The sequence below is a fragment of the Sus scrofa genome, chromosome 17, assembly GCF_054392235.1.
Source record: "Sus scrofa isolate SSC_HxYL_T2T_F1_AM1 chromosome 17, Sscrofa_HxYL_maternal_Yorkshire_Landrace_v2.0, whole genome shotgun sequence".
NCBI lineage: Eukaryota > Metazoa > Chordata > Mammalia > Artiodactyla > Suidae > Sus > Sus scrofa.
In genome coordinates, this window is record NC_139399.1 from 47960970 (window position 1) to 48099009 (window position 138040).

General features: G+C 44.6%; 3 protein-coding genes and 1 long non-coding RNA gene across 6 annotated transcripts; 2 read left to right on the forward strand and 2 right to left on the reverse strand.

The window, feature by feature from the left end:
* Window positions 1-11376: 11376 nt before the first annotated feature.
* Window positions 11377-43312, reverse strand: MROH8 (maestro heat like repeat family member 8). Its single transcript, XM_085003179.1, is given in 15 exon segments — window positions 11377-11518; window positions 13247-13365; window positions 16366-16484; window positions 18397-18649; window positions 23804-23868; window positions 23871-23907; window positions 25179-25237; window positions 25240-25273; window positions 26466-26494; window positions 26497-26545; window positions 26547-26610; window positions 27496-27575; window positions 34982-35104; window positions 38425-38570; window positions 43129-43312. Coding segments are annotated over 15 exon segments (1503 nt in total).
* A 154-nt stretch (window positions 43313-43466) lies between these two features.
* RPN2 (ribophorin II) lies at window positions 43467-99712 on the forward strand. Of its 2 annotated transcripts, XM_021077219.2 has the most exons (18): window positions 43473-43512; window positions 47018-47211; window positions 59958-60053; window positions 60808-60983; window positions 65393-65468; window positions 66713-66847; window positions 68946-69122; window positions 71063-71181; window positions 72135-72240; window positions 83599-83690; window positions 85747-85861; window positions 88638-88832; window positions 90207-90293; window positions 91140-91235; window positions 93420-93495; window positions 95053-95182; window positions 96675-96722; window positions 99381-99710. In XM_021077219.2, the coding sequence occupies exons 1-18, from the start codon at window positions 43500-43502 to the stop codon at window positions 99391-99393; spliced, it is 1944 nt and encodes a 647-aa protein (XP_020932878.1). In that variant the 5' UTR covers window positions 43473-43499; the 3' UTR covers window positions 99394-99710. The 2 variants fall into 2 exon arrangements, with proteins under 2 accessions (NP_999106.2, XP_020932878.1); NM_213941.2 differs by lacking the exon at window positions 96675-96722 and having other exon boundaries at window positions 43467-43512; window positions 99381-99712.
* Window positions 73563-81592, forward strand: LOC146395294 (uncharacterized). The gene is made up of 2 exons (XR_014832295.1): window positions 73563-77441; window positions 78993-81592. It is a non-coding gene; the product is annotated as an uncharacterized LOC146395294 (long non-coding RNA).
* Window positions 99713-108183: 8471 nt separating the features above from the next.
* GHRH (growth hormone releasing hormone) lies at window positions 108184-118735 on the reverse strand. 2 transcript variants are annotated; one of them, XM_005672915.4, is made up of 5 exons: window positions 118661-118735; window positions 114564-114664; window positions 114177-114281; window positions 110637-110756; window positions 108184-108328 (listed from the first exon to the last, which is right to left on the reverse strand). In XM_005672915.4, exons 2-5 carry the CDS (start codon window positions 114641-114643, stop codon window positions 108313-108315), a joined length of 321 nt encoding a protein of 106 aa, XP_005672972.1. In that variant the 5' UTR covers window positions 114644-114664; window positions 118661-118735; the 3' UTR covers window positions 108184-108312. The 2 variants fall into 2 exon arrangements, with proteins under 2 accessions (XP_005672972.1, NP_001182047.1); NM_001195118.1 differs by having other exon boundaries at window positions 108190-108328; window positions 118543-118703.
* Window positions 118736-138040: the final 19305 nt, after the last annotated feature.

The following is a 138040-nucleotide window of genomic DNA, read 5'->3' on the forward strand; positions in this document are numbered from 1 at the left end:
TTAAGTGAGTACTTAGTCTGCACATGCCCCTCCTGGGAAACACTACTCACCACCTAACCTTCTAACTGTCAAAAAAAAGCAGTTAATAGTTGTGGGGGAGGGGCAAGACCTGAGCTCATCATTCTTACTGTTCTTGTATCTCAAAGGCAACTAAAGTGGTGATCCTTAAGCTGGGTCCCTCCAGAGAAAGCAGTGCCAGCCCTACTCAAAAGGACAATGATTTGTCTACCTCTTTTAGACTTTAGATAAGGAAATTAGAAACTGAAAAGCCCAATTTAACTTTAAAATATTCATTCTAAGGCCTTTACCAAATATCTATGTCCAGGGCACCCAATTTAGTCAAGATATCTCAGAATAGCATTTTCTTTTAAGTTTTCCTCTAAGAGACGGTCTTGACACAGACTTTATTCTACCTAGAACCAAAATTTGGGATCATTTTTGTTTCCTGAACCTATACATACTTAGGTTAATCTTACTCCCCTGTATTCTCAGAGAAGCTGGAAAACTGAACATTAGCTAAAACCCATCCCAGGTAATAGCCTTTTAAGCAGAAGGCCTTGGTGGAAAAGTCAAACCATAGGAGAGGGATGTATGTAACATCCAAGGATTGCAACAGCAAGCAGTCTTGATGAGATTATCCCTGTTGGCCTTTTCCTCATTTGATTTTCCTTATTCAATCTGGAGAAATCTATACTTTCCTTTTCTTCTTTGAAAGAGCTCCAGCTATTATCTGTGGAGCTACTGGAGAAAGTACAGAGGACTGGAATCAAAGAGACTTGAGTCCAAGTCCTAGCATGGCTACCTACTGATTTGGTGCTCTCTGGCAAGTTATTGAACCTCTTTGAGCCTGTTTCCTCATCTGAGAAATGGTGATAACAATAATATCTAGGAGTTCCCGTCGTGGCACAGTGGTTAACGAACCTGACTAGGAACCATGAGGTTGCAGGTTCAGTCCCTGCCCTTGCTCAGTGGGTTAACGATCCGGCGTTGCCATGAACTGTGGTGTAGGTTGCAGACGCGGCTCGGATCCTGTGTTGCTGTGGCTCTGGTGTAGGCTGGGGGCTACAGCTCCGATTCGACCCCTAGCCTGGGAACCTCCATATGCCGCGGGAGCGGCCCAAAGAGATAGCAAAAAGACAAAAAAAAAAACCAAAAACGATAATATCTAAATTACAGAATTAATGTAAGGTAAAAAAAAAAAATTACATGGAAGTTCTATACAGAAAACAATTGTATGGAGTCCCTGTCGTGGTGCAGCAGAAAAACGAATCTGACTAGGAACCATGAGGTTGTGGGTTTGATCCCTGGCCTCGCTCAGTAGGTTAAGGATCCGGCATTGCTGTGAGATGTGGTGTAGGTCGCAGATGAGGTTTGAATCTTGTGTTGCTGTGGCTGTGGCACAGGCCAGAAACTGTAGCTCTGACTGGACCCCTAGCCTGGCAATCTCCATATGCTGCAAGTGTGGCCCTAAAAAGAAAAAAAAATAAAATTGTAGCTTACCATTTTCTCTATTTCTCCTACTGCACCAGAAACAGCTGGCTGCTCTACAATCAATTCTAATCTACTTTATTTCCACATCTTGACATATGTCATTACAATCAATGTAACTGATTCTTAAATACAGGGATGTAAATTGAATAAATGTGATTAGGAATGGGTTCACTTAGAGCAAAGACTGATGATTACATATACACATGCCTATGTATAAAATATCAAAAAGAGGGAGTTCCCATCGTGGCTCAGTGGTTAGTGAATCTGACTGGGAACCATGAGGTTGCAGGTTCGGTCCCTGGCCTTGCTCAGTGGGTTAAGGATCCGGTGTTGCCGTGAGCTGTGGTGTAGGTCGCAGACGTAGCTCGGATCCCGCGTTGCTGTGGCTCTGGCATAGGCTGGCGGCTACAGCTCCAATTTGACCCCTAGCCTGGGAACCTCCATATTGCTGCGAGAGCAGCCCAAGAAATGCCAAAAAGACACACACAAAAAAAAATCAAAAAGATACATGAGAAAGTAGGAACAAAGGTTGCCTAAGGAAAGAGGAATTCAATAGTGATGAGATAAGATTAAACTTATTTTCAATGTGTATGTTTTTGTATCTTTTAAACTGTGTACTTATGCCAAAAACTAACTTAATATAATGTATGCTATAAAATAAAGAGAATAGACCATCACATGTGTATGCTATTCAAGGTCCTTTTTTTCTTACTACATATTTTTCTTGATAAGCTCAGTTAATTAAAAACTGCATCTAGGAACTTCTAAGCATTTTGTCATTTCAGAAAGTATTTTTCTCTGTGTATTTGATTTTTGAAAAAATAAGACATGGGGTGGAGAATCATGGATTAATTTCCATATACAATTGCAATGTCATTGCCAAGATTTTAAAATTTAAAATGCAACAGATGAAAACAAAACCCAGGTGGTTAGACCATTTCAGGTATTAATTGAATTTGTAATTACAATAATAGACCAAAGTCTTATTTCCTCACTATAAAAAGCTCCTACGAATCAACATGAAAAAAAACTACCAAATCTTCTCAAAATGGAGAAAAGATTTGAATACTATCTAGGAAAAGGAAAAATAGATGGCATTTAGACACAAAAAGATGCTCAACTTTTTTTTTTTTTTTGTCTTTTGTTTGTGTAGGGCCACACCCATGGCATATGGAGATTCCCAGGCTAGGGGTCTTATTGGAGCTACAGCTGCTGGCCTACACCACAGCCACAGCAACCCCAGATCTGAACCGGTCTTCGACCTACACCGCAGCTCATGGCAACACTGGATCCTTAACCCACTGAGCAAGGCCAGGGATCAAACCCACAACCTCATGGTTCCTAGTTGGATTGTTTCTGCTGAACCACAATGGGAACTTCTCAACTTTTCTAATAAGAAAAGAAATGCAAACACAAACCACCGAAAAGCTTTTTGTTAATCTATTCAATTGGCAAAAATCCAAAAGTTTGAAAATGCTTCAATGACTCCCCACTTCTTTCATAATTAAGCCCAGCTCTTTGTCATGACCTACAAGTCACTAAGGAGCCTGATCTGGAGCCTTGTATAACTTCGTTTTCCTCTGCTTTCATTTGCTATGCTCTCCTTTCTCTCCTCCCTAGTCACAGCAGCCTTCTTGTGGTTCCTTGACTACCCTTGGCAATGCTAGTGCCTTAAGACTTTTGAAATGGCTATTTCCTCTGGCCAGAATGTTCCCTAGATCTGTGTGGCTAACTCCCTCACTTTAAGTCTTTGCTCAAATATTACCTTCTCAATGAAGCCTACTATTACCTATCCTATTTAAAATTCCAGGGAGTTCTGCTGCAGTGCAAGCAGGTTAAAGATCTGAAGCTGGAGTTCCTGTCGTGGCGCAGTGGTTAACGAATCCGACTAGGAACCATGAGGTTGAGGGTTCGATCCCTGCCCTTACTCAGTGGGTCAAGGTTCCGGCGTTGCCGTGAGCTGTGGTGTAGGTTGCAGATGCGGCTCAGATCCCGAGTTGCTGTGGCTCTGGCGTAGGCCGGCAGCTACAGCTCCGAATGGACCCCTAGCCTGGGAACCTCCATATGCTGCATGTTCGGCCCTAGAAAAGACAAAGACAAAAAAAAATAATAATAATAATAAGTGGGGAAGAGAATATACATATTGGTTCATAAATGCATAATTATGTCCTGAAGGAGATAGAAGAAGCTGGTAACACTGGATGACTTTAGGGAGGTGAAGTGGATAGCTGAAAATATTTTGTAATTTTGCATTTTGAACATATTTAGCATTACCACTGTAATTAATCTGTAATAAGTCAAAAAAAGTTTTCTGATCTTTTTCTCTCTTTTTTTAAAAATTTAGTTAGGGCCATCCCACAGTATATGGAGGGCCCCAAGCTAGAGGTCAAAATCAGAGCTTCAGCTGCTGACCTATGCCACAGCCACAGTAATGCCAGATCTGAGCTGAGTCTGCAACCTATACTGCAGCTCACAGCAACACTGGATCCTTAACCCACAGAGCGGGGCTAGGGATGGAACCCGAGTCCTCATAGGTTTGTTACCACTGAGCCACAATGGGAACTCATTTTTCTCTTTTTAAACACTGTATTTTAATTTCAAACAACCCTAGCTGATTTAATATCCTGATTTTTAAAAAGTTTGTGGAGGTCAGGGCTTTCATATAGAGAATCAGATGCAGATATGAATATGTTCAGGTTATTTTCAGATTCAAGTCATTTACTGATTTTGTTTCACGACAAGATCACTTAACCTGTCTCTATTTCATGATTTTATTTCACTTTTGGCAGTGATGAGGCCTGAGTAATGTTATGATATTAATACTTTAAACATCTTAAAAGGTTTATTCAGCAACCAGAATGCTGTAGCAATTTCATTAATTGTTAAACAGTAAAAACTTAAAGGTCTGAATTAGAAAATTATTTTACAACTTGAAAAATTTCCAACTATTTTAATAATAATTTCAATATTAATTATTTTAATAATGCAATTGATGGAAATGGTTTTGCAAAGGACTTTTGGCTTAGGAATCTTAAAAACAAAAAAACAACCTGACAAGCCTATTTTAAGCTCTAAAACAGGTTACCACAAAGAAAGTTGTGGAAATATGTTTTGCTTAAACATATTTTCTTCATATAAAATTACTAAAATGCAGGTGGATTAGTTGGCCAGACTATAATTCTAAGGAGTCTTGAACTGAAATGATGATCTGAGCAATCATACAACACAAAAACTCTTTAGAAATCATCAAGGCTATTCCAGGAGAAAGGTTTGAGGTACTTTTGGATGAGTCAACTTCTTTAGTTTTAAGGTGACAGCATTTGACCTGCCTATGAGTTCTTTTCCTTTTTTTTTTTTCTTTTTTCTTTTTGCCTTTTTTTTTTCTTGAGCCGCTCCCGCGGCATATGGAGGTTCCCAGGCTAGGGGTCGAATCGGAGCTGTAGCCACTGGCCTACACCAGAGCCACAGCAACGCGGGATCCGAGCCACGTCTGCAACCTACACCACAGCTCACGGCAACTCTGGATCCTTAACCCACTGAGCAAGGGCAGGGACCGAACCCGCAACCTCATGGTTCTTAGTCGGATTCGTTAACCACTGCGCCACGACGGGAACTCCTGTTTTGATCTTTTTGTTTTCCACTTGGAGTCTTTCCTCAAATGTTGAATTACACATTTACCTTTTATTTGGAGACTTTTTTCAAATGTCTGCCTTTTGAATGAGGCGTTAAAAATGAGACATTAATTAACCCTTATGTTGACAAAACAGCTTTGTTCAAAGAGTGGCAGTACAAGTCCAGTAGCCTCAAGGTGATCATGTAGTATAGACACACTGGACTTTTGGTGTCTTTAAGGCTTGTCTGGAATATTTCAGTTTCTCTAGAGAAGTATCCACTAATCTCTTGCCTGGCTGTTGGTGAGCAGAACAAGGAAGGGAAACTTGACCTCACAATTCAGTTGGTGGATTTTCACCAAAAACCACAGTCTCTTTTATACCTAGTGTTCTCAGGCTCTGATACTAGTTCAGTTTCTATAGAGAATAATTCTCCGGATCCTTGTTTGGGATAGATTAGAGCCTTATCATCTGACTTGTTAGAGTGGATTCTAGGTGGGGACCAGAGAAGTTCTAAGTATTATAAACCTTTAAATAATCCGTCCATGTCAGCCCCTGCTTAACCTTTGCTTTCCATTCTGCCTGTGCTGTATTTTCCATTCTGCCTGTTGCTGTATTTCCCCAGATTGCATGGAGCAAATTCTATTAAGTGTCTCTCTTTAGGCCCTTACATTTGACCATCCTACTTTTTGCTGAGTAATTTGTCATCTTTTCATCCACTTTCAGTTTCATATACAGTTTGTAATTACAGATAACTCCTTGTTTTATCCAAGCTATTTTCTGTTTCTTTTTGTTGATTTGAAATGGTATTTGACAGGTTGGCAACAAACCAATTTATAAAACTGACAACTTATGTTAAATGTTAAACTCACTGATGAAATAGGACTTTATCTCATTAGTAATATATTTCTTTCTCTGAACTCCTAAAAAGTCTTAGCTGTGATATAGTAATACCTTTGATTTTAGTGTTTTGATTAATAAATTTTGCCCTCATGTTGGCAAAATAGTTGACATAAAACTCATTTAGGAGTTCCCGTCCTGGCGCAGTGGTTAACGAATCCGACTAGGAACCATGAGGTTGCGGGTTCGGTCCCTGCCCTTGCTCAGTGGGTTAACGATCCGGCGTTGCCGTGAGCTGTGGTGTAGGTCGCAGACGCGGCTCGGATCCCGCGTTGCTGTGGCTCTGGTGTAGGCTGGGGGCTACAGCTCCGATTCGACCCCTAGCCTGGGAACCTCCATATGCCGCGGGAGCGGCCCAAAGAGATAGCAAAAAGACAAAAAAAAAACCAAAAACGATAATATCTAAATTACAGAATTAATGTAAGGTAAAAAAAAAAAATTACATGGAAGTTCTATACAGAAAACAATTGTATGGAGTCCCTGTCGTGGTGCAGCAGAAAAACGAATCTGACTAGGAACCATGAGGTTGTGGGTTTGATCCCTGGCCTCGCTCAGTAGGTTAAGGATCCGGCATTGCTGTGAGATGTGGTGTAGGTCGCAGATGAGGTTTGAATCTTGTGTTGCTGTGGCTGTGGCACAGGCCAGAAACTGTAGCTCTGACTGGACCCCTAGCCTGGCAATCTCCATATGCTGCAAGTGTGGCCCTAAAAAGAAAAAAAAATAAAATTGTAGCTTACCATTTTCTCTATTTCTCCTACTGCACCAGAAACAGCTGGCTGCTCTACAATCAATTCTAATCTACTTTATTTCCACATCTTGACATATGTCATTACAATCAATGTAACTGATTCTTAAATACAGGGATGTAAATTGAATAAATGTGATTAGGAATGGGTTCACTTAGAGCAAAGACTGATGATTACATATACACATGCCTATGTATAAAATATCAAAAAGAGGGAGTTCCCATCGTGGCTCAGTGGTTAGTGAATCTGACTGGGAACCATGAGGTTGCAGGTTCGGTCCCTGGCCTTGCTCAGTGGGTTAAGGATCCGGTGTTGCCGTGAGCTGTGGTGTAGGTCGCAGACGTAGCTCGGATCCCGCGTTGCTGTGGCTCTGGCATAGGCTGGCGGCTACAGCTCCAATTTGACCCCTAGCCTGGGAACCTCCATATTGCTGCGAGAGCAGCCCAAGAAATGCCAAAAAGACACACACAAAAAAAAATCAAAAAGATACATGAGAAAGTAGGAACAAAGGTTGCCTAAGGAAAGAGGAATTCAATAGTGATGAGATAAGATTAAACTTATTTTCAATGTGTATGTTTTTGTATCTTTTAAACTGTGTACTTATGCCAAAAACTAACTTAATATAATGTATGCTATAAAATAAAGAGAATAGACCATCACATGTGTATGCTATTCAAGGTCCTTTTTTTCTTACTACATATTTTTCTTGATAAGCTCAGTTAATTAAAAACTGCATCTAGGAACTTCTAAGCATTTTGTCATTTCAGAAAGTATTTTTCTCTGTGTATTTGATTTTTGAAAAAATAAGACATGGGGTGGAGAATCATGGATTAATTTCCATATACAATTGCAATGTCATTGCCAAGATTTTAAAATTTAAAATGCAACAGATGAAAACAAAACCCAGGTGGTTAGACCATTTCAGGTATTAATTGAATTTGTAATTACAATAATAGACCAAAGTCTTATTTCCTCACTATAAAAAGCTCCTACGAATCAACATGAAAAAAAACTACCAAATCTTCTCAAAATGGAGAAAAGATTTGAATACTATCTAGGAAAAGGAAAAATAGATGGCATTTAGACACAAAAAGATGCTCAACTTTTTTTTTTTTTTTGTCTTTTGTTTGTGTAGGGCCACACCCATGGCATATGGAGATTCCCAGGCTAGGGGTCTTATTGGAGCTACAGCTGCTGGCCTACACCACAGCCACAGCAACCCCAGATCTGAACCGGTCTTCGACCTACACCGCAGCTCATGGCAACACTGGATCCTTAACCCACTGAGCAAGGCCAGGGATCAAACCCACAACCTCATGGTTCCTAGTTGGATTGTTTCTGCTGAACCACAATGGGAACTTCTCAACTTTTCTAATAAGAAAAGAAATGCAAACACAAACCACCGAAAAGCTTTTTGTTAATCTATTCAATTGGCAAAAATCCAAAAGTTTGAAAATGCTTCAATGACTCCCCACTTCTTTCATAATTAAGCCCAGCTCTTTGTCATGACCTACAAGTCACTAAGGAGCCTGATCTGGAGCCTTGTATAACTTCGTTTTCCTCTGCTTTCATTTGCTATGCTCTCCTTTCTCTCCTCCCTAGTCACAGCAGCCTTCTTGTGGTTCCTTGACTACCCTTGGCAATGCTAGTGCCTTAAGACTTTTGAAATGGCTATTTCCTCTGGCCAGAATGTTCCCTAGATCTGTGTGGCTAACTCCCTCACTTTAAGTCTTTGCTCAAATATTACCTTCTCAATGAAGCCTACTATTACCTATCCTATTTAAAATTCCAGGGAGTTCTGCTGCAGTGCAAGCAGGTTAAAGATCTGAAGCTGGAGTTCCTGTCGTGGCGCAGTGGTTAACGAATCCGACTAGGAACCATGAGGTTGAGGGTTCGATCCCTGCCCTTACTCAGTGGGTCAAGGTTCCGGCGTTGCCGTGAGCTGTGGTGTAGGTTGCAGATGCGGCTCAGATCCCGAGTTGCTGTGGCTCTGGCGTAGGCCGGCAGCTACAGCTCCGAATGGACCCCTAGCCTGGGAACCTCCATATGCTGCATGTTCGGCCCTAGAAAAGACAAAGACAAAAAAAAATAATAATAATAATAAGTGGGGAAGAGAATATACATATTGGTTCATAAATGCATAATTATGTCCTGAAGGAGATAGAAGAAGCTGGTAACACTGGATGACTTTAGGGAGGTGAAGTGGATAGCTGAAAATATTTTGTAATTTTGCATTTTGAACATATTTAGCATTACCACTGTAATTAATCTGTAATAAGTCAAAAAAAGTTTTCTGATCTTTTTCTCTCTTTTTTTAAAAATTTAGTTAGGGCCATCCCACAGTATATGGAGGGCCCCAAGCTAGAGGTCAAAATCAGAGCTTCAGCTGCTGACCTATGCCACAGCCACAGTAATGCCAGATCTGAGCTGAGTTTGCAACCTATACTGCAGCTCACAGCAACACTGGATCCTTAACCCACAGAGCGGGGCTAGGGATGGAACCCGAGTCCTCATAGGTTTGTTACCACTGAGCCACAATGGGAACTCATTTTTCTCTTTTTAAACACTGTATTTTAATTTCAAACAACCCTAGCTGATTTAATATCCTGATTTTTAAAAAGTTTGTGGAGGTCAGGGCTTTCATATAGAGAATCAGATGCAGATATGAATATGTTCAGGTTATTTTCAGATTCAAGTCATTTACTGATTTTGTTTCACGACAAGATCACTTAACCTGTCTCTATTTCATGATTTTATTTCACTTTTGGCAGTGATGAGGCCTGAGTAATGTTATGATATTAATACTTTAAACATCTTAAAAGGTTTATTCAGCAACCAGAATGCTGTAGCAATTTCATTAATTGTTAAACAGTAAAAACTTAAAGGTCTGAATTAGAAAATTATTTTACAACTTGAAAAATTTCCAACTATTTTAATAATAATTTCAATATTAATTATTTTAATAATGCAATTGATGGAAATGGTTTTGCAAAGGACTTTTGGCTTAGGAATCTTAAAAACAAAAAAACAACCTGACAAGCCTATTTTAAGCTCTAAAACAGGTTACCACAAAGAAAGTTGTGGAAATATGTTTTGCTTAAACATATTTTCTTCATATAAAATTACTAAAATGCAGGTGGATTAGTTGGCCAGACTATAATTCTAAGGAGTCTTGAACTGAAATGATGATCTGAGCAATCATACAACACAAAAACTCTTTAGAAATCATCAAGGCTATTCCAGGAGAAAGGTTTGAGGTACTTTTGGATGAGTCAACTTCTTTAGTTTTAAGGTGACAGCATTTGACCTGCCTATGAGTTCTTTTCCTTTTTTTTTTTTCTTTTTTCTTTTTGCCTTTTTTTTTTCTTGAGCCGCTCCCTCGGCACATGGAGGTTCCCAGGCTAGGGGTCTAATCAGAGCTGTAGCCACTGGCCTACACCAGAGCCACAGGAACACTGGATCCAAGTGTCTGCGACCCACACCATAGCGACCCACACCATAGCGACCCACACCATAGCTCATGGCAACAACGCCAGATCCTTAATCCACTGAGCAAGGCCAGGGATCGAACCCACAACCTCATGGTTCCTAGTCAGATTGGTTAACCACTGCGCCATGATAGGAACTCCAAGTTCTTTTCCTTTTTTAGTGTCATGGTCTTCTTGCCATCCTAAGGTCAACTAATACACAATCAGAACTTAAATTCAGGAGTATTTAGTAGCTTTGGTTTGGGTGTTGAAAGACTTGGGTGTTGAAATGGAGATGCACCCTTACCTGGCATGTGTAGTACTGTGACCCAATCTTTTCAACCCACAAGTAGCTGGGGAAGCAGTCTGAAGTGGTTTGGGGTAAGATTTTACTCAATCCAATTCAACCCCTAGCCTGGGAACCTCCATATGCCGCAGGTGCGGCCCTAAAAAGACCAAAAAAAAAAAAAAAAAAAAAAAAAGGAGATCTAAAATGAGGAGCACTTTTAGGTCAGAAGTATTCAAACTTTGTATTTATAATCTGAAACTCAGTAACATAACATTTGTTCAATTACATGAGTTTGGGGCGTGAATTCAGCAACTGAGATTCACTGTAGAGGAAATCTTTATCCACACCAGAGAGAAAGCAGGTTGGAGAGGAACAGAATAGACCAGCCAAGGATGTGGGATTTGGAGCCAGACTACTTGAATTTATTAGCTGTGTGACCTTGGGCAAGTCACCTTCATATTTTGTCCCTCAGCTTCCCCACCTGTAAAATGGAGATAATGATGCAAGGAGGTTATTAGGATTAAAAGAATTAACCCTATGATGTACCTAGAGTCTGGTTCATGTAAGTACTCATTAAGCATTAGTCATTTTGGAGTTCCCATTGTGGGCCTTGCTCAGTGGGTTAAGGATCCAGTGTTGCCATGAGCTGTGCTGTAGGTCGAAGATGCAGCTCAGATCCAGTGTTGCTGTGGCTGTGGTGTAGGCCGGCAGCTACAGCTCTGATTCGACCCCTAGCCTGGGAACTTCCATATGCCACAACTGTGGCCCTAAAAATACCAAAAAAAAAAAAAAAAAAAAAAAAAAAAAAACAACCCAAAAAACAAAAACAGAAACAATGCCGATTTGGAGCAAGCATGCAGGGCAAAGCAGCCTTACTTGGCAAGGAGGGTTACTCCTTGGAGATGGCAATCTTTTCCTTCCAGAAGGGCTCATCCTCTATTCTTTTCCATGTTGTTGAATTCCTGCCAGCACAATGTTCTGAGGAGGAGAGTCTTTGTAGCCTGTATGGCAAAGCTTCAAACAAAAACAGTGTAAGTGTGGGAGTTCCCATCGTGACTCAGCTGTGATGAACTTGACTAGTATCCATGAGGATTTTGGGTTCGATCCCTGGCCTCACTCAGTGGGTTAAGGATCCGGGGTTGCCATGAGCTGCATAGGTTGCAGATGCCGCTCAGACCTGGTGTTGCTGTGGCTGTGACAGAGGTCGGAAGCTACAGCTCTGATCCGACCCCTGGCCTGGGATCTTCCATATGCCACAGGCGCGACCCTAAAAAGATAAAACAAAAACAAAACAAACAACAGTACAAGTGAATAGAATCCATCTCTCCAATTTTTTTTTTTTGTCTTTTTGTCTTTGTAGGGCTACATCTGTGGCATATGGAGGTTCCCGGGCCAGGGGTCGAATCGGAGCTGTAGCCACCAATCTATACCACAGCCACAGCAACGCCAGATCCAAGCTGCGTCTGCGACCTAACCACAGCTCACGGCAACGCTGGATCCTTAACCCACTAAGTGAGGCCAGGGATCGAACCTGCAACCTCAAGGTTCCTAGTTGGATTTGTTTCCACTGCACCACGATGGGAAATCCCCATCTCTCCAACTTATGAGCATAAAATGGCCCTGCTCTCAATTGAAGAGAGCCAAGCATTGATAACTGCTAGATTGTAATTCTCTTCTTTCTAGATTTCTCCAAAGACTCTTAATGCTCAAATAATTTGAAAGGTCCTTCACACAAATTCTTAGCATAAAGAAATCTCACTAAAGGAGTTCCCGTCGTGGCGCAGTGGTTAACGAATCCGACTAGGAACCATGAGATTGTGGTTTCGATCCCTGGCCTTGCTCAATGGGTGAAGGATCGGGCTTTGCCGTGAGTTGTGGTGTAGGTTGCAGACGTGGCTCGGATCCCGCGTTGCTGTGGCTCTGGTGTAGGCCGGTGGCTACAGCTCTGATTCGACCCCTAGCCTGGGAACCTCCATGTGCCGCGGGAGCGGCCCAAGAAATAGCAAAAAGACAGAAAAAAAAAAAAAAAAAGAAAAGAAAGAAAGAAATTTCTACTGAGACACTAATGGGGAACTAAAAATACCTCTCTGTGCAAAGAAGCAGAAATAAGAAAGTGTTCACCTGTGGATCATTAGGGTCTTGGAGGTGGGTCTAAGGTTGTTCCACTGTCTCTGTCTCTACCAGATTTATCAAGAAAGGGCTCACACACTATTACACACTATTTTGCAGGGCATCTGGACCCAGATAGCCAAGTTTACTTTGGAACCAATAAAAACCAAAGGCCACCAATAAGAGCCCAGAATGACTCCTGAACATTGCATTTTTTTTTCTTTCTTTCTTTTTTTTTTTTTTTTTTTTGGTATTAATGGCTGTACCTGTGGCACATGGAAGTTCCCAGGCTAGGGGTCAAATTGGAACTGCAGCTGCAGGCCTACACCACAGCCACAGCCACAGCCAGATCCGAGCCACACCTGCGATCTACACCACCACTTGCAGCAATGCCAGATCGTTAACCCACTGAGTAAGGCCAGGGATTGAACCTGCATCCTCGCAGATATTAGTTGGGTTCTCAACCACTGAGCCACAACAGGCACTCCCCTGGGCACTGCATCCTGATGTCTCAGGAGGGCAGCAGACTAAACCTCTCCCACAGTTGGGGCCACAACATGGCTATCCTTGCAGCCACCCCAGTGCTCAGTGCTAAGTAAGAGCTGAGGTCAATGAATTCACAATGGGCATTACCACAAAGGGGAGATCTCTGAAGACATTTCCTGTCCTGCATACAGGCCACTTGGGAAGGCGACATCAGACATGGTGAGGCCGATGCTGTGGTGGATCTGGATGAGCAGGATCATGAGAAGCTGAGGAAAGAGTCAGAACGTAGCTGCTTGGAACCTGTTCCCTACAAACACCTCATAGAGGGCATCTGTTGCCTGTGGTAGAAAAGGCACACAGCAGAGCTGACCACCCGCTAGCCCTAACCCTTACTTTTGTTTGACTTCTGCTTGTGCCAGAACATGCTTTTTGTTTCTACTATCCCATAGCCAGGAGAGTAGCAGCAATTAGGGCAGGGGTATGAAAGTAAAGGGGAAAAGAAATCAATAGGAGCAAAGGGGTCACTAAAGTTCCCAGAGTGAGGGGCGTTCTGAAATCCAGAAGTCAGTTCTAAGGATACTATTAACATATTTGACCACGTAAAAATTTAAAGCTAAGGCAAAATTTATTGTAAAACTGGATGACAATTTGCATCACTGGGATATTCTTTTTTTTCTTTTTTTGTCTTTTTGTCCTTTTAGGGCCGTACTCATGGCATATGGGGACTCCCAGGCTAGGGGTCCAATCAGAGCTGTTGCCTCCAGTCTACACCACAGCCACAGGAACGCCAGATCCAAGCCATGTCAGCGACCTATGCTGCAACTCATGGCAATGCCGGATCCTTAATCCACCAAGCAAGGCCAGGGGTCGAACCCACAAACTCATGGTTCCTAGTCAGATTCACTAAACACTGAGCCATGACGGGAACTCCCAAAGGGATGTTCTTAATATATAAATGCCCTTATGTGGCTCAGTGGGTTGAGAACCCAACTAATATCTGTGAGGATGTGGGTTCAATCCCTGGCCTTACTCAGTGGGTTAAGGATCCGGCACTGCTGCAAGTGGTGGTATAGGTCACAGAAGTGGCTCGGATCTGGGTGTGGCTGTGGCTGTGGTATAGGCCTGCAGCTGCAGTTCCAATTTGACCCCTAGCCCGGGAACTTCCATGAAAAGCCTTGCTACTCAAGGTGTGGGCCACATACCAGCTGCACCAGTATCACCTGGGAGACGGTGAGAAATGGAGAACTGTGGAGTTCTTTTGCGGCACAGTGGGTTAAGGAACTGGCATTGTCACTGCAATAGCTGGGGTTGCTGCTGTGGTGTGGGTTTGATCCCTGGCCCAGGAACTTCCACATGCCTTGGGAATGGCTGGGAAAAAAAAAAAAAAAAGCCCCACCCCAGACCTTTTGCATCAGAATATGCATTTCAATTAGATCCTCAGATGGCTGTGGTCTGTGCGTATGTTAAAGTTGAGAAGCACTGGTGTATAGGAAATGAACTGAGAAATCACAAAAGAAGAAATATAAATGACCAATTACAAAACATATACAAATGTTCAATCTCACTGGTGATGAAATTATAATTAAAACATGTTCCTTTTTTATCTGTTGACTAGACAACAAAGCTCAGCATATGAGGGTATGGGTAGACAGAATGCTCATACATGACAGCAGAAAGGCAGTGTTCTAGAGGGCCATCTGGAAAACGTATCAAAAGTTTAAATAAGCCCACCCTTTGGCCCAGAAATTCCCTTTCAATGGACTTTATCCTAAGAAAATAATTGGGTACGTATAACAAAATTTATGCATGCATATTTATGTTTGCTATAATACCGTAGAAGTTTGAAAATTGCTAAAATGTTCACTAATAGGTAAACTTAATAATGAAATAAATCATTCTGTATCATGTATTACCTTTTTTTTTTTTTTTTTTTTGGTTTTTAGTCTTTTTAGGGCCACATCTGTAGCATATGGAGGTTCCCAGGCTAGGGGTTGAATCAGAGCTGCAACTGCCAGCCTACACCACAGCCACAGCAACTCAGGATCTGAGCTGCATCTGCAACCTACACCACAGCTCACAGTAACACCATATGCTTTAACCCACTGAGCAAGGCCAGGGATCAAACTCGTGTCCTCATGGATACTCACTGGGTTTGCTAACCACTGAGCCATGATCGGAACTCCCCGTATTACCTATTTTTAAAAAGGTAATTTAAAATAAGTAAATTACAAGTTCCCATCGTGGCTCAGTGGTTAACGAATCTGACTAGGAACCATGAGGTTGTGGGTTCGATCCCTGGCCTTGCTCAGTGGGTTAAGGATCCTGCGTTGCTGTGGCTGTGGTGTAGGGCGGCGGCTACAGCTCCGATTCGACCCCTAGCCTGGGAACCTCCATGTGCCGTGGGAGCGGCCCAAGAAATGGCAAAAAGACAAAAAGACAAAAAAAAAAAAAAATGTCTTTAGAGCGGTTGCCTCAGTCTTACACAAGCTACTGTCAGTTCTCAATGTGTATGTCCATCTATTCCCTCTGAAGGCAGGCATTATGTCTGGCTTTTCTTCTATGGCTCTCCTAGGGCCTAGCACAAGGCCAGGCTCACAGAAGACACTCAATGGCGTATTTATTCAATCTAGTCTATGGTCCTCAAATTGTGGCTAATGTCAAGCCTTGAAATAAAGCTTTGAGCCTCCTTAGAGGAGATCTCTCTCTTCTTAGAGAAAGATGACAGGTAATAACCTCTCTTCTACCAGTGACCCAACAGTAGGGCCTGAGAGGTATATAAAGATCGTGGAGAAGCATTAGAGGTGGAAGACTGAGAGGTGCTCATGCTTTGAATCCATCCTCTTATTTCTGGAATCTATCCAGGTGTCTCTGTGTGCGAGAGTCAGTGTTTTTTACTTCAGTGTGGTCGTCCAACTCTCTGCAACAGAATCACTGCAAAAATGGAGGGGCTTAAAGACTTCCAACATTTCCCTCCCTACTCTGGTAATGCCAATCTGTGCATAAAAGAAAGTCAGATGACCCTAAAGGGCTCCTGAAGGGAAAGTCAGAAAGGCAATGTGGGAGGCCGTACAGGCTCCTGGCTGGGGAAACAGTATGTCAAATTCTGGGCAATCTTGTATGTTTAGTTTCATAGGAAATTAACAGAACGTTTCCCAAAGTGGCACCATTTCACATCCCATGAACAAGTGTAGGAGACTTCTGGTTGTTTCCCCTTCTTTCCAACACTTCAAGCTGTTCGTCTTTATAACTTTAGCCATTCTGATTACCTGGGCAATTTTGAAGAGACAACTGTAGAACCGTTTAATATCGTAGAGTTCCAGGAGTTCTCGACATTTTTTCATTGCTCTTTTTAAGTTTTGGTGATTTTTCTTGTCATGAGAGATATCTGAGAAGTAAACATAAAATATTAGTACTTTCTGGCTTATTTCTTTCTTCTTGATTTTGCAAGTCTGGCTGATCTCCGGGTTAAAGTGAATCTCCAGATCTCACTCTTATTTTTTTCACTTGAATAAAATGCCTGGAGGTGGAGTTCCTGTTGTGACGCAACAGAAACAAATCCAACCAGTATCCATGAGGATGCAGATTTGATTCCCAGCCTTGCTCAGTGGGTCAGGCAACCAGCATTAGGTAGATTGTAGGTTGCAGACATGGCTGGCATCCCACGTGGCTATGGTGCAGCCCAGCAGCTTTAGCTCTGATCAGACTCCTAGCCTGGGAACTTCTGTGTGCCATGGGTGTGGCCCTAAAAAAAAAAAAAAATGCCTTGGGGAAGGAGTGTGTGTTAATCTGATTTGTTTCCCCTCTGTTGTAGAACAATATATAAAAAGAGCTAAAAGAAAAGGAAAAGGGCTTTTTGTAAGCACAGAGCTTTTGTGTGATTTGGGAGTACAACCAAGGCAAGCTAAACCATTCATTTCCCCATTGGTGAGGGCTTTTGAGGGGTCTTGCTATGAAGCTCAGGTTCCCACAATTTGTACGAGTGTACTGAGTCTGATCATTCTGCTACCAGCACACTTTATGTATCTAGTTTTGCTGATCACTGAGTCTTGACAAGACTCCTTCACACTGCCCTGTTTTCCTCATGTTTTATTAAGACTCGTGTTCACTGGAAATTTATCTATGGGAAGCATTTGAGCCCTTGGTTGAGGATATTGTCTCTCCAACTATAAGCTCTATGGGGGAAGAGACCTTGCCCATCCTGCTCACCAATACACCCCTCAAACAAGAAGTGCTTCCTAACTATTTGTTGGATGAAAAATCAGCTGTATTTCCAAGGCTATAGGTCTTGGTAGATAGTGCTCCGGCTCAGAGCTGCCCAGGGATGAGTCTGTGGCTTTGGGCAGCACTGAGCTTCCTTATCCTTGGTATAAGCAAGTCTGGGCAGGACAATTCTAGGTGGGAACAGAGTAGCCTGAGCCTGGAACACTGGAGGGATGCTGGGTTAAATATCTTCTAAATCTCTACAGTTGTTGGCTGTGTGTGTGTGTCAATGATTCATTCCTTGACCACAATGGTTCTTATTCTGCTTTTCAAACTCCCTAAACTCATACTTTCTGAGTGCCCTTGCTCATGTGTTCTTTCAGCCTAATATGCTCTTCTTACCATTTCACCTGGTTAATGTTCTTTCTTTCTTTCTTTTTTGGGGCTGCACCCACGGCATATGAAGGTTCCCAGCCTAGGGGTCGAATTGGAGCTGCCAGTCTGCACCACAGCCACAGCAATGCCAGATCTGAGCTGTCTCCGTGACCTACACCACAGCTCACAGAAACGGAGGGTCCTTAAGCCACTGAGTGAGGCCAGGGATGGAACCCGCAACCTCATGGTTACTAGTTGGATTCGTTTCTGCTGTGCCACACGGGAACTCCAAATGTTCTTTATTTTTGAGGTTATCTTCAGAGAGGCCTTTCCTGAACCCCACAACTGGATGTGATTATCACTCATGGCCTCTGTAATTTCCCTCGGTAGCAGTCATCTTTGTTTATGATAACAGTTATTTGTTGTTGATTTGAGTGTCCCCACTAGACACAAGGACTGGACCACTTATTTTCTGGGTACTGTTAGATGTGAGAAAGTACTGAATAAATATATGTGGGATAAATAAATAAATGAAGGCTCAAAAGATGGCAAGAACTCCTACTTCTGGCCAAACTAGTCATTCCAGCTTGTCCACAGGGCCACGTGTTTACTGTTCCAACTCCACGGCCATGCAGGTTGCTGACACTGACGGGTCTGATCCAGCGTTAATGATTCTAATTATTAAGTCAGCATTGCTCTACTTCTGCCTATGGACTATGTACCTTTCTCTTTACAAACTACTGTAAAAGACTTTCTAGAATGTGGGGAGTGAGGGCGCAAGGAGTTGGTGTTGTGCTGGAGATAAATGCAGGGCCTCGCTGCCTCCAGCAGGATTTTACACTTCAGCCGCAGGGTGATGTGCAGCAGGTAGTGAGTGCCCTCTGCAGCCTCCTTGGCCACCTCTTTCAGTGCGTCCCCACAGAGCAGTGCCATCAGAGCCACGACGTGTCCAAGTCTTTGGAATCGCAGTGGAAGCTAGTCGGAAAGCAAAAGAAGGATGTTATGAGAATAGAGGTCCATCTGGTGCCTTAGATTTAAGTTGCTGAGAAGTAATTCTACTTGTATTCCCTATTCAAGAGAAGTGGAAGGGTCACATCCAGCCCTTGGCGCTCTTAGGTTAACATGTGTATATACAATGTATCCAGCAGACGGTATGAAATAGGGCAAATTTTAGCTTAAGCAATCCAAAAAATGAAAAGGTTTTGTATATAAAGATGTTCATTCTAGCACTGTTTTAAATAAATTTTATTGGAGTATAGTTGACTTACAAGGTTGTGTTAGTTTCAGGTGTACAACAAAGTAAATCAGTTATATGCATATCCATTCCTTTTCAGATTCTTTTCCCATATAGGTCATTACACAGTATTCAATAGTTTACCCTGGGCTACACAGCAGGGCATTGTTACCTATCTATTTTATACAAGGAACTATGTACAGCACAGGATAAACTATGCTGGCACTGTTTAAATTTTTTTGTTAAGGTATAGTTGATTTACAATGTTGTGCTAACTTCTGCTGCACAGCAAAGCGACCCAGTCATACACATACACATAATTCCCTTTCTTATATTATCTTCCATCATGGTATACCCCAAGAGACTGGAATTGTTCTTGTGCTCTAGCACTGTTTTTTGTTTGTTTGTTTGTTTTGGTCTTTTTGCCTTTTCTAGGGCTTCTCCCTTGGCATATGCAGGTTCCCAGGCTAGGAGTCTAATCGGAGCTGTAGCCGCCAGCTTACACCAGAGCCACAGCAATGCGGGATCCGAGCTGCATCTTTGACCTACATCTTCGACCTACACCACAGCTCATGGCAATGCCAGATGCTTAACCCACTGAGCAAGGCCAGGGATCGAACCCACAACCTCATGGTTCCTAGTCAGATTTGTTAACCACTGCGCCACGACGGAACTCCTAGCATTGCTTTTAAAGACCACATACTGAAAATAATTGCCCAATGGGAACAAGAGCTATGAATATAACTATTAGGAATCAAGTATAATAACGTATAATAGGAATTATATATAAGAATGTATAATAAGGTAGGAAAATGTCCTAGTTTGTGAAGTGAAAAGTTAGATGCAAAGATGAGGTATACCAAATTTTAAAAAATTAAAAAAATTTTTTTTATTCATATTTTGCCTTATTATGGGAAAAAAGTAAGGTAGCTAAAAAAAAATACCAGAAAAAGAAATATAATTTAAAATAAATAGTGAAGTAGGACAAAGTAAAAAATGAAGGAGAAAGATAAATGAAGTTAAGAATTTTGTTAGCGTATAGAATGCATCATCATCATTTGCTCAAGCTGAGCCATGGGCCAGGCTCTGGACTTCCTCAGGGTTCAAGTAGGGGTACACACACAATATGATTCAAACTGCCCATAGATAAGAAGCAAACTGCCATCAGAGAAAGCACATCTGTTCTTAAGGTTGAGGCAGAAAGAAATTTCTTTTGTGGCTCTTCGGAAAAATATACCGATACTGTGAACAACAGTTTCTAGGACCAATTTATAGTAAATACAGCAACACATACACAAAGCTGTGTAACATCTTTCATTCTCTGATGGTAATGTTCATTCATTCAATTGATCAACAACACTGAGTGTCAATTATGAGCCAGGAACTGGTTCTGACTGATGGCACTTACGGAAAAGGCACTATGACTGGCACTGGGAAATAAGCAGTGAACAAAAGCTGACATCCCTGCTCACAGAGGAGATATTTCAGTTGGAGGAACATAAAATGACAAAACTAAGAAGTAAAATTTATTATGTATCAAATGGGGATAAATGTTATGACGCAGGAAAATGCAGGGGACAAAGACAGGAACTGCTATTTCGGAATGTCAGGGAAGACCTCCTTAATGTTGAAAGGAGGGATTGAGCTACACAGACATCTGGGAGAAGAGCATCCCAGGCAGAGAGAACAGCAAGTGCACGGAGAAGACAGTGTCTGGTGCTTCTAAGGAACAAGAAGGCTCAGTTTGCTGGAGCCAAATAACTAAGACCCAAAGAAATAGGAGGCAATGAGGAGGGGGCCAGATGGCAGAGTAACTTTTAGAACATTGTAAGGATAAGGATTTTGCATTTCATTCTGTGCGAGATGAGAAGACACTGGTGGGTTAGCCTTTGGAGGGTTTCCAGCAGAGAAGGGACATAAGCTGACTCACATTTATTCAATAAATATTAAATTGAGCATCTACCGAGTGGCATACTCTGGTGCTAGGTAGGCATGGTGGATGCTATAGTGAACAAACAAACAACCACTGATGAAATTTATATTCTATTAGAAATAAACATAAATATCAATAAATCAATAAAGAAGTAATCAAACAAGATAACCTCTGATCCTAAGAAGCCCTAGAAAGGAGAGAGATGAGGGCGTACATCTGGACAAAACTTGCCTTGAGAAAGACACATGCACCCGTATGTTCACTGCAGCACTATTCACAATAGCCAAGATCTGGAAACAACCACCTAAATGTCCATCAACAGATGAATGGATTAAGAAGATGTGGTATATGTACATAGTGGAATACTACTCAGCCATAAAAATGAACAAAAGAATGCCATTTGCAGCAGCACAGATGGAACCAGAGACTCTCACACTAAGTGAAATAAGTCAGAAAGAGAAACACAAATACCATATGATATCACTTATATCACATATATCTAATATATGACACAAATAAACGTTTCCACAGAAAAGAAACTCATGGACTTGAGGAACAGACCTGTGGTTGCCAAAGGGGAGGGAGAGAGAGTGAGATGGACTGGGAATCTGAGGTTAATAGATACAAACTATTGCCTTTGGAATGGACAAGCAATGAGATCCTGCTGTAGAGCACTGGGAACTATATCTAGTCACTTATGATGGAGCATAATGTGAGAAAAAGAAAATATAAATGTCTGTGTGACTAGGTCACTTTGCTGTACAGTAGAAAACTGGCAGAACACTGTAAACCAGCTATAATGGAAAAAATAAAAATCATTTAAAAAAAAGGAGAGAGATGAGATCAAGAACAAGGGTAGACTGATTTGTAAGCAGAGGCCTTTTTGAGGTGGAAACATCTGAACTGAACTGAGCACTAAAGAACAAGGAGGGCTCAGCTATGCGAAGTGGGGGAAGGTCATTTCAGCAGAGGAAGTAGTAAGTGCCATGGCCATGAGGCAGGAAGGGCTGCAGATGGTAAAGAATATAAAAGAGGCCAGTGTGGCTGGAATAAGTCAAGGGGTATGGAGAGGCAGGAGGAGGTAGATCATGAGAGACTTTGTATTCTAAGAACAGATGGAAGCATAGGATCAAAAGAGTGACATGGGTTTTAAGACGACAAGTCTGGCTACATGAATGGGACAAACTAGAAGGAACTAAGTGGAAGACTCCACCCCAACACACTCACGCAGAAAAAAGGACTCAGAAGAAATAAGTAAAAATGTTAACAAGGAAGTTCCCATCGTGGCGCAGCGGTGAACGAATCTGACTAAGAACCATGAGGTTGTGGGTTCGATCCCTGGCCTTGTTCAGTGGGTTAAGGATCTGGCGTTGCCGTGAGCTGTGGTGTAGGTTGCAGACGCGGCTCGGATCCCGCGTTGCTGTGGCTGTGGTGTAGGCCGGTGGCTACAGCTCTGATTCGACCCCTAGCCTGGGAACCTCCATATGCCGCGGGAGTGGCCCAAGAAATGGCAAAAAGACAAAAAAAAAAAAAAAAAAAAGTTAACAAGGGCTATCTCTGCATGACAACAAGGTAGTTTTTCTTCCTTCTACTTAAAAATTTAATTTTTTGGGGTCTTTTGTCAAAAAATTTAATTTTAAATATAATGAGCAAATGAATATTCATGATATTTAAAAATCTCAAACTTGAAGACAAAAAAAAGGTTACTGGAGAATTGCGTTCCTAGTTTGACCACTAAGTAGTTGTTTAATGTTCTTGTTTTAAATTCTTTATTTTTTTTAGGTTTGTTTGAGGATATAAAAGAGAAGGGGACCCAGGGAATATACATGCGTCAAAACTATACACTTAAATTAAGTGGATTTCATTGCATATAAATAATAACTCAAAGCTGATTTAAGAAAAACTATGGACTTTTCTCAGAAAAATTCAGAAGATCGCACCCCACCAAAATTCAGCATACAACTTTCTGGATGTTCACAGACCCCAGTGGCACCTAATTAAGCAGCCTGAATTAGCAATTCTCCCTGGACAGAAAATGCTAAGGAGGATCTATGGGCCCTAAGAGAGAGATTACGTATAGGAATGAGGCATCTGAAACTCTTGTTTGTCTTTAATCTGCAGCTAAAATGAGAGGTTGAGGAAGAACAATACACTGTTGTTAACAACAGGGTGGTCATTGATGACCGAATAACAGGGCAGTCAGGGATGCCAGAAGTCACTTGCTATCATTGACTGAAGAGAGGAAAAGGGAAGTAGCATAGTTCCTTCAATAAGGAGGTGGAGTCTGGATATGATTTTGATGGGAGAAATAAGAAAGTTAGTGGAATGTTGTCCTTTTAAATGTGGCTGTTAGAGGGTGTTCCCGTCGTGGCTCAGTGGTTAACGAATCCGACTAGGAACCATGAGGTTGTGGGTTTGATCCCTGGCCTTGTTCAGTGGTTAAGGATCTGGCGTTGCTGTGAGCTGTGGTGTAGGTTGCAGACGTGGTTCTGATCCCGCGTTGCTATGGCTCTGGTGTAGGCTGGTGGCTACAGCTCCAATTAGACCCCTAGCCTGGGAACCTCCATATGCCGCGGGAGCGGCCCAAGAAATGGAAAAAAGACAAAAAGAAAAAAAAAAGTACACATTTGCCTGCTGAACTTTACTACTTCAAATATAACACTGCACAGAGACCAGGCCACTGTAGGCACTCAGATATTTTCAGGTTACATTTATTTACTCACTTTTTCAAAAACATTTACTATATTGTTATGTCACAGCTCACGAGCTAAGCCATGGGGAAGCAAGATGAATAAACACAGTATCTGGCCTCAAGCTGCTCAATTTTAGAAGAGAAGCAATAATGCTAAGTGCTATTATGCAAGCACCATTAAGTCACCAGTTTGGAGTCATAAATTGAAGGGGAAAGACGCAGTAAAAGGATGGCTCTGGATCTTTCCTCTTTAGCTGAAAGACTGCTTACCTTCAGGCTGAGATTTCTGGATAAGCACTTCAGAACTTGAGCCGTGCTGGCTGTGGCCCGTGCCCCTCACGGTCTTTGACTGACTGTAACCAGGGGTCCATGTGCTGGGAGAAATAAAGGGAACCCAAAGGGTTTATCAGGAAAATCTGGGTTAACACCTATATTTCGCTGGGAAGGAAGTGTGGAGGATGTTACACCTGTCACTACCATGTCTGAAAATACTCTCCTAAATGATAGACCAGTTTGGGTTGCAAACGAAAGTAGTGGGAAGACAAGCAAGGCATGAAGATCTAAGGGATCAGGTGGTCTGGCTTCTATAGGGGCTTATTTTCTAGACATTTTCCCTTCATCTCTCTTTCTTCAATTACTTATTCTTCGGTATGTGTTTAGCCTTCTGAAATCTGCTTTGGAAAAAAAGACAAAGGAGAGAAACCAAGTCTGGCTGAAGTGTTGATATATAAACATGAGGAATGAGAAATAAATGTTAAGGTCGATTGTGGCAAAAGATAAATGTCCATCTGTACTTAGGCACAAATGATTAATAATGGTTTAGTGGGTTATCCCTCTCTGCATCCTGAAAAGGGCCCAAGAGAGCAAAGATGCTTGCACCGCAGCAAATGCACTCCAATGAAGTCCCTGTCAATGCAATGGCAGCTACTGGAACAGGTCCAGGTGGGGTAGGTGGTTGTTCATGACCTTTGAATCTCGCCTGGTAGGCAGCTGCCTATTTCCTCACTCTTGAGGCTCCTGGTCACTGATTAAAATCCTTCTATAGTAACAAGCAATAATAATTTAAGGAATAATTATAGCAACCGTTTAAACTGTTTATTCAAGGCCATTTATTCAATACTCACAGTAATTATTATCTCCATTTAAAGGAGAAAAGGAGCTCCTGTCGTGGCTCAGCAGAAACGAATCTGACTAGGAACCATGAGGATATAGGTTCGAGCCCTGACCTTGCTCAGTGGCTTAAGGATCAAGCGTTGCCATGAGCTGTGGTGTAGGTCGCAGACGCTGCTCGGATCCCACATGGCTGTGGCTGTGGTATAGGCCAGTTGCCACAGCTCCAATTTGACCCCTAGCCTGGAAACCTCTATATATCACGGGTGCAGCCCTAAAAAGACAAAAGACAAAAAATAAAAAAAAACTAATAATAAAATAAAGGTGAAAAGACTGAGAGGTCATATTCCTTGCTGAAGGTATAACCAATGAACGGCAAAGAGTTCGAATTTGAACCTAAGTCTGACTCAAAACTGAGAGCTGATACTCTTAACTATTAGGCTGTCTCCTAAAACTTAATCCTTCCATAGTCTCTTCTCGCACTTTCACCAGGTAATAGGAATAGTTTCCCATTTTCTCTTGGTATCCCATTTACCTTAAAAATGGTGTCAAGATTTTCCAAATGTGGGTCTTTTATCACCAAATTCTGGAGGTCTTGGAGAATGCTTGAAATGTCTGCCTGTAGAGACACTGAAAGTTCCCCAATATTGTACACTTGTAAGGCTCTTCTTGTTATCTTTAACCTCACTCGAAGGGGAAGGACCTTCGAGTAAAGTACCAGTAGGCAGTGTGTGAGCTGAGGTCAGTGAATCTTCATTACAAATGGACACCTCAGCCTAACCAGGAGCACAGTTAACTGCTTCCAACTACAGCTAAGAAATTACTTATGAGTTATCAAAATAGTTTTAAGTTTGACTTGAATACTGTAAGTTCCCCTTTGGTAACTGCTTCACCTTCCAGCTTACCAGCTGCAGAAGGAAATCAAGGCCTTTGCACTTTCTCTTCTTTCTGCCTGAAAGCTTCTCTTCCAGAGATAGTCACAGCCTCTCTCTTAACTGTCACCTCATTAGGAAGGCTTTCTTTGGCTACCTTACATAAAAAAAACTTCCCCTGTGCCTCCCAACCATGGTAGTATATATCCTCCTCTTTCCCTGTTTTATTTATTTTTTAAATTTTATTTTTCAATTATTATCTCAGTATTTTTATCTTTTACATTTTTAATGGTTTTATTGAGGTATAGTTGATTTACAAGGTTGTGATAATTTTGGCTGTCCAACAAAGTGATTCAGTTATACACATACACATCCACTCTCTTTCAGATTCTCTTCCCACACAGATTATCACAGAATATTGGATAGAGTTCTCTGTGCTATACAGCAGGTCCCTATTGGCCAATCATTCCATATACCTCAATGTGCATATGGCCATCCCAAATCCCTGTTTTATTTTTTCATAGCACTTATTACCGTATTATACTGTACTTATTTATTAGTGGTTTGTGTCTGCACTAGGATATAAGGTCCCCTGATGAGAGTGTGTCCTGCTGTATCTCGGCTGCCTGTCACGATGCTTGGTACATGATAACCCTAAATATCTGCTAAGCATATGAACAGCTCCACCTCATTTTAAAGCCAAAAGCAGGAAAAGAAGGCATGAAGGGGAAAAGAAGGCATGAAGGGGAAAAGAAGGCATGAAGGGGAGAAGAAGGAAGACGAAATAAAGTGGAATTAAAAAGCTATTTAATTTAACCACCTATTTTATCCACCAGGCTTAGCTTAAACAGTTTTCGGCTAGTTCCAAAAAAAAAAAAAAATGCACTTTTAAAAGGCCTAGATTAGCTGATCCTGTGGATGGCAAGTTGCTTAAGCAAAGTGTGAGTTACCTCTGAGTTGTAGGATCCACCTGGATGCTTTCCTGCTGCTGGGTAAGAGTTGCCACAGAGGGCAGAGTGATTATATTTTTTGATGACAAGACTGAACAGGTCAGCTCAATCTTCAGAGCCAAAGAGCAAATGGACATTCTGGTAACTAAGAAAAGACAGTTTTGTCTTGTGGCCGATCTCATGGCATGTGGAAGTTCCAGGGCCAGGGATCAAACCTGTGCCACAGCAGTGACCCGAGCCGCTGCGGTGATAATGCTGGATCCTTAATCCATTGGGCCACAAGGGAACTGTGAAAAGACAGTTTGGGAATAGCAAGCTGGGAAGTGTTTGATTTGATGTTAATAAGCAGGAATCCAAGTAACCCAAAAGAGAAGCAGAGACTCCTTGGTGTAGCATTCTGGTGGAAGAGATAAGTAGCACGTTTGTCTACCTGGACAAATCTCACAGGAAGTTAGAGGGAGGGTCTCAGGCTCAGAGCCTCCACCTTTCTCCCCTTTCCCACCCCATCCACCAGAGTGACACTCTTTTCAGGCTTTCTTGTGGTTCAACCACAGAGGGAAGCCTTCTAGAGTCTAATATAGTAAACCACGATTTTCCAAAGTGTGTTCTGCGGAACGCTTGTTAGTTTGGGGAATGGTGGACCCAAATTTCAAAACCTTTTTAACTACAAGACTTCTTGGGATTTTTAACCAGTTAATGTACCGTATTAATCCTGAAGAGAGGTAAACAGCAGGCAGTCCTTCCAAATTTCTCAGGCCATGGACCTCTATGATATGAAGCATATATGGGAATAACTTTCCACTGGATATACTCTGGACAAAACTGAACTCCGAAGACATTTCAGTAGGTCTTTGAGAAACAGATAGTAACACACATGACATCAAAGTTACTACATAAAAACAGAGACTTGGCTCCCCTTCCCTCTCTAAATAGTTTTCGGAAGTTAAAAATATAGAACATATCTGTCGGCTCTGGTATTGGCCCTGAATGAGGAACTAGGATGCACATGCAGGGGACAGGTGGGTGTCACCTGAAGTTAGCAACGGTGACAAAGACCTCCTGGTGCACTGGGCTGAAGAGAGAACGCAGGAGCTCCTCCTTCACCAGCACCTGCAGTGAGAGGGAAGGAACTTTAGAGAGGGGAGACTGTGCTGCATCATTAGGCCAGATGATGAGAGCAGCGGATAGCCTGAAAAAACAATGGCAGGTCCTTCGGTGGCCCCTGTTCCTGGGCTCCACAGGAATGGCAGCAGGACTGGGGTCAGGCTAAGAGTTCATCTCTTACTAGCTGTTTGAACTGATGCAAGTTATGCAACCTCCCTATACCTCAGTTTCCTCATCTATAAAATGGGATAACAGTTCTACTTACTTTCCTGGGTTGGTTGGAGTACTGAATGAGCTACATAGTAGCCCTCAGTAACTGTTAAGTGTCTGTTAGTCATTATTTTATTACTAGTGATTATTTCCAGTTTAGTTGTTCTACTAAGCCAGTCATCTCTTCTATTGTGCCTAAGATCATTCTAAGTTACTTGTCCTAAGAAAGGAGTAATATTCCAAATTCCAAACTGGCAGAGGGAAAGCAGCTTTGCAGTGCTGAATAAACCTGTGGAGTTCTACATAAAACAGAGGCTGAGGGGCTAGGTACACCTGGGTTTGAGCACTGCTCTGCCTCTGTGTGACCTGTGTAGAGTATTTAACTTTCCTATGCCTCAGTTTCTTTATCTGTATGGAGGAAACGAACTATACATCAGTGGACTTGATATGAAGAGTGAATGTCAGTCCCTTCTGGACTATCTACCCAGCCTCTCCGGAAACTGCCCTTGGCCATCAGGAATGGGCAGCTCACAGCCAGGTTTCCGCTTAAGTCACTCCATCCCATAAGCTACCACTCATCTGTCTAGGAAGACACACCAAGGTCAACTAGATTCTCTCTCTCAGGTATCTGGAACTGAGACAATCTCAGTCTAGTTGATCTATTAAATGGAGAAAACTTAACATTTGGGAGCACCGCCCTATGGACAAGGTAACCAAGAGAGCAAATTTTGGCAAGAGAGAAAGGGAAAGGAAAGGATAAAGGGAGAAGAAAAGGGGGAGGGAGAAGGAGAGGAAAAAGGAGAGGGCGGGGAGAGGGAGAGAAAGGGAAATGCATACAAAGGAACAAGGATAAGAGATGGTGAGAAAGTTCACACTGAGCGGGTGGAAATTTGTTTTCTGGTTTCATTCTCTTTCTGGAGGAGGCTGCTCTTCCTATCACAGGATTCCAGGGAACACTCCGTTCCCCTAAGAACATCTCCCCTTGTGTGTTTCAGTTGCCTCTAGTGGATTTCTCTTACCTGCCACCAAGGAGACCTCACTCAGAGCTTATTAGGAGGGCACGCAGGAGGCAGTGCTCAGTAAGCATTACCATCTTCTTCGTGCCCTTCTGAGTTTTTCTCTTCTCACTTTCCAATTCTGGTCACATCTTGCAGGTGGCCTGCTTCTTTTTATTTCCCCACCGGAGCTGACTTACATTTATGGTTTAATAGTTGGGAAGAAACAAAGCCTAAGACTTCGCCTTCAGGCCAACAGGCTTCTCCTCACCCGGATCTCATCCCCTCAAGGGCACCACCACTAAGACCAGCTACATCCTGGCAATGTGGTGTTAATGAGAGAGCCCATTTTGGCCCCGCTCCAGAAGGCACACAGTCCTGCCTTCAATTGTTGGCAATGGTGCCCTCTCCAAGGGCTCATAAAATAGATGGTTTATGACTTTTTTTCTCCTTTCTTTACTTCCCAGTCCAATCCATCACAGTGACGGCCCCTCCCTGCTCTGCAGATTCTGATTCACCATTTCTGAAGCCATATACCTCACCTGTGAATGAAGACAATGCCTCTCAGCTCAATGACCAGGCCTGCAATCCCTTCTGACTTCAATCTACTTGACCGCTTCTGTCAGAATAACCTTGTTTTCTTCCTTTAATCAGTTAGATATGAGTGGCTTATTATATATTCAAAATTATGCTAACAATTGTGGGGAATTAGACATTTAGAGGTTATTTCTTGATTGTGAAGTATGTGTGTAAAGCAGGGACCTCCTGGGGTGACTATCCAGATTACAGCAATTGCCTTTTATCTGGGAATGGCCTATAATAAATATACAGGGAGGGATGCCCAGAAGTCCTGTCATCACTGTATGATGCTGCCCCCAGACACACTTGATTGATGCAAGACTGGAGAAGGACCCAGTCTGGGCTAATCAGATGCTCTCCCCCAGAGTCTGGCATTACAGAGTGACACAGACTGGAAGCTGCTAGAGGTCAGAGTCAGAGTGATGGCAGAGCAGCTCCTGCCTTTAGACCCCTCTGGGTGTCCTGGAACAGGCTCTTTTGGAGGTTTGATCATTAAACCTCCTCCTTACAAGCTAGGGGAGAATATCCCAGCATCCTTTTCTTTTGTTTTCAACTTAAGCGAGCCAGAGCTAAATTTTGTTGCTTGCCTCAAGAAGAATCTTAACCAATCTTAACAAAATGAGATATTTGTCTCAAAGGTCTTATAGAAAGCCATATAGATATTACTGTCTCCACTTTCCAGGTGGGGCTAGAGGTTCAGAGAAGCAAAGTGACTTGTCTAAGATCACACGGGTTGTGCTGCACAGAACTAAAACTAGAAGCTGCCTTTTTTTTTTTTTTTTTTTTTTTTGTCTTTTGTCCTTTTAGGGCTGTACCCGCAGCATATGGAGGTTCCCAGGCTAGGGGTCCAATCAGAGCTGTGGCTGCCGGCCTTCGCCACAGCCACAGCAACACCAGATCTGAGCCTCATCTTCGACCTACACCACAACTCATGGCAACGCCACATCATTAACCCACTGAGTGAGGCCAGGGATCCAACCTGCAACCTCATGCTTCCTAGTCGGATTAGTTTCCGCTGCACCACAATGGGAACTTCTAGAAACTGTCTTTTGATTACTAAAATAGCTCCCTTTCCTTTACATTCTTCTGCTTCAGAGAGTTCAAACCCTCACTAAGACAACTAGACAGATTATTTTCATACTAGTTCAGTCTATGATGAATTGTTGGTCCTCTGAACCCCAACATTTATTATCCACACTACTGAAGAGTCTTCCTGAAACATCATTCTCATTCATTTCCTGCCTTCACTGCTCAAACAACACAGTGCCTCTTCAATGCTGAGTACACTCCTTAACTATTTACCCAACAACAATATAGTAGTAGGGTTTTGTAGAGGACGCCAGTGCAGAAGTAGGGTTTTGCGGAGGACCCCAGTGCAGAATTAGGGTGGACCCCCAAGCTGTCAGAGGGGAACTGAGTGGCACTAAGGACAGGTCTGGCTACATTAACATTCTATTACAGCAGGTCTTGGTGCCCGTGTCTGCCACTGGGCAACAAGAGCGCCTAAAACCTATACCCATGGTCATTCTGCCGTATTTCAGGATGCAGAATCCTGGCTCTGCATAGCCAGGTAATAATTTACCATCTAAGCCCCTACTCACTGGTTCCTTCTCTCAACCCTTATGCATCACATCCTTTGAGGCATAGATCAGGAGATCTACCTGGATTAATTTCACTCAAATCTTGTCATTATTATAATTTTTTTTGTCATTACTTTACATCCCAGTTTTCACTGCAGTTCTTAAGATACTGTTTGCATCTTTTTTGATTTTGAGGTAACAGACATACCATAGACTGTAGACATTTAAAGTGTAGAGTTTGATGATTTTGGACATATGTATGCATGCATCAAACCATCACCACAATCAAGATAATGAACATATGGATCACTCCCAAAAGTTTTTTCGTGCTACTTTGTAAATTCTCTCTCCTGCTCCTCTCCAATCTACTCCAGAAACCACTGATGTGATGTCACTATAGACAAGTCTGCATTTTCTAGAGTGTTATATAAATGGAATATATCCTCTTTTTATCTGGTTTCTTTCACTCAGCAAAATCTTTCTGAGATTCATCCAAGTCATATAGTGTATCAATAGTTCATTATTTTTCATTGCTGAGTAACATTCCACTGTATCCCATATACCAAAAATTGTCATTCACTCATCTGTTGATGGACCTTTGGGTTGTTTCCACTGTTTGGTTATTACAAACAGAGGTGCTATGAACATTTGTGTTCAAGTCTTTGTGTGGACATAGGCTTCATTTTACCTAGGAATAAAATTGCTGGGTCAGGTGGTAAGTATGTATTTAACTTAAGAAACTGCCAAACTGGTAGTTCCTGCTGTGGCACAATAGGATCGGCCAGGTCTCTGGAGCACCAGGATGCAGGTTCAACCCCCGGCCCAGCACAGTGTGTTAAAGGATCCAGCGTTGCTACAGCTGTGACATAAGCCACAACTACAGCTTGAATCTGATCTCTGATGCAAGAACTCCATATGCTGTGGGGCAGCCAAAAAAGAAGAAAAAAAATAAAAAGAAACTGCTAAACTGTTTTCCAAAATGGTTGTACCACTTTAACTTCCCACTAGTGGTGTATGCAAGTTTTAGTTTTGCCATATCCTCACCAATATTTGGTATTACCTTTCTTTTTATTTTGGCCATTCTGGCGGGTGTATAATTGAACTTCACTGTGGTCTTGATTTGCTTTTTTCTAATCACAATGGAGCATCTTTTCAGGTTTTCTTTTCTTTTCTTTTTTTTTTTTTTTGTCTTTTACACATGGCATATGGAAGTTCCCAGGCTAAAGATCAAATAGGAGCTATAGCTGCTGGCCTACACCATCGCTACGGCAATACCAGATCTGAGCCATGTATGTAAGCTACACCGCATCTCATGGCAATGCCAGATCCTTAACCCATTTAGTGAGGCCAGGGATCAAACCTGCATCCTCATGGATACCTGTTGGGTTTGTTACCACTGAGCCACAAGGGGAACTCCTCACGTTCTTATTTATAACTCTTCTTTGGTGAAGTTTATAACAGATGTTTTTCCCCCTTCCTTTCTATATTCTGTTCTTAGCTTCCTTGGCTGTCTTTATTGGGATACCAAAGAGCCATGCATTGGCAGGGGTCATAAGAATGCCTCAAAATACTTCTTTCTTCATAATGACCTTGGCTTTCTCCTCCGCAGAACTTCCTCTCCTCTTGGTTGTTGGGAGAAGCATTGTGCCCCTGCACATGGGCTTGCAGGGACTTGGTAGACTTGAACAATGATCCACCAATCCATGCAACTTTCTCATGGACACCAACTACCCTTAATTCTTCTGGTCTGAACCCCTTGTCAGCCCAAACGTTGGTTGATGCCTGACAGTGGGTATTTTACCACTGGCTGGACAGATCCAGACATAGAGCATGGAGAATTTCAGTGTGGTTTTTGCTGTTTGAAATTTGCACTTGTGGATTTTCTGAGCTCACTGGTTGAGCCATATGGCAATTCACTGCTGCCAATTCTTGTGAAAGCGGGACTCTGGAATCACACCATTTTGGTTGGGTCCTACAGCTGTGTATAGGTTACTTTCTGTAAAATAGAGCCAAGAAGAAAGCTGTACTCATTCTTCAAACTGCATTATATCATTCTGTTCTTCTAGATGTCTTATTTGGAACTGGTTCTCAACCTATTTATGAGGTGTAGTCACTTTCAAACTAATTGTAAACTGTTAGAGGGCAAGGAAGAACATTTCCAGGAAACTTGTATCCTTTTCAAAGCTCCACAGGGTTCCAAATACAGAAGGCCTTTGATACTGCGTATTGCTTCACAGACCCTTCCATTCCAAAAACTAATCATCAATCTAATCAGCCTTCCAGATTTGTGGGTTGAAAATGAGCTGCTCAGTGGAGTTCCCGTTGTGGTTAACAAATCCGACTAGGAACCATGAGGTTGTGGGTTCGATCCCTGGCCTTGCTCAGTGGGTTAAGGATCTGGCGTTGCCGTGAGCTGTGGTGTGGGTCGCAGACGCAGCTCGGATCCCACGTTGCTGTGGCTCTGGTGTAGGCTGGTGGCTACAGCTCCGATTAGACCCCTAGCCTGGGAATCTCCATGTGCTGTAGGTGTGGCCACAGAAAAGACAGGAAAAAAAAAAAAAAAAAGAAAGAAAAAAGATAAAACGAAAAGAAAATGAGCTGCTCGGGAATTCCCGTAGTGGCTCAGTGGAAATGAATCTGACTAGCATCTATGAGGACACAGGTTTGATCCCTGACTTTGCTCAGTGGGTTAAGGATCCAGCATTGCCATGAGCTGTGGTGTAGGGTGCAGATGCAGCTTGGATTTGGCGCTGCTGTGGCTGTGGTATAGTCTGGTGGCTACAGCTCCAATTCGACCCCTAGCCTGGGAACCTCCATATGCTGTGGGTAAAAGACAAAAGACCAAAAAAGAAAACAAAACAAAACAAAACAAAACAAGAAAACAAGCTGTTCATTTTTCTGAAGTGTATAAGAAATCTCAGATTCAAAAGTTTCCGTGGCTCAGCAGAAACGAATATGACTGGTATCCATGAGGACACAGGTTCAATCCCTGGCATCGCTCATTGGGTTAAGAATCTGGTGTCACTGAGAGCTGTGATGTAGGTCGCAGATGTGGCTTGGATCTGGTGTTGCTGTGGTTGTGGCTTAGGCTGGTGGCTACAGCTCTGATTTGACCCCTAACCTGGGAGCCTCCATATGCCACAAGTGTGGCCCTAAAAAGACCAAAAAAAGAAACCTTAGATTCAGAACTTTAGAGCTGTAGAGAAACTGAAGGGAACATTTTACTGATGAGAACACTAAAGCATCGAAAAGTTAAGTGCTTGCTTAAGCGCACTGCCTCTGTAGAGTCCTTTTGGCTTCTTTGACATGGAATTGGCCACTCACTCCTCTGTGCCTTTACCATACCTATTCAAACTTTTGCCACAGTCCTTGTGACACTTGATTACACTATGCTTGGCTACAGGAACAGGGATTATGGCTTTGTCTCTGCAGCCCTGATTCCCAGATCACTGCCTGGAACTCTCAGATACTTAATAAGGCAATGAATAAATGAGTTAGTGGCAGAGTGAAGCTGGATTTAAGTACAAATGGAACGAAACACTATAATACAAAAGGATACATTCACGTTTCTCAAGTGCAAAATATGTGTTAGAGACCATGTTATGTGACTTACATTTATTTATTCAACGCTCTCAACAGCTCTGAGAAGTAGATACAGCTATTCTCATTTTATAGATGAGGAGACAGGCACTGAGAAGTCAAATAGTTTCCTAAAGTCACACAGCTAGAAAAAGGCAACTGGTACTTGAATCTGGACAACTGAATATAGAATCTGCCTCAAAACTACTGCTTGGTTATGCAGCATTGCCCTAATTGAGAAAATTAAACACTGTTCCTCTTCTTTCTACTCTTTTGTTTTTTTGTTTTTGTTTTTCCAAAGGTAATTAGATTTGTGGAGTAGCCTGAGTATTTGTCCTCCATGCAGTGATACTGCTATGAGAAGAAGCTAAGGGAATTGAGAATATAGATGAAGTCACTAAAAATTTTGTTAGCCAAGTCACTGAATTTGCATGGTCCCAATAATTCGTACTAAGGTCACAATACTCACATTTAGCATATGCACAATGTCTGCTCTATGGCTGTAAATGAATGATTCTGTGGTTTCATCGTAAGGTAAAGTTTGGCTGAGAGAAGACAGAGATCTTAGGAATGTCAGCTTCTCCAGTTCACTCTGAGTTTGTGGAAAAATGGTAAAAACACAATTATACGTTATAATCTCATTTGCTAACTGTAAAGGGCTTTGGGAAAGTTTCCTGGAATGTTTTAAACATGATGCCTCATTCAATGCAATATTAGTTTTTATTGTAAGGAATGAATAAATTACGAGGAATAAAATTCCTTGTCCCCTGGCCCTGCCATGGCATGGTTTGGGACATTTTCCCTCTTAGCTAGATTCTACCAAATGCTCCATGACAGCTCTCCACACCTATCTACCCTGTGTACTGCTCTCTGATTAAGCTTCCTAAAGGTGACCTCGGATGCTGTTACTTCCAACTCTCCTGATATCATTAAAATTCATTATTTTGAGTCTTTAAGGTTTCCTATTAAAATGCAAGTTCTGATTTGAAGAATAAACTCTCTTTTGCATTAGCCTTTTTTTTTCTATATATAAAAGCAGTATCTATTTATCATAGAAATTTTGAAAAAAGTATAAAGAAGAAGATAGGGAGATCCCACTGTGGCACAGAAGAAATGAGTCCGACTAGTGTCCACGAGGATGCGGGTTCAATCCCTGGCCTCGCTCAGTGTGTTAAGGACCCGGAGTTGCCATGAGCTGCGATGTGGGTCACAGGTGTGTCTGGGATCCTGCGTTGCTATGGCTGCGGTGTAGGCCAGCAGTTGCATCTCCAGTTTGACCCCTAGCCCAGGAACTTCCATATGCGTGAGTGTGGCCCTAAAAAGCAAAGAAAAAAAAAAAAAAGAAAAGACACCAATAATTCTACATATCTTGAGAATATTTCTGGCAGTTTTTTCTCTCCTGCAGGTACATGATATAAACTGGTATAAGCTCTCTGGATAGCAAGTAGCAATATACAGCAAGAAGCTGACTTTGGGGCCCTTTCTCTCACTTGTATAGCTAGCCAACATTTGGTTACTCTGCTTCAGTTTTGCCCCCTTCCAATGCATTCCCCTGGCTAACACTAAATTCATCTTTATAAAATGCAAATTTGATCAGGTAACACCCTACTGAAACTCTTTCAATAGCACCTATGGAGTTCAAGGCCCTTCTCAATATGACCCCAGCTAACCTCTTTAAATTCATCTCTTCACAGGGAACTATATCTAATCACTTGAGATGGAACATGGAAGATAATGTGAAAAAAAAGAATGTATATAAATGTATAACTGGGTCACTTTGCTGGACAGCAGAAATTGACAGAACATTGTAAATCAACTCTAACGAAAAAATTTTTTAAAAAATTCATCTCTTGCCTTGCCTAGTAGCATTCTGAGCTTTAGCCCAATTAAGTTTCGTGCTGTCCTTTCTTGCTTCTGGCCTTTCCATCTTCTGAATTCTCTACACTTTTTCTTTCTGTGCACTGACTGAAATCTAAATATGCTTGAAGACTTGAATCATGCATTTTCTGCTGAAGCTGGGCTGGGTACCCTTCTCAGAGTAACCAAAAACCACAGGTGTATATTGCTAACAGAGTATTTGTGATACCCTAACAAAATTAGCTTCTTTATTCACTCAAGCTGTGGATTTAGGTCAAGGCAGGGAACAAACTTTTCTTTCCAATTCACTACAGCAATCCAAGCCCTTTATTAATTACCATGAAATCCTTTATAAAGCTTTGCTGACATAAAGTATAAAGAAGAGTTCAAAAGTTGGTCTTCAAAAGTGAAAACCAACATTGTGGCTTTAAGTGTTTTTTGGAAAAAATTTATTGGTATTATACATAAAGAAAAACGTAAAGCTTGCTGAATTTCCACAAGTCCCCAGCTATTCACATACACATATTCACAGGAAATGAAATCTGGATCTCAAAGAGGCATCTGAACTCCCATGTTCACTGCAGCATTATTCATAGTCCATACATGGAAACAACCTAAGTGTCTGTTGACAAATGACAGACACCTTTGACACTGTGATTTAACCTTCTTTGAGTTCATCAGATGTGCTCTGCTCCTTTCTGCCACAAGGTTGTTAAACATTTCATTTCCTATTTCTGGAACACTCCCTCCAGTTCTAACTTCTCCTCGTTTCTCTTATTCATTCCTTAGATTCGAACTCAATGGTTACTTCTTCAGAAGTGCCCTCCCTTAACCATAGGTTAAGATTAGTTCTTTTGGGAGTTCTCTTGCGGCACAGTGGGTTAAGGTTCTAATGTTGTCACTGCAGTGGTGTGGGTTTGATCCCTGGACCAGGAACTTTCACACGCCATGGGTGTGGCCAAAAACAAAAACATTAATTCTTCTGTTATAATTCTTATGCTACATGCTCCCACAGAATGACTGTTTCACCTAAACAAGGCATACTTTGCTAAGTAAAATAATACAGATCTATAGTTATGGACCTAGGAATTTTTTTTTTCTTCTACCATATTTGATGTGCCTTTTTCTATAAGTACATGCATTTGTATGCACAGAAAAAAAAAACCTGAAAACACATATACAAACATGTTAACAGTAGTTATTTTAAGACAGTGGGATTAGGGATGATTAACCTTTAACTTTTATTATAGTTTTCTGTATTTTTATAGGAATTTAAAAAATTTTTTATAAATATAATTTATAAGAATATGTAAATACATTTACTGTAAATATAAAAATAAACATAAAAGTACTGTAAACAGAGTGTCGTCTGCCTTTTCAGTAAACAAAGGATGTTGTGGCCATCAAGCCATCAGCCACCACAGCTGCCCTGTACCTTCTCATATACAGAAAAACACTAAAGTCATTAACTTGAGATGTCTGTTTTTGGGATTAGCAGTGAGCTTTTGATGTTCACGATATTTTTTTTTTCCCCAGCAAAAAAAAAAAAAAATATCCTGGCTCCTCCCTAACCTCTTTTTTTTTTTTTTTTAATCTTTTTGCCATTTTCTTGAGCCGCTCCCGAGGCATATGGAGGTTCCCAGGCTTGGGATCGAATCACCAGCCTATGCCAGAGCCACACCTGCAACCTACACCACAGCTCATGGCAACGCTGGATCCTTAACCCACTGAGCAAGGCCAGGGATCGAACCCACAACCTCATGGTTCCTAGTCGGATTCGTTAACCACTGCACCACGATGGGAACTCCCTGCCCTAACCTCTTTGGAACAGTCCCTCAAAGGTATCTGAGAGATTGTCATCCCAGGCTATAGACCTCGAGGCTGCTGAAAAAATGTAACTCTCAACTTGTAGGTTGTGCTTTTTTTCTTCTTCCGTTGACAGTATAAACATAAATGTTACAGCTTATAATATACATTATTTACATAATAAATGTTTAGAATATTTGTTGGAATGGAGGAATAATTTGGATAACTTGGAAGACTGCTTGTGCATACCTTTAGTTCACCATTAAAAAACTCACGAATGAACTGGATCAACCTCTCAACAATGACCTTGCCAAGGGGCCCTTGGTGGGTCAGCTGTCTGAAGGTGTCTGTGAGGGGTTCCCGAGGGAGTCCAGGGATGTCCAAGATGTCTGAGTCTAACATTGAAAAAAGACATTGGATGATGCCTCTGTACTATGTGCAGTCGCACAGTTCAGTGGGGAGAACCACTGGCTATCAGAATTGATAGGTCCTGTTCTCACCTTTACTATTTACTCTGCAAACTTGGGCAATTCCCTTTCCCTCCTGAGTCTCAGTTTTTTCAATTACAAATTCAATGTTCCCTAAGGGCCTCCTAAACTACAAAAACCTTTAAGACTCAGCTGTAGCAGGCTGGGTAAGAGCAAGGACTTTTCTCAGTCTGAAAATGGTTTGAATCCTAGCTCTGCCACTTATTAGTTCTGTGACCTTTATTTTATTTATTTATTTATTTTTGGTCTTTTGTCTTTTCTTATGTCCACACCCCTGGCATACGGAGGTTCCCAGGCTAGAGGTCAAATCGGAGCTGTAGCTGCTGGCCTACACCACAGCCACAGCAACACAGGATCCGAGCTGCATCTGTGACCTACACCACAGCTCACAGCTCACAGCAATGCTGGATCCTTAACCCACTGAGGGAGGCCAGGGATCGAACCTGCATCCTCATGGATGCTAGTCAGGTTCGTTAACCACTGAGCCACGACAGGAGCTCCTCCATGACCTTTATTAAATTGGACGCCTCCTGGAAACCTAGACTCCATACCTATAAAACAGGGTTATATTTTGTATGTTATACATGTAGAAAGCTTATCCCAGAACACGGCCCATGGTAAGTACTTAAATGGTAGATATTATTATTCAAATTCAAAGGCCTTTGGTGTTCCCTTGTGGCACAGTGGGTTAAGGATCTGGCATTGTCATTGCAGCAGCTCAGGTTGCTGCCATGGCAGGGCTTTGATCTCTGGCCTCTGAACTTCCACATGCCGCAGGCATAGGCAAAAAAAGTTTTGTACCCTGTGGTGACAAGAGCTTAAAATACAGCGGCCCCTGGTGCCCATCTCTTCCCACTGGACCAGGGTGCAGAGCAAGTGCCTCAGCTATCTTCTTTCAGACCCGTGATATACTCTGATTAACGGCACAGGCTCCAGAGTCTCCTTTGGCTCAGATCCTTGTTCTGTCTCTTTCTGAGATTCTGACCGTGTGTGACCTTACCTTCTCTGGGCCTACTCCACATTTCCCAAACGGTGGTGATAACAGAACCTACCTCATTTGGATGATACAGAGCTAGCTCCAATTGTCTTATTCCTTGGCTGAGTGGCGATCATTACGGCAGCATCATTTTCCTCTTCATGTAGCTTTACATCCTCGCCTCCCCCATTTTCCAACACTACATCCCTTATTCCTACTGGGCAGATACTTTTCCCAGTTTCTCCCTAACACACATATCATCTGAAGGTTTCTCCCATTCTTCTTCAGCACTCATCTTGGTTTCCTGAATAGCCTCTTGCCACCCACTGGAAGCCATGTTCTCCTTCACCTCTGATCTTTGCACAGGCTTTCCTTCAGCCTGTTTCCTCTCCCCCACCTTCCCTTGCCTCTCTCTGTCTAGCTAACTCCTGTTCATCCATCAGGGCTCAGCTCCAGGATCCCTTTCCTGAATCCCCTCTTTGCCCATTTTGGCTAAGTACCTTCCTAGCTGCTTATTAACCTCTCTGTATTTGCTCCCTACTCCCCTCCCCAACCCCTAGTCACACACATTGTGAACTCAGTTCAGGCTGAGTTCCAAGCATTTGTTTGTAAGTGCATGGTGTTTGTTCTACAGCTAGATCAGTGTTTAAAGCATAACAGAGCTTCAATAATATTTGTCAAATGAATGAATGTAGTTGCCATCTCATGCATATGCTGTTCCACCCACCTGGAATGCTCTTCCCCTTACTTCTTTTTTATGTCCTTGAGGCCCTCTTTAGCTTTAAGCAGCACCATCTCAGAGAGGTGTTCTCTGACAACCATGGTTTAAAGTAGGTTCCCATCTCCCCTATTTTTTGTCTCAGCCCCTTGTTCAATTCTTTCGTAGTGTTTACTATAACTTGTAATTACTTTATTTATTGTCCATTAACTTTTTTGGCCCTTTTCAGTAGTATAACATAAATCATACTGAGGGCAGGGACCATGATGGTCTTGCTCATTGTTGTATGCCCAGTAACTGGTACTCAATAAATGCTGTAAATGAAAGATAGTTATTTAGTAGCCCAATCCAGCTTCTACCCACTCCTACCCTTCCCTTCCCTTCTCAGAATCCTTCTAGAGCTTAGACTCTGTGCAAGTCTTTGAGACTATCCATCTCAGGACTAAGTTTAGTTTCCTATATGTCTATAATAACATATCTTATCTCATTCTGCCAATCATATTCCAAAGTCTTAAAGTCAGGGACCAAATTCATTGTCAAAGTCTAGTCAAGGGCCAGTCACCCTGCAACTTGGCCTGAAAAAAGATTCCTTTTCCCCTCCCCCCTCCTCCCTTTTTATCCTTTCCCCTTTTGACCTATAAGTTCAAGGCTACTTGGGCCTTTTTTAATATCCTCTAGGTTGCTCAGCTGCAAATCCACACTTCCTGAATCATTATCAGAAGCCCAAGGGATCACTACATCTTCCTGACTACAGATCCTAGGAAGGAAGAGGGGATTAAAAAACTTAGTTTTTTCAGGACTGCTTCTGCCTCATCACTCAAGTGAAAACTTAAATGTCATCTTCTCAGAGAGGCATTTATAGATCACCAGTCTGGATTAAGTACCTTCTCCCTTCACAATTCCACATTTATTTGTTTTTTTTTTTCATTGTATTGAACGATTATTTACAATTATCAAGTTCATTTGTGTTTATTTACTGTCTCCCATCAGACTACAAGCTTCATGAGAGAAGAAACTTGTCTACATGGTCACAGTTGTATCCCTAATACCTAGCATGCTGTCAGCCTCATGGGGAATGAATAGATAGGTAAGAGATGCTATGACACTGTTAAAAAGAGACCGAGGTAGAATACCACCCCACCTCTCTCAAACCCTGTTAGCTTTTCCTTCTTCTTGTCTTTGTAATAGCACACAACAATTTCTAATAAATCATTCACTTATTTATGGATATTGTTTATCATTTATTTCCTTCTACTAAAATGTAAGCTCTATGAGGGCAAGGATCTTTGGCTGTTTTTTTAATTCTTTGTTTTAGCTTTTTAGAAATATTTTTTTCTTTTTTTTTAGGGCCACACCTGTGGTATATGGAGGTTCCCAGGCTAGGGGTCCAATTGGAGCTGCAGTCACTGGCCTACACCAGAGCCACAGAAACTTGGGATCCTAGCCGCTTCTGCAACCTGCACCACAGCTCATGGCAACTCCAGATCCTTAACCCACTGAACGAGGCCAGGGATTGGACCAGAGTCCTCATGGATGCTAGTCGGGTTCATTGACCACTGAGCCCTGATGGGAACTCCTTAAAAATATCTTCCTTATTTTTAAACTTTATTTGTACGTATGAATGTATGTATTTTGCCTTTTAGGGCCGCACCCTTGGCATATGGAGGTTCCTAGGCTAGGGATCGAGTCGGAGCTGCAGCTGCTGGCCTGCACCACAGTCACAGCAATGCCAGATCCGATCCACGTCTGCGACTTACACCACAGCTCATGGCAACACCAGAACCTTAACCCACTGATCAAAGCCAGGGATCAAACCCGCATCCTCATGGATACTAGTTGGGGTCATTTCCCCTGAGCCACGAAGGGAACTCCTCCTCAACTTTTCTAAATAGCTGTATTTAACAACCAATTTGCAAAATTTCTGATAAATTTAACAACTGACTCTCAAGCCAATATGAGACTTTCGCGCATACTGAGTTGGAAGAGTACTTTATGTATTCTAGATCAGAACTGCCCAAGGGAACTTTCTGTGACGGTGGAAATGTTCTATAATTCTGTGCTGTCCAATATGATCTCCACCAGCCCCATGTGGCTACTGCGTGCTTGAAATGTGGTTAGTATAACTGAGGAACAGAATTTTAAATTTTAATTAACTTAAATTCAAATTTAAATATCAACATATAGCTAGTATACCATATTCAACAGCACAGTACCAGACATAGAAATAACTGACTCACCCCTGTTTGGGATAATAATATCTGGGACACTAATGTTAATAATAGTTACTGCATTGTGAATAAATGTTCGTAATAGTTAAAAGCACAGATTATGGAGTCAGACTGCATAGGTTCAAATCTTTGTTTCCTTCGCTGCAAAATGGGAATACTAATTGTACATACCTCACAGAATGGTGATGAAATAGTACATGGAGTGCTTAGTACACTGCGGGCTATGCCCCAAACGATCAAAAACTGGAGTTAGTACAGAGTTCTTGGATGAGTCATTTCCATTTTTGAGTCTCTTAATTCATCTGCAAAATTTGGGCTAGTATGCTCCTCACCCAAATGCTTTGCAAATCAATTAAAACGTCATTCATAGGTCAGTTATTAAAAACCAAAACAACCTTTGGAGAAAATCGCCATAATTTTCTAATTAAAAGCAAACGAACAAACAAACTACCAGCAAAAGCCTCGAATACTACTCTTCCTACTCCACCGAACCCTTCCCATTCCTTTAAAATCCGCCGGGCTGCAGACAGACGCCTGAGTGACAGTGTAATCGGCCAATCACAGCAGGCCCCGTCTCGGGCCCACCCCAGACGCCGCGTCCAACCGCGTGCCAGTGGTGCCCAGAATCGGGCGTTGAGAAGCGGACGGTTCCAAGTGGGCCACAGCGAGGGGGGAAGCGGGCCTGTACGCGAAGACCGCGGTGCCCTGTGCGCCGAAGGACTGGCATTCTGGCCGCGGCTCCTAGGAGAGGCCCGGTTCCGCGGGACAGCGTGGACTGACCTGTGCTTAGAGCCCATCCCAGCACGCGGAGTCTGTTGCGAGTCCCGGGCGTCCCCTCCGGCGCGCTCTTGGAGCCACTTTCCCGAGCGGAAGTCCGCCTGCGGCTCGGGCCCTAGTGGGACCTGCTCGGAGGAATGGCGCCGCCGGGTGAGGCGTTGCGCATGGTTCGATAACGGGGTCCCGGGGACCGCACGCCTCGGCGAGTGGGCCGTCGCCCGCGGCAGGCTAGTGCTTGCCACTCGGGAGCCGGCCGGGCGGGTCCCCCTTCCCCTGTGGGACAGGGGCATGGGCTTGGGGTCTCTTGGGGTCGGGGGTCTGACGGAGGGCTGTCCAGCGGGTGGAACTGCCAGCGAGCGGAGGAGACGGTGGGGGTGGGTGCGGCGCGGGTCTACGGGTCCCCCAGAGGCCCAGCCGGATACCACAGCCGCGGATAACCCTGGGTCTGGCTTTGCTCATTCATTTGACTCGCGCGGGCATCCGGGCCAGGCGGCCTAAGAGTGAGATTTTGGCTAATTCTTCTTTCTTTGGACAGTAGTTTTTTTAAAGATAGGGGCAAGACAATCACTCACCTCTTTTTAGGAGCTTAGAGCATGAGTTCTGAAGTTGGAGTATCCAGTTGCAAACTTAGTCTGCCACGTATTCCCCTGCTGCGCTGTTTGCTTAACTCCTCTGCATCTCAGTTTCTCATTTGTAAAATAGATTGGCCACATTATCTGCCTCATGCATTCCTGTGTGTAATGAATGAGATAGTCTTTCTACATAGCGTAGAACAGTGCGTGGCACTAAGTAAGCAGCCAGGAAACCTAACTATATTGCTAGCTAATGCGTGGGCACTGTGCGGGATGGAATCTCAGGTAGTCCAGCCACACAACTTGGGAAATGTGTACTATTGACAAGTGGAAAAGATGGAATTCCACACAGGGGAAGTAACTTCTCCAAAATTGAGAAGTTGAGGATAATAGAGTTTCTGCAGTTTGTTTCTCAGCTAGTTACAAGTCTTAGGGCAGATAACTGTTTTTGAGACCCTTTCTTGGTCTGTAAATCGCACTCACTTAGATAGTGTGAGGATTTAATGACTAAATCCGTGCAAAATACTCAGCACAGTATGGGCATACGGGACACATGTTAAGTGCTCAAATTTTAGCCCCCACAGTTGTTAGGATTAACACGGGGTGGGAAGAAAAGGATTCTGGCGCAAATACTGTGTTATAGTAATTTACAGCCTAGCTGGGAAAATGTTACTCATAGTCACTCACTAGGTCTTAATAGATGAAGTACATGCATGTATTCAAGGCACTGGGGAGTCAGCATTGGTATCATAGATTCCTCTTCTACATCTTTCTACCCACTAGCAATTCCGGCTTTAACTTTGAATTCCAACCAGACTCCGGCCACTAATTACCATCTCTACTGCTGCCATCCTGGCTTAGACCACCACTCTTTTTCTTAGATTATAGCCGTAGTCTCCCAACTGGTATCCCTTTTTCTGTCCTTGCTCTGCTGTAGTCGCAGCACAGTGTTTTCTACTCTCAACACAAAGTTCCTGTTAAAATGCAAGCCAAATCACTTCTCTGATCAAGATTTTCCAGTGGCTTCCATCTTTATAAAAGCCAAAGACCCTATAAGGCCCTCCAGATTTGGCCTCTGCTATGTCTGTCACCATGTCCCTACTTCCCACCCCTTGCTTCTCCTCTCCAGTTGTATTATCCTCCTTGCTAATGCAAAAAAGCACCATCCATGTTCCTGATTCAGGGTCTTTGCGCTTGGTTTTTTTCTCTTGGCGACATCTGTGGCATGCAGAAGTTCCTGGCCCAGGGATCAAACCCCCATGAGAGCAGCGACCCAAGCCATAGAAGTGACAATGCTGCATCCTTAACTTGCTGAGCCACCAGGGAACTCTTGCCTTTGCTTTTCATCTTGGGATAGTTTCCCTTCAAATATCTTCATAACTTGGGTCCTTTTGCTTCAGGTCTATACACAGTATCTTTATTTCTTGGTTAGGGCTTCATAGGTTACCATATTTAGAGTTGCAGCTCTTCCCAGATATATCCCTTCTGTACTTTATTTTTCTTCATAGCACTTTTCACCTTCTAACATAATGTTTCTTAATTATTTCATGTAATGTCTTTCTTTTTCCACTAGAATGCAAGCTCCGTGAGGTTAGCCGGTTTTGTTCTGTTTCCTCTTGTATTTTTAACACCAAAAATAGTGCTTGGTACATAGCAGGCATTCAATAAATGTTTGATGAATGATGATCCCCATAATAGATCTCTTTCTAGTTTTTTAAAAGATCTTTCTCATTCTTTAGGTCGTTTAACCCACATGAGGACTTAGATAGCACTGACATTCATGCCCCTTCTACAACATTCTCCAAAAAGTAATGGAGCATGATTGAACTCTGAATCTTGGTTTGAGTCCAAGATTGGCTTTATCCAAGGTGTTCTGGTCCTCAGTTTTATTTGTAAAATGCCTTTCTTAAGGGGTTCTAGTTAAAACTAACTTTGACACTATAAGCAAAGGACCATTAATCATTAATGTTCTCCTGGTGATTATTGTTACTTAAAAGGCAAATAGTTCATGAAGCTGCCCATTTGAAAGTGTTCCCCCCCAAAATGAAAAGTAGAAATGTACCAGTCTTATAGTTTTTTTCTGTCCCCTGGGATATAATAAATGAGGATTAATTTTTCTTTCCATTTATTCAGCAGATACGAATTCAGTACTACTGTGTGCCAGGCAATGTGCAAGACTTGGAAATACTGGGGTGATTAAAAGCAACAGTCTCCATCTTCATGGAATTTACAGTTTAGCAGAGGAATCAGACATTACACTATTAATTATAGTTGTGAAAAATACTGCATAGAAGCATAGGTCGCTGTGAGCAGATATAGGAACAACAATAACAATAAGAGAAGGAGTAGCTAACATTTATATAGCACTTGTTATGCGCCATTCAGATTTTTCATATTAATCCATGTAATCCTAATGAGCCTGAGGTAGATACTCTTATTATCCCACTTTACTCTTGAGGAAACTGAGGCACAGGCTGGTCACATTGTAACTGCCACAGCCACCTTGCTAATGAGTGACAGGGCTAGGATTTAAACCTGACCCCATGAGGCCTCATTCTTCACTACTCATAGTACTGGGAGCTTATGCAAGGGAGGGCTGTTGACGGGAGAGGGGCCTTTTAAGGAAGAGATACTCGAACTGAAATCTGAAAGTAAAAATTAAGCAGGGGGAGGCATGCAAAAGAGCTGGATAGCAGAGAACATGACCCCTTAGAGGAACAGAGAGGAGGCCAGAGAGCCACAGATGGAAGAGATATGGTTGTGAGATGGGCAAGGCCACGGTGAAGATTCATGATTGGATTTGTCCTTCGTGGCCTAGGAGTTACAAACATAATTGAAATGGGAATGGCACGATGAGTCCTGAGCTTCAGGTGCACGGAGGCTGCTGGGAGGACTGCCATTTAGATGGCTGAGCCCATACCCACCACTTCCCTCAGGCAGCTCTCCAGGCTGAACCTCCCAGTTCCCTCACCCTTCCACACGTGATTTGGTTCCCAGACCTTGGTGTACCTCGTCACTGGAACTTTGTATAGAACTCTGGAATAGTGTGGAGTGTATTTATTTAATAGTCATTTCCCCCCAAGGTTCAAGCACTGTCTTGCTGTTGGCCCTGACAATCATAGCCAGCGCCCAGGCTCTGACGCCCACCCACTACCTCACCAAGCATGATGTGGAGAGACTGAAAGCCTCACTGGACCGCCCTTTCACAAGTTTGGAATCTGCTTTCTACTCCATTGTGGGACTCAGCAGCCTTGGTGCCCAGGTGCCAGATGAAAAGGTAAGGCCACTTTGGTCTTGGTGGCTTCATCCCATCACTGTGTTCCTTTCGTGTACCTCAAAACTAATTCCTGGTCATTCCCATTTGTGGCTTAGTGGGTTAAAAACCCGACTAGTATCCATGAAGATGTGGGCTCAATCCCTGATCTCGCTCAGTGGGTTAAGGATCTGGCGTTGCTGTGGCTGTGGTGTAGGCCAGCAGCTGCCGCTTTGATTCAGCCCCTAACCTGGGAACTTCCATTTGCCACAGGGGTGGCCTTAAAAAGAAAAAACCAAAACTAACTTTTGCTTATTTGAAGATAATCAAGGCTAATCCAATATAATAAATATCTGTATCATTCTAACAGATCTTTTTTTTTTTTTTTTTTTTTGGAATGCCTAATGTATGTTAGGACCATGCCAGGTGTTATAGTAGACTATGGAGAAGAGCAAGTCATAGATCCTCTAGAAACTTTTACTGAATCTTGTACAGTGAGACTGTACATGATAAGTGCTCTATTTGTGTGGCTAATAAATGAAGGAATTCAAGGTGGGGAACGTTTGCATTAATTAAACAGTGACAGTCACAGCATCAGGCCGTTTTGATAAACTTTTTGGACCTTTGATAAGGACAGTGCATCATGATCGAAACCTTTCCTGGATTTAGGTACAGTCTTAAGTGAATATACGTTTTATTTATTACAGCAGCATGGACAGCAGGTGAGGAAGTAGGGCCAGTGTTCTCACAAGAGCCTTGTGTTGTTGTTTTCTCTGGCTGTGTAACAAATCACTATAAACTTAGTGATTTAAAATGACACTCATTTAGGAGAAGAGAGTTGTATAAGTCAGAAGTCCAGGCAGTCTTGGCTGGGCTCTCTGCTTAGTGTCTCCTAAGGTTGAAATGAAGGTGTTGGCCAGGCTGGGCTCTAAACCGAAGGCTCTGGGGAAGAATCTTCCTTAAGCTTCTTCAGGTTGTTGGCAGAATCCACTTCCCTGTGGTTGTAAGTCTGAGGTCCCCAGTTTCTTGTCAGCCAAGGACTGCGCTCTGCTCCTCAGGGCCAGCACATTTCTTCTCATCTTGTCCCCTCTCCATCTAAGTCAAGTCCTTTTCCTCTTCAAGTCTCACTAACCTCCTCTGCTGCTGCCAGTCGAAGAAAGCTCTGCTATTACAGGACTTATTGCTTGGGTCAGGCCTCCCTGGATAATCTCCATATTTTAAGGTCAGCTGATTTGGGGCTTGAATTACACCTGCAAAACCCCTTTGTAGCAGTTCCTCCACTATTTTTTTTTAAACATCACAGTGTTTAAATAAATAATTAGTAGATGATTATCTAAAGATGGCATCTTTAGACTTCTCCCTTTCCTTTCTTATATTACCATAGAGGTGACCTCAGATATGAATTGCTTATGACTAAAGTGTATATTTTGCTCATTCTATATGGCCATCAACAGTCACCTGAGGCTTTGTTCTGTGTTTCTTTAGTCCAGGATTTAGCCTGATGGAGCAGACTCTTTCTGGAGTGTGTACACATGAAAGCATGGCTTTTAAAACTTCTGCTCAGAAGAGATACGTCTCCTCTTTCGTATTTCTCGTTTTTTTCACCTAAAGCAAGTCCCATGGCCATGCCTGGGTTCAACAGATGAGGGAAGGGTAATCTTCAGAGGACAGTGCATTTTAGTTAATAACAGTTTGTCCAATTAGCCTCTTCTGAGTCCCTCTGCCTCTCGGCTGTTCCAGCATCCTCCCTGGTTCTGGGCTTGCCCTCTTCCTTTCGCTTCCTTCAAGGCTATTGGTTCCTTTTCTTTCTTTTTTCTTTTCTTTTTCTTTCTTTCTTTTTTTTTTTTTTTTTTTGGTCCTTTTGCCTTTTCTAGGGCTGCTCCTTCGGCATATGGAGGTTCCCAGGCTAGGGGTCCACTCGGAGCTGTAGCCGCAGGCCTACACCACAGCCACAGCAACACGAGATCTGAGCTGTGTCTGCGACCTACACCACAGCTTATGGCAACACCGGATCCTTAACCCACTAGGCAAGGCCAGGGATCGAACCCGCAACCTCATGGTTCCTAGTCGGATTCGTTAACCACTGAGCCACGACGGGAGTTCCATGGCTATTGGTTCCTTGTCTGAGGTGAGTGGTGACCACCTGACCTACTGGATCCACAGTTCAGCCCACTTTTGTATGAACTCCTCATTCCTGGAGAGGTTGCTGCCCCGGGCAAGGCCCCCAGCATACAGTGGTGGACCAACCAGTCAAAATCACTGGCTTCAGAGAGCTTACAGTCTAGTGGGAGTTAAAAGAATAGCAACTCTTTTTGTTTCAACCTTTCATTATGGAAGTTTGCAAACATTCACAAAGGTGGCAAGAACATTGGAGTTCCTGCTGTGGTGCATTAGATTAATAACCCGACTGTAGTGGCTCAGGTTGCTATAGAGGCGTGTCCTCAATCCTCCACCAGGTGCAGTGGGTTAAAGAATCCAGCGTTGCTGCAGCTGCAGTGTAGATCACAGCTGCAACTTGAATTTTCGGCTGGAGGACTTCCATATGCCATGGGTGAGGCCATAAAAAAAAGTGGTGAGAATGTATATTGAGCCCTCCTTGTACCATTTGCCAGCTTGAATAAGTGTTCACATTTTGCCATTTTTATTACATTTACTCTCTCTCTATTTTTTGCTCGAGTGTTTTAAAGCAATAATAAATGCCATACATTTCGTTTGACTTGCATCTATACTTTTTTTTTTTTAAACATCACTTTTTTTTTTTTTTTTTTTTTTTTTTTTTTTTTTTTTTTTTGGTCTTTTGAGGGCCATACCTGTAGCATATGGAGGTTCCAGGCTAGGGGTCGAATCGGAACTGTAGCTGCCAGCCTACACCACAGCCACAGCAACGTTGGATCCAAGCCTTGGACTTGGTTTTTATCCATTCCGACAACCTCTGTCTTTTAGTTGGGGATTTACTTCATTTGTATTTTCTCTAACTATGCTATTGGGTTTAAGTTTATTGTCCTGTTGTTTTCTGTTTGTTTATCCATTCTTTCCTCCTCCTTTCCTCGGATTGAATCTTTTTTTTTTTTTTTTTTTTTGTCTTTGTCATTTCTTGCACTGCTGCCGAGGCATATGGAGGTTCCCAGGCTAGGGGTCTAATCAAGAGCTGGAGCTGCCGGCCTATGCTGGAGCCACAGCAATGCCAGATCTGAGCCGAGTCTGTGACCTACACCACAGCTCATGGCAACACCTGATCCTTAACCCACTGAGTGAGGCCAGGGATCGAACCCGCAACCTCGTGGTTCCTAGTCAGATTCGTTAACCACTGTGCCACAGCAAGAACTTCGAATCATTTTTTTAAAAAATTCCAGTTTATCTCTTCTATTGGCCTTTTTGGCTTACTTATTTTTTTAGGTGTTGCTCTAGAGATTGTAATATGCATTTTAATTTATCACAATATACTTTGAATTATTATTTTGCCATATTATGGATAAAGGACCTCATAAGATGTATTTCTCTTTAAACTCCCATCATCTGTGCTATTGTCATGCTTTTTACTTCATTTCAAGAGTCACAGCCTTGTGTTGTCTGTGTCCATTTTAAAGTTATTTATGGCAGGGCGATAAGTGCTATATGTTTAAATCTGTCCTGGGAAGAACTGGTAGTCCCAGTTGATGCCTTGCAATCCTTTGCAGTTGTTATTCTTTTTGATGCCCAAAATGTCCCAATTTGCCAGTGGGCCAGAATGTGTTGTTTATTTTTACGTGATCCATAAAATAAACTTTGAGGGTTTCTGATGTCTTTGGTTTATCTTTTATATTTCCTGGCTGAGACTAGAATCAGTAACTGCTATTATTTATTGAATGTCTCCTATGTGCCAGGTACACTGGATATGTTATCTTGAATTGTCTTACTTCTGTATGGTCAGAAATATTATCCTGTAATAGAGGAGGAAACATAAGCTCAGAAAGGTTTAGAAAATTGCCCAGTGTCTACCAACCATCATCTGAATAATAGCCCCCAGGGTCAAATCAAGCTTGAAGCCTCACAGCCATGCTCATCATTTACATGTTGTGTGTGGCTGCTTTTGCACTTTAACAGTAGAGTTGAGTAGTTACTAATGAGACTTCTCTGGCCCCCAAAGTTGAATGTGTACTCCTTGGCCCTTTATAGAAAGTTTGCTGATTCCTGCTGTGTGAGTGCTAGGCTTAGATTTCTTCCTGACAGTAGCTCTTATTCCTGCCCAGTATTTCCTTCCTGTGTGTGACGGTTAATGAAGCAGACTTTCCTCGTGTTGTTGTAAACCCTTCCAGGTCAGTGTACCTCCTAATAAAATTAGTTTTGCTCAAAAAGAAAGAGTACAGGCAGCAGAGTCAGTTAACCCAAGTTTTTAACTCTGGCTCCATCTCAATGTAAAAGTGGGAGTTGTGGTGCCTTCCTCACTGGATCATTGTAAATATAAAATGCAGTCATGTTATGCCTAGTAAGTGACTAGCCCATGAAAGGCCCTTTGAATTAGCTATTATTATTATTAATATTTTAAAAGTCTTGCTTCTCTTTGTAACTTATTCAGACAAGTTCAGACAGTGCTGGCGAGTTCAGACAATGCTGGCGCAGATGCTGTACAGAAGGCCCGCAGTGTCTGTAAAAGGCCTGGGGAGGAGAGAGAACAAACAGTTGGGAGACATAGGTGGCCCAGTCTTGACCAGTAGAGGTTTTGTTTCATAAGGTGCAGGAGGTAAAATTGGAATATTAGGTTACTGTTAAATTTTGGCAGGTTGGGAGTTCCCATCGTGGCGCAGCAGAAACAAATCCAACTAGGATCCATGAGGTTGCGGGTTCGATCCCTGGCCTCACTCAGTGGGTTAAGGATCCAGCGTTGCCATAATAATTGGCAGATTTGAATGCAGGATGAGAGGTTTCTACTGATGAGTTTCAAACTTCTTTGGACCTATAGGACTCAGTCAAGGGGCTTCCTGGAGGAGTGAGACCCTCTCACTCTAATTTGAATGACACCTTATTAGCTGCTCATGATTTGGAGCTGCGCATGGATGTGGGTTGAACACTCACTTGTCAGGGTGTTCTCTGCTGATATCATGAGCAGAGAGGGGATGTTGGTCAGGACTGAAGATGTCAACCAAAGCCATCCAGACAGCTGCAGGGCAGTGTGACTTGGGGGTAATTGTGTGGTTAACTGAGGCCTTCTGTTTATAATACAGACTCTAAAGTCACAAAGCTTTGCTTCAGGGTCTTCACAGCTGCACCACTGAGTAACCTGTGCGGTTCACTGAACCTTTCCGACACTTTTTCCCACGTGTGAGATGGAGACAGTAACAGTACTCAGCGGCAGGTGATGGATGTAGGGTGGTGAGCATGGTGGTGGCGTGTAGTAAGGATTACCTTTTGGTAGAACTGTTATACAGCGGTAGCGTTAAATGTACATTGATTGACATTTCATTTTTTCTCAAACTGTCATCCCCACTGCTTCATGCCTAATGAGCAGAGGGTGTTCAACAAATATTTGTTGAATGAATGAATTGTAAACTTTAATAGAAATGAAAGCTCTCTAAATGTGCCTCTTAATCAGAAAATAAATGGGTTCATCACATACTTCCATCTTATAGTCACTTAAGAAATGTGCTGTGTGTTCATTTCATCATGTGTGTGTTGTGTAAAAGGAAGGGAGCTGAATGGATGCCTCAGAGCTGGTGGATTTCCTTATTAGAAGCACACAGTAGGAGTTCCTGTCGTGGCTCAGTGGTTAACGAATCCGACTAGGAACCATGAGGTTGTGGGTTCGATCCCTGGCCTCCCTCAGTGGGTTAAGGATCCGGTGTTGCCATGAGCTGTGGTGTAGGTCGCAGATGAGGTTCAGATCTGGCATTGCTGTGGCTCTGGCGTAGGCCGGCAGCTATAGCTCACCCTACCTTCCATATGTTGCAGGTGTGGCTGTAAAAAGGAAAAATTAATTAAAGAGAAAAAAGGAATGCTACTAAGAAAATCCATTGAGAAGAAGTCTCCCATGACTGCCACTTCTTATAGTGGTTCGTGTCCTGCTCAGCTGCTGTTGCTTTCAGCTGCATAGAGGGAATTCCTTCAGCCCTGCCAGATGCACTAAGTTGGTTGTTCTCACAGTTAGATCCTTAGAGGAGATGTTGGTTATTTTGTTAGAAGAGATTTTAATTTTAGTAGAAAAACTGAGAGGAATGGGGTCTAATAAAAATCTGAGAGCAGAAGACAGCTCTGGGAACCGTGGAGTATGGAATGAGAGTTGATCTTAGGTGTTATGAAGAGTGAACATCTTTCATTTTGGTAGTCAGGTACTGTGTATGCATATTTTTAAAACATAAGCACATGAGAATGGGGATTTTGTAGATATTATTGCTTATCTTTTTACAAGACTTAAGAGCAATGATGGTATTCATTGTCTTCATTTTAATAAAAATATTAAGTAAATAGATGTACTATGCAAAATCGTGACAGTGGTTTAGATTTGAATGACTGAAATTAGGACACATTAGACAGTGTTCACAGGTTATAAGTCAGTCACGCACTTCCCCAATCTGTGAAAAGGGTAAGAATATCTTTCTTATGGGGTTGTTGTAAAAATTAAATGAGATGGTAAGTATAAAGTGCTCAGCTAAGTATCTTGCACATGGTGAGTACATATAAAGTTTGGAGTTCCCATTGTGGCTCAGCAGATAAAAACCTGACTAGTATCTATGAAGATGCGGGTTCGATCCCCAGCCTCAATCAGTGGGTTAAGGATCCGGGATTGCTGTGAGCTGCAGTGTACTTTGCAGACACAGCTTGGATCTGGCATGGCTGTGGCTGTGGTGTAGGCTGGTAACTGTAGCTCCAATTCCACCCCTAGCCTGGGAACTTCCATATGCTGCAGTTGTGGCCCTAAAAAGCAAAAAAAGTAAAATAAAAATAAGTTAAGTATTTCTGTATCCATTCAGCAAATAGTAACTGAGTGCTTGTTGAGAGCCAGGCTCTCAGGTGGGTGCTGGGGGATAGCAGAGAATCCGGCACTCCTTTAGGCAGTAATCAGTTATGGAGCATCTGCTTTGTGCAAAGCATAATGCTAAGTGCAGAGGAGACGGAGCTCATTATCTAGTGAGAGACAGGTACCGAAACAGTGAGACCAAGCGTGAGTATGGAAAGCACCAGGGGCATCCAGCAGAGGGAGCTGCTCACTCACCCTGTCTGCCAAAAAAACTTAGTCCCAACCTTGTGCAGGGGATTTGCCCTCTGTGCTGGCTGCTGCACAATTCATTTATTCATTTGTCAGATATTTCATGAGTTTCTGCTGTGTACTAGGCACTGGGGATTCAGTGTTGAAACAGCAAAGAGAGCATCTGCCTCTTGGAACATAACCTCTAATAGTGGAGACAAGCATTAGTCATGTAATAAATATAAAATGAATATTTGTAACAAAGGCAAGTTTTATGAAGGTGAGCTATATAGTGTTATAGGTGTATAATAGGGGACTTTGACCTGGTCAGGGAAGGCTTTTCTAAAGAAATCTCTTTAATTTTAACTTTATTTTATTTTTTGTCTTTTCTGGGGCCACACTCGCAGCATATGGAGGTTCCCAGGCTAGGGGGTCTAATTAGAGCTGTAGCCACTGGCCTACGCCAGAGCCACAGCAACGCCAGATCCAAGTCCTGTCTGCAACCTACACCAGAGCTCACGGCAACTCCGGATCCTTAACCCACTGAGCAAGGCCAGGGATCGAACCCACAACCTCATCGTTCCTAGTCAGATTCGTTAACCACTGAGCCACGATGGGAACTCCTAATTTTAACTTTAATCTCACTCTACATCTTCCTAAATTACAACTCCTTGAGGGTACAAATTATGTTCGCTTTATTTGTTGTGTATCTCCAGTACCTAGATAGCACCTGGCGTGTGGCAATACTTGATAGCTATTTACTAAATGGAGGATGGTGTGATTGATCTGAATTCTAAAGGGAGGGTAGAAGCTAACCAGGAGACCGGCAGAGGGAAGAGCATGTGCAAAGAACCTGTGCAGGTCGGGAATAGATTACATTTGTGAGACTGAAAGGAGGCTATGTATCAAACAGAGAGAGAATGGAAGAGAGAGGTAAAGCTTGAGAGGAAGGCTGGGGCTAAGCCTCAGTGCCTTGATGGTTACAGGGAAGATTTTGCTTTTTCTCTAAAGAGCAGTAGTTTTTTTGTTTGTTTTGTTTTTTTGGGTTTTTTTTTTTTTTTTTGTCTTTTTAAGGCTGCACCCACAGCATGGACATTCAGGCTAGAGGTTGAGTAAGAGCTGTAGCTGCTGGCCTGTACCACAGCCACAGCAAAGCCAGATCCGAGCTACATCTGTGACCTACGTCACAGCTCATGGCAATACTAGATCCTTAACCCACTGAGTGAGGCCAGGGATCGAACCCACATCCTCATGGATACTAGTCAGGTTCGTTACTGCTGAGCCATGGGAACTCCAAGAGCAGGTGATTTTAAGAGCAAGTAACAGGATCCAACTTCCATTTTGAAAAGATTTCTCTCCTGCCTTGTGGAGAATAGGTGTTGACAGAGGAACGTAGGGCAAGATTGAATGCTGGAGGGGTGCAAAAGACAACAACTGGACTTCTGACTTCTGCCATGTGGAGGGATGGTTGGGCCATTCCTTAAGATAGGAACACAGGAAGAGAATGTTTGTGCAGGAAAGATCAGAAATTTGGTCTTAAAAATGTTGAACATTAGATGCCTTTGGGTCATGTAAATAGACTTTGATAGACGTCTGGGCTGGGGGTACAAATCTGAGAATTATCTGCATAGAGGTTCTGGATGAAGCCATGGGCATGAAAGATTGCCTAGGAAGAGAGCACGGATGTATGAGAAGTGGGTCAAGGAGTTGAAAAACACCAGTGTTGAATGGTCAGGCAGAAGAGGATGAAACTTGAAGATCAGCTGAGAAGGGGGCGGAGAGGGGAGTGCAGGGGAGTCCTGGAAGTGAAGGGAAGCGACTGTTCCAGAGGAAGGAAGTGATTGGTTCTGTCTTGTGTTGAGGGCATGAGCACTGGAAAATGTCCTTTGTTTTCCATAATTTGGATGTCACTGGTGGGAAGAGATAGAAAGTAGCAGCTGGAGGGGAGAGAAGGATCAAGGAAAGTTTTACTTTAAAATGGGTCTTGGGAGTTCCCATTGTGGCACAGCAGAAACGAATCCGACTAGGATCCATGAGGACTCGGGTTCAGTCCCTGGCTTTGCTCAGTGGATTAAGGATCCAACATTGTCGTGAGCTGTGGTGTAGGTCGCAGACACAACCTTGCTGTGACTGTGGCTTAGGCCGGCAACTGCAGTTCCAATTTGACCCATAGCCTAGTACCTTCTATATGCCATGGGCGCGTCACTAAAAAGCAAAAAGTAAAATAAAATAAGTCTTGTTTCGTTAGTGTATTAGGAGTTACCAGTTGAGAGGGAGAAGTTGAGTTGATGATGTGAATGAGCTTCCTGATGGAGAGAACAGCCTATTCTAAGCCTCCAGGCTTAAAAGTGCTTGCTGTGGTTTGTTTGGTTTGGTGTTTAGGGCTTCACCTGTAGCATATGGAAGTTCCCAGCCTAGGAGTCGAATTGGAGCTACAGCTGCTGGTCTGTGCCATAGCCACAGCAACTCCAGATCTAAGCTGTGTCTTTGACCTACACCGCAGATCATGGCAACACCAGATCCTTAACCCACTGAGTGAGGCCAGGGATTGAACCCACAACCTCATGGTTCCTAGTCAGGTTCTTTACCCACTGAGCCACTACGAGAATTCTACTTGTTGTGTTTTGGAGGCAGTGAGTCTGCCATCCAGGGCGCCTGTAGCAGAGGTGTGGTAAGAGGTGCACATGAAAAAAGTGGGCCCAGTTACCAGGGACGTGGCATGGGAGCTTTCACCAGGGCATGCCTCAGTAGCTGGACATGTAACAGAGTCTGATGAGATTACAAAGCAGAAGAGCTGGGGGGAGACAAGAGTTGGGAGCTATTGATGGAGAGGAAAGGACAGATGAGAAAGAGGTTTATTCTCTTTTCTTGGTTCTTGATTTGGTTCAGAGAGTTGCAGGGAAGAGTGGATTGAGGAAAGTACTGCTGTCCTCACTCAGGAGGATGTTTTAATGATTAGGTTCAGGAAGTTGGAGGGGAACAGAGAGGGAATGGACATTTAGGGGGTGATTTTCAGCTGTCAGTTGGGAACGAGGGCTGAGGGAGTCCAAATAACAGATCCCTTGCAGTTGGCTGCTGAATCCTTGGCACTCGGTGGGCTTCCTGAGGGCCCAGAGCGTATTTTGTGTGGTCCCTCACTTTTGCTGTTATTGAAACCAGGCTGTCAACATTTTGAGCTTTGAAGCCACTGACCACTGTTACTGTTAATCTAGATCTGTCTGTACAAAGAAGTAGAGTAGGCATGATGCTGGCCTTAACTCCAGAACAGGTCATTTTGTGTAGTCCCTTGAAGGAGTTCCCTGGTGGCGCAGTGGGTTAAGAATCTGGTGTTGTCACTGCTGTGGCGCAGGTTCCATCTCTGGGCCCAGGAACTTCCTCATGCCACAGGTGCAGACAAACAAAAAATATATAGTAGTCCCTTGAGAGACAGTGGTGGTTGTATTGTTCAGACTCTGGAGCCAGGCTGCCTGGGTTTGAATTCTCTCTCCTCCATTAGGAGCTAAGTGACCTCGGACAAGTTACTTTGCCTCTCTCATGCCCCACTTTTCCTCTTATTAAATAAGAAATGCATGTATAGCTCTTGGAACAGTGCTTTTAAGTGCTCAAAAAGTGGTCGCGGTAACCATAGTCATTGTTAGGGGTCTTGGGTGTTGTTCTATTGTTATAGCACCAGGTGGCGACAAAGCACACGTGCTTAAGTTTACCCACATTCTGCTCAAAGGATTCCTCCAATAGATTGTTTTCTTCAGCTCCCTAATTTTGTTACCTTTTTTTCTCTCTTTGTTTGGGTTTTTTTGTTTGTTTGTTTGCTTTTGGGTTTTTTGCTTTTGGGCCACACTCGTGGCGTATGGAGGTTCCCAGGCTAGGGGTTGAATCGGAGGTACAGCTGCTGGCCTACTTCACAGCCACAGCAACACCAGATCCCCGACCCATTCAGCGAGTCCAGGGATCAAACCCAAATCTTCATGGATACTAGTCGGATTCTTTTCTGCTGCACCATAACGGGAACTCCCTTCTTTTTCTCTTTGGTTTCTTTCAAACTTCTGGTTGAGACTTAAATTTTATTCTCAAAATTAATCCTGATAGTTTTTTGGTTGAAGTAGTACATACCCATAGGAAAATAGCAAATATTACAAAACAGCCATTGGTGAAAAGCAACAGTCCATCCCATGGGCCAGCTTGGTCCTACTCCTTGGAAGAACCTAATTTCACCTGTTCTTATTACCATTTAATGTTGAATAGCTGAATTTTTTTTACCTCAACTAAAGTATTTAGTGTTGTAAGCAGCTACTAAATGATATTTCCTGATATAGTAAGAATAGCATATGGGTTTTCTTATGTGCCCACTCTGTGCCAGGTACTGTGATGGGAGTTTCTCAGTCTCTGCTCTCAGGTAACTAGTCCCTGGGGAGGTAGTTAGTACAGTGTGGTAAGTGCTTTGGGGTTGGGGGGGGGGCTCTCGGGAGGGAGGGCATCTGACCTGTGCTCAGATGAATGTCAGAGAACGTTCTCTTGAAGAGGTGACATCTGAGCGAGGATAAAGATAGGACCTGGTTTGGTAGACCAAAAGGACAAGAGAAAGGTGTTCCCGGCAGGGAGGGTCGCAGGGTCAGAAACATAAATGGTGAGAGCGTGGTTTATCTGGGAGCTACAGTGGGCTGGAGGGTAAGATCGTGGGGTTGGAGTTGGGACTGTGGTGATGAAGCTGGCACAGAAGGGAGGGTTAGTCATGAGGGCATTTGATGCCAGATCAAAAACATTGAATCTTGTTCTGAGAAGAATAAGGAACCACCCAAGAGCTTTCATAGCAAAGTTACATCTGTTGTCTTGTAAAAATGGTTGTGAAGCAGGATGCAGAATGGATTGCATGGCTTGAGGAGATGAGTGTAATGATCTAAGTGAGAACCGGCAGGGCCTGAAATAAGGCAAGGAGGGGATCGGGTTTGAGAACCTAAAGGGAGACAGGCTCCAGAGGCTTGGAGGGGGAGGGAAAAGTCGAGAAGGATGCCTGGGTTTCTGCTTTAGATGGTTAGGTGCACAGTGATGTCCATACATGAGCCAGTAAGTCCAGAGGAAGAAACAGAAGGGTTCTAGCTCATTTTAGATGTGTGGAACCTGACTTAGCTTTGGAGACATCTCAGCAGAGATAGTCTGTCGTTTACTAGCTTTGTCACCTTCATTAGGTTACTTGTCGTTTTACTAGCTCTGTCACCTTCATTAGGTTACTTACCAACTCCAGGCCTCAGTATCTTATTCTGTTAAATGGGGGTGAAAATATCTACCATAGGGTCCTTATGTTCATTAAAAGAAAGAGCATCATAAACATTTCCACACAGGTTATGGCCAGAGCAAGTCATCAGTGGAAGTGGCTTCTTTTCTTCCTTTCCAGGTTCAGGACTAGAGTGCATTGAGGATTATTGCTCTTTTTATGAAGTTAGCAGTTTGGGGTAATACAGTGTCCTGAGGAAAGTACCTGCTTAAAAAATGAAGTCTGGTATAGCTCATACTTGAGCCATTGTAGATTGCTTAGAATTTCGTCATCTGAAAACCACGTATTTTTTCCCCAGTCACTGTGTATATCACCACTCCTTGATGTTTTTCCCCCGTTTAGAAAGCGTGCACCTTCATTAAGTCAAACCTTGATCCCAGCAACGTGGATTCCCTTTTCTACACTGCCCAGTCCAGCCAGGCCCTCTCAGGGTGTGAGGTGAGTCCAGCTGCTTACATTTGTATTGACCTTAAACTGTAAAATATTTTTAAGGAAAGAGACTAATATTACGATTATTTTTTTAACAATGAGAATCCATTAGTATGGGTGGGAATTACAGTCTTGTGATTTTTTTTTTTTTTTTTTTTTCCTTAAGGAAATGGAGTTTATTTTTTCCTGGGTTTTCATTTTTCATGGATTTTCAATAACTTTTTCCTGTAGTTGCCTCTCTTCTGGGAAACCTTGATTTTTCTTTCCACCTCCCTTAAATATTAAAATTTAAACATGCTTAGGAGTTTACTGGTGACCTAGAGGTTAAGGATCTGGTATTGTCACTGCTGCAGCTCAGGTCACTGCTGCAGCTTAGGTCACTGCTGTGATGCGGGTTTGATCCCTGGCCTGGGAACTTCCACATGCCAGGCCAAAAAAAAAAAGAGAGAGAGAGAGAAGAAAAAAAAAATTTTTTTTTTTTTTAATGTTTAAAGCAAAGGAAGAATGCCCCCACATCAGATTTCTAGAAATCCATTTTTTTGACCAAAGGAGAACCATAGCAGTAGACAAGTGACTTGTGAGAATCCTTTCAAAATGATGCTGAGGTTTTACAGACATTTAATTCTGATGTCTGAGGAGTCGAGGAGGAATGACCATGGACCAGGTAGGTGGTATGACTTTGACGGTTGCTTTGTGTTCCATCTTTGGTGTACCTGCCACAGGCTGCCAGCACCTGACTCTGTGTCTGCCAATCCTCCCCCAGATCTCTATTTCAAATGAGACCAAAGATCTGCTTCTGGCAGCTGTCAGTGAAGACTCCTCTGTGACCCAGATCTACCATGCAGTTGCAGCTCTCAGTGGCTTTGGCCTTCCCTTGGCTTCCCAAGAAGCGCTCGGTGCTCTCACTGCTCGCCTCAGCAAGGAAGAGACCGTGCTAGCGTAAGTCCTCATCTCCAGCGCATCTCAGCCTTCATTTGTGTCACCTCCTGTCCTGAGACATGTCATCCATGGGTTCAGCAGATATTTTCTGGGCACCTGCTGTGTGCCGGGGGCCCTGCTGGCACTGTAGGTGTCATATTGTACTAAGGAGGTAGGCTAGGTAGGGCCGCCCACCTCCACATGCTTTCCCTCAAGCTGCTCAGGCAGAAGGCAAACACTGAGTCAGAACATGGAGACACTGCCTCGTAGAGACACACTGCTACTCTAGGAGCAGCCGAGGGAGAGTGGGGCCAGGGACCACGTGCCTCCCTTACTGAGGCTGGGCCAGGCCACAGTGGGATGTTGCAGTGGACGCTCTGCTCTGGAGAAGGACTCTCAGGGCCCCTTGGAGGTGTGGGAGACAGCAGCTGGTGGGAGAGGTTCTCGGTGGGGAGAGTATTCTAGAAATTAGACCCTGTCCCCTGCAACAGACTCAGGTGAAGGAGAAAACCCTCTAGGAAGGAACGCTAAACAACAATATATGTAGTGGTTTTTTTTTTTTTCTTTGACACAAAGTATATATTTTTCATTTTTTGTGTGTCCCCCATTTAATTACAACCCTGAGTGATATTGGAACACCTGGACTCTTGCTCATCATTCAGCAAGACGTTAGTGACACCAGTACCCTACTGCAGAATAGTTCAGTTGCTTGCCAGGGTTGGATTTTGTTTTTTTGCTTTTTGGTTTTTTTTTGTTGTTTTTAAGAGCCAAAATGTTTCTAAACTGGAAGGTTTGTTAAAGGCAGGGTTGCAGGTCAGTCAGTGTCCTCTCTGGCACACCCACACCCTGCTCATATTCACATGGTCAGTGATCAGTGACTCTGGGGCTGCTACTTATCCTGGGGATGACATTCTGTGCATACTTTGCCCAGTGCTTGACCCTTGTGGTCCCTTCACTTTAGGTCACATTACTTTGATCCCTTCTCATAATCCCTCGTGGAATTGCCTCCCCAGTCACCACCATATCTTTTGTCATGAAATCAGTGTCAGTGCCTCACTCTTCTTGAGAAAAATCTCTCCATTTCCTCCCAAGCAAAAAGGGAATTCTCTACCCCTCTAAGACCCAGATCAGAAAGAAATGCAAAGGAATTACATCCATTTTAGAGTCAGTTAGACTTGGGTTTGAACACCAACTCTGTTTCTTCCTTGCTGTGTGACTTTGGGCAAGTTACTAACCTCTCTGAGCCTCATCTGTAAAATGAGACCAGTAATCCTTCCATCCATAGAACAAATGTCAAGATTAAATAAGATAATACATATGGTTGGCCTAATACAGTCTTAGTGGTTATGGAACAAATAGGAGTTCGTGCTCGTCTAGAGCATTTCCTTCTTAGGTCCCTTTCTTAGCGAGCTGGTTACTTCCTTGGTTGTATTGTAGGTTTTTTTTACATTGTAAGTTTGTTTATTTTTATGCTCAGAAAGCCTGGCTAATGGTAGGTGCTCAAGAAAAGGTTAATAGGAGTTCCCGTCGTGGCTCAGTGGTTAACGAATCCGACTAGGAACCATGAGGTCACGGGTTCGGACCCTGCCCTTGCTCAGTGGGTTAACGATCCGGCGTTGCCGTGAGCTGTGGTGTAGGTTGCAGACGCGGCTCGGATCCAGCGTTGCTGTGGCTCTGGCGTAGGCCAGTGGCTACAGCTCCGATTCAACCCCTAGCCTGGGAACCTCCATATGCCGCGGAAGCGGCCCAAGAGATAGCAACAACAACAACAAAAGACAAAAGACAAAAAAAAAAAAAGAAAAAAAAAAAAGAGAAAAGGTTAATAGAGCCTGGAGCTAACTTTTGTTTCTGTTCTATCTCATAAAAAGCTTCAGGTAGAAGGAGCACATGGACCTTGGGATCAGAGAGAACTGTGTTCAATTCCAGACTCTTCTATTTAATACCTCTGTGACTTGAGCAGGCTCTTTAGCCTCCTTAAACCTCAGTGTTTCTGTATGTAAAGCAGGGAGAATACCATCTGTCTCATAGGGCCATTGTGAAGATCAAACTGGCAGGATGCCTTATATGGTATTACTACTAATTTGCTTTGTTTAGGGAAATTGATATAAATTAGGACTCTTCTAAATGGGCCTCCTGCACTTAATTGGACTTACTCTAAGGAGTGAATGTTCATAAACTTGTGTAGAATGGAAAAAAAATATTTATAGGTTTGAATGAACAACCTGAAGAGATGCTGTTGTGGTCTGTCATAACCCAGTTTCTTTGAATCATCTGCTGTATATTAGCAAGACAGGATCTGCTTTCTTAGTGTTTGAATATAGTGCTCCCTCCAGAGGGAGGGAAATTGCCGATTGGGGAATAAGCAATTAAAGCCAGTGACAAAACTTTTCAAAAGCTACGTGAATTAATTTCATTCTAAAACCTTCTGAAGTTGTTACCAGCATGATGCTCACTCGTTCCAAAGAAGAGAAGAACGATATCTTAATTGAAAAGTTCTTTCTAGACTATCCTAGCAGGCTTTTCTGTGCTCCGCATTTATCACGGGCAAATGTGGGGTTTTTATCTTGTTTGAAAACGCAGCTTTCATTTTCTCAAGTGCACTGTAACAACAGGCATCCCAGAGGGGTGGTTGAGCACTCGGCGGCTTCCCTCTCTGAATTGTGACTCTTTTCCAGCTTGCCGTCTGGACGGAACTTTGTTTTCCATGGAGGGAATCTAAATTGTTAGGATCGCGAGGAACAGTCCCACTGTACATGCCCCAACACACTGACTTGATAAATGGTGGTTTTACACAAAGGCCTGTCATCTCTTGGAAATTAGGGAACCATTCTGGGTTTGAGCAGCCATCTGTGTAGCCACCAGGGGTCCTCAGCCTTCTCCCTTCCACCCTGAAAAGCACCATTTCTCTTTTCTGCATTGTCCACATTAAGAAAATAGAATCTAACAAAAAATCTTATGTGGGTATACTTACTACATTCCACCTTAAACGTTTACCTTATAAAAATACACTCATAAGTGGATAAAAATACATTAATAAACCATAAAAAAGAATGAAGTGCTGATACATGTTACAGAATGGATGGGCCTTGGAAACCTAATGCTCAGTGGAAGAAGCTAGACACAAAGGGTCACATGTATATGATTCCATTTGTATGAAATCTCCTGAATAGGTACATCCATAGAGACAGAACACGGGTTGTGGTCTGAGGGATGGGGAATGGGATGAAACTATTCAAAGGGTGCAGGGTTTTCTTTTGGACTGGTGGAAATGTTTTAGGACTAGATAGAGGTGGAGATTGTACAACATTAGGAAATATACTAAATGCCACTGAATTGTTCACTTTCAAATGGCTAATTTTATGTGAATTTCACTTCAATAAATTAAAATGTGTATATACATATACAACTGTGAGTAAGGATTAACAGTTACAGCACTGTATGACTTAGTAAAACATAAATTTTATTAGTTGGAGATTGAGTAAATCATGGTTCATCTAAGCAGTATAGTGCTATGTTATTGTTAATAAGAATGAAATACGTGTGGAAAGATGTATACAGTCTATTAAGTTAAAAATAAATTGCAAAAAAACCCAAATAAATTAGAGAACAGTTATCTTTTAGGGGTAGACATTACAGAAATTTTAACTTTCTTCTTTACTAATACTAATAACAGATATGTACTTTCATAATCAGAAATAGGAAAAGAAAAGGAGAACAGACTCTGGTTTGAGAACCAAATCTTTTGTTCTCTTCATCTTGTTTAGGGCCTAAAGAATGAGTGACTCTCAGGTTTCCCAGCAGGATTATAAGCACAATCATTGGCCACTCAACATGTGCTTACCAAATACTTCCTGTTTATATTGCATTAACTTAGTTTCAGAAAAGTTGCTCCAAGTTCTACCCAACAATCTCCATGTGTAGATTCCACAGTATTTCTTTGGTCTTGGAGTAAGAAAAGTAGAAAATTTAACAGGCAGCCAACCTTTGCCCAGCACAGGGCCTCCATCCAACATGGGGGTGGCCAGATAGAGCCTTGGTCAAATTGAATACTGTTTTCTCACTAAGAGTATATCTCTTCTCAGTCCAGTTAAGTCTTAGTCCAGTGTTCTATATGTGATGCCTTTAGGAACCAAGCACATTTTCAGAGGGGGCTGAACTGGTGCACCCTCTCTTCTCTTTGCCCTCAGTACTTACGTGGGTCCTGTTGCCTGAATTGCCTTCTCTCTAGCTTTCATGAACTTTGTAATGTAATGGTCTTTGGCACATCTTTCCCAACTAGATGGTAAATAAGCTTCTTCAGGGCCGGGACTGACTTAAACTTCCAGGGAACAAGAGCGGGATATTTGTGAAGATACCCCAACACGGGAAGGGGTAAGTAGAGGAGGGTGAGAGACTTAACATTTATTGTGGTTCTTCTCTCTACTTTCCAGAACGGTCCAGGCTCTGCAGACAGCATCCTACCTGTCCCAGCAGGCTGACCTGAGAAGCATCGTGGAGGAGATTGAGGTGCGAATTTATTTTGCCTAAAGAATTTCCCAGCTCCTGTCTTTTTTTTTTTTTTTGTCTTTTTGCCATTTCTTGGGCCGCTTCCGCGGCATATGGAGGTTCCCAGGCTAGGGGTCGAATCGGAGCTGTAGCCGCCGGCCTACGCCAGAGCCACAGCAACGCAATGCAGGATCCGAGCTGCATCTGCAACCTACACCACAGCTCACGGCAACGCCGGGTCGTTAACCCATTGAGCAAGGGCAGGGATCAAACCCGCAACCTCATGGTTCCTAGTCGGATTCATTAACCGCTGCACCACGACGGGAACTCCCCAGCTCCTGTCTTTGAAACTCTTTAGAAGTCTGGTAGATAGACGTGAATGCTTTGTTTCAGCTAGTGACATTTCCTTTCATATCCATAGCACACTTTTGTCCTTTGTATCAGAGCAGTATTTCCTAGGGAGTATTTGTTAGGCTAGTATAGTTACACAGTCAGTTAGACAACAAACTACTTCAGCCTTTAGTAGGTATGGTCTCATAGGCCACAGATTTTAGGGCCTAACAAATCCTGAAATTCATATATTTTTTCTACTTCTTTGTAATCTCAGGCAAGTTATTAATGTTTGAGCCTCAGTTTCCTTATATGATGGTGGTTGGGAACAAGTGACGTTCTAAAGAGCCTAGTGCATAAGCAGTGCTCAGCGAATGGTCACTGTGGTCTTTGTTATTGCCCTGTCCTTCCCTGTGCCCAGGACCTCCTGGGCCACTGGCCAGTGAAGACAGGTGGTCTGACAGCGTCATCACTGGATGCCCCACGGGCAGGTGTGGGAGAGCAGTGTGTCTCTCTCTTCACCTTTTAGAGCGTTGGATAGGGAAGAGAAATCCTCTGCTCTACAGGTTGTATCCAAATGGATGGCCATCAGATCCATCTGTGTCACGATGCTTCTTGGGTTCAGTGCAGTCTGGCCTTCTGTCCAGAGCATTTGGTGCCTTCAGCACCATGACTTCTGGGCTTGGGCTTCAATACGGGGGGTCAGGGAAGGAACGCTCCCAGAGGTGCAGAAATACCGTTCTCGCCAAAAGCCTAGAGGATGTGCTTTACACTGTGCCTTCGCACCTTTTTTGAGAAAGCACTAAGTAGCTGCGTGGTCTGCAGGTGTAGAGTAAGAGTTCTCAAAACCGTGTCTGCACTGGGGTGACAGGGCTTGTACATCTCATTTCTCTTATTACGTGAACTTCCAACCTGCCTCTGTTTTGTCGTGTTAGGACCTTGTCGCTCGCCTGGATGAACTGGGAGGTGTGTATCTCCAGTTTGAAGAAGGACTGGAAACAACAGCGTTATTTGTAGCTGCCACCTACAAGCTCATGGACCACGTGGGGACTGAGCCGTCCATTAAGGAGGTGCCTGTCTATATAATAGTTCTCCAGTGTGAAACCCAAAGGCATTGTTGACTTTATCTGCTAAGGATAGTGTTTTCAGAGAGGGCTGTTCCGTTAGCTTTGGGGTGTCTTGGGTTAGGTATCGAGAATGAAAAATAGAAAACTCTATATAGCCTGTTCTCCAGAAACTGGTTGTCAGTGGGCTAGGCATGGACGCTGGCCTCAGAGGGCTATGGACGAGTCATGAGGTAGAGTGGCCAGAGGGCCAAGTGCATTACTCTCGCGCCACCTCCCTTTCCTCCTTGATGTGCCTGCTTGTCTTGTGAATGCTTTCCACGTTGGTGGCCCATGCAAATCTTCTTTCTCTTGAGAAGTGCCCTGCACTGCAGAATTGCCTGTTCTCCCCCCCACCCCCCTGCCCCCATCCTCAGCAGTGGCTAAATCTGAGCTAATCTCTGCTGATTGACTTAGTTCACTGAGAGGCATGTGTGTCTACCAGACATCCGCCAAGAGTTAATTCTTTTCTTTCATTTTTTTTCTCTCAAGAGGAGTTTGTTAACCTGAAAGAACTTTTGGCTGGAATGTGTATGGGAAGTCTTTTGAGTAGGACCCTCTTTGTACCCCTTGTTTATGAGAAGGTTACCAACCCTTGATCTAAAGGACTTAAAATACAAGCTGCTGCTGTTTTAATTTCAGGAGGAGAGATTTGGGTTCTAAAAGTTAGAACTTTTATTTCTTTAGGCATTGTGAGTGCACTGTGAGTTAGGTGCCGGGTTTCAAGTAAACAGTAAATAATTACCTGTCTTGAGTAATTTGAGTTAATTTCATGTTTTCTCTGGAGGATATGATCTAATAATTTATTCATGGATTGGCATTTTTATGTTGTCTTTCCTTCATCCTAAGTGTAGGTCTAGAGATACCACCCTCTACTTAAATTTTTGTTGTGGGTGAAAGTGCAAGAATAGGCGTCTGATGGTACGAATTGTTTAGGGATTCTTTATACATGGTGTGGTAGATGAAATGGCGATATTCTACATAGAAGTACTTCAACTTCCTCTTGCTTTATTCCCAAGCTCCTACTAACCAGGTATTTGGCTGGAATAATTGTGCTGTCACTGCTTTTGACATAACCATTCTGGTGAACATTCACCCATTTTAACATGTCAACAGCTTAGTGATGGAAAATGTAATTGGTACAATTAAAGAAAATTATTTCATGTCGACTGTGAATAACACTGTCGGGAACAAGGGAGCTCTTTTGTTAGATGGTAGATTTAAAAAAAAACAAAACTGATTGAAGTGGAAAATGTTTCCTCTTAAGCAAACAACCTCTAGAATTTTAATAATGCCTTTTAGGTTCTACTTTTTTTTAAAAAAATTGCTTTCAGTTTTCTCCTCTAAGCAACCCATTAGTTCTTAATGGAGAGTTATTTTAGTTTCTCTCTAATGTACATTTTGGCTATAAAGTTTGGTCTTATAAACATAAACTTAGCCCCAGCATATTGCGTGGAGGCAGGTTTTGAAAGAAGGTAGCTTAGCTGAGAGGGTGAGGGGAATCAGGAAAGGCCCTATTTTATTATGGAAGGACTTTGGAGACAAACAGACCGACATGTGAAATTTGGTCCTTCTTTTCTTCCTGTTCTAACTTGTTTCTTAACTTGCTTTAGCTTCAGTTTCCTTATTTGAAAAGGATTGATAATATCAGTCTTTATAGGATTTTTATCAAGATTTGAGTAAAGCCCCTGTCACCGTGCCTGGCACGTGTAGGCATGGAATAGGTGGGTACTGCTCTAGGTGTTTTATGATATGCTTTCAGTCTCAGTTATCGAGAAGTACCTTGTACTTGAATAATAAACATCCATAAATGGTTGACAAATAAATGTATGAATTTCTATTTGTACTAGAAGATGGGAAAAAAACAAATTCAAATCTTAAGCTTAATTGCAGAATATTTGCTTCCTCCACCCACCCCTATCAGTGTGGATTAATAGCTAAAAGATCTTCCGCGTGAACACCTGGAAACAGATAAGGGTTGACTTGAGCCACGTGAGGAGGGTAGGTGGCTGTCCCACCTTCCCGGCTGAGGGGGATCTCAAGCTGTGTTTCCCCTTTCTTTTAGGATCAGGTCATCCAGCTAATGAACACCATCTTTAGCAAGAAGAACTTTGAGTCACTCCCAGAAGCCTTCAGTGTGGCCTCTGCTGCCGCTGCACTCTCCCAGAATCGCTACCATGTGCCTGTTGTGGTTGTGCCTGAAGGCTCTCCTTCCGACACTCAGGAACAGGCTTTCCTGCGGGTATGACTTCCAAGCCCCCACTGTGCTGCTCTGACTGCCATTTCCAGTGTAAGGCTTCCAGAAATCCAAAGACTGGTACACAGCTGACTGTAACCCTCATGAGGACAGACCCCATAAATGAAGAGCAAGCCTCATTTCCTTTTGCGTGGAAATAGGAATGGCCACTGGGTGAACTAGTCACAGAACCCTTCAGATCTTTCAGAAATCCCTTTTTTTCTAGAGTACTTTAAATAGTAAGGCTTTTAATAAATTGCTAGAAAATTGCATTTTTGGAGTTCCTAAGTTCAGATGTATAGGGAAGTCCTCTAAAATGTATTTTCTAGTACCAAAACTTTCTAAATACATTATTTTAAGACAGCTTTTTAAATTCCAAGGTAATTCTGGTGCTTATCATTGTTAAAATCAGTATCAGGCCTTTTCTTCCTTGAAGCCAGCCTCTTGATAACATAGCCCTCCCTCTCACTCAGCAGTGAGCCCAGACTGTTTTTGTTTGTTAACTGAACAGAGCAAAATGCACACACTTAGAGTTTTCCATTCAAATAAGGCGTTTCTTGCTATTGTTTGGAAACCAGGGATAAGCTAAAATCTTTATAAGAAATTAGCATTTTATTTATGTCTAAACATGTGGATTCCACATAGGACAGTTCCACCTGTCCCATCAATTCCTCTACCTTGAAGGGCCCTGCACATGTTCTGAGGAAGTGCCCTGTACTCCAAAGCTGCTTCTTCTGTTTCTGCTTACAAGTCACATCCCCTCACCAAAGACTGGGGTGAGAACTAGCCTGATTAACATAGGTCACCATGAGTCAGGGGAGCTAAGAGAGCAAAGTAGAAAAAATATTGGTTTTTGATAAGCTGGGGTTTGAGTCCTTAGCCATGTGGCCTTTGGCAGCCCTGTAACCTCTTGTGGGCTGTTTCTTCATCTGTAAAAGAGAGATCATGTTATCTATCTCAGACGATTGGTGGGAGGATAGATATATGGGCCTAGCCTGGAATTTGACGGATTGTTCTCTTTCAACAAATGAGAGTTACTCGTGTTAGCCGTATTTCTTCAATTTTTCCATTGCCCATATCTACCTTCCTAAAGTATTTTTCTTTTTCTCTCTTTTTTTTTGGTTGTGCCTGCAGCATGCAGAAGTTCCTAGCTAGGATCGAACGTTTGCTATAGCAGTGACAGACAGTGCCAGATCCGTAACCCACTGAGCCACCAGGGATCTCCCTAAGTGTTGTTTTTTGGTTTTGTGTGGGTTTTTTTTGTTTGTTTGTTTTGGTTTGGTTTTTTTTTTTTTTTTTTTTTTTTTTTTTTTTTTTTTGGTTTTTAGGGCCACACATGCAGCATATGGAAATTCCTGGGCTAGGGCTTGAATCAGAGCTGCATCTGCCAGCCTGTGCCACAGCCACAGCAACGGCAGATACTAGCCACATCTGTGACCTACGCTGCAGCTTGCAGCAAGGCTGGATCCTTAATCCACTGAGTGAGGCCAGAGATTGAACCTGCATCCTCATGGAATCTAGTCAGGTTAGTCACTGCTGAGCCACATGGGAACTTTTTTTTTTTTTTTTTGGTAAGATGCTTTAGTAGAGTAGATGGATCAGGGGATCAGAGAGAAGGAAACGTTAGCTGTGTGATCTGGGGCCAGTCCTTTTCTTTTGCTGGGCTCTGGTTTCCTTATCTGAAAAATGAGATCATTGGGTAGGATCATCTTTAAGATCTTCCCAACCTCTGTAACATCTATGATTTATCCCATTCCCAAACTAATTATGTTTTCCTGTATTTGTAGACCAAAAGGTCAGTGACAGTTTCCCAAATTGACCTGATTCTTCCTCTGTAGAGCTTGCTCCCTGTGGATAAAGGGATAAAACACCCACCCGCGAAGCAAAATCAGTACTCCTCTCCCTCCTCTTTTGTTGCTAGAGATGATTTAAAAATTTATTTCCAGTTGCAGGTCACCAACGTTCTGTCCCAGCCTCTGACTCAGGCCACTGTTAAACTAGAACATGCTAAGTCTGTTGCTTCCAGAGCCACGGTCCTCCAGAAGACGTCTTTCACCCCTGTGGGGTAAGTCCTGAGCTGCTCCCTGCAGGCCGACACGACGGTCTTCCTGTTTCAGAAAGTTAGCCTGCAGCCAGTATCACCCAGATTAATGTGGTTATTACCAAGATCATCAGGCCACATTCACATAACTTGAAGACTGTTTGTGCTTTATTTATAACAACGTGTCATGAACATTTCCCTCATAGGATTAATGTTCTTCTGCAGTCTTATCTTCCGTGGCTGTGTGTTATTGTTAGATGAACTGTTTTTAAACAGGGTCAGTTTTTATCTGAAACTTTCCTAAGTGTTAAATTAGTAAGTTAATGAGATTGGGATCTTTGAGTTTTAGAAAGAAAACATGTTTTCTTACCCGGTCGTAAAGATACATAGACAATATGTGAAATTCAAAAGCAAAACCATTTTTAGGGATGATCAGTAGAGTGGTAATGGATTTTGCTGTGTAGTTAAAGAGTTAAGAATTCTCTTCCATTTTTTTCTACTTTAAAATAATTATTAATATTTTAGAATTAAAGTAAAATAAGCCCTTTTTGGGAAATTCACAAAGCACCAGAAAGTAGAACTAATGCAGAAAATTACATACAATTATACCACCCTACACTAACCTCTTTGAACATTTCTGCTCTTTTTTTTTTTTTTTAATCATAATTGGTATTGTACTGTAGACTTACCTATTTTGCATTTAACTGAGGAAGTCTTACCTGAAGGAGGTGGAATTTTGGGGAGCAGAGAGAAGGGAAGAAGGAAAAGACTGGAGACTTGAAAGAGTTCATTTTGAAGTCTTCCCCTCATTATAATCTGTGATTGATCAGGAGGTGGCCCAAGGTGGGTGGGAAGTTGAAAAGGAAAGAGGAGGTGTAGCCCTGGGCTGTCTTAGGGAAGGCCTCGCTTTGTAGCGTTTGCTACATTCATGATTTTACTGTGTGAGTTCTTGCTAACCCCACTGTCATTCTTAACAGAGATGTTTTTGAGCTAAACTTCGTGAATGTCAAGTTTTCCAGTGGTTATTATGACTTTTCTGTCAAAGTTGAGGGTGACAATCGTTATATTGCAAATACTGTAGAGGTAAGTGCTTTTCTTGTCATTCCCATTGCCATGTTAATATACCCAAGGAAATGACCAAATAGGGACACAGTATTAAGGATCTGCTACACCGACTTCACTTCCAACCAGCTTGATGTGAATATGCTAGGAGAGGGATGGGTTTTGAATGATGCTGCTTGACAGACTTGGCCAAGAACTTGATCAGAGCAAGTTTTCTTCTGTTTCTAAATTATTCATTTTCCATTATAGTTTAGGATTACATCTTACATAAAATTTTGGAAATAGAAAAAATAAAAATCACTCTTAATTCAGGTGTAACTCTGTACTTAAGATGATTGCTGTGGTTGGCCATGATTGATTTAGAAAAGTGCTTGATGTTAAATTAATGTTTAATTAAGGGACCAAAAGCATCAAGTGACCTATCACCGCACCATAGCGAGGTTATCTGGGGGAAGAACAAAAGAAAATCGGCAATCTTTCATAATGAACTGTGTTTCAGATGTTTAGCTGTCTCTACTTGTGCTGAAGATCCAAGTGGTTTTAAGGATGGAAAGCTATGCCTCATTTATCTGATGCTTTGTGGGAATGAGGTATTTCACATTAGTGGTTTTCCCAGCTAATTGAAGTTTACCCCTTCAGGCACTGTGGCTTTCTTTTTAACCTTTTTGGATAGAAGTTTATTTAAGATGAATTCCGCATTTTCCCCCTTTCTTGAACCAGGATATGGTTTAACCTTCTCTTATTCGGCTTAGGATCACCAGTATGAACCCTTTATTGAATGGCTGTGACATGAGTAGCACAGTTCTGTGTGCTTTTGCTTTTATCATTTTATTCTTGCGACAGTCCTAACAGATGCATGGAGTCCCCTTTGTTTCTTAGATGAGGCTCAGAGGGATAGAGTAACTTGTCCAAGATCACTCAGTCTGTCTGTGCTCAGGTGGATCCCCTGCACAATATCAGTTTGGTCAGTGTGCCCTGGTGAAATACTGAGCTAACTTAGAGGCTGCAGAGCTGTGTACAGTCCAGCAACTGGCCTTTCTATGATATTACTTTCTCCTTTCAGCTGCCATTTCTCAGCGTTTCTGCTACTGGGTCTTGTTGCATCTACTTGACCACACTGTCATGCATTTTGTTGGGCCAAGGCAATTTGAAGTGGTACTGTCCTTTTCCTGAATAAACATACGCTGTTTGTGACAACTGTTTTCTTCACTTTAAATTTTCCAGTCACTTTTCTTTTTTTAATTAAACTTTTTTATTTTTTCATTTTGAAATAACTTTAATTTTGGGTTTTTTTTAGTCTTTTGTCTCTTTAGGGCCGCACCTATGGCATATGGAGGTTCCCAGGCTAGGGGTCGAATCGGCTTACACCGCAGCTCACTGCAACACTGGATCCAATACTATTAACTAAACTTTATAGACTTAATTCAAATTCTACTAGTTATCTTACTTATGTTCCTTTTCTGGTCCAGGATTCAACCTGGGATCACATATTCTTTTAGCTGTCATGCCCTTTTAGCCTCCTCCAATTTAGAATAATTTGTCTTTTGTGACCTTGACACTTTTGAAAGGTACTGGCCAGTTTGTAGAATGTCCCTCACTTTGAGTTAGTCTGATGTCTCCTCATAATTAAATTCAGATCTTTTGCAAGAATACTTCAGAAGTGCTGCTGCTTCTCAGCACATTCTGTTAGGCTGTTGCTATGTCTCCTTGTTGGTATTGTTAACCTTGATCCCTTGGTGAAGGTGGTGTCTGCTCGGATTCTCCACCGTAAAGTTGCTCTTTTTTTTTTGTTTTATAATTAAGTGTCTGGTGGAGTGATATTTTGAGACTCCGCAAATATCCTGATGATCTTGCCTGCCATGGTTATTGCTGACAGGTGGTTTTTTCTTTCTTGCATTCCTCTGCATTTCTTAGTTGGAATTCTACTATAAGAAAAAGCTGCCCTCCTCCCCCTGCATTTGTTTATTCAATTATTTATAATACTTTGGATTCATGGATATTCATTTTACTTTGTAGGTTATAATCCATTACTGTCATCTTTTTTTTTTTTTTTTTTGGCTCCTGTTATCCAGATTTGGCCTGTGGAGAGGTCCTCAGGTTGGCTCCATGTCACTTTCTTTTAATGAAAGGACAAGGCAGCTAGAAAGTTTGACCTTTCCCAAAGCGGGGCATTACTCGACATAGGTAGATTACGCACATGTTTAAAGTTTGGCAGAAGGGAAGATACTTTCTGGAACTCTAATCTCTGCCTTTTCTCTACCTCATGTCTGACCTTTTTGGGCAGGGGACATCTGTTACTAGTCCATTCCCTAACACAGAATTTGGACAGAAACTGTTGTAATATGTGCCTTGAACCTTTAAAATCCTGATTCTTTCCATTTTAGTTTCCTTCATTACGGGGCCTTATTTGCAGCTGAACACATTGAAGGGCAGACTTGGATCACAACATCTCCAGTTTAAGTGCCATACCCATATATCACAGTTTTTCTTAACCTTTTCCTTTCTCTCCGCTTCTGACTTCTAGTCAGTCACCAGGTTCTGTTGACTCCACCTTTGAATGGTGTTTTGCATGAGTCCTTTGTTCTTTGGTCCCAGTTTTCCTACCTGGGTAGATCCCAGGTAGGTTAGGTAGTTTCCAGCTGATTTCATTGTCTTCAGTTTCTGCCCCTTCCATTTAATTTTCCATAAGCATCACGAGAATGATAAGGTCACAGCGTTCCTTTGCCTCAACATTTCTTTGGTTCCCTATTGCCTATGGGTGAAGTCTGGACTCCTCATCGTGGTTTTAGAGGGTCCTCCACAAGGCACGCACACATCCTTCACTGCAGGTGCCCTCCCATCCCCTCAGTTCTAGCCACTCTTGACGGCTTACTGGTCCTCATGTGGACTTGACGTGCACGTGCCTTTGGGATTCTTCTCTTGTTTCCTGCATGAGGAATGTTCTTCCCCTCCCTTGCTGACCTTCTCATCCTGTAACATATAGTTCAAATGCTGCTCCTTCGTTTGTACTTCCATAGCATTTTATTTTTATTTTATTTTATTTTTAGTATGGACTATTTCAGATATACAGAAAAGAAAATAATGTAATGATTGTCGTATACTTACTGGCCACTCATCTCCCTCAAAGCATAACATCCTGCTATATTTTCTCCTTTAGTTTACTTAATTTTTAAATTTTACTATTATTATTTTTTTTGTCTTTTTAGGGCCACGCCCGTGGCATATGGCAGTTCCCAGGCTAGGGGTCAGTTCAGAGCTGCAGCTGCCAGCCTGCGCCACAGCCACAGCAATGCCAGATCTGAACCGAGTCTGCGATCCACACCACAGCTCAGCAACACTGAGTCCTTAACTCACCGAGTGAGGCCAGAGATCAAACCCGTGTCCTCATGATACTAGTCAGGTTCCTTACCACTGAGCCATGACAGGAACTCCCTCTCCTGTTTTATTTTGGTAAGAAATAAAACCCTACAGATCAAATTTAAGCTCTCTATGTGTTCCCCGAACACTTTTTCTTCCTTCTTTCCCTAGATTTGAGGTTTATGTTTCAATGCCAGTTTTTATATTTCTGCTGCACATGTTTGTTTGGGTTTTTTTTTTTTGGCCTCGCCTTTGGCATGTTGAAGTTCCCCACCTAGGGGTAGAACCCTCGCCACAGCAGCCACCCAAGCCACTGTAGTGACAGTGCCGGATCCTTGACCCGCTGTGCCACAAGAGAACTCCCACTGCATGCGTATTTTTAAACAGTATATTGCATTGGTTTGCATCTTCCCCAAATTTATACACTTTGTTATACTGTATATATCCTTTGCAATTTGCTTATTTTCACTCAATATTAATTTTATGACCATTGGCTATATTTATGCATGTAGAACTAGAGCTGTATGCATAAAATAAATGATTTTCATAAAATTGTCTTCCTCTTCTGAATTAATCAGATTTATTAATTCATTTTCCTGTTGTTGGACATTTAGACTTTCACTATTACAAACAGTAATAATTGCTATGAACAGCTTTATTGGTTATTGTAAAACTTCCTAGTAAGTTTTCTTTATTCATGTTTTATTTATCGAGAATAAAGTTGTGGGATCTAGGATACGCTCATCTTCCAGCTTTATTAGGTATTGCCATATTGCTCTTTTTTCATCTTCTCACTGGTATTTGGTATTATGAGTTTCAATAATCTGATGGATATGAAATGGTATCTTGTATGTTTTTCTTTAGTTGCTAGTGAGATTGAGCATCTTTTCGTGTGTTCATTGACCATTTAGGTTTCTTCTGTGAATTGTCATGTATCTTTTGTCTTTTTCTTTCGGTTTGTTAGTCTTTTTATTACTGTTTTTTAGGAGCTGTTTATGTTGTGGATATGAATCTTCAGTTATAAGCATCAGATATTGTCCTTCAGTGTTGTTTTCTGGCATCTTCTGATGCACAAAATTTAATTTCAATGAAGCCTAATTTAAAAGTCTTTTTTTCCCTAGATTTTTTGTGTCTTTGAAAAATCCTACCCTGCTCTAAGATCAAAAAGATATTCTCTAACAGTGTATTTAAGTTTTTTTCCCCTTTGGTCTACTTGCTTTATTTCTGTTGCTATATAGTATTTTATACCGGGTCTATGATTATTCTTATTTATTGCATTGTATTACCATTTTTTGCTTATATTATATTGCTGTTTCATTGGGCTGGGTGCTCCCTATGCAGGGAGGCCAAATGTTACTTTTTCAGTGCTTAGTTTCCATCTCAGACCACTTAAAAGAGGAAAAGGATGGAGTGGTCGAAAGATCTTTTCACACATTCCAAGGCCCTTAGAACTACGTAATTCATCTTCTAGGGGCAGGGGCGAGTGAACCTTTTACCCTACACAAAATAGCTTTCTTTTTTCTTTCAAATAACAGCATTATTGAGAATATGTGTAATTCGCATACCATAAAATTTCACATTAGAAGCATACAATTCAGCATCTTTATAGTATATTTACAGAGTTGTGCAACCATCACACCATCTAATTCCAGGGCATTTTAATCACCCCAAAAAGCAACTATTTGTAGACATTCCTTATTCTATAGGAATATATCCTCCTCCCAGCCCTGGCAACTACTGATCTACTTTTTGAATCTATGGTTTTCCTATTTGGGAGATTTCATATAACTGATATGTGGAATCATATAATATGTAGCCTTTATTTCTTATTTAGCATAATATTTTAAAGTTTGTTCGTGTTGTAGGTGTATCAGTAATTTATCCCTTTTCATGGCTGAAAAATTTAATACTCCATTGTGCAAATATACCACATCTTGTTTATCCATTCATCATTTGATGGACATTTATACATGTTTTGGCTCTTATAGATAATGCTGCTTTGAATATTCATGTACAAGTTTTTGTTTGGACACTTGTTTTCAGTTCTTTAAGGTTTATGCCTAGGAATGAAATTGCTGGGTCATGTGATAATTCTGTATTTTAACTTTTTGAGGAGCTGACAAATTGTTTCTCAAAGAAGCTGCAGCATTTTACATTCCCACCAGCAATGTATGAGGGTTCCGATTTCTCTACATTTTTCACATCCTTATCAACTCCCTTTTTGTTTTTGCTTTTTTTTTTAACTTACCAACTCTTATTATTTATTATCTGTCCATTTTTTGGTTGTTTTTTTGTCTTTTGTCTATTCAGGGCCACACCCATGGTATATGGAGGTTCTCAGGCTAGAGGTCAAGTCAGAGCTGTAGCCACCAGCCTACGCCATAGCCACAGCAACAGCAACGCTGGATCCGAGCCACGTCTGTGACCTACACCACAGCTCACACCAACACCAGATCCTTAACCCACTGAGTGAGGCCAGGGATTGAACCTGCATCTTCATGGATACTAGTCATATTCATTTCCGCGGAGCCACAACATTCTTCCTCTTCATGGTGTTAAACTTTGTGTGCGTGTGTGTGTGTGTGTGTGTGTGTGCGCGCATGCTCTGACCTCTGTCACAAGCAATTTTACTTTGTAATTTCAGTAATAGTCACACTTAGAGCCTCAGAGGAGGTCAGCAGGTCCTGTTTACTCTCCTGTGAGATGCTTGACATTGGTCAGAGTGCATTAACGGTGGTTTGGTGTGGAAGGCCTGTAATAGCACTCATTGACATTGGACTTGCTGTCAGGGGAAGCATGGGTTTTAGAAGCTGTCATTAGCATTAATTGCCCTTAATGCACCATCATTTCTGACAGTAATGAGCTAAACAGGGAGGTTATTACTCAGCAGAAAGACTGCATTTCCTGGCATTAAAACATTTTTTGAGGTGTATGTGGCGTGCAGTACAGGCAAAGGTAGGACTAGCTGATTCACTGTAAAGCGGGCTTAGCTGCATTTAAAGTAGCTAAACAAGTCCCTTTCCTATTGTAAAAACTAATCCTGCAGTGGAAATTGGAAGGCAGAAGCAGGTGACCAACAGGGATCCTACTCTGAACTCTTTACAGTGGGGCTTTGAGAAAAGTTACGATGATTTTTATTTCTCAATTTGCCTTAAAAGAGTACTAGCAAACCCATTTGTAGTAAGGTTTTAGGAGCAGAAGGACTTGTTTTAAACTGTTCCCTATTCAAGGACAGCCCTGCAGTGTTTCTGTGCAACACAGAAAGCTGTAACTTAGGGAGGCCTTCTAAAATTAGGGCTGAGGAGTTCCCATTGTGGCTCAGTGGGAACAAACCCGACTAGTATCCATGAGGATGCGGGTTCAATCCCTGGTCCAGCGTTGCTGTGAGCTGTTCAATCCAGTGAGCTGTGGTGTAGGTCACAGATGCTGCTTGGATCTGGCATTGCTGTGGCATAGGCCAGCAGCTGCACCTCTGATTTGACCCCCTAACCTGGGAACTTCCATATGCCGCAGGTGCATATAAAAAAAATAAAATTGGGGCTGAGAGCAAGCCCAAAATGGTGAGTTCACTGCACTTTACCTTTTCGTTATTCCATATGTGTGCATTGTGAATGCTTATAACGTCTTTAGGACAGATACACAGTTGAATCTTGATTAGCTGGCCATGGTGACCATGTTATTATTGAAAGTTTATAGTCAGGATTCTAAGTAAAACCTGCAAGATGATGGTTTCCTTATCTTTATAATTAGGATATGTTGAGGAGCCTCCCACAAGTCTTTAAACATCTGTTTGTGTTTATCCATCTGTTGAAAGGGAGAGTGATTATTTTCTAAATCATATTTATCGAGTGATATTTTTTAATAAAAGTGTTTGTAAAGAAGAAAGTATATGTCATAAAATCTCATTGTTCAAATAATCCATATTTTTAAAAAATTGGAGTAAAATATGCATGTAGTTTAAAAAAATTCAGAGTACAAAAAGGTATATAATGAAATATAAGAGCTTTTTCTTACCCCTTCAATCCAATCCCTCTTCTTAGAGGAATCTATTATTAACAGTTAATTGTGTATACTTTGAAAAAGAAAGATGCATATCATTGAATGTATGAATATCCTTTCTTATTTACACTAAAGGGACCATTCTATGCACAGTTATATTCTTTGCTTTTGTCACAAACTGGGGGCTCCCAGCTTTCCCCTTGGGGGTCTATTCAACTTGATGCACCCCCCACTGCCTGGCCCTGCTCCCCTGCCATAATTCACCCAGTTGCCTGGACTCAGTGACAGGCAGTGTTAAATAGAATTCTCCCAATGGATGGCTGTGTATTCAAGAGTAGGAGGTAGTATCTCTGTATCAGTCCATAAACTCCTACCTTCTTCTTTTAAATTGCCCCAAAGTAATTCAAGTTGTAGGTGTATATGCCATTATTTAACTAGTCTCCTGTTTGTGGACATTTAGGTGGGATGATAATTTTAAAATCACATTTACAAATTAAATGAGTGAGTCCTTAAGAGAATGAGCCACAGAAGTGAAGAGGGAATTATCTAGTTAATGTTGATGAAGATTGCAGCGTAATTACCTATGAAAACATTATTTTTATAGCACTGAGTATTGCTAGACTTCTACTTCTCCTGAAGCTGGCAGACTGCCCAAGCCCTCCCGCCTCCCATTTCCCACTTCCCAACCAAAGGCTGCCCCAGGCCGACTTGGGTCATAGTTCCCTCTGTAGCACTTTGTCCCTCCCTCCATTAATAACAGCCTGGTCTGTTGTAATTTATCTTTGCTTTTTGGCTTCCCTTTAGGACAGGGAGTGTGTCTTGCCATTTCTTATATTCCTGTACCCTAGGTGCTCCACATGCTCTAGGAGGGTGTAGAGAAGTGGTCTCAGTGGGGAGTCTTGCTAATCAAAGCTCTTTGGCTGCTTCTTTGCTTGAGCATTCCACTTTAGTATTTCTTCAAATGGAAGTGCCATCAGTGCCTCTCTGGGATGAGCAAAGTTGGCTCTGGTTCCGAGCTCTAAATGAGTTGTGAAGTTGTTTGCTCAGCAGAGTGCCCAAAGAGCCATAGTAGAGGGTCCAAGCTCTCTCTGGTGGCTTATTCAACTTGAAAACCGTCTGTTCCCCTCCCCCCACCATAATTCCCTAGTTACCTAGATTCAGTGACAAGCTATGATGACAAGCTATATAATTCTGCCAATAGGTGGCTGTATATTCAAAAGCAGGAGGTAATAATGCCCTTATAGACTCTGGTAATAAATCTCTTAGGGATGCATGTGTGGTTTTTTGTTTTTATTTTTCTTTTTTTCTTTCTTTTTTTTTTTTTTTTTCCATCTTTCTGCTATTTCTTGGGCCGCTCCCGCGGCATATGGAGGTTCCCAGGCTAGGGGTCGAATCGGAGCTGTAGCTGCCAGCCTACACCAGAACCACAGCAACGCGGGATCCAAGCCGCGTCTGCAACCTACACCACAGGTCACGGCAACGCCGGATCGTTAACCCACTGAGCAAGGGCAGGGATCGAACCCGCAACCTCATGGTTCCTAGTCGGATTCGTAAACCACTGTGCCACAACGGGAACTCCTGTTTTTATTTTTCTTAAAACAAAACAGAGCACCTCTGTTCAACCTGATAATTGAGGCTATTGTTACAAAATAGTAGTTATAGAGGTAGAGGAGAAGGCTATGAAAAGGAATTACTTGCTAGCTATCTTTATCCCTTTTTAATTTTTCTTCTTTGCCCTTGATTTGAGGTTGTTACACCTTGATAGTACACTTTAGAAAAATGCTGAAGCTCTCCTTCAATTATTTGCCCAGGCTTCTAACTTTGTTCCTTGATCCTGACTTAGATGATAAACCAGTGGATTTGGCAAGGCTTTCCATAAGCATTTCATTCAAGCTTGTCAAATATTTGGAAATCTCACAGATATGTTTACACATTAAAAATGCCCTGGGATTGTATAATTTGTACACTGAAACTTAGGTTTTAAATAAAAAATGTCATGGCCAAAAAAAAAAAAAAAGGCCCTTTCAGACTTTTAGCATTTGTTCCATCTCTTTTGGAGACTTTTCATCAAATTTTTTAAATTTCTTGCTTACTAGCATTGGCTAGTTCCTCTTTGTGAAAATGTTTATAAGGCACATATAGAATTTACATACTGGAGTTCCTGTTGTGGATCAGTAGGTTAAGGACCTCATTTGTCTCTGTGAGGATGTGAGTTTGATCCCTGGCCTCACTCAATGGGTTAAGGATCTGGCATTGCTGTAAGCCAGGCTCGGTTCCCGTGTTGCTTTGGCTGTGGCACAGGCTATGCTGCAGTTCTGATTCAGCCCCTGGCCCGGGAACTTATATATGCCATAGGTGCGGCTATACAAAGGGAACAAAAAAGAATTTAAATACTGTAGAGTCAAGATGAGTTGATTTATGCTTGTAGCAAACTCCAAATATGGCTTAAAACAACAAGTTTCGGGAGTTCCCGTCGTGGCTCAGCAGTTAATGAATCTGACTGGCATGCATGAGGACACAGATTCAGTGGATCTGGTGTTGGCTGTGGCTGTGGTGTAGGCTGGTGGCTACCACTCCAATTTGGCCCCTAGCCTGGGAACCTCTGTGTGCTGCAGGTGTGGCCCTAAAAAGCAAAAAAAAAAAAAAAGTTTCTTTTTTACCCATGCTACTAGATATCTTTTTTTATCTCTGGCCATACCTGCAGCATGCCGAAGTTCCCAGGCCAGGGATTGAACCTGTGCCACAGCAATGACAGGCCACAGCAGTGATAATACCAGATCCTTTACCTGCCAGGCCACCAGGGAACTCCATGCTAGAAATCTTTAATGTGTCAAGTGGAGGCTCTGCTTTGTTACTTTTATTCCAGAACCCAGGTTAAAGTAGCAAGCCTCTCTGCACATTGTCTATGTCCAAGTCAGAGGAAAAGAGAATCACACACTGACTCTTAAGCTTCCACTTGGGTGAGACCCACTTCTGCTCTCATTTCATTAGCCAGAACCAGTCACATGACCTGACTCCAGAAGGACAAGGAAGTACAGTTCTGCCACATGCTTAGAAGGAGAAGCAGAAGTACTTGGTGAATGGCACAGGTCACTGCCATAGCTTCTTGGAGCTTCCTGGGCAGACTTACAATTCTGCCAGAATTAATTGGCACAGAATTAAATGTTGGCTAGAAAGCTGGACAGCAAGATACCTAAGAACATGGATTCTGAGTCAGGATGCCTGAGCTCAAACCCTAGTTCTGTCTAGCTGTCTGAACTTGAGCAAATGGCTTCATTTCTCTAATCTTTAATTTCCCCATCTGAAATAGCACTACCTTACAGAGTTGTTGTGAGGATTAAATGAGATCATCATTGTAATCCCAGTGTCTTTCAGACAGTAAACACTCAATAAACATTAGCTGTCATTAGAATTGAGTACTTATTGGAGTTATTGGCTCAGCGGAAATGAATCTGACTAGCATCCATGAGGATGCAGTTTCGATCCCCAGCCTTGCTCAGTGGGTTAAAGATCCAGTGTTGCCATGAGCTGTGGTGTGGGTTGCAAATGCAGCTGGGATCTGGCATTGCTGTGGCTGTGGTGTAGGCCAGCGGCTACAGCTCCAGTTCAAACCCTAGCCTAGGAACTGGGAACCTCCATATGCCATGGGTGCGACTCTTAAAAAAAAGAAAAGAATTGAGTACTTATTTAAATTATTTGAAGGTTACTACTTCAGGATTTCCCCCCTATTTCTTTTAAAGAATACATGAAAATAATTTTCCTTTTCCTTTCTTTTTTAATATATACCATTCATGCTAAAACCAAAGAAGGGAGGAAGGGATAAGAATTGAGGAGTTACTTTTAGGCCTTGGAATGGGAGAGGTAGATTGGCTGGCTGGGTAAGTTTTTCTAAAATCATTGAAGGCTCCTGTCCTAGGGTTTTTGTATGCCTTTACTCACCTGTAAGGAAAATTTGGATGTGTATGTTCATTCCTGGTATATTCACTGGTTGACTTGGTGATTTTCTTCTGTCTTCTCCTCTAGCTTAGAGTCAAGATTTCCACTGAAGTTGGCATCACAAATGTTGATCTCTCCACTGTGGATAAGGATCAGAGCATTGCACCCAAAACCACACGGTAGGTGGGGTGCCTCTTGAGCTGAGAGGAGCTCGCCAAGGCCTGAGCCCTCCAGATGTCATTTCAGTGTCAGCAGTGACCCAGCTTCTACTCCAAATGAAGGCTGTCATTCCTCTGGTAGCACATCAGGGGTGCTGCTGGGCATCCAAACAAATTGGGGGGTTGTGTGTATTGGTGGTCAGTCCCTGAATAAACTGTTTTTTAACAATAGGTACGAAGCTCACCTCAAAATGTATGGTCAGTCAGCTATATTACCAAGCACATTATTTAGTTCAGAAGACAATTTTTTTTTAAACCAAGACTTTCTCAATGAAGGAAGCAGTGTATTGATTTATTTTCTGATGTCGTCTCTTCATCTTCACAGTCTTTTTTTTTTTTTTTTTTTCCCTTGTCTTATTAGGGCTGCACCCACGGCATATGGAGGTTTCCAGGCTAGGGGTTGAATTGGAGCTACAGCTGCCAGCCTATGCCACAGCCATAGAAACTTGGCATCCGAGCTGCATCTGTGACCTATACCACAGCTCACGACAACACTAGATCCTTAACCTGCTGAGCAAGACCAAGGATTGAACCCACATCCTTGTGGTTACTAGTCGGATTTGTTAACCGCTGAGCCACGATGGGAACTCCTTATCTTCACAGTCTTGAACTTTCTTTTAGTCACCTCCTGGCAGGTGTGTTCGGCCCACAGTGGGTTTGAAATAAGTTGCATGTCTCACAGGTCCTTAGAGGTGAGATGGCAGATACTGGGGCTCCGGTTCCTTTTCTCAAATCCATGGAAGGTATCACTAATCGTCACAGCATTTGTTTCTGCTGAACTCAGAATTTTTTTTTTTAAGACAACCTTCTAGGTAACCATTAGCATTTGATCAGAGTTGGGTCAGAACATTGTATGAAACCCATTTCTTAGCCCTCTCCCAGATCCTTTTGGTGAGGCGGCATCTAGGCATCTAGACCCCAACTTTACTCAACTGGGGTTTGTAGATGCCAAAGAAAGTAGGGGAACCCTCAAGGCCCTTTTCTTTTTTTTTGGCTATGCCCATGGCATGCCAAAATTCCTGGGCCAGGGATTGAACCCATGCCACACAAGTAACCCAAGCCACTGCAGTGGCAATGCCAGATCCTTAACCCAGTATACCACAAGGGAACTCCTTGAGGGCGTTTTCAAGATGGGATGTTAGCCCGTGACTAGAAGCCAAGCATTTAGTCCTTTTAGGTTATGTGAAAGGTCTAGGCTTTCAGCCAGAGGCTTGGATATTTTTATAGTGACATTGGAAATGAGAGTACTGTTGAGAATCCACTGAAATCATGTCTGTAAGAGTGCGTTGCAAAGTTTAATACTCTATATAGATGAAGAGTTGGTATTACTCATAAGTAAATATAAAGCCTTAGCATGAAATACGGCCAGTTGAAAGCTGTGTAACCATTTGGCTTGTTTTAACCCCCGGCCGTCTTAACCTCAAATCCCAGGAGATAGCTCTGAAAAGAATAGTTTTCTCATCAACTCTGCCTTTTGAGAAAATGACTTTTTAAAGCTCAATTTTGGGCAGAAAAATAAATTGAAACAGTGTCTAGGAAAAAAATACAGCCTTAAAAAAGAAAAAGCTGTATGTGCTCTTCTTTCCTTTGTATCATCTAACCCCTGGTCTCCTGACCTTGCTCACATAGGCTGCTAACATCGATCCTGTGATTTTTCTCTCCTTGTGGTGTTGCCAGCCCAGCTCTCCATTCCGCTGTAACCTCACTGGTACCTGACTTGGTTGAGTTGCTATCCTGAGGTCCTTGAAGTGAAACCCCGAAGCAGCTGCATATAGCCTTTTCCCCAGACCCTGATGGACATTTCTGTGCTTTTCTCAGTCCTGGCTTTATCAGTCCAATTTGCCCTCAGACCACAGATAATTCTCCACTCTGTGTGTCCACAACAAAAAAGTGTTACAATTGGGAGATACACTTGGGAGAAGGAGGATTAGGCAGTGGTGTGAAGTTTGTGCTCTTCACTCTGTTCTCAGATCTGCAGGTCTTCTCTGAAGACTAACTGTATAAATGTCTCTTTCAGGGTGACCTACCCAGCCAAGGCCAAGGGCGCTTTCATCGCAGACAGCCACCAGAACTTTGCTTTATTCTTCCAGCTGGTAGATGTGAACACTGGTGCTGAACTCACCCCTCACCAGGTCAGGAAAAAGCCAAGACAGTTCTCTTGGCCTGAAACGTTGATATACATGATAATTGTTGATGTGGTGCACAACAGTTGAGAAAATTCCCAATTCCTGCTTTCAGATCTTCACTCTGAACCCCGATGGTCCATGGTTCTCCCACATTATACTCTGCCCACCCTGGTACTGGTTGTGACCTTGAACCTGGAATGCACTCTTCTTTGAAAGAGATTAGCTGGTATTTAATATATTTAAAGGCAGATAAGCCCATAATTGAAGGTTTTATCTTTCTGACTATAAAACATACATTGAAATAATTTTGAAAAAAGGAAAACCTAGGCAGTGAGCCCAAAGTATGTTTTTGTTCTGGCCAAAGCAGATTTTTTATTTGTAGGAATCTGAAAACTAACACTTTTTTTTTTTTGTCTTTTGTCTTTTGTTGTTGTTGCTATTTCTTGGGCTGCTCCCGCAGCATATGGAGGTTCCCAGGCTAGGGGTTGAATCGGAGCTGTAGCCACCGGCCTACGCCAGAGCCACAGCAACACAGGATCCGAGCCGCGTCTGCAACCTACACCACAGCTCACGGCAACGCCGGATCGTTAACCCACTGAGCAAGGGCAGGGACCGAACCCGCAACCTCATGGTTCCTAGTGGGATTCATTAACCACTGCGCCACGACGGGAACTCCCTATTTAAAAGATTTTTAAGGAGTTCCCTTTGTGCTCAGTGGAAGCGAATCTGACTAGTATCCATGAGGATGCAGGTTCAATCCCTGGCCTTTCTCAGTGGGTTAAGGGTCTGGCATTGCCATGAGCTGTGGTGTAGGTCGCAGACATGGTTCAGATCCCAAGATGCTGTGGCTGTGGTGTAGGCCAGCAGCTATAGCTCCGATTCAACCCCTAGTCTGGAAACTTCCATATGAGTGGGTGCGGCCCTGAAAAGCCAAAACAGTAAAAATTTTAAAAAAAGATTTTCAAACCGTATCTTTTCCACAGAGAACCTGATCTGGCCCCTTGTCCTCTCAGCCACTTCTGTCATCCCCATCCCACTTGATTAAGAATAACTGCCCTGAGCCCTGCCGCATCATGCTATATTGTGAAAGGGAAATTCAGATAAATACTTTGAATGTGGAAAGACGGGAAAGAACATTGACCTTGTGGCCTTGGTTTAGGTGCTTTGCAGCAGTACTTTAGCAGGAGCCAGCAGATGTGTATCCATGCTGAGAGGCAGCTGCAAAACAGACCTCTGAAGAGGGTGGATTTACTCAGAGACCTTTCTGCCTTCTGTTTCTTGTAGCTGCAGCTGTTGCCCTTGTGCCCAGGCCCTGAGTGACTGCCCTCAGCACCACTGTCCTGGCCCTTCTCTGCTTTTCTCCCCTCCACACCCAAGCCCCAGAGAGCTTGGTCAGGGCACTGAGCTGTGACTAACTCTTCAACCCCTTACCACTTCCTAGCTCCTTCTCAGAATGACATTTGCCAACCAAACAGCACAAGGGGAGAAAGAATATGAAGAGAAGTAATTACCAGACTAAATTGTTGGGTTTGTGGTTAGGGCAGGAAGAGTTAGTAAGGAAGTATAACTTGAACTGAGTCCTTGTCTCATCTAAGATTCTGGTCTGGGAACCATGGCTTGCAGACCTCTTAGGTAGAGATGGCATTTTACAGATGAGCCTGGCTGCTGCCTGCGCTTGGCCGTGACAGGAGGAAGATCAGGCATCCAGACTCCCGAGTCCCATTCTTGGCCAAGACTGCCCTAGTCAGGATGCCTCACACCTCTGGGCCTCTTTCCCTAATTATTTTTCTGGTTGGTCTTTGTTGCTCAGGTGTAGAGTAATGAATGAGACTTATATTGTTTCTGTGGGTCCAGCGCTAGCTGTGTGACCATGGCAACTCTTTTACTTAATCTCCGTGGTTATGATCTGTAAAATGGGACCAATCTACCTGCTTTGTTGAATTCTTTATTTTGAAACACTTAAAAGAAAAGCTGAATGGATACTAAGTTTTGCTGCAGTTCTAATGTGCAGAAACCTTAGTTTCTTATGCCACTGGGGGGATAAGGTGTTTAGACTCATACCGTCGTATTGATAAATGTTTGTTGACTAGCTAGTACCTAGCAGGTCCTGGACTAAGTGCTATGCGTCCATTATTATGAATCTTCACGCAGACGCACCACATGTAGAAGTTAATCTTTCTGTCTTAAAGATGAAGAAATTAAGGCCCAGGGAGGTTAAGTAACCTGCTCAGCCAGTAACAGTGGAACCAAATCCGTCTGTCTTAGAGCCTAGGCTTTCTTCCTGACATTAGACTGCTCTGCCGGATTGGAACTCTGCCTTGCTATCAATCCCCAAACCTCCTCTCCTAAATCTTTAGCTGGAGGCACTAGGAAATTGAAAATGGGCTTCTTACAGTTCCACCTCATTTCCCTTCTTTTCACCCTCTGGTGAAGAAGTTAATTGGGCAGCAAAGTGGCCAAAAGGCTGGCAGGATGAAGAAATTACAGCAACAGCAAAGGGCTTAAATCATCCACAAACTGGGCATTCGGCCTACAAGTCGTTGAGAATTGGCTCGACTCCTAAGTTAAATGTCTTATACCAGCTAAAAATTATCTCTGAACTCTGTGCTAGTAAGCTGAGTGGGATGGCCACTCCTCCTGCTTCCTCGGGCAGGCCTGGCCGATCCCAGAGCTCCCACGGGGACGAAAGAGCTGACAGTCTGCTGCCTTGTTGATCTGAGGTTGGGCCCAGAGGGAGTTTTGAAATTATCAGATGAATGGTTGCGTTATTGGTTCCATCCAGACATTTGTCCGACTCCACAACCAGAAGACTGGCCAGGAAGTGGTGTTTGTCGCAGAGCCAGACAGCAAGAATGTGTACAGGTTTGAACTGGATACCTCCGAGAGAAAGATTGAGTTTGACTCTGCATCCGGCACCTACACTCTCTACTTGATCATCGGAGATGCTACTTTGAAGAACCCAATCCATTGGAATGTGGTATGTGTCTCCATGTCCCCTGACCCAGGCAGGAGTGGCTGTGTCAACACAGGCTCCTTTCTAGGGCATGGGCTCTCGACCCTTAGCCTTGCCTGTGCCTCCCCAGGGACCACGAGTATGTGTTGGGAGGTGGGTAGGGGCTGTGTGCTGTCCCCATCAGTGGTCTTAGGGGCATGCATGTGGCCTGGCATGCAATAGGGGCTTAATAGTGATTGAGTGAATGAATGAAGTACAAATTTGTCCTCGTGGGTTCTAGCAAATCTTCATAGAAGAAGAAGATTTTTCTGTATTAGAAGAGGTTTTCATATTACAGCAGAGCACTGTGGGGGAGACATATAGACAGAAGAGATAAAGGCTTCTTTGAGATATGGTACAGCCTCACAGAGTGGGTCGGGGAGGGGCCTAAGATTGGAATTCCAATTCAAGATGGTGTGGATAGGATATATAAAATGGTAATAAACTAATAAGCAACATCTGCCTGGTGTGTTAAAGTTTACATAGTGCTTTTGACTTACATAACTCACCTTTTTTTTTTTGGCCGCACCGTGTAGCGGCTTAATGTGGGATCTTGGTTCCCAGCCCAGAGATTGAACCCAGACCACCAAGTCCTAACCACTAGATCACCAGGGAACTCCCACATAACTCACTTTTGATTGGTGTGGTGAGAGAAAGCTTCTTGAAAGACGTAGCATTTGAGCTCGGTGTTGAAGAATTGCAGGAGTTTATCAGAATAGTGTCCGGGGCTATAGGATGATCACCAGGGGTCAGCCTCCAGAAAAGCCTGAGGTGCTTTCAGAGAGATGTGAGTGGGTCCATTTTGATGGAGCACCTGAATCTGGTCGAGAGCAGTCAGCAATGAGGCTGGAAAGGTAGCAGAGGCCAGATTGCAGGCCTTGAGAGGTTGGCTCCCTTTGTGAGACAGAGGGCAGCTGCATTTTCTTGTGTTGTATTCAAAGCTCCTTTTCTTCTCTTGGACTTTGGGCTGCTTTTTGTATGACAGCACATTTTCATTTCTTTTCCTTTTTTTTTTGTCTCTGACTAAATTACTCTTCCCAGGGCCATGGAGCAGTTTCTGATTGCAACTATAACAGCCTAAGTACAGCTGGGATTTTTGTATTAAGCAGCTCTGTGAAGCTCACCAGACCAGTAGAAAATTGGAGTACTTTGTTCTAAAAAGCATTTTCAACAAATACTTATTTTGTTCTTGAAATTTTTACTGCCTCAGTTTGTTGGCTCATGGGTCAGAGGTGCCTGGACGGTTTGGAGCTTTTTTCAGTTATGGTCCTGGACGAGAGATAGGGGTCACTATCGTGCTGATGAGTTTCACCCCCTTGTCTGCCCCTGTGCCTCTGATGGCTGCCTTTATTTTTTTAGGCTGATGTTGTCATCAGGTTCCCTGAAGAAGATGCTCCGTCGACTGTCCTGTCCAAGAACCTTTTCACTGCCAAACAGGAAATTCAGGTACATCCCAGAGGGCTTCTTCCGTAATCATGGAGGAGAAATGTGGATCAGGCATGGTCAGAGAGAGCAGCCAACCCCTGGACTGAGGCTCTGGTCCTTTCTTTAACCTGTTTAGATGATATTTTATAGTTTGGTCTTTACCACCCTGTGAATCAGACAGGACAAATATCCATCTTGTCATAGAGCTGAAAAAACAGGCTCAACTTGCCCACCGACCAGTTCCCACGAAGCAGATAGTTGGAGACACAGTCAGAACCTGAGTCTGTTTCACTTAAACATCCAGGAGATTCAGCCCTCAGATCACTGTTTGACTCTACAGCACAGATGGGATTGGCTTTCTTCCTCTCTGCTCCTGCATAGACCAAGGCCAATGGGTCTTGCAGGTGGTCAGCTCAACTGGAGAAAGGACTTTTCCTCCCCCTTGGGCACGCCCTTCCTCTCTCCTGGGACTCACCTTCCTTACACACAGATATCAGCATCCCTTCCCAGCCCATAGGGATTGTTGTAAGGGCCAGAGTAGTTCACAGATAAGGAAAGAAAAGCTTTTTTTGAAAAGTTTCAAGAGTTCCCATTGTGGCTCAGTGGTAACAAAGTACCACTGAGTATCCATGAGGATGCAGGTTTGATCCCTGTCCCAGCTCAGTGGGGTAAGGATCGAGCACTGCCATAAGCTGTGGTGTAGGTCACAGACTCGGCTCAGATCTAGCATTGTTGTGGCTGTGGTGTAGGCTGGCAGCTGTAGCTCTAATTTGACTCCTAGCCCGGGACGTCCATATGCCCCGGGTGAGACCCTAAAAGGCAAAAAATAAAAAAATAAAATATTTTTGGTGTGTCTTCCTTTGGCAGCATCTGTTCCGCGAGCCTGAGAAGAGGCCTCCCACGGTGGTGTCCAATACATTCACTGCCCTGATCCTCTCGCCCTTGCTCCTGCTCTTTGCTCTGGTGAGTAGCTGTAATTAGCATGGGCAGCGTGTGTCTTGCGTCAGACTCAGCAGATGTAGCCCTGCCAAAAGAGGCTTTGTGCTCTAGCCTCAGCATAGCTCCGAAGGGGTCCAGCAGCTGTGACTTGAACTGATGGTCAAAAAAATTTTAGAATAACTGAACCTCCCTGCTATGGAGAGGTTTAGTTACTCTAACTGTTCAGTTCCAAAAAACTGATCCCTTAACAAAGAAATGGTAAAAGTGTGTGGACAGGGGTGCTCTGTAGGAATGTTCAGATGAGGTCAAGTGTGAAAAAAGCAAGGCCTGATGCCGATAGCTGTAGAGAAAGAATACAGGAGTTCCCAATGTGGCCCAGCGGAAACAAAACCGACTAGTATCCAGGACGCAAGTTCGATCCCTGGCCACTCTCAGGGGGTTAAAGGATCTGGCATTGCTGCAAGCTATGGTGTAGGTCGCAGTTGAGGCTCAGATCCTGCGTTGCTGTGGCTATGGCCTAGGCTGGCAGCTGTAGCTCTGACTTGACCCCTAGCCTGGGAATTTCCATATGCTGTGGGTGTGGCCCTAAAAAAAGGCAAAAAAAAGAGTACGGAGGCTGTGCATTTCAGCAGTGATTGGGGTATCAAACTATAAACAACTAAAGTCTTCATAAAATCAAATGTTAAATTTGGTACATCCATACTGTGGAATAATATGCAGCTTATTAAAAGAATGGATAGATTTATGTACTGATCGCCAACATGTCCATCCTGTAAATGAAGAAGGCAAGGGATAGGATAGAGTGTTTAGTAAATCCTCCCTGTGTATCCTTTAAAAGGCATTATCTGTTGGTATCTATTAGATTGGTCACCTCGAAGGAGAGGGCCTTGTAGGGAGTAGAGAAGAAGGAAATTTTTACCTTTTATACTTGAACATACTGTTTGAGATTTATTTTTAACCAACTTTTTCTTCCCTTGTCTCTTTTTTAAAATTATAAACATAGGAGTTCCCGGCGTGGTGCAGTGGTTAACGAATCTGACTAGGAACCATGAGGTTGCAGGTTCAATCCCTGGCCTTGCTCAGTGGGTTAAGGATCTGGCGTTGCCGTGAGCTGTGGTGTAGGTTGCAGACACGGCTCGGATCCAGCGTTGCTGTGGCTCTGGTGTAGGCTGGCGGCTATAGCTCCAATTGGACCCCTAGCCTGGGAACCTCCATGTGCCGCGGGAGCGGCCCTAGAAAAGGCAAAAAGACAAAAAAATAATAATAATAAATAAAATTATAAACATAGCTGCATATTCTCAAAGTTCAAAGAATTTTGAGAACTCTATGGAAAACTCATCAGCTCTTTGGAAAGTTGCCTGTGTTCCTAATTCATTCATTGATTTTAGTAAAAGAATTATTGGTCAATCTAAATCTGGAAAGCATACCACAAGCTTTGAGAAACCGGGCCTAGGGTCTGGGCACCTGTTCTTCTGAGTGACCAGAATTTCAAAAGGCACAGAACCCATAGCAAGAGCATGCATCATACCAGCTGCCAATGGGTTTATCTTACCAATACTTAGAGAAGTTAGCAGGGGTGCCAGTTATTTCATCATAAATAGGTTTCTGACCTTATAGCTTCATGGTTTTGCCTGTTTTATTCCATTTGTTAATTGTTTTTATTTTTTTTGTCTTTTAGGTCCACACCCGCAGCATATGGCGGTTTCCAGGCTAGGGGTCGAATTGGAGCTGTAGCTGCCAGCCACAGCCACAGCCACAGCCACAGCAATGCCAGATCTGAGCCTTGTCTGCGACCTACACCACAGCTCATGGCAGCACCAGATCCTTAACCCACTGATCGAGGTCAGGGATTGAACCTGCGTCCTCATGGATGCTAGTCAGAGTCATTTCCGCTGAGCCACGACAGGAACTCTGGTTTCACCTGTTTTAAAGCAGAAAGGTTTGCTGTCATTAAAGATGATGTTCAAGTTTGTTACCCAAGCACAGTTGAGAGCAGGTGTCAGAATACCTTTCTAAAGACAAAAAGGGAACAGTTTTTCCTGAGGACTTATAATAGGATGGTTGTCACTTGGAAAAATTCCCTGTCCTTCAAGTATGCATGAACTTTTAAGCCCTTAGGGCTGTTTATTGAATTAGCATTGGCCTGGCATGGGTAGCCTCCCTTTCAAGTTCTAATGTCTTTTCAATTTATTTCTCCCCATCGTTCAGTGGATCCGGATTGGTGCCAACATCTCCAACTTCACTTTTGCGCCTAGCACGATTATATTTCACCTGGGACATGCTGGTAAGCGCCCCAGGCTGCTAATTCCATTTAACCTCCTTTGACATTTAGCCTGCCCACACGAAAGCTCTGTTAAGTAGAGCCACAACCTATTAACTATAATGACTTAATAGCATAACATTTCCCTCTTCCTCCTGGCCTTTTACGACAGTTAATATGATGATAAACCTGTTTGGCCCATCAGTTTAGAACAGCTGTCATTATATTGGGTTTCATTGTACTCGGCTGCCGTTGGCAGGCCATTTTACCCTCATTTAATAGCTCTGTTCATTTCCAGAGATTACTCACTTATCGTATCTTTACATTGAGCCATCTTCCTGGATGAAGAGCGTTAATGCAGTTTCCAAAGGTTATCTTCCCCACCATATCGATCTTCACATTTGCCGGCAGCTGTGTCTGGGCAGTAATAGAAAACAGTCCCTTCCACAGTCAGACACGCTGTCCTGCTTTGTTTTCTTGAGAACTTAGGACCTAAACGCTGCAAGGCAGTAAATTCACAAATCAGTTAAGCATTTCAGAAACTTTGGACACTATTGGGTTGGTGGCGCCTTGCATTTCACTGAGTCTTTGGTATTCATTTCTGATTTCCTTGGTTCTTTCAGGAGTCACCCTCCATGTGTCCATAGTGCGTGGATTCTGTAATGGTGTGCAGATGAATCCCTCAAAACTCTAGGCAAACGTATATCTTTGTTTTTCTGGGGAAAGAGCCGTGACTGTGATCAAAATTCTCACAGTGGTCCACGACCTCAGAAATGGCTAAGAACCCCTGCTGTGGTTCATCCGTCATCCTTCTGGGCAGAACTGACAACATGACCTTTCTCTCCAGCCCAGTTACTGGATTTGAGTGATAGCCCTCCCAGGTCAGGCTGAGAACAAAACCTGAATGTAAATTTGTTTAGAGCCATGACTGCTCTCGCTGGAGAGCTTTTTGTGCCCATTCCCTCATTTGGTTCTCCTCACAACCCTGATGGGGGTGACCAGGGCAAGAATTACGATCCTTGTTTGACGGGTGAGAGCATTTAGGCTCACAGAAATGAAGTGGCTGTGAGGGGCAGAGCCTGGACCAGAGCCCAGGGTTCTCAGTGCCCAGCCCTGAGCCCTTTGGCCTAAACCTCCCTCCTCAGCCCTCCTTGCTTCCTTCCTAGTCACAGTGGCAGATTAGCCTTAAGGTCGGTTTAATGAAAAGGAAATTAGTCATTTCTCTGATCCTGTGGGCTTCCAGTCAGAATTTGAAAAATCAGCTGAGTCCTGAACTTAACACGAGAGTCATTAAAAAACAAAATCAAAACCTGTGTTAATGAAAAGAGATACGAACTGGAACGTAGAACCAGACAAAGTTGCTGATATCTGATTTTTACCTCTGGATTTCTTGGCAGCCAAGACTGAGAAGCAAGTATATTCAGTTATTTATTTTCTGGCATCAGATAAAAGGAATAAAACAAGCTGGCTTATAAATACAGACCTTTTTGAGATCCGCAGTTACTGGCTTCTGACTGTCCTGAGCCCTGGGGTGATATCACTGTTTCACCTAATTGCCTATCATGTCACCTGTTCTCGTAGCTATGCTGGGGCTCATGTATGTCTACTGGACTCAACTCAACATGTTCCAGACCCTGAAATACCTGGCCATCCTGGGCAGTGTGACATTTTTGGCTGGCAATCGGATGCTGGCCCAGCAGGCAATCAAGAGGTAAGGCTGGGGACAGACTAGGGACCCAAAGTAGGATTAGAAAATTTCTGTCAGCTCTGTTCACCCAGCTCTTTGAACAGCGGTATGTGACAAAATGATTCATATCCTTTGGGGCAAGTGTGACACCTTAATCCAGCCCGATACAGAAGCTTTTTAAATCAGAAAAGAGCCTTGGTGATAAGCTTTAAATATATTAAAACCACAACAGTTTATGCCCTGACACATTAGAACAAGAGAAGAAAATAATTGCTCTATGAAGATTAAAATGGATTAGGACATGTGGCGGAGATTGTTGTTAATACGCTGGCTGTGTAATGATTTTCTCCTCTGCCGCCGCAGAGAATCCTGTTCCGTCCTCCGTGCCCCAGAGAGTGACTCCTCTGTAACCCCAGCAGCACCGCCCCCCCCCCACCCCGGAGCTTTTCCTCCTAATTATGAGGTCCATGCTCTTCCCCCCAGAAACTGCTTTGCAGGCTTTGCAGAGGCCCCAGCAGGGAGCGCTGCTCAGGGGGCCCCAGCATGTTCTCAAGACAGACAAACTTAGGTTCACACAAATGGTTAGGTCGACATGTTGGCACCTTGCTGGCAGCTTGACTTCCGAACCTGGATTAGAAGCAAATTTAAATGTCATATAGGTGTTTCTCATTGATTTGACTTTATTAGAACTTGGGTGATTTCAAGCACATAAAGGTCAATGAGAAAAGGTCCGAATTGCTTTCACCTTTGGAAGTTAACATTTTCAGACGTGCCCTGCTTTCTCCTCTCTGAGACTTTTGCTGGAAGAATGTAACTCAATAATGTACCCCCTAACTCGGCTGCCAATTAGGTGGGTCAGATGAGAGAGTGGTGCTCTTGGAGATGGTTCTGGGTGGGAGAGCCACACGTCTCAGCCTTGCCTGAGTGCCTCACCATGGACACCGGCCCCAGCATGCTCCTTGTTCCCCTGTAGTCCTTCTGATTCCACCAGAGCTTCCCTTAGCACCACAGTGGCAGCTGGGTCCTTTGTCTGCCGCTCCGGCAGCCTTAACTTGGCGGCTCTGCACTGCATCTGAGAAGGAGCCAAGGACTCAGCTGATTTTTCTAAGCGGGACCCTGATCCCTCACAGCAGTCCATCCAGACCCCAGGGAGCCAGAAGGTTGTCCTCTGCTGAGTTCTCTCTTTTCTGGAAGTTGCACACACAAAATGAACAAAATTAAAGGGGGATAGGAATGGAGACCATTTGATTTAGTTCTTGCTTAGCAGAGTTCCTAATCTGGAATGCTAAAATTGTGCACGTTTCTGGGGAAGAAGACCATGGTCTCATCTCAGGCCCTGTCCTACGTAGAAGCCCACTCTGCATTGCCACCCTCATAAGTCCTAGAACAATCTCTGCCACTGGGGAAAACGGTGACTCTACCAGAAGCTCTGGTTGGGTGGTTGCCATTTCTTTCCTCAGCTTATTTCTCTTCCTACTGTCCTTTCTTGACTCTCAAACCCTCTTTCCTTTGGCAGGATCGCTGCAGAGCAGAGCAGTAGATTGGCAAAATATAGGACACTACGGTAAAGATAAAGGGTGGACTCATCCCAGAAGCAGGGCCCCTTTTCCATCTTGCCCACCTCATGCATGTCAGTTACTTAGCTAAGATTCAGCGCACTTATTCCTCCCTGTCCCTCCCTAAGCTGAAGCCAAATTCTGAGGCCATGTCCCCACTTCCTGGGCCAGGTAGTAACTGGCCCAGAGCAAAGCCAAAGCCCCCCGCGCCAGCCCAGCTGAGGGGGTAACTGCAGCAAAGTGGCTTTGACCTGTCTTTGACTGTAAAGCTCCATCCTCCCTTGTGTCTTACGGGGTCCTTTATAGACACAGCCCCTCTCTCTGTGTTCATAGGAGAGCAGAGATGGGATGAGACAGATTCAACCTTGGGCTTCTTAAAAGGGGACCCCATTCAGAACATCTGAAGTCATAATGGTCCCAGGGCAAATCCTGGCACACCTTGTCACTGTTCTAGGCCTTTCTGTAACATTAACCTCTGGTTGGGCCAGCGTGGTGTAGTGAGACTCTCAATTGTGAAGACTGATGTCCACCAATAGATAACGCCAGCATCAGAACCCAGATTGCTAGAGTTCAGGATGTGGCTCAGGGCTGCTCCATGTGTGACAGAAATGTCAAGTGAAATGTCACCTGTTCTCCGTTGTATCCGTCCCAGGACGAGGATGAAAGTGGAGGCTGTGTAAAGGAAGGGAAGGAGAGTGTCTGGTGCTCCATTGATCAGCTCCCCTACTAGGGGTTGGCAAAAATTTTCTAGAAAGAACCAGATAGTATGTTAGGCTTTTCAGGCCATACAGTCTCTGTTACAGCTACTCAGCTCTGCCCCTGCAGTGTGAGAGCAGCCACAGACCACCGAAACAAACGAGCATGGCTGTGTTCCAGTGAAACTTTGTTTACGAAAACTGGTGGAGGGCTGAATTCGGCCCTCGGGGCCGGTTTACTGACCCCTGTGCTAGACCAACAAAGAAGAGGGAGGTATTTGAATTTTCAAGTCATGTTCCCTCTCGTCCCTTGCCATGGAAATGGCTTTCCCTGCCAAAGCAACTAAGCCACTAATTTTCACTCCTCTGAAAATAGGAGAAATCAACAAAAGCGTGGAATGTAGAGCTTTTCACTGATGTGTGAACATGAGCTGGAACATCTAGTTCTCAACACAGAAAGCAACTACGTTTGTTTTGGGTTTAATTCATATACAGTAAAATTCACCCTTTTTAGGGTATAGTTCTGTGAATCTTGAAAAACTTAGAGTGTTATAAACACCACCTCAATGAAGATACAGACTTTCCACATCCAGCAAGTTTCCGTGTGCCTTTGTGGTCGTCCTTTCTCCCTGCCCCCATTCCTGAGCCTCATCTGTTTGGTTTTGTCCTAAATTATGGTCGCTCTGTCTGAGGTTTGCTTTCAGAACTAGTCCTTTCTGCTAAATATTGAGTTCTTTAATTCTTTAAAACTAACTCCGGGTTGGTTTTGTTTTTCTTGATTTTTGATAGTCTACCCCCAAACTTTACTGCTTGAGAGAGAAAAAAGTCACTTGATCTTTTGGACTTTTGGGACTTTCTGAGGTTGGGACCTGGTCTTTTAAAACCAAGTCCCTGGTAGCTAATGTTTTCGATCTGAGGACAGTTACTGATTTGATCAGGCATAAGACAGGGCTTTCTTGGCCAAGACAGAGGCTTCAGCTATTCTTATTTCATAATTACACTCTCCTCCCTGCATGAATGTTTCCAACAACAGATATTTTAATGTACCCAGGAACCTCTGAATGTTGGCAGGGAATTAGGAGCACTCACTCAGGCCTTTAGGATTAGTCCCGCGCCTGTGGGTGATGCCCTTGGAACTATTGATTAGTTGGTTTGGAGCCTGCCATTCTGCAAGACTGCCTTGTCACATCAGCCCTCGCCACTGGGTGCTGAGGACAGCCTGTGTCAGCACCCTGCCTCTGCTCACCAGAACCGCCTGGATCACTTCCTTGGTGCTGTCACGCCCTGGTTGCACAGCGTCCGTCTAGGTTGTCGTTTACCTTCTGGTGTTTCCCCATCACTTCTCAGAGTCTAGGGAAGGCAGCTGTGGAGAAAGAAGAAATAAAGAAATTTAGTGTTTTTGTCCCCTCTTTAAAATCTTTCTGTGAGCTGAGTCCAGTTTTTGAGAATCATTCATTCTTAGACATCGAGTCTGATCATTGCCAAGAACTTGAGCACATGCCAGGAATATGGGGCAGATTTCTATACTGAAAGTTCAGTGTCACCTTCCAAGCTACGTGAGGGCTGTGTGTTGTTTGGAGGACCTAGAGCCTGGGAAATCGAAGATGAGCATTCTTTAAACTCTTCATCTAGTTGAAATGTACACTATCTTCCTGGCCTTGTACTGTGAGAGGTGTGCCTGGAATTACCTCATCTCCTCCTGTGTTCACATACCACCCTCTTATCATCAAGTGTGTTTCATTGTTTTTATTTAAATTGTCATCAGCTTTTAGTTTGAGCTCTCTGCCTTACATTCTTCTGTGAAATGAGATGGGGCAGAAATAAATAGAATCAATAGACAAATGATTATTCCCTTATAAGTGAGACCTCATAGTGGGAGAGTAGCTTGGTTTCTCTGTTATCACCAGTTAGGAACTGGAGCAGTGAATTGAAACCTTCAATGATTTTGTGTTGATCTTCATTTTCTTTCAGAACAGCACATTAGCTCCAGAAAAAGGAAGGAGATTCTGAAAGCTGAAGTGAATATCAAGACAAGGAGTCAAGAACAATTCACGGTTTGAAAAGAGGGATTTTTAAAAAGTTTATTTAAAAAGAAAAAAGTTAAAATTGTGGTTATACTTTTGCTTGTATTTCTATTTCCCTGACACAGAGCAGATAGATACCTGTGAGCCCAGATCCTCTCTTCTTTGGCATGGGGCCCTAGCAAGATGCTGTGAATATTCTAACTTACCCACATGTTGCGTTGAAAAGTTGAAATCTGTAATTAAGCTATTATGGAATAAAAAGAATAACAGGAACAAAGACCTGAGAGTTTCTTCTGGTACTTTGGGGCTGATGGGATCCCTGGGGCACGTGACGTGAGATCTTAGCTGGGAAGTATGCTTGATACAATGGCCAGGGTGTTTCTCCAGGACCTTTTATATTGGTCCTTCTCAGAGGAACTGAGAATTGCCTGGAAAAGCCAGCATCCTTTCTGCATCTCCAGCAGTAGGTACCCACTCTGCCCTGTCGATATGTGAAGGCCCCTGTGCTTTTGCCTTGAAAGTTTGGCCTTGGCATGCAGTGGGCAAGGGAAAGGCTTATCTTAACAGAAGACTGAGCCCATGAGTTTATCTCAGGTTCTTAGAGGGACACACACATCTCAAGAACGGCCCTTTTGAAGTTGTGTCCCAGGACCATCATTACGTGGTGGCTGTACGATATCACTTAGAGAAGTCATACTGAATACTGTGTTTATGTGTACAGATTTCAGTGTTGGGCAAGCCTGCTGTCACCACTTACAGGGTGAAGGACCTTGGGCAAGTGGCTTAATGTCTCTAAGGCTCCTTTTTTTTCTTCTTAAAAGAGAGATAATAACAGTACCTCCTCGTGTGCATGTGGGAGTTTCATGCCTCTAAAGTGCTTGGCTCAGTGCTTGGCATCTGCCCTCACTGGCTCATAGTTGTGGACTTTGGCTCGTTGCTTCTACTTCTATTAATTGAAACATAATAATAGATAACTTTTGAAATGCAGGTAATCCTAAGAGTATTTATAGAGTTTGGAGGGTAGAAATTATCTTAATCAGATTGCTTTCCAATTTAGCTGGATTTCGCTATGGTAAGGAAATTGGGATTTTGACTGGGGAAAGAGGAAAGGAAATCCTGGAAGTTTGGGCTAGTTCTAAATGGGATTCTGGGAGTTCCCGTCGTGGCGCAGTGGTTAACGAATCCGACTAGGAACCATGAGGTTGCGGGTTCGGTCCCTGCCCTTGCTCAGTGGGTTAAAGATCCGGCATTGCCCTGAGCTGTGGTGTAGGTCGCAGACGCGGCTCGGATCCTGCGTTGCTGTGGCTCTGGCTTAGGCTGGCAGCTGCAGCTCCGATTCGACCCCTAGCCTGGGAACCTCCATATGCCGAGGGAGCGGCCCAAGAAATGGCAAAAAGACAAAAAAAAAACCTTCAAAAAATTTATAAAAAAAAATAATAATAAAATAAATGGTATTCTGCAGGGGAGAGGCTAATATGGGCAATTACAGAGGTGCCTCTAAGATGGGACGACCTCACCTTTCACAGTGGTTACAAACCAGTGGCCCATAAATATTCTTTTTTGATCCCTAGCGTGTGTGTGTGTTTTGCTGCATCCACAGCATGTGTAAGTTCCCTGGGGGGCCAGGGATCAAACCTGCACCATAGTAATAACTTGAGCCACAGCAGTGGCAACACAAAGTCCTTAACCACTAGGCTACCAGGGAACTCCCATAGTTTTGGGGTTTTTTAATGAGTTAGTTCCTAACAGTTACGAATTGAGAGATTTCATATAAAAATCCAAGTTTGGGATTCTCTTGGGCCTGCTTCCTGCATGGCAACCGTCAGCTAGAGCTGAGCAGCAAGCAACTCCTAACTTGGGATGGGCCCATACCTTCTAATTTGCCATAGCCACACACCACCCCCCCAGCCATGTCAGTTCCACCAGCCTTGGCACTGTTCTCCACGAACCTCACATGCAATTGGTACCTGCCTGGCTCTTATAGACAAGTGACTTTGAAAGCCTTGCCTTTGAGTTGAGTTTCCTGTCCCACCCTGAGGGGAAAAGGTGATGTTGCCCTCCCACTGCTGTTTGGTGACTCCCGCCATTCCTCCTCAGAGATGCCAGGACCTCAGCAGCTCAGCATGGTGGGGAATGGAGGAGGGCAGGGACTCCTGGGCCCAGCTGGGACTTTCACACCTGTAACCAGGTTGGATGGTTCTGGAGGACAGACTGGCTAAGGCCTGCTGGACAGAAGTATAGAGAAGGGCCTGAGAATAAGACAGCAGTGGCTGGAGGGAAGGCAATCAGGAGACAGCTTCCCGGAGAAGGGGCCAGCAGGGCTCGGGGGCACCAGGGCCGGTTCAGGGCTGGCCTGCAGACCAAGGGGAGCTGGTGAATAAAGCACAGAGAGGACACTTGTTACGTGCCAGGCTCTGCACTTTGTTGGGCCGTGGCAGTGAGCAAGACAGATACATCCCCTGCCCTGGAGGGGACGAGGAAAAGAGAGCAGATCATAAATCTGAAAAGGAAGCAGTTTTTATCTAGAGAGGTTGGGAAGGCTAAGCTGACAATTGAAGGAAAAAAAGCAGTCTTTGCAGAGCTGGGGAAGAACATTCAAGGCAGAGAAGCAACATATATGAAGGCTCTGAGGCCAGAGCTTGGTGCATTTGAACTGGAAGCTGGCCAGTGTAACTAGGGTGGAGTTAGCAATGAAGAGAGGATCCTTGGAAGCTGGAACAAACAGCTCTTAAGCCGTGCTAGAGGAGATAGATTTTATTTTAGGACCAGCAGCAAATTTGGGGGACTTGAATTTTATGCTGGGATATAGCAAAGGTCACAACTCCTCTCAAGCTGTGTTTCTGTCCCTACCCACTGGGAAAAGCATTCTCGAAGGCTGCAAGAGAGAGTCAGCTTGCCTGTGGCCCAGCCGTGGATCTGGAAAAGCTGCATTTGAGAATAGGTCTAACTCCTTAGATTTACAAAATGCGCTGGATTCATTGCTCAAATTACTTGGTAATTGTAAAAAGTGTTTGCTTGACCAAATTTTATTTTATTTGTATATTTTTGCTTTTTAGGTCTGTGCCCGTGGTATATGGAGGTTCCCAGCCTAGGGATCTAATTGGAGCTATAGCTGCCGGCCTCAGCCACAGCAACGCAAACTGTGAGCCATGCTTGCAACCTACACCACAGCTCATGGCAACACCGGATCCTTAACCCACTGAGCAAGGCCAGGGGTTGAACCCACAACCTCATGGTTCCTAGTCAGATTCGTTTCTGCTGCGCCATGACAGGAGCTCCTGCTTGACCAAATTTTAGTCAAGCTCCTGAAATTTCTTCTATACCCATCTGTGCTCTTCCTTTAAAAATCTAGTTTTAGAAGTTCTGTTGTGGCTCAGTGGGTTAAGAACCTGACATAGTGTCCATGAGAATGCAGGTTCGATCACTGGCCTGGCTCAGTGGATTAAGGATCTGGCATTGCCATGAGCTGTGGTGTAGGTCACAGACGCAGCTCGGATCTGGCGTTGCTGTGGCTCTGGCATAGGCCAGCAGCTGTAGCTCCGATTAGACGCCTAGCCTGGGAACCTCCATATGCCACAGGTGTGGCCCTAAAAAGAAGAAGAAAAAAATCTAGTTTTAGCAAGAACCCTGCTAAGTAGTTTAATCAGAACCTCCTCTTTGATATCCCATCGCCTTGGTATCTGGTCAGATTCCTCACCCTCCCGCATTTCCCAGGAGAGGTCAGATCTCCTTGGCCTGAGGGCAAGAATCCTGTTAGGTGGGTTTATCCAGAATCCCCTTACCCTGATGTTTCTTCTTAGTAAGTTTCCATCCAGTCCACCCCCACCCCACCCTGCTCCTTAACTGTCAGTTCCCACCAGGCTATGCTGCATTTGGAACTGAGTCCACTTTTATACTGAGGTCTCTTTCCCCCTGTTGCAATAGTCCTGAATAAAATCTGTTTTTACCACTTTAACGGCTGTGCAGCTCGGGTTTTAATTTGATATCACAGTAGTGCCTGGGCCTGGCCTTCTCTAAAGAATACTTAAGCACAGCAGGTTCAGCTGCCCTTTCTTCACCCTGTAGGCCTTCGTTTCCTATCAGTAAAAGTGGGGTAAGACCTCCCAGGGCTTTATACGGATTAAATGAGGTCACACCCAAAACACAGACCACAGTGCCTGGCACTTAGGTTGACTCAGAGTTTGCTCTGATTAGTGTAGCTCTTATCACTGTTACTTCCTGTGTGTTGTTAGCAGGAGCCCAATAAGCAGTTTGTACCGGGTCCATTTTTCTTTGTTTCTTTGTCAGTTGGTTGAATTCACTTGCTTCCTCGGCTCGCATGGCCTGGAGTCTTGAAACAATGTAAGAGCACTGAGCACTGTCCTGGAATTGGGAGTCAGTTCCCAGCTTTGCTCCCTCTGAGCTGACCTCTTACCTCCACTCTGCCCTCCCTCAGGGCTGTGGTAGGGAGCACATGAAGCAAGGGATGGGAAACCCCTTTGTGAACTTTCATACAAACATAAGGGATTATCATAAGCAACAAGTTCCCCTTTGATCAGAGCATTTCTTTAGGGGGAAAAATAATAGCATTCTGTCTTAAGTGGGACCCCCAAGGAAATGGGCGCTCCCAGCACCTCTGTGGGGAGGGGTTAAGTCCTTCAAGCCGCCATTAGCGTTGTAGTTAATGGAGATAAAGCACCGGAATTGTTGCCATCAGGGTCCTTTCCTTTATAACTGCATTCACCTCGAAAACCGCAAGTAGCAGTGGGTCCCAGTGGTCATTATTTCATTTGAAAAACTAATTGGAAATTGAGAGAGCCCTCAGTCTTTGCCTTTGTCGGGGCAGGCGGAGGAAAGAGATGAGCAGGTGGGGCTGGGGGATGGAGGGGGGCTCGGGCTGGCCGGCGAGGCCCGCATTCAGCAGCCTCCGCCTTTGTTCTCCTTCCTTGGCAGGTCCTGGGCAGCCTGCTCGGCTTGGTTGAAGTGGACTGCGGCCCTCAATGGCCAGCCTTCTCCTCTGGAGGGGGCTTTTGTTCCCCATTGTTGGTATTGTCTCCTCCGGGGAGCTGCAGTGGCCCCCCCCCAGCCTTTCCCACGCTTCGTATTCTTTCTTGGAGGGGAACTGGGGGACTCTCAGGGAGAGCAGGTGGTCTGAACCCTGTGAAGCCCTGAGCTGGCTCTACAGCCCTGGTGTGAGAGACAGGCCCATGGGACACGGGGCCAGCCCTGGGGGTCCCAGGGTGGAGAAGGCTGGAGATGGGATGGCTCAGCTCCCAGTCCCCAGTGACTCTGAGATGCTGCCAATCTTCTTGTACTTTTAATCGACACAGAATCCCATCATCCAGACTTTTCACTTTTATTTAATTTTAGTTTATTCTTTGGTGGAGCCTGCGGTAAGCAGGCGTTCCCAGGCCAGAGATGGAACTCAAGCTGCAGCAGTGACTTGAGCCACAGTAACGACAATGCCAAATCCTTAACTGCTAGGCCACCAGGGAGCTCCTCACTTTTTTTTTTTTTTTTTTAAGATTTAGTATACTGGAGTTCCCATTGTGACTCAGTAGGTTAAGAACCCGACTAGTCTACATGAGGGTTCGGGTTTGATCCCTGGCCTTGCTCAGTGGGTTAAGGATCTGGCATTGCTGCAGCATAGGTCAAGGATGCAGCTTGGATCTGGAGCCGTCATGGCTGTGGTGGCTACAGCTGGGATTGGACCCCTAGGCTGGGGAACTTCCTAAAAAGACCATAAAAAAAAAAAGATTTAACGTATAGTAAAGTGCACAAACCTTAAGTGCGTTTTCATATCTAACCACACTAGTGTAACCATTACCCAAATCATAATGTAGAACATTTTGATCTCCCCCAGAAACTTCACAGATTCAGTTTTTTGGGTTTTTTTGTTTGTTTTTTTGCTTTATAGGGCCACAGCATATAGAGGTTCCCAGGCTAGGGGTGGAATCTCTGGAGCCACAGCTGCTGGCCTGCGCTGGAGCCACAGCCACGGAGGATCTGAGCCACGTCTGCGGCCTACACCACAGCACATGGCAATGCCAGATCCCCGACCCACTTAGCAAAGCCAGGGATGGAACCCGCATCCTCATGGGTACTAGTTGGATTTGTTTCCACTGTGCCATGACGGGAACTCCACAGATTCTAATAAGAGCTGATGTGTTGGGTGATGTGTGGGATATCTGGCCCATGTCAAATGGCTCAGGAGCAGAAAAAGATGAGTAATCCCTGCCATAGCTACCTCTGGTCATGGCTTCAGCTCTCTGCTTCCCTTTACAGTAATACTTCTCAACTGTCTCTATCAGTGCCATCCAATAGAAATATAATGCAAGCTGCATGGGTGACTGAAAATTTTGTAGTAATGACAATAAAGAGGTTAAAAAAAAGAAGCAGGTGAAATCAATTTTCATATATTTTATTTAACCCAGTCTATCCCAAATATTATTTTAATTTGTAGTCAATATAAAGACTTTATTGAGATATTTGGGTATTCTTTTTTCATACTGTCTCTGAAATCCACTTAAAACACATCTCAGTTGATACTAGCCACATTTCAAGTGTTCAGCAGCCACATAGGCTGGTGGCTACCATACTGGACAGCCAGGTCTCTACCCACCAGCTCTAATTCCTCTCCTACCATTTGCTCTTGAACACGCTCGAGTCAGACTTTTGCCTCCATCATCCACCCAACATTTGTTCTTGCTCAGGTCATCAGTGACTTTCACGGTCACTTTCATGTTCAATTCTCAGCTGGCTTGACCCATCAGCAGCATTTTGTATAGTAGATCTCTCTCTTCTTGAAATGCTTTCTTCAGTTGGCTTCTGGAATTCCTCTCTTGTAGTTTTCTTGTAGTTATCTCACTGCTTGTTTCTTAGTCTCCTTTGCTGATTCCTCATCTTTCCTCCAAATTTTATTATTTTTTTGTCTTTTCTTTTTCTTTTTTTTTTTTTCCTTTTTATGGCCACATCTGCAGCATATGGAAGTTCCTGTGCTAGAAGTCGAATCGGAGCTGCAGCTGCAATATACACCACAGCCACAGCAGTGCTGGATCCCAGCCAGATCTGCAAACTATGCTGCAGCTTGCAGCAACACCAGATCTCTAACTCACTGCGTGAGGACAGAAATTGAACCTGCATCTTCATGGAGGCTATGTTGGGTTCTCAACCTGCTGAGCTTCAATGGGAACTCCCCTCCAAACTTTAAATGTGGGGTGCCCCTGGGGTTAGCCCTTGCACCTCTGCTCTTTCTGTTCTTCTTCAGTGATTTTACCCACTCTCCTGACTTTTTATTTTTTTTATTATTATTTTTTTTTGTCTTTTTGCTATTTCTTTGGGCCGCTCCCGCGGCATATGGAGGTTCCCAGGCTAGGGATTGAATCGGAGCTGTAGCCACCAGCCTACGCCAGAGCCACAGCAACGCGGGATCCGAGCCGCGTCTGCAACCTACACCACAGCTCACGGCAACGCCGGATCCTTAACCCACTGAGGAAGGGCAGGGATCGAACCCTCAACCTCATGGTTCCTAGTCGTTAACCACTGCGCCACGATGGGAACTCCTCTCCTGACTTTTTAAAGGCCGTCTAAATGGTGACAGCTACCAAACCAAACCATCTGCCCAGACCTCTCTCCTGGCTCCAGACTCTTACACTCAGATGCCTACGCAACATCCTTACTGGGACTTTTAAAGGATATCTCAGATTCAACATGTCTAAACCCAAACTCCTAATTCTCCCTGCAAAGCTCCAAATGGCAACTCCATGCTTCGAGTTGCTCAGGCCAAAAACTTTGGAGTTGTTCTTGACCCCTCTCCAATTCCCACACTCTATCCATCAGCAAATGAGTTCTGCACTAAGAATGTACCCAAATTTGACCCTTTCTTAGACTGACATTAAATGCATATCAGATCAGGGTGTTCCCGTTGTGGTTCAGCAGGTTAACAACCTGACATAGTGTCCATGAAGACGTGGGTGTGATCCCTGGCCTCACTCAGTGGGTCGAGGATCTGGCTTTGCAATAAGCTGTGGCGTAGGTTGCAGATGTGGCTTGGATCTTGCTATGGCTGTGATGTAGGCCAGCAGCTGCAATTCCAATTCAACCCCTAGCCCTGGAACCTCTATGTGCGGGTACAATCCTAAAAATAAAATAAAATGAAATAAGATAAAAATATTTTAAAAAATAATAATGCCCTCCAGCACTCGTCATCCCCTTAATTTTTTTCCCTTTGCAGTCACCACCATCTTACATCTTCTGTATTTGTTTTCATTCTTTCCCCTGTTAGAACATAAGCTGTTTGAGGTTAGAGGCTTTGTTTTACTCACGACTGTATTCCCAGGGTCTAGAACAGTTCTTGGCCCATAGCTTTGTAGGTATTTGTTGAATTGACTAAATGGTATCGCTCCTACGTCACCAGTGGATCAAGGATGACTTTACCCAGAGTGGATGAATGTGTTTAAGAGCCCAGTTCTGGGCTGGACCACATGGGTTTGAATCCCAACTCTCTCCTTGTCAGTTGTGACCATGGCAATTCTGTTCACCCTTCTGTGCCTCAGTTCCGTATCAGTGACGAGAAGGGTGCTGACACCTCCCATTAGGCTGTGTGAGCAGCACGTGAGACTGTACATGTGAAGCTGCCTGGCCTGGGTCTCTGAGTGTTTGGTAAATGTTAGCTTTTTTTTTTTTTTTTTTTTTTTTTTATCTTGTGATACCATTTTTGGAAATGTAACTATGTAAAGCATGTAAAAAAATAGGCTGAAGATAAAAGGAAATTGAAATGCAGACCAGTATGGGGGAATTTTATTGTATTTATAAAGGAAAAAGCAGGTCAGAAATTAAATAGCTTTAACTGGATGCAGTTTTGTCTCAGCTGCAGGTAGCAGAAAACACAGGCAGAATCTTCATCCTTGGGAATTCCTGTTGCAGAAAAAGAAGAGAAAGTTCAATCTGGGGGCACTGGAGTAAGAGAAAATAGGACAGGGCACCTGGAACTAGGGTGATGGAGGCTCCAGTGTCAAGACTGACTGCTGGGGTCCCAAAAGGACCTCCATCTTAGTCCCAGCTCTCCCAACTCACTCCCAGTGAGATCTGGGCCAGTCACCTCCCATTAAAGAAGCTGAGCTGCCTGTGTGGCTCAGCAGGTGGAGGATCCAGCGTTGTCACTATAGTGGCTCAGGTCGCTGCTGTGGTGTGGGTTTGATCCCTGGCCTGGGAATTTCCACATGCAAAGTATGCAGCCAAACAAGAAGAAGAAGGGGAAGGAGAAGGTGGAGGGAGGAGGAGAAGAAAAAGGAAGAAGAGGAAGAAGGAGGAAAAGGAGGAGAAGGAGAAGAAGCAGCAGCCACCATAATACCCAGACCAGGTTAGATCGAGTTATTCCTTCCAGCACGCACATTCATCCACCCCAACATCTCTTACCATTTACCACAAATTAAATAACCCACTGTACAAGTACATGTTTAATCTCTGTCTGCCTCAGTGCATTATGATTTCCATGAGAGCCAAAACCGCCACTGTACCCCCAGCCCAGAGCCTGGCCATTTTTGGGTGCTTTTCAAAGGATGGGAAGATGGAGAAATCTGAACTTGTTACCTTACAGGACTGTTATATGCACATAAAGGGAGGTGGATGCAAGAGGATGCCATCTGCCAGCTCCTACTCTGTGCCATTAAGGTATAAGAACGCATTTTGTTATGTTTTTTCAGGCCCACCAGTTAGGTCCTAGTATTGCAGCAGTTCAACTGGAGGGGAAACAATGGCTGGAGCAGCCTCCAGGCCCCTCCTGCTGCTCTCTGACTTCAAGCTCTGTGAAGTCTCTGGCTTTTAACCACAGGAACAAAGCCTGCATTCTTAGGGCTTGGCCTTCCTCGGGGCCACTCCACCCCACCGGGGTCTGGTGGGAGCCACGAAGCAGGGGAATGATTACCTAATCTCAGCGTGAGAGGCATTATTCTTAGGGGCATTATTTTTAGAATTCTAGCCTAAGGGACCTTGGCAGTAATTGGAGCTGACCCACTCCTTTCCTGGAGGAGGGAACTGGGAAACTGATTTGCTGTGTGCGGAGAGCCGGCTGCAGAAGTGGGGCTGGGGTTCAGGTGTGCATCCTGCCTCCCAGGCTGGTTCACTCACCCCCTGTGCGCTGCCTTTCAGCTGCTGCTGCTTGCGTCTCCCCGGGACTGCTTTTGGCCAGATCTGTGAGCTCTTGGTGTCTAATTAGGCTGGGACGAAGGTGAGGGCACACACAGAGAGCCCTGCTGGGAGCTGGTTGGTCCAGAAATGCCTGGCAGAGACCTGCCGGGACCTGTTTATGCTCACAGTTCAAAGCCAGGCTCTGAGATTATAGCAGAGTTTGTGCCAACAGTCAGGTCCTCTTGGGGAAACTTGGTCTGTGGAGTTTGGGTGAGGGTCTCAGGGCTGCCTAGTCCCTGATGGTGCCCCTTTCTTTGTCTCTGTTTTCCTCTATAAAATGGGAAAACTCATTCCTCATCTTCCCTGATTCCCAGGGGGAATGTGAGGGTCAGTGAGATGGGAGATGACCGTCACTCCCTTCCCTCCCTCTCAGGAGCACTGTTCACACTAGTCCACCTGAGGGTGTGGGGAGGGCTGGTCTTCCTTTGACAGTACAGTTTTGTGAACTTGGCAAGAGATCAGGGGCATGCCTCTCAGACCATCAGCAGCAGAGTCCCCTGGGAACCTGGTTAAATTTCAGGTTCTGCAGCTCCAGCTGTGGTGCAATGGGATCAGCAGCATCTCTGCAGCACCAGGATGCGGGTTGGATCCCCAGCCTGGCACAGCGGGTTAAAGCATCCTGCATTGCTGCAGCTGCAGTGTGGGTCATGACTGTGGCTCAGATCTGAGCCCTGGCCCGGGAGCTCCATATGTCTCAGGGTGGCCAAAAAAGAAACAAAAAAAACCCTTCAGGTTCCTGGGTCCTATCCCAGAACTGTTGAGTAAGTAATATTTCTGGACACAGACACTGAGCCTGGCCTCTTGAGACACACTGGAGGTACAGCAGTGGATGAGATCCAGTCTCCGGCATGCGTTTTCTCTCCTTCTTCCAGTTCTTGATGTATGGAAGGAGGGCCCTCGTCCGCAGTTTGCTTGGCAGAGCCCCGCGCCTTTGGAAAGGAGGCGCTTCTGTCCTTTCCCTGGCTACCCTCTGGGAAGGAAGCCACCGAGGTCCCTAAACACACACACATAGGCACACGTGCACACGGATTCCTACCTGTGCTCTTGCAGCAGGGTCGCCAGGATGCTCTCCAATGCCATCTGCTTTTGGTCTGCCCACATGCTGTCCACCTGACGGCCAAGCCGTACCCTTGCTCCTTGCTCCTGGTTTCTCTCCCTATTCGAGCAGACAAAGATAAACACCTGAGGTTGCTAATTGGGTAGGACACAGAGAGGCCTGGGAAAAGCCAGGGCAAAGGGAGCAGAGCTGGGGGTGTCTCTGTGCCGAGGCCAATGTCTGGCATAGACTCTCGACTCTCGTACCCGACAGTACTCAGCAACATTTAAGAAGGCCGTATAGGAGTTCCTTTGCTGTGCAGCGGTTTAAGGCGTTGTCATTGCAGTGGCTGGGGTCGCTGATGTGGTGCAGGTTTGATCCCTGGCCTGGGACTTCTGCCCCCCCCCAAAAAAAAGGTGGTATATATAGGAGTGAAGACTATAAGCTATGAAATATACTTTTGCAAATATCTTCCCCCTGATGACTTAGTATTCTTCATTGAATTTCTTTTTTTAATTTTATATATTTTATTATTTTTTTGCTTTTTAGGGCCACATCTGCGGCATATGACAGTTCCCAGGCCAGGGGTCTAATCAGAGCTACAGCTGCCGGCCTATGCCAGCCACAGCAATGCCAGATCCAAGCTGCATCTGTGACCTACACCACAGCTCACGGCAATGCCAGATCCTCACCCTGTTGAGCGAGGCCAGGGATGGAACCTGAAACTTCATGGTTCCTAGTCGTATTCATATCTGCTCGCCACAATGGGAACTCCCTGAATTCTTTTTTTTAAATTATAGTTGATTTAGGGAATTCCCTTCATGGCTCAGTGGAAAGGAATCTGACTAGTACCCATGAGGACGCAGGTTCAATCCCTGCCCTCGTTCAGTGTGTTAAGGATCCAGCGTTGCCATGAGCTGTGGTGTAGGTTGCAGATACAGCTTGGATATGGTATTGCTGTGGCTGTGGCTGTGGTGTAGCTCCAATTTGACCCCTAGCCTGGGAAACTCCATATGCCACAGGTGAGGCCCTAAAAAAGGCAAAAATAAATAAATAATCATTGATTTATAATGTTCTGTCAATTTCTGTGGTACAGCAAAGTGACGCATAATAATGAATATATATATATATGTATATATATATATATACACACATTCTTTTTCTCATATTATCTTCCATCATGTTCCATCACAAGTGATTGGTTGGGTATAGTTCCCTGGGCTATACAGCGGGACCCCATTGCTTATCCATTCTAAATGTAACAGTTTGCATCTACTAACCCCGTGACTTAGTAACTACAACGGAGAAAATGTTAACTCTACAGAGGAGAAACCTGGCAAATATCATGTTAACCAAGGGATCAAAGTCACCATTGCAAATGGGAGAAATTGACACCTGCTGCCTCGTGATAGGGTGAGACATCACTTCCTTTATACAGCATGACTCCAATCATGAAGAAGGACCAGGCAAGTCCAAGATGAGGGACATTTTACCAAGAATTGGCCTTTACTAATCACTAAAGTCAGTATCACGAAAGATGGGTCCAGATGAAAAAAAACTGAAGAGACATGACAACTAAATGCCACCTGTGATGCTAGTTTGGATCCTGAATGAGGAATATCAATAATTGTTCTAAAGGACATGGGGAGACAACTGGTAAAATTTGAATATGGACTCTTAGAAATGATTACACTGTGATTATGTCAAAGAGTATTCTTTTTTTTTTTTTTTTCGGTCTTTTTAGGACCACACACCACAGCTCACAGCAACGTCAGATCCTCAACCCACTGAGGGAGGCCAGGGATGGAACCTGTGTCCTCTTGGATGCTCATCAGTTTCGTTTCTCCTGAGCCACATGACGGGGACTCCTCAAAGAGTATTCTTTTTTTTTTTTTTTTTTTTTTTTTGTCTTTTTGCCTTTTTCTAGGGCTGCTCCCATGACATATGGAGGTTCCCAGGCTAGGGGTCTAATCAGAGCTGTAGCCACTGGCCTACGCCACAGCCACAGCAACGCGGGATCCGAGCCATGTCTGCAACCTACACCACAGCTCACGGCAACGCAGGATCCTTAACCCCCTGAGCAAGGGCAGGGATCGAACCCGCAACCTCATGGTTCCTAGTCGGATTCATTAACCACTATGCTAGACGGGAACTCCTCAAAGAGTATTCTTTGTTTGGATATTAGGACACAGGCAGTCCTTAAGGGTAGAGGGTCACGATGACAGCAATTCACTCTCAAATGGCTCAGCAAAACAATAATAATAATATGTACATGGGTTAGTGTATCGATGTACAGATATAGAGCAAGCAAATATAATAAAAATATTAGGAATTGTTGAATATGAGGAAAGATATATGAAAGCTCTTTGTATTATTGCTGAAACTTCTCTGAAATTTTGGAATTTTTTTTTTTTTTGTCTCTTTGCTATTTCTTGGGCCGCTCCCGCGGCATGTGGAGGTTCCCAGGCTAGGGGTCTACTCGGAGCTGTGGCCGCCAGCCTATGCCAGAGCCACAGCAACGCAGGATCTGAGCCGCGTCTGCAACCTACACCACAGCTCACGGCAACGCCGGATCGTTAACCCACTGAGCAAGGGCAGGGATCGAACCCGCAACCTCATGGTTCCTAGTCGGATTCGTTAACCACTGCGCCACGACGGGAACTCCTGGATTTTTTTTTTTTTTTTTTAAATGGCTGCACCCATGGCATATGGAAGTTCCCTGGCCAGGGGTTGAATCAGGGTCACAGCTGTGACCTGTGCCATAGCTGTGGTAGTGCTGGATCCTTTAACCCAGTGTGCTAGGCCAGGGATCCAACCCACACCTCTGCAGTGACTTGAGCCACTGAAGTTGGTTCCTTAACCCTCTGTGCCATAGCAGGAACTCGTGGAATTTTTTCAAAATAAAAACCAAAATGTGTTCAGGGAGTTTCTGATGTGGCTCAGAGGTAAACAAACCTGACTAGTTTACCCTGGCCTTGCTCAGTGGGTTAAGGATCCAGTTACCATGAGCTGTGGCGTAGGTTGAAGTCGTGGCTCGGGTTTGGTGCTGCCCTGGTGTAGCCTGGGAACTTCCATATGCTGCAAGTGTAGCCCTAAAAACGAAAAGAAAAAAGAAACATAAAATGTGTTCAAGCTGTGCAGTCAGGCTCCTTGGATGCTGACTCTGCCACTCTGGTGTGTGCCCTTTGGAAGCTATTAATGTAGCTTCTGTATGATGGGGGTAAGAGTACCTCCTTTGCAGAGTTGTTAGAGCAATGAAACTAAGAAAATGGCTAATACTACCAAGGGCTTACTCTGTGCCCGGCGCTGTGTCAAAGGTGTGTACCTGTCCCCATGTAGCCTTTGTTTCTGGCACAGAGTCATAACCAAGTGGTAATGGGGACAACCACATAGTGGGGGTCCAATGATCATTTATTAGAAGTAAGCTGAGATTTGGCAACTCCCGAAATGACAGGTACTGAGCAAGGGAAGAGACCAGAGTTGGTCCCTGCAAACTGAGGGGCATTTGGAGTGCAAGAAGTCACTAGAATGTCGGCTCACCCCTGCTGCCTGCTCATGATGTCCTGGAGGAGCTTTCGGGCAGAGAGCTGGCCCAGCACCTTCCGGTAGCTGTTGGTGAAGATGGCATCTGCATACCGCGGCATCCTAGTGGAAGGAGTCAGAGGTCAAAGGACAGGGTGGGAGGCCGGTGGGCTGTCTCACCGGATCTCAGTAAGGTCCTTCTGTTGCCCTTTGCCCTGCTCACCCCCTAGAGAGGAGGGTGGGGGTGACCTCTCTGGGGCTCGGAGTCCACCTCCCTCCCAGAGAGGAGCAGGGGAGGCTGCCTGTGGCCAGCTGACAGCTCAATTCTGCATCCCCTGACACCACACCTGCACGGACAGCAGTGGGCTGGCAGGAACCCCAGGGCCTGTTGTCAGGACTGCTTACCTGAGGGGCTGGGACGGCAGGGAGCTGAGGGAGCCGCTGCTGAGGGTGAGGGTGACGAGGAAGAACACCCAGAGCAGCATCCTTCACCCCTGTGGTGGCACCTGGGAGTGACAGACAGGAGGAAAAGGTCAGCTGGAGCCATAGCCACTGGGACACCTTTTGCTGGCTGGGCCCAGCTCAGGTCTTGGCCCCATGCAAGCTTTGGTCCTTGTCCTTTGGAAGCTGTGGGGCAGGAAAAAGAACACAGACTTTGGAAGTCAGACACAGTTGGGTTCAAGTCTGGCCTCTGCTAGACACAAGCTCTGACCTCATTTTTTTTTTCATCTGTAAAATGGGTATGATAAAGCCACCCGGCTGACCTCACGGGGTTGCGTATTAAGTGAAGGATAATGGTGAACCTGCCCCTGGCTGTGAGGCATTGCACGTGGCATTCAGGCCTCATCGAGGAAGCAGGGGAAAGCAAGCATCTTCCCTTCGTCCTCTAAATCAGCGGCACTGACAGCGGTGAGCGGGACTAACAGCTCAGGCTCTGGGTCAGACAAATCAGAGTTCACATCCATCACTAGCTGTGCATCCCAGGACGGGGGGCTTCTCTTTTCTGGATCTCCGTTTACCCACAAAATGGAGTTGCTAACTCTGCCCAGGGCATAGGGTCCTTGTGAGCATGAGATGGGGTACCTGGAGGGTGTGGTGTGTGGGGAATTCTCCACAATCCTCTGATGCTCAGAGGGCAGGCTGCTTTGTTTTTGTGTGGAGCTGGGGGTGGGGTGGGGGGAGGCTATACCTCTTGCTCCAGATGCTTAGATTTTGCCAAAGACTTCTAGTCCTGATAGAAACCAGGGAGCCTGGGGAGCCCGTGAGGCAGAAGCATCTCATAGATCACGTAATTATCCTTAATTGGGGCCTGCTGACACCATGCAATTAGGGGAAGAACAGTCAACAGGGGAGAGAGCCCGCCTCGCGCCTCGGCAGGGGAGGTGCCTCTGCCGTCAACGCAGACCGAGTGCGTGGCAGAGATGGCTGGCTTCGGCGTGTCTCGGCCACCTAAGAGTTGGGTCTTCTCATATCCCAGGGGCACCCCCTCTCCGCAGGATGTCCACTCCATGGGGATGCAGCCCCCCGCCCTGGAGGCCCAGCCAGCCCCAGAGAGGCCAGGACCATCTGCCCATCAGGTTCCATTTCCAGTTGGTCCTGCTGAGGAGGGATTTCCGGCAGGCAGAGCCAGCGCTGCAGGAATCCACTCCCTTTTCTGGGCTCACCCCCCTTCTCCCAGACACTGGGGTCTCAACTAACCCAGGCATGCCTTGAGACCCCTGCACCTCCAGAGCTAGAGGAGGGGGCGGTCCAGACCTCAGTCACCAGCTCCTCTTTGACGTGCGCCCTCTCCCCCCAGACAGACAATCTCCAGTTTCAGCTCAAACACTCACTGCCAGTGAGTGACAGGGAGCTCACTACCTCCAAGCCAGTCTGTCCCATTTCCAGGCAGCTCCTCTTGTTAGGAGGTTTTTCTCATTGCATCAAGTTCCAAGTCCCCTTTTGCTGCAAATTCTTGTTAAGCTTTCATGATTCTGGGGAGGGTTGGGGCCAGAGAAAAGATGAGACCGTGATATCGGCCCTCGAGGGCAGCCCCTTCGATGTCTACCTGCTGTGCCTCCCAGAGCTTCTGCACCTCCATCCACACGAAAAGCCCTTTATTTTTTTATTTTTGGCCACCCTGAGGCATACAGAGTTCCCGGGCCAGGGATCAGATCCTAGCTGCCATCACGACCTAAGACACAGTTGCAGCAATGCTGGATCCTTAACCCACTGAGCTGGGCTGGGGATCGAACCCATGTCCCAGCGCTCCCAACACGCCGCCACCGATCCCCTTGTGCCACAGGAGGAGCTCCCACGAAAAGCCCTTTAGATGCGCTTTGCACCTGACTTAGACCCCGTCCCCCAAACCGAGGGTCTTTCGTCTTCTGCCCTTCTCATCACACTGTCACAACTGGCTCCCCCTTTTCTGAGCTGGTCCACTGCTGGTTTCCTCAGCAGGGAGATATTTGGAGGCAGAAAATCTCCTCCACACACCACTGCTCTTCCGTCTCCCAGCTGCAGCCTGGGCTTTCTTGCCTTCTGTCCTGCTGGTCCTTTAACCACCAGGGCACATCCAGACCCTTAATCACTCACTCACCTCTCAGAAGCCTTGGCACTCCATCCCCGCCAGAGTGAAACCCAAACCCCTGCTCTTGGCCTAGGCTCCCCCTGGGTCTCCCCACCCGCCACCACTTCTCCCAGGGCTGGCTCAAGGGATTCCCAGGACACCCCCACCTTTGTCCTCCAGAGCAGGTATCACCACCTCTATTTTACCATCAGGGAAATGAGCCCAGAGAAGAGAAGGGCCTTTTTCTGTGGTCCTCCAACAAATTAGTCTCGGAGTGGGCACTTCAGAAGGGGCCTCGTGATTCCCAGGCCAGCAGACTTCCTCCTGCTCCGCGAGGCGCCCTCTCAGATACAATCCCCTATTCATGCGGGCGCCTCAGAATTCATCACCTGTGCGTGGGAAACGGTTCTGAGAAGACCACATGCTTTTGCTCTTTGTCACTAAGTCTCTGGGGAAGAAATAAGGGGGAAAGACAGGAACACCTGCTTGGTTGGCGTGTTCCTATGCACAGCCAGTGGTTTTAGGGAGTTGAAAATAGCCCGATAAGAGGGCAGTCTTTGGGGGGCAAGTCAACGTAAGTCCAATGACCCCTGGTCATTCAGGAATGAGGTGGGGTAACCTCATAGTCTGGTCCACCAAGAGGCACCACATTTGCTATAAACCACATGCCCGAGGGATGGGTCATGACACCCTTGTAACCTCTGGGCTGAGAACCTAATCCATGTGGTTGCAAAATCCCACTGGACAAAAAAGGAAAACAACAAGAATAACCCAGCCTATGAGATGAGAACAGCGGAGAAGCTAGCTGTTGACAGATATCTTCCACATGGCCAGTCCAAGGAGCTAGAATTCATGGAATTAAATCTAGTGCATATCCAACAGCACCACCGACAACTCCTTGATGGCCTCAAAGTCATCTTAGGGTTTATCATCTATCATTACAAGTATCAGTCAGTTCTCAACAGTGCTTACAAACTAATTTTGTCATTAGATATATTCGAGGTTGTCTGGCTTCAGGAAAAATGGGCACTTGATTCACAGCAGCTGGCACCTTTTGCCAGACTTGGTGCCAAGAATGCTACAAGAATTCTGCAGATGAACCTTCAACTGACGACAGAGGTCAGATCTCAAGTGCCAAACTAGCGAGGCCATTTTTGAACTCCTGGGGGAAAAAAAACAAATCTTTTACCTTTCTCGAATATTCTACTGTGTGATTTAAGAACCCTGCCCCCCCCAATCCTGACTCTGTTTATAAACTGTTTCCAGCAATAGTGCTCTAAGTTGAGGGAGATCTAAGTTTTTAGTGAGGAAGCATCTTGAACGGTCATTCAAAAGGGTGGTGCCCCACCCCCTTCCAGAAAGGTTGGAGGTGGCTTATGGTAAAAGACGCAAATACTCAGGATCCCTGAAGCCCCGAAGGGTCAAGAGACAAGCTTCAGGAGCAGGTCATTGTGTCTAAAACCTAGAGTAAGGAGTGCGGCTGCAATTGAGCAAGAAAGCAAAACGTTATCAATTTCCAGGCAATTGTATTAAATCGGTCCTGAGCAATCGGTGAGTGGTATTGATTTGCACAGCCACTTGCTTCCTTTCGGGTCCGTGGCAGAATCCCGTTGTGGGCAGGAGAATCTAGCCAGCGGGTGCCTTGCTCTAGCAGCCCACCCCCACACCCATGAAGGAGCACCGAGACCTCAGCTGCCCCTGACAGACACCTGGCACATGTCTGCCTGCCACCTCTCCGAGGACTGAGTGGCCAAGCGTCCAAGACAACCTCAAAATGGCGCCAACCATCAAGAGCACGTTCCAGAGCCACTAACAAGGGGCCTAAAAGGTACTCACCAGTCCACGGGCAAAGAAGACGGCAGTGGGCCTGGTGAACTGGGTGTCTCTGAACTGGTGAGAAGATCAACTGTCTTGCCCCCATCCAGCCCGGCCCCCAGGGCCACCCCCCTCTCACCTCCGATGTGGCAGGTCTCCCTCTGCCAGAAGACGCGGCTCCAGTTCCACGGGCCTCGGGCTCGCCGTTTGCTTCAGCGCCTGCGTGGTACTCGCATCATTTATACCTTCATTTTCCTAAGTGTTGTCAGCGTCAGAGAATCAATTACACACAAGTCCACCAAAGGACCGTTTTTAGCATCGCACTGACAAACCCTAACGGGGGAAAGAGGTTTTGCCCCTCGCCAATTCAGACTCGTATTGAACTTGCCCTTTATCTTCGAGAGCACGGACAGAGCAAAAAAAAAAAAATTATATTATTCCGAGAAGAAGAGAGAGTATAATCCTGCTACTCTAATAATTGGAGTACTCAGAACAGTGAACCACCATTTACTCTCAGAGATAAATGGGCGTTTTAAAAAGTTGGTATAATCTTGTTTTGTCCGTGTGCAACTTTATTTCACTTTAGGGCAGCCAACATTACAGGCTGGGTGTTTTTCTCCTCTTAGTGAGGAAAGTTGCTTGCTATTTCCCTTGTCATCCAATTATCAAGATTTTCCCCTCTTGACTTGTACCTGCTGCGGTCACAGGTCGGTGTAGGCAGCGAGCCTGGGGAGCATCTGTTTCATGTGTCAAGGCTGCCTCAGAGGTGTGTGAGGTGAGAGGGGAGAGATGGAGTGCCTTGGGAGAGTTGTGCTTCCAGATTTCTCTAGCCGATAGCAAAAGAAGCCTCAAGAACGGCATGAAAGTGTGCGAGGCAGAAGCCCTGGTTTCCCATAGGGCTGCTGTGGAGGACTGGAAATTGCTGTGAGCTGAGTCCAACTACCCCTCCGTGTCTGTCCGTCATGACTTTGGTGACCTTCAGAAGTTACTTCTGCCTTCCAGGCCTCAGTTTCTACACTATCGATTTCTACTCCCATCACAGCTCAGGGAAAACAGCAGAGAACAGAAGTTTTCCAAGTTTGTAAATAGTGACACAGAACTTTCTTTGGAAATCGTCTATGGAAGTGCAGTATACAAAGCAGATTTTTTTCTTGGCCGTACCCACTGCATGCAGAAATTCTGGGACCAGGAATCAAACCCAGGTCACTGCTGAGGAACCTGAGCCATAGCAGTGACCAGGTCCTTAACTTGCTGAGCCACCAGGAAACTCCTAAAACAGATTTTTAAAATGGAGCTGCACTGGTTAGAGATTGAGGAGTGGAGACTGCCTTTGCCTGCCCCGGGACACCTCTCTGGTTCGCAGTTAGAACCAGTAGTTTCTGGAACCTCCTCCAAGTGACACTTTATGAACCTGCTTCTTAGCCTTCACTGAGCCATGTTCCTGGCACAGAGCAAACATGGGATGTTCCCCAGAGAAGCAGGGACTGAGCAGCATCACCCTGCAGGCCTGGACACAACGTGGTGTGGTCAGGTCAGGCCAGATCCCCAGGGACTAAGAATGGCTGATGGGTCACAGCTGCAGGTGGCAGATGGAGGAGTTAGGAAGCCCAGGGCAGTGGGCTCTCTTACAGTCAGGAGGTGTGGGGTTATCTCAGCGAATGCAAGGTGGGTACCACCCAGAGTTGGGCACCCAGAATGGACACCAGGCCAGAGTACAGACATGGGACACACAGAACTGGCCCAAGAAACCACAGGGATGAGAATTCAACCCCAGCTGAAGCTCTGTGTTAGGGATTGAGCTAAAGACTTCATGCCTAATCTCAGTTTTCTCATCTGTGAAATGAGAGTGATGGGGCTCATCTCATGAGGCTGTTGGGTGAGGATTAAATATGACTGTGGATAGGGTACAGGCCTGGAATAGAGTAAGTCACATAAGTAAGCTCCTACTGCTATCACCGTTGTTCTAAATGAGGAAAGAGGCACAGAAAGGTTACCCACTTTTCCACAGTCACACAGCTGTGCAATGGTAGAGCCAGGACTCAAAGTTTTCTAGCTTGCAAATTTAGTATTCCACAACAACCTGAGCTACTATGGCCCACCAATTCTAATTCTTCTAGTTTTTTTTAAGAACTTTAGGAGTTTCTTGGTGATCCAGAAGTTAAGGCTCTGGTGTTGTCACTGCTGTGGCTTGGATTCAGTCCCTGGCCTGGGACCTTCCACATGCCATGGGTGCAGCCAAAAAAAACCTCCCAAAAGTTAAGGGTTTTACTGAAGTATAATTAACACACCAAAAAAGTCACCTGTTTGAAGTCTATGGTTCAGTGAATCTTCATAAACTTCTACAGTTGTGCCACCATCTACCTCAAGGAGGTGGACCCAGAGAGGGACACACCACTAAATGTTCCAAGAATCAAGAAAAGGGAGAAGTCACGGTAAAGCTGGGAAAGTATCAAATGGGTTTGGAGCCAACTGTGTGATTTTTGGGCAAGGTGTTTAGCTGTGCTGAGCCTCAGTTACCACATCTGTACAATGGGCATGATAATACCTACCTCCCCAGGTTGTTGTGAGGATCAGAAACTATGCTTGTAAAGTACCTGATACACCTGGCAAATGTAGCCATCACTGTAGGTCTAATGATCAGAGCTGAGCTCAGAAAGCCAGGCGGGAGAGCTGGGAGCCCTCCTGGGTGAGGAGCTTAATTTGCTGTCATTGCTCCAACCCATCAAGGAAGGAGATGGGAGGGAGGAAGTGAAAATGTGCCTTGAGAGTGAGAGCCAGGCCCCCTCCACCAAGTCCTGCTGCCAGCCGCCTCGTCCTTATCCTCCGAGGGGTGGGAACGGCTTGCTCACCACCCGGCTCTCTTCCCAGGATGGGTTTGAACCCAGCGCTAATTAGTGATCGTGCCTGTGTATAAGGGTTGGGGGCTTGAGCTGTGGAAAGAAAGCGCCCTAGAGAAAGGCTGGCTTTAAAAAGCCCCAAAAGGCTGGGGCAGCGAGGCTCCGCCGAGAGACAAGTGGAGCATTTGTGTTGCAAATTTCCAGTGTGCCGGAGCCAGCCATTCAGAGGGCGATGATGCTAGAGGCCTAGGCCTGGGGGTGGGGAGCGCAGAGGGAATCGACAAAGGGGGCCTGTCCCAGGGCTTCAGACCCTGCTTTGTAAAAGCTGCTTTCATCGCTCTCCCTGGATGACGGCGGTGTTCCCAGCCTGAGGCCACCATGCAAGGCTGGAAGGCCTGGACCCCAGACTCCCAGATTCCTTTGTTATCCCCTGCTGCCCACTCTATGCCTTCTAGGCCCTTCTGTGGAGTCAGCAGCAGCAGATGTCAACAGGAGTGCTTATGAGAGCGATGTCGTAGGGGTTGGCCTGGCTTGGTGGCCTCGGGCAAAGTCACAGGACTTTCCCAAGCCTCGGTTTCCTCTTCTGTGAAATGGGGCCAAAAGGTTCTGTCTCCTATTTCACGTCCTATCCTAGCATAAGTGCCTGTGAATGGATGGTGATCCAGGTTCACCTCTTTCTGGAAAAGTCTGCATTTGGGAAGGCCATTAGAACTCTTTTAAAGAGGTAAAGTCGGTCGTACTTAGCAAGTCAATTAAGTGACTCTGGGTTGCTTGGAAATATTACCCTCATGAGTATTTTACTTTACTTTTACTTATTTAGCTTTTTTTTTTTTTTTTTTTAAGGGCCGCACCTGCAGCATATGGAGGTTCCCAGGCTAGGGGTCTAATTGAAGCTACAGCTGCTGGCCTACGCCAGAGCCACAGCAAAGCCAGATCTGAGCTGTGCCTGCAACCTGCACCACAGCTCACAGCAATGTTGGATCTTTAACCCACCAAGAAAGGCCAGGGATCAAACCTGCAACCTCATGGTTCCTAGTCGGATTGGTTTCCACTGCACCACAAGGGGAACTCCCCCTCATTAGTATTTTAAACAGTCACCTTGCTTGGAATCTTTGGGCTTGTCCCAAGTCAGTTATTATGGCTGTTTACCAGGCTGTTTTTCTGGGTTGGGAGATGAAGTGCTGGTGCCAGGCATGCAGCACAGGAAGCCAGTCCCTGGCTGATCCTTCAAGCAAGCTCTCCCAGGCAAAGATCTATCTGACCCCTCTTCAAAGCACTCTATGGATCCCACCTCTCCAAGAAATGTTCCCTACTGGTCTTGCCTTGTGATCAACAGATTTTATATGTGGAAAAGCACCCCTAAGACACTTGGGATGTCTGGGACCAGATCTGATTCATCTCTGAGCCCCCTAAAACATTTTTTCCTCCTTTTTTTTTTTTTTTTTTTTTTTTGTCTTTTTGTCTTTTTGCCTTTTCTAGGACTGCTCCTGCAGCATATGGAGATTCCCAGGCTAGGGGTCTAATCAGAGCTGTAGCCACTGGCTTACGGCAGAGCCACAGCAACGAGGGATCCGAGCCGCGTCTTCAACCTACACCACAGCTCACGGCAACGCAGGATCCTTGACCCCCTGAGCAAGGCCAGGGATCGAACCCACAACCTCATGGTTCCTAGTTGGATTTGTTAACCACTGCGCCACGACAGGAACTCCTTCAATTTTACTGAGATATAATTGATATAAATAAAGCTTTCTAAACAAGGTGCACTGCCGACCCAGACCCAGTGGTATTAGCGGCTTGTTAGAAATGCAGAATCCTGGGCTCCTCCCAGACAGCTGAATCAAAGGCCAAATCCTCTTTGTTCCAGGATTCTAAGATGGTCTAACGCCCTGTGGTTCTCCAACCAAGGAGGAGGGCTCTGGCCTCAGGCAGCCGGCAGATGTCACTGTTTCCCAGTCGTTGGTGATGTCAGGCTTCGCTGAGAAAGCCAGATGCCCCAAAGCCAGGGCTTTGTTCCTTGTGAAATCCTGGGAGCACTGTCCAGGACAGTTACATTATCAGGCCATCCCCTCCTCAGCCACCTGGGCCCCCCATCTTTCTCTGCCCAGTTCCTGCCCTGGGTTCTCGGCTATTTTTCCAGTTAGGGGAGGCTACGGGATCCCCAAGTCCAGCCCCTACCCCAGGATCCCCAGGACAAAGTCCCAAGGAGAAAACCCAGCACTTGGAGCCTTCCTCCAGCCTGGCTCATCAGGCAAGAACATGGTCCGATGAGGACTAAGGCCAATGTTGGGAAGCCCCTTCTCACTTAGAGTCCGAGTTGCTGCATCTCAGTGACGACAGGACCTGCAGACACAGAAAGAGGAAGTTGCCATTAATGAATATCTACAGGAAAAACCCGAGGGCTGCCTGGGACTCTAGTTTCAAGTTTCCCATCTGAAATGGGCACCAGGTGCAGGGGCCGGGGTACAGCTTCACTTCCCCTCTGTGGCTGCAGGGCTAAAAGAGCCTTGACTCCAGACTGGAAGAAGAGTTGCTGGGGTTTTCCTCTGGCTCTGGCCACATTCTCCTGGCCTTTCCCCATTCTGTGCCCTTTGGTCCCTGAACACCTAGGCCACAGAGCAGAAGGAAGGTCAGCTTGCACACTCAACCCCATCCTTGGAGCTGGAACTCTCCTCTAATCTGGGAATCTGTCCCTAATCGATGGCCAAGACCTGGCTTCCTAACTCCCATCCCTCTAGCCCTGGGTCAGCCTCGCTCACCACCACCAAATCCTTGACAGGAATCTAGTTGTCCTGGGTCACGGCTGTGTAGCCAGAACATATCTCTTTTTTTTCCTTTTTTTTGGCTGCATCCACAGCATGTGGAAGTTCCTGGGCCAGGGATCCAATCCAAACTGCATCTGAGACCTACACCACAGCAATGGCAACGCTGGATCTTTAACCCGCTGTTTCAGGCTTGGGATTGAACCTGAGCTTCTACTGAGACAAAGCTGGATCCTTAACCTGTTGTATTACAGCAGGAACTCCCTTAAAAAAATTTTTTTTGTTGTTGTTTTTTTTTGGCTTTTTGGCCATAACCATCTCCCGATGCTATGTGCTAATCATGTAACATACATGATCTCATTTGATAATCTTAAGGCACCTCTCTGCCTCCAGACAAGCCTCATGTCCTTGCTCCCCAAGGCTACCCCCTGCCCCAGCCCCAGCCCCAGCCCCAGCCCCAGCATTTTAAGGCCAGCTCCTTACAGCAGATATCAGATTTCCCTTTGAGCAGGTATCAGTTGGGTCTCTGTGGACCCTGTGAGATGGAGTGATCAATATACTAAGTGATAATTTCCCATGGCTGATACCATGGAAGTTGCAGTGGGAGATGGCACTGTATTTTTCACAAGCACTCATAAGGGTGATGGTGACATGTCTGATTAACATCAGAACTTTGATCCAGTGATTTCACCAGTGAACTTGGAACCAAAAGTCCTGGCCTCACCTCGGAACCGATGCCCACATCTTCAGGTTAGAGACAGTCTCAGGCACACACAGGCATTCCAGAATCCTAATCAACCATGAAAATTCATCATTAGTTTATTTGCATATTTCATCACTCATTCAGGCTCTCATCCTTCCTTTGATAATTCATCCATCAGACAGCAATGTAATAAAACCTGCCGGGAGCTAAGCATTCTGTTTAAGATCCTGGAGCCAAGAAATAATTAAGATAGGATTCAAATGAATTAATATTTATCAAGGGCCTGCTGTGTGCCTTTCACTGTGTTGGGGGTTCCAGGCCTTCAGTGGCCTTGCTTTGATGGAGAGTGCAGCTAGGAAGCCAGGCCAGCAGGCAGGCGGGTAAACATAATTACGTACAGCGCGATACACACGTTCACAATAGAGGTGTGTGCCTGGTGTTAGAGGAGCAGGGTAGGTGGGGAATTCGCTTTTCAAGGGAGCAGGAGATGCTGTACAGAGATGACATTTGGGCTGGGCAGCGAAGAGAGGAGAAACACTGACGCAGCCTAAACAGAGGCCTGGGGGCTGATCAGGTCCGTGTGGCTAGAGAGAGGGTCCTCAGGTTTCAGGTGCATCGGGCCCGGACCCCCAGGTTCGGTTGTCTGGGGATAGGGCCCAGGGGTCTGCATTTTTCACCAGGGCCCCAGGTGATTCTGATGCAGGTGTGAGAGGCGGCAGTCTGAGAAACCAGGCCGAAGGCTTCTTTGGCAGGGAATGCAGAAGATGATTTTGGAATGATACACGAAAGGCCACGCTGCTCAGGGTGTCGAATACCGTGCTAGGGAATTAGGGCCTCCCCTCTCAGTGGAGCGAGCCCGTGGGAGGTCTTCCAGCCCAAGAGTGACGGCTTTGGAAGGAGAGTGTTGTCAGCAGCCTGGAAGGGGGTCCTGGAAAGCAGAGCGGGGACCCCGGGGGAAAGAGCCCAGTGAGGACGCTTGTACAGCTGGCCCTGCCTGCGGGCCTGAGGGCCTGAGCCAAGGCCCACAAAGGAGGTGGTGGGGAGCAGCGGAGGTGGATTTGAGAGGACTCTGGAAGATGGGACCCCAGGCCTGAGGTAGACAGGGGGAGGGAGGGGGAGGAGGGGGAGCCCTAGGGGCCCTGAGGGGTGATCGGATGCTTTGGAGGTGGGGGGGCAGACTGGGAGGAAGAGCAATGAGTTCCAATGTACACGTGTGGAGTGATTTTTTCGTACTCAGTGCACCTCCAGGCACTTGGACCCACCCTGGAGCTCCCAGCCAGGGGCCGCGGCAGAGGAGCCCGTGGAGACGACGGGAGGGGCTTGGGAGCGCAGAAGGGCTTGGGTGGGATCCACATCTTCAGGGCAGGTGGAGGGAAAATTAGAAAAACTGGGGAGCAAAGACCAGATTAGAAAAGTAGGCGGTTTGTTGTCAATGTATTATCTCCTCTTTGCAGATGGGAAAACTAGAACTAAGACATTTTAGTGGCTTGTCCTCGGTCACAGTTTTCATGAGGGTGGAGCTGGGATTTTGAACCTAAGCCTCTTTGGCTCCAACACCTATACTCTCTTCTCTGCTGTGACCCCAGGAGGCAAATCCCATCCCCGGATACGAAATAAACAGATTCATAGATTGCGGGAGGGGAAGATGCTGCCAGAAGAACTTGCGAGAGAACGTCAGCGGAGAACAGTGTCTTAAGGAAACATTTTTTTTTGCTCTCCCCACAAGAATATTCTGAAGCAAATCCTAGACTTCATATCATCTCATCCATAAATATTTCAGGATGTATCTCAAAAAGATAAGGGCTTTTTCCTCCACATAGTCACAATACCATTATCACATGTAAAGAAAACTCTGGCGGTAATTCCTATTAAGGGAATCTATTGAGGGCAATTTGACAAGACCTCAGAAGGTGCTTATCTTGAGCCGGTATTGTCACAGAGCCTCGATAAGAAATTTAAATTTTCCCAAGATAATTAGAGTGAAGGCTGAACAGGGGATTGGAAATGCAAGAGATTTGAGAAGCTTTGGGGGCCCTGGAAAGAAATGTTGTAAAGGAAAAAAAAAAAAAAAAAAAAAAAAAAAAAAGCCTGGAAAAGTTTGCAAAGTACAAGAGAAAAGAATCTTCTTTCTGACTTCTCTTTTCCTCACCCAAGGGCCCTTAGTCATAAATGCGAAATAGGAACCAGGTCTAAAGTGAAACCAAATGGATAAAAATAACACAATGAGTAGTTTCTAAACACAACAAGGCAGATTCATGGGGCAGGTTTCCCACCAAGGCGCTCAGACGCTCACTGCATAGCTAAGGACTATCATGCCGCCACTGCTGTGCAGACTTAGCTTCCTGGGACACCCTGTATATTGTTTATTACCTGGTCCCTTAACTGGACTCTGTCCTTCCACTGGGCTCCAAACAACCTGGTTCCTAGGCCCAGCTCCTCTACAAACTTGCTCTGTGACCTTGGCCAAATTACTTCACCTCTCTGAGCTGATATGCAACATGAGGGTGTTAGACCCCAAGACTTCAGATTTCCCTTCAGGTCCTCAATTCGGTGATTCAGTGGACACCTGATGAAATGGCACTCATCTCCTGGAGTTTAGAAAGTGTTCCCAGGGTTTGGTTTGATGTTACTTCGTGTCTGCAAAATGCTTGGCTAACCTAGATGCAGGATGCCATGGAGACGCCACGTTTTCTCATGCAGCTTCACGCTCCAAAATCACCCAGGGTTGCACTTGGCTGAGCCCCGGGAGGAAATCCAAGAGCAGCTCCATATGCGCTCTTGGGAAACCAGCGGTGGATGGAGACCGACGGAACCTGCACAGAGCCCTCTGCAGATGGGGCTGGTTGCCTGAGGCTCAGGAAGCAAATTGTAGAAATAAGTTTAAATGACAGCCAGTGGTTTTTTTACGGCAGGTAAAGGGGTTGATGGATGGCAACCAGGGATGTGGGGCTGAGATGGAGCTAAAGGGAAGGGGCCTGTGAGAAGCTGTCAGATCTCAGAGCCATATGTTGCTGGGATTCTGGACCTTGGCCTGGGGAGCTGCATTCGAACAGAGTCTTAAGACTGGGAGTCAGAGGGGAGCTAGAGGAAGATACAAGAGAACTGCAGCTTGAACAGGTAGGGGAGACACCAAGCAGATCCCATCCTGGGCCAGAAGAGCAGCCCTTTCCAGACACCCTGCCCCCGACCCAGCTCCTCGCCAGGCATCAGGCTGGGAAGGAGAGTATGTGTCCTGCTCCAGCTGCCCTGATATCTTTTCTTTGGTTCCTCCAACTCGGCTCTTTCCCATGAAGGGCTTTTGACAGAGCTGGTCCTCTACCTAGAAGGCAACTCTCTTCTGCTGGTCAACTTCTACTCCAACCTCAACTCAAACCTGCCTCCTCTAGGAAGCCCTCCTTGACTTCCCTTATCAAAGACAAACCACTCTATCTTTAGTTCCTCACATCATTACATACTTTTAAAAAAAATAGCTCTCTTGGCTATTTATAATTGGTTATGTATTTACATGATCCTTTTAAATTTTTATTTTTTGCACATTTATTCATCTGTTTATAATGAAATTATGGTCTAAATATTTACAATGTATAGAAAACCAGAGGATACGTTTTTGCAGAGCCAGCCTGCAAAGTGTTCAAAGGTGCAAAAATAACAGTTCAGTATCTCAAACCACTTCTGATTCAGCAGACCAGCTCCTTTGCTTCCATACATCAACACTCGACCTAAAAAATTCTTTTGGCAACACCTGTAATTCTAAGAAAAAGGACAAGTTGCAATTTCAGAATGGGATCCTTTTTTACATTTCTAATTTAAAAATAGCTTCAAGCTTTCAGAAAAATTATAAGAACAATACAAAGAACCCCTTCCCATCTATTCTTTGCCCAGATTTAACAATTGTTAACATTTTAACAGAGTTGCCCTATCATTTCTCTGCCTATGTATATTTATATAATATAGATTATATAGGTTATATATGTAATCATACATGAATAGATAATATACATAACTGTGGGGGGTTTTTGAGCTTTTTTCTTGTCTTTTTAAGGCTGCACCTGTGGCCTATAGAAGTCCCCAGGCTACACCACAGTCACAGCAACTCCAAATCTGAGCTTGGTCTGTGCTCTACACTGCAGCTCACAGCAATGCCGGATCCTTAACCCACTGAGCAAGGCCAGGGATCAAACCTGCATCCTCATGAGCACTGAGCCACAACAGGAACTACTATAAATATTTGTTGAATAACAAGAAATCTTGAATTTGGAGGGACTTGTCACTAATATTGCATCCTGCCCCAGCCACGAGCTTTCTCACTCAGGACACCGTGTGTGCTGGATGGGGTTGGGTGTTTGGATTTTCTGGCTGCCTCCATTTCTGTGGGGAATCAGAATCCCACTGTGGTAAATTATAGTGCCTGAAGATTTGGCTTCTGTCATTTTCAAATCCTCTCCCACCAGCTCTGGCCCTTGCTCGGCCACAGTCTTGACTGGCAGCCACCTTTCCTCTGGCCCAGTGGCACCTGTTGGCCATCACACCCAGTTAATTGGCCCCATGAGAGAGTTCTGGCAAAGACAGCTGGGATGCCGGCCAATCTTCCCATGCAATTGCTTGTATGAGGCGCTGGCCTCGGCTTCGGAAATTGCCCTCAAAGCCCTTGGCTCACCAGGTGCTTTGGGCTACCTTACAACCCATGCTGGGCTTTCTGTCAGTATGTTGCAGCTACTCAGTTAACAGAGGAGCTGATGGAGGGGGTGGATGTGCTTTCCCCCTCAATTCTTAAGCATTATCTTCTATTTCAGGGCAAGTGGGAGCTGGAGCCCACAGCTCATGGAATCCTGAGTTGGAGAGGCCTTTATTTTGTATTTTATTTTATTTTTTTGGTCACGTGCACAGCATGGGGAAATTCCCAGGCCAGAGATCAAACCTGCACCACAGTAGTGACCCAATCTGCTGCAGTGACAATGCCTGATCCTTAACCTGCTGAGCCATCAGGGATCTCACGGAGAGGCCTTTAGCGATCAATAGAATGGTGGTCCCCAAACCTCAGTTTCTGGACCTCCTGGGAACTTGTTTGAAATGGGCCACCCGAGACCTATGGAATCTGAATCTCTGGCATGGGTGTAACAATCTGTTTGAACTAGCCCCCAGGTGATTTGGTTACATGCTCAGGTTTGGGACCCTCTGCTCTAAGCTGATCCCCCCTCTCAGTTTTCAAGGGGGGACCACAAGCTCCAGGAAGGTCACCTTGATGCCTTCTCTCACGCGGGCACCTTCTCTGCTCATTGCTGCATAGCTTCAGCTTACTGGTGGTTTTTTTTTTTTTTTTTAATGTTTTCAGAATCATAAATAAGCTTATCACAGGCTATTACATTACCATGGCAACCTGGCAGCTGGCTAGAAAGAAGCAGGTAGCACAGCTGCCTTGGGGTCTCAGCGGCACTAAAGTGATTGTGGATTTTTTCTCTGCTGGTCTATGCCTGGCCTCTTTGTTTTTCTCCTTTTTTCCTCCTCCTTTCTTCTCTAGCTGGCCCTTATTCCTCCCTCAACTCATTAGAAGCAACATGTGTTCTAATTGTTTTAGATTTTCCAAGGGCTGCCAAATCTAACCTCTCCTTTGAAACTAACAATAACACCACAATGTAGGCTGATGTGAATGGGGGCTATTTGAATTCATTTTTATCTCCATCGAAATGTTGTATTAATATGTTCTTGAATTGATTATCTTTTGATAAGGTACATGCATAGAGTGCAAAATTCTAAAGATACAAAATGGCACACACTGAGTTCCCATTGTGTCTCAGCAGGTTAAGGACCCAATGTTGTCTCTGAGGATGCAGGTTTGATCCCTGGCCTCACTCAGTGGGTTAAGGATCTGGAATTGCTATAAGCTGCAGTATAGGTCACAGATGTGACTCATTTCTTTTCTTATTTTTTTTTTTTTGCTTTTTAGTGCTGCACCTGAGATATATGGAAGTTCCCAGGCTAGGAGTTGAATTGGAGATGCAGCTGCTGGCATACACCACAGCAGCCACAGCAATGCCGCGTCTGCAACCTATACCACAGCTCACAGCAATGCTGGATCCTCAACCCACAGAACAAGGGCAGGGATCGAAACTGTGTCCTCATGGATGCTAGTCAGATCCATTTCCACTGAGCCATGACAGGAACTCTGAGATACGGCTCATTTCTGGTGTTGCTGTGGCTGGGGTGTAGGCCAAAGCTACAGCTTCGATTTGACGCCTGGCCCTGGGACTTTCATATGCTGAAGTTGTGGCCATAGAAAAAAAAAACCAAACAAAAAAAACCCCACCCATAACAAAAGAGCACACATTAAGAGTAAGTCACCCCATGACTCCCTGGGTCATTCTCCAGCATTTAGAGTCACCTCATGCTTTTTATCTTTTTTTTTGGCTGTGCCCATGGCATTCCAAAGTTTCCAGGCCAGGGATCAAACCCAAGCCATAGCAGTGACAATGCTGAGTCCTTAATCACTAGACCACCAGGGAACTCCCAACCTCATGCTTTTTGTTTGTTTGTTTGTTTTTTGGCTGCCCCTCGGCATATTGAGTTCCTGGGCCAAGGATCAGATTCAACTGAGCCACAGCTGTGACTGCGGCAACCAACACTAGATCCTTAACTCACTGTGCCAGGCCAGGGATGGAAGCTGTGTCCAAGCGCTCCAGAGATACTGCCAATCCCATTGAGGCACAGTGGGAACTCCCCAACCTCATGCTTTTAATAGCTGCCTATTCCATGGTGTAGATGTACCATCACTTATTTAAGCAGTCTTCTGTTGATAGGTATTTGGGTTACTTTTCAGTCTTTTGCTATTTTCATCCCCATTTTACAGCTGGAAAAGCCATGATTCAGGGTGGGAAGTGATTTATAGAAACTTCCAAAGCAACTGTGAGCATCTATAGGCATTGAATCTAAGGAAGAAGGAAGAATTGACTGACTCTTGAATTGCAGGCAAGAAAGAGCCATCCTGAAACCTGATTTCTTCTCTTGCCCTGCTAGTTCGGGTAAATTCTACTAAGATTGCCTGAAGCCTGACATGTAATTAAATAATTGTTAGTGGAAGTGTTTCAAATCTGTCTTCCCTGCTAGATGATCATCTTTGTTAGGGTAGGGACCATATTTTCCTCTGTCCTGCATCCCTAGCAAGTACTACAGTAATAAGCACTGGGTATATAGTAGGTGCTCAATAAATCCTTAATGAATGGGCCAGCATTGTGTGTGGTTAAGATAATGGGCTTGGAGACCTGGGTTTGAATCCTGACTCTAACATTTATTAGTTGTGTAATCTAAGACCCATCACTCAATTTCTCTGTGCCTCAGTTTCTTCAGCTGTGAAATGGGAATAAGATCTCAGAGTTGTTGGGAGGATCAAGTGAGTGAATGGAGGTCAAGGATCCATCACAGGACCCTGTCAACAGTGAGGACTCAGCCATTTCTCTCAGCTTCTTCCAGCGTCATGTACAGCAGGGAAATTCTGGTGGAGGAACCCCAAATCTTCTAAGAAGAGTTAATTTGAGCTGGGCCCTGAGGGAGAAGTAAGATTCAGGTTATATGACTGGGGTCAGAGCTCTCTCTCTCTTTTTTTTTTCTTGACTTTTTAGGGCCACACCCATGGTATATGGAGGTTCCCAGGCTAGGGGGCCAAATTGGAGCTGTAGCTGCTGGCCTATGCCACAGCCACAGCAATGGGGGATCCAAGCCACATCTGTGACCTACATCACAGCTCACGGCAAGGCCGGATTCTTAACCCACCGAGCCAGGCCAGAGACTGAACCCGAGTCCCCATGCATACTAGTTGGGTTTGTTACTGCTGAGCCACAACGGGAAATCCAGCTGGGGCCAGATCTCTTTGCTGAGTCCATCCGACTACAAAATGGAGATGACAACACCCAGTTTCTGGTTCCCTGTGGTGAGATGGTCTCACTTAAAATCCCGCAGGAGGGAGACAGCACACAATTGAAAGGCACCATCATTATTCAGCTGGAAAAACGCCTTCGCAGGCCAAGTGAATTGATCTCCACCCAATATGATTCTGCTTGTGCTGTGTGTAACTGGTTAGAGTCAAGTTTAATGTGGCGCTTAATAACGTGGAAGTAATTAGTACCATCCAGATGCTGGATGCATGTGAAGTTTGTGCAGCTTCTATGACTGAAGCATTTTCAGGGAGAAGAAGTTCTGGAGTCTTTCCTCAGGGAGATCTGGAAGTATGTGCCCTGCCTGGGCCTTTGCTTCAGCTGTAATCTCCTGCTGGAGATTGAATGCTACCTACTCTGGGGAGCCTTCCATGATTGCCAAAGGCAGAATCTGATGCTTCTCTTGGATTCTTTTTTTTTTTTTTTTTTTTAGGGCTGCACCTGTGGCATATGAAGTTCCCAGGCTAGGGGCTGAATCAGAGCTGCAGCTGCCTGCCTATACCACAGCCACAGCAACACAGGATCCAAGCTGCAACTCTGACCTACGCCCTATGCCACAACTCATGGCAGGTCCAGATCCTTAACCCACTGAGTGAGGTCAGGGATTGAACCCTCATTCTCACAGATACCATGCTGGGTTTTTAACCCGCTGAGCCACAATGGAATTCCTTCTCTAGGGTTCTTATGTCATTGCACACACTTCCTTTGGAGAACCGAACACACTCTATTATATTAGTTTGTTTCTATGTCTGTCTCTCTCATAAGAGCCCAAGATTTTTTCCCAGTGTTTATCTGACATACAGCTGACACTCCAAAGAATGTCTGCTGAATAAAGCTTTTCATTTTTATTTATTTATTGGCTGTGCTCGAAGCATGCAGAAGTTCCCAGGTCAGGGATCGAACCCGCGCCACAGCAGGGACCAGAGCCACAGCAGTGACAAGGCCAGGTCCTTAACCTACTGCACCACAAGGGAATTCCAAAGCTTTTCAGATTTCAAAACTGTGGGAAACCTTGGGTCTCAAGAACAAGTTATGGGAGTTCCTGCTGTGGTGCAACAGGGAAAAAAAAAAAAAGTTATAGCCATTTGGATTTTCCTGGGATGGGCAAGTCCTCTGTGGTGCTGAAGCGTCTGTCTCCCTTCTGATGGAAATTCTGTTTGATGACATCTCTAAGGAGCCCAGAATTGACATGTGAACCCTTCTCCTTTGTAACAGGAAGATTCTGGAAGATCTGAGAGCACAGGAATAGGACCTGGCTACCATGGGTTTACAGACACCCAAGAATCTAGCCCTCAGTTTACACCTTGTGGAAAGCAGGAGAACAGGCCTTGAACTCTCAAAGCTGGTTATCAGCTAGAAGGCTCCTGGAGGCCCGACGAGCCCAGATAGAGCCCCCAACACTCTCTGGGCTCTGCTGGCTCTGAAATGAAGTTCCTGGCCTTTCCGGCACATAGAAAATGGCCCTACCATTTGGAGGAAAGTGGCCCCTGGTTTGGGTCCTGCTTTCTGGATTCATCAGAAACCATGCTTGGCATTCCTGGTTTCATGCTGGAGCTGAAATTAAGGGCAGAGAAAGAGTGATAGAACACTGCAGAGCTGGGCTCGAGGCCGGATGTGGACAAGATTCTGCCCCAAGAACCCCCTGCTCTGAACAAGGTCCTGGACTTGGAACTCATCACGGTCTCTAGCTGACCCTTGCCACTGGCACGGCTGCCTCCAGGTTCAGAGTCTGGGCTGTGGGCTTCTGATGGTCATGGTTAGGTACAGCATCTTTGTTCCATCAGGGACTGAGAAGAGGATGAGTTCATCCATCTGCCATAATGGGGGAGGAGGGCTGACCCTTCCTATCTCTTAGGATTCCCAGATGGGGGTTCAGATCTTGTGCAGCCCAAGTGGCAAATACCAGCTTTCCCCCCACTCTGTGAACCCCATATTCTCTTCTAGTCCTCTTCAGAAGGACACCTTCTCCTGGGCCCAATTAGTCACTCAACAAACATTCATCTGAGCCTACATGTACCAGCAGGGTGCTAGGTGCTAGGAGGCAGGAATGAACAAAGGAAGTAAATTTTACATTCTAGTGGTTGAGACTGATGATAAATAAGCAAAAAAGAGTTACAGATTGTGATAGTGCCATCGAGGAAGTGGGCAGGGAGCCGTGATAGAAAGTAAGGAAGTTCTGAAGTTCCCGTTGTGGCACAGCAGAAATGAATCTGACTAGGAACGATGAGGTTTTGGGTTTTATCCCTGGCCTCGATCAGTGGGTTACGGATCTGGCGTTGCCATGACCTGTAGCGTGGGTCACAGATGCTGCTCGAATCCAATGTTGCTGTGGCTGTGGTGCAGGCAGGCAGCCATAGCTCTGATTGGACCCATAGTCTGGGAACCTCCATATGCTGAGGGTGTGGCCCTAAAAAGCAAAAAAAAAAAAAAAAAAAAAAAAAAGAAAAAAAGAAAAGAAAAGAAAGAATTTCTACTTAGAGAGTCTCTGCAACCTATACCCCAAAACCTAGTGGTTTAAAATACTCACTTATTGGAGTTCCCTCTGTGGTGCAGTGGGTTAAGGATCCAGCGTTATTTCTGCAGCGGCCTGGGTCACTGCTGAGGTGTGGGTTTGATCCCTAACCTGGTAGATTGGGTTAAGGATCTGGCGTTGCCATAGCTGAGGTGTAGGTTGCAGCTGTGGCTGAGGTTTGATCCCTGGCCCAGGAATTCATACGCCGTGGGTGTGGCTAAAACAAAAACAAAAAACAAAGAAAAACCTTATTTATTTAGCTCATGATGTTGTGGGTGGGGAATTTGGGAAAGGCTGGCCTGGGAGGTATCTGGGCTGGACTCATCGATATCAGCTGAGGGTTTCTGGGGCTGCAGAATCTACTTCCAAGACGGTTTCTTTTTGTCACACACTTTTTTTTTTTTTTTTTGCTTTTTAGAGCTGCACCTGAGGCATATAGAAGTTCCCAGGCTAGGGGTTGAATCAGACCTCCAGCTGCCGGCCTATGCCACAGCCACAGCAACGCCAGATCTGAGCCACATTTGTGACCTATACCACAGCTCATGGCAATGCTGGATCCTCAACCCACTGAACAAGGGCAGGGATCGAACCTGCATCCTCATGGATCTTAGTTGGGTTTGTTGCCGCTGAAGCACAACAGGAACCCCCTGTCCACATTTTATAGTGAAAAATTTTCAAATATATTAAAAAAAGTGAACGACCTGAACAGCACGCACTATACCTACCACCTACATTCTGCACTTACCACTCGACAGTCTTTGCTTTATCGCACATCTACCCATCTCTCACCTCCCCAAGGTGGTGTCCTCACTCCCAGGGCTGGTGTCTGACACTCCTGGATCCCCTTCCTCCCCACGTGGCTCGGGCTTCTCACAGCTCTGTGGTCTCAGGCTTGTTGCACTTCCAGGGTGGCTGACTTCCAGGCCAGTTAGGCGCCAGGCCCAAAACATCTCTTCCACGCTACGCTAGGGGTCCGAGCAGCCATGAGGCCAAAGGGTCCGTGGGATGGGCAATTCTGCAGGAGCCACCTCTAGAAAAAAATGATTATCTAGAAAGGGCCATCAGGGAAGTCCTTTCTGAAGACGCAGTATTCACCAGGTGCCCAGCACTCTGTATCTATCAATATTCTCCCCTCAGCAACCCTGAAAGATAGGTATTATTATTCTCAACTACAGGCGAAGTAACTGAGGGCTGGAGAGGTTAAGCAACTTCCCCCAGGCCTCTCAGAGCTTGTGTGCATAACCGGCTCGCCACCCAACCAAGCAGTTCAAGCCAGATGAGCGCTCCAGGCCTGAGTTCTCCAGGAAGAGGAGAAGGGTCAGCAGGACATGAGGTATCTGGGAGGGCTTCATGAGGGAGGTGGCTCAGTGTGGGTCTCATATGACGGGCTGGATTTGGATATGGGAAAAGGAGAGTGGAGCTGCAAGCCTCACTTTTCCACCTCCAAGCCTTTGCCTTTGTTGGTGTCTTGCCTTGGAATGCTCTGTTCCCCTGCTCTTCACATGACAGGCTTGCTCTCATCCCTTGGGGCTCAGCCAAATACTGCGTCTTCAGAAAAGACTTCCCTGATGGCCCTTTCTAGCTAATCATTTTTTTCTAGAGGTGGCTCCTGCAGAATTGCCCATCCCACGGGCCCTTTGGCCTCATGGCTGCTCGGACCCCTAGCGTAGCGTGGAAGAGATGTTTTGGGCCTGGCGCCTAACTGGCCTGGAAGTCAGCCACCCTGGAAGTGCAACAAGCCTGAGACCACAGAGCTGTGAGAAGCCCAAGCCACATGGTGGTGAACACTCAAGACATAGCAGCTCTGATTAATCATTTCAGACTGGTTCACCCTGTCGTGTTAATCTATTTTAGAATGTTTCCTCAGAGCAGATGCCAGGCCTTTTTCAACTTTCCCTCTTTCATCATGCAAAGCAGCGTGCCTCACGTAGATGTTACGGGTAGGAGCAAGCATGCCGCAGAGCTCTCCCCTGTGTTGTGGTGCTAATGGAGCCATGCAAAGCACAGAGATAAGTAAGACTCAGCTGGATCCATCCAGAAGCTTCCAGAGGGTGAGAAAAGAGCTGTGCTTGCAGCAGCCATGCTGGGGATCTTTCCCATTTGGATCCAGATAATAACAGGTTTCAAAGCACCTGCACATCTGTATGAGGTTGCTAGGGCTGCCCTAACACAGTTCTGCACACTGGATGGCTTAAACAGCACATTTATTTTCTCACAGTCCTGGCAGCTAGGAATCAGACATCAAGGCCAAGGGCTGTGGAGAAGAATCTGTTGCGTGTCTCTTCCCTGGTTTCCAGCAGTTTGCTGGCAATCTTTGGCATCCCTTGACTTATAAAAGCATCACCCTGATCTCTGCCTTCATCGTCACATGGCATGCTCCCTATGTGTGTCCAAATCTCCCCCTTTAATGAGGACACCAATCATATGGGATTCGGGCCCATCCTAATAACCTCATTTTAATTTGATTACCTCTGCAAAGACCCTGTCTCCATATATGATCACATTCTGAGGGACTGGGGTTAGTTCTCCAACAAAAAAAATTTTTTTTTTTTTTGTTGGGGGGACACAATTGAACACATGGCATCTCTGTAACAGAAACAGACCCCAGGACATGGAGAATAGACTTGTGGTTGCCAAGAGGGAGGGGGGATGGACTGAGAGTTTGAGGTTAGCAGAGGCAAACTATTACATTTAGAATGGAGGCGTTCCCACTGTGGGGCAGTGGGTTAAGACTCCCTCCCCCCTCCCTCCCCCTCCCTCCCCCCTCCTTCCCCCTCCCTCCC

Coding starts and splice junctions, on each gene's coding strand:
- GHRH (XM_005672915.4), bottom strand. CDS start 114,643: ATGCTGCTCTGGGTGTTCTTCCTCGTCACCCTCACCCTCAGCAGCGGC. Junction 114,282..114,563: donor CTGCCGTCCCAGCCCCTCAG/GTAAGCAGTCCT, acceptor TCCTTCCACTAG/GATGCCGCGGTATGCAGATG. Junction 110,757..114,176: donor ATCATGAGCAGGCAGCAGGG/GTGAGCCGACAT, acceptor CTGCTCGAATAG/GGAGAGAAACCAGGAGCAAG.
- RPN2 (XM_021077219.2), top strand. Junction 69,123..71,062: donor AGGAACAGGCTTTCCTGCGG/GTATGACTTCCA, acceptor ATTTATTTCCAG/TTGCAGGTCACCAACGTTCT. Junction 93,496..95,052: donor ATTTCACCTGGGACATGCTG/GTAAGCGCCCCA, acceptor CTGTTCTCGTAG/CTATGCTGGGGCTCATGTAT.